Source organism: Ursus americanus, chromosome 5 (assembly GCF_024610735.1).
Source record: "Ursus americanus isolate L20-20 chromosome 5, mUrsAme1.1.p, whole genome shotgun sequence".
NCBI classification, from domain to species: Eukaryota; Metazoa; Chordata; class Mammalia; order Carnivora; family Ursidae; genus Ursus; species Ursus americanus.
The window spans coordinates 67,773,810-67,917,988 of NC_142131.1; the positions used below are offsets into that span (position 1 = coordinate 67,773,810).

Sequence of the window (144,179 nt, forward strand, 5' to 3'; positions counted from 1 at the left end):
TCTGGGTTAACTAACTAGAGTTTAAACAAAAACTTTTAAAAAAAGAATTAAAAAAAAACAAAATGAAGCATTATTTTAGTATTTATTTAAAGATTTTATTTATTTATATTTAGAGACAGAGAGCGCACACAAGCCAGGGGTGGGGCAGACAGGCGGAGAGGGAAAGGAAAGCATCTCGAGCAGACTCCCACTGAGTGAGGAGCCTGACGAAGGGCTCGAGCTCACGACCTTGAGATCATGACCTGAGCTGAAACCAAGAGTTGGACGCTTAACTGACTAAGCCACCCAGGCACTCTGCATTGTTTTAGCACTTAACAAAAGAAAGAAAGAAGGGGGGGAGAAAGGAAGGAAGGAAGGAAGGAAGGAAGGAAGGAAGGAAGGAAGGAAGGAAGGAAGGAAAAGAAAAGAAAAAAGAAATTTCACTTCTGAAAGTAGTTCTCCATGTGCAGGGCAGGAAAGGTATGCACAAGAACACTGAGTTGTTATTGATGGCAAAAACGTAGAAACAAATTCTATCATATTATAGATTAAAACATATGTTAGTGTATCTACACTATGAATACAACGTTGTAACCTGTTAAAAACCCCATATAGAGAGTTCTGAGTTAGGATAGCAAACTAAAGATCCATAACTAATTTCACTTCCTCCTCCAGATCCAATAAAAGACAAGAAACTTTTCCTTTTTTTAAACCCATAAAAATAGGGAAAACAGGAAGAGAGGGAATGGCAACAAGATTTTTGTAAGCTAGAAAGCAGATGGATTAGAAGTAACTGTTTTAGCAAACAAGCAAAAGCCAAATTTAAATGGGAAAGCTGAAAAGCAACCTCATTTACACAGCACAAGTCAAAAGGCGCCACAACAGTGAACAGGGACCAGCAGGTACCAAGATCCGTGAAGCCCCTCCCTACCTCCACACTGTTGTGGATGCTATGTCCTCAGAGAGGGTAAGAGTCTTCACATTGGATAGCCTGGCTGAGGGCATGAGAACTTTTACCAAAAAATAGCTAGGGTCTGGGGCTTGTTGACGATATACATATCGAATGATGAATGTTGAACACTTACAGGGGCCTGCAGCTATACCTTCACCTTCCAGGCAGGAAACAGGGAAAGTATTCTCTGGGAAATCTGAGCAGCGCAAGAGGAAAAATCTGGAGACATCCACTTTAGAAGTTCCCTACCAACAGCCCAATGATATCACTCTTCAGTGACACTCAAATTTCACAGGTCCCATGACTGTGCTCAGAGCATCTAATCAGCTTTCAGTTCCCACTGCTGAACAGGAAGAGATATCCAAAAATTAACAGATGTCTGAGGAAACCATCAAATGTGGAAGAGAGACCAAAATAGGAAAATAATTGTGAGGAAACAGAAACAGGTAAGAAAATAACTTTAAAAGTAAACTGTCACTAGTATCCTCAGAGTGATACAGGAGTTAAAAATAGGAATGGTCAGAAAACAAAAAAGTACAATCAGAGAGTAGGAACAAAATGACAGGGACAGAACATAAGAAAAACAATGGCCCTGGTCCAGGACATCCAATATCCACATGATGGGTCTTCCAGAAGGAGAAGATGAATACAGAAGGGAAGACATCATGAGTGAAACAGCTCAAGTAAATTTCCAGAACTGAATGTCATGTTTCCAGATTGAAAGCACCCACACTGGATGAAAACAGACATACACAACAGCAAATCTCTATAAGATTTCAGAACACTGGGGATAAAAGAAGATCTTACAGACTCCAGAGGGGTGGGCAGGGTGGGGGTGGGAAACAGCTTATACACAAAAGATCAGAAAACAGAATGGCTCTGGAATTCTCAACAGCAACACTGGAAGCTAGAAGACAATGAGGCAATGTCTTCAAAATTTTAGAGAAAATGATTTTCAACATATACTCAGTTAAATTACTGATTAAAAATTAAGGTAAAATAAAGTCTCAAAAGTACAGCTTCTACCCACCCATTTTCAGGATACTCTGCATATCCACCAAAACGAGGGCTAAATTAAGAAAGATGAAGGCATGGGCTATCAAGAACAGGAGGTATAACCTAGGGAAAAGCAAAGGGAATCTTCAGAATTACCACTGCGGTCCAGGTATAATAAGAAGGTCCAGACTAGAGCAACCTCACTCCAGCAAGAGACATTTTGAGACTTCACAATGCTTTCTGCCGCATCTTCTTTCCAACCTACAAAAGTACTGCAGAATATATACTACACCAACACAGGAGAGTAAGTGAAGAAAGAGGAAGGCATGAGATCCAGGACGTAGGGAATAAACCCCAGGAGAAAGCTAAAGGCACTTCCAAAGTCAAAAGCAAGGGACATCCAAGAAGACAACACGTCCAGAGAAAATAGAAGTCCCCAGGAGACTTTGCTTTCGGAAAACAATCAGGCTAGATTACCTGATGTGAGTGGTCTTGTGGGAAAACAGACTAAGAGACTATGTGAAGACATGGGAAAACATAGCAATATATTTTAAAAAATGCACCTACCAAATGAAAAAAGTCAAGGCATGCTTTACCGCGAAAAAAGTAGGAAGTCACTGAAAACAAGGTTAGTCTGAGAAGCTGTCACAACCAAGCGGAGCAGAAGGAGATAAGACGACTAACTGTAATGTGGGGTCCTGCATGGTATCTTGGCACAGGAGGACAGTAAGGCAAAAGCTAAGAAATGTGAATAAACCATAGACTCTAGGTAATAACAATGTAATTGATATATTAATGATAACAAACGTACTATACTAATGGAAGATGTTAATAATGAGTGAAAGGAAATGTAGAGTAGAGGCGAATTCTATATATACTATCTTCACAAGATTCTGTAAGTCTAATACTGTTTCAAAAAATAAAGTTTAGGGATGTGGGAGGGGGATGGGGCCACTGGGGGATGGGTATTAAGAAGGGCACTTGGTGTAATGAGCACTGGGTGTTACATGCAACTGACGAATCCCTAAATTCTACCTTGAAATTAATACATTATATTTTAACTAACTTGAATTTAAATAAACAAAAAAACAACAAAGAACCAAAAAAAAAAGCTTTATTTTTTAAAAATGAAAGAAAATCATGATTAAATAGACTACAACTTTCTGTAATGAACAGTATTCGTATGGGCACAATATTGCAAGTGGTAAATACTGATTTAACTGGAAATTGTTCATCTAACTACACTTGAAGGGGGGACATGAGGGTGTGAGGCAGACAGATGGCACAAGAAGGGAACTAAACGTCCATTTGCCATAAAAAAGATAAGTAAATGAGGTCTAAAATTGACAACTCAAAAAATAGCAGGACATGCACTTTTAGAAATAAACGGTAGAAGAGCTAAAAATAGAGCTTATCTTTTCAGGAAAGGGACTGGGAAACTGGGGCCATGTGGGGCAAAGAACCACTCCATTTTGTCACTTGGCCTTTCCGATGCTAGTTTTTTTTTCCCCCATTCATGGAGATATATATATATATATATATATATATATATATATATATATATATATATATATATATATATATATATATTTGGTTTTATACATATTCTTTGAAGATTCTTTTTTAAGTAATCTCTACACCCAACATGAGGCTCAAACTCACAACCCTGAGATCAAGAGTCACATGCTCTATCAACTGAGCCAGCCAGGCACCCCACAAAGCTAGTTTAGTTTTCGAACTGTGTGCATGTATTAACTGGATGAGATAAACATGAACTTAAATATCAGAAGACTGAAGTCGATTTTTATCTACTGAGATACAAGAGCTTTCAACAGATTGGCAAATCAAAAAGTAAATTTGAGGAATACACAGAAATATCCCTAATCACACTACTAGGTATGTCTATTTGCCATATTCGAAGTATTTTTTAAAAAATGCCAACAGGGGGCACCTGGGTGGCTCAGTGGGTTAAGTGTCTGCCTTTGGCTCAGGTCATGATCCCTGGGTCCTGGGATCCAGCCCCACATCAAGCTCTCTGCTCAGCGGGGAGTCTGCTTATCCCTCTCCCTCTGCCCCTCACCCTTGCTTGAGCTCTTAAATAAATAAAATCTTTTAAAAAAATTAAAAGTGCCAAAACACTAACAATTTATGTCATTTTTGAAACTTAGGTTTTCTCCTTTGACTACTCTCTCCTTTCACCTTATCACTGCATTTACATATCTCAATTTGTGCCTCTTTAGTCTTTTTAAATTTATATTTTGAAATCCCTTTCCCCTTGACCTTCTCTCATACCCATCAATAATCCCTAGCTCTCAATGAATCCAACCATGTGTGTGAGGTCCTGCTTTCTCATGGCTGAAGAAATGGATAGTTTGGTTGGCTTCCCTGTAAATTCATGATCTCCAGACTCATTTGAGTCATTACCCCTCTTACTCACCTGTTTTCTAAATTTACAGGTACCATTTCCTTGACCTGCAATCTTTGACTCTCGTGTTGGTATCACTCCGACGGCTTCATTTCCCACTTCACCAAGAAAAGAGCTTTCAGTCTTTACTTCCAAATACAGGCAAACTTCCCTTTCTTTTCGTTCAGAAGTATCTCTACTTCTGCGACTCTTTCCATCTACCGGACTTCTCAACTACCATTTTCACCTTACGTATTAGTTTTAACCAGGACTTGTCCTCAGCAACCTGATCTCATCTTACTTGTTCCCTGAAGCTGCTTTCATGAACAATCACGGTTTGAAGGGATGGAGCATGTCCACTTTCTACTTAATACGATATCTAGTTCTGACTTCGGTTTTCGTATTTTCATGTTGGATATCCAAAAGTATCTCAAAGACAACACGCCCCAAAGAATTTCATCTTTCCCCAAACCTACATCTCCTCTAAGATCTCAGTTAAGCAAAGCAGCAGAATCCGAAGTCAAAGCTCAAACTTTGGGCATCATCGTAGGCAACCTTCTTGTATTTTCCTCTCAATCCAGTGCTTCAGGGCTGACACAAAGTAGAAACTGAACAAATACGTACTGAATGAAACTGACCCACTTTTATTTCCACTTGCTTGAACTATTTCTTTTCCTGCTTCCACGGAGTGCTCAGACCCTCTCCATCACCTGGCTGGCTGACTGCTTCTCTATCAACCACTATCACATTTTTATTCTCCGTATTTTTTCTTCATTGTTGACTACTTCCTTTAGTCTACGACATACTCAAAGTTCTTACAAAATTCTCCACAAAGTTCTTGTGGGTGGAAATAAACTTCTTTCCCTAAGCAAGTCCCACATTCCTGTCACCCTTCTCTCCTTTGTCCTTAGGCTTCTTTAAAGGTCTCCAGCTCATTTCTTGACAAGACCCATTCGTAGTGGGGAAAGTTCTGAACTTCTGTTGACTGAACACAAACTGAGTTTAACCAGAAGCATTCCTCCCCCGCCCCCCACTTCTGACCCTCAGCCCAGGGCTCCAGAAGCAGATCTCAAGGGTGATGTTCTGAGAGGAAACCCTTCTGGTAAGCCCATTTACCTAGTAAGTTGGTCAAGTACACACCATCTTACTAAAGAAGCCCCAAATACTGGACAGAGAACCAAAATGCAGGTATTTCATTGAGATGGAGATAATTATTCAGTAAACACTTATTGGATACATAATAGCTAATATTTATTAAGCACTTGCTACTGCTCAGAAATTCACATCAATTATCTTAATCCCCTTACGGAGCATGTGAACAAGTTCTATTAGTACTCTCCACTTTACAGATATGGCAACTGAGTTTTATAGAAAAATAACGAGCTCGGAGTCAATGACGAACATTCTTGGGCCAGGCTTTCAACTGGTGGGCTAGGTCAGAACTACACAGATCTCATGGCTATACCGTACTAGGTTCTACCAGAACTAACAAGGGCATACAGACTAGTCAAAACAGTTAGGTCAGACAACTACCGGCTATAATGCAACACAGCCACCAGTTAGTACAGTCTGAAAGGCACAAGGTGTTTAACTAGAGTCCTTCTATAGTTAGGAGTCTAAAAAGGATATATGGAAGATGTGGGCTTTATAAATTTGGCCTTAAAGTCTAAAGAATGGATAGGACTTAAACGATTGCTGGTAAAGGGGAAAAGGTGAACTCAGACAAGGTACCATCAACAACAGCACCGACCCAGGGAAGTTTAGAGCATGCTTACAAGACAGGCGCATCTGTGATTCAAGCAAAGATAAAGGGTAAGACAAGGACAGGAAGTAGTTTGAGACCAGATTTTGTATCACTTGGAACTTTATCTGTAGTCTGTAGGGAGGTCTATTGAGGATTTCTGTGTATGGTACCATGGTGAGAATTCTTTAGAACAGTAATTTTAGCAGCAGATTGCAGAACTGACAGGATAGGGGGAGTGAAAGAACGCACATTTCATAGGAGACTTAAGACAGTTCTGGTACATGGTCACAAGATCCAGACCCTGGGAGAGAAACAATAGGAATGAGAAGGCAATACATTTCAGAAACAGAATCAACTCATGTTGGTTTTGGTGAAATAATGGTACCTAAGCTATGTAAATGACAGCATAAAAAGTTCGTTTTGAGCCTCACCTACAAGAGGCTGGGAAACATTTTTAACTGAAATTTAGAAACGAAGTTGAAAAGCCTACTGTGATACATGCATACAAATATTTATGTACACATACAAATCCACACACATGTATATAGTGATAACATCTGAAATAAATATCTAGAAAACATAAACTAAAATCGAGAGATAACTCGAGACTTGACTATGGAAGCAATAAGGCAATTTATTGTTTAGTTTTGTTAGACTTTGTCTGATTTTAGTTTTTATTAAACAGTTACATAGGGGTGTGTGTGTGTGTGTATAAATTTAAAATAGAACCTTCTTTTTCTCAAAGTACTCCCTTAAAGCAGTTTATCCCATTAACTGGCCTTAGTAAAAAAAAAAATAATAATAATTTTCTGTGTATTAACAAGTGGGCAGCTTCACCTTAATTAGCTTTAATTACGAAGTTTCCATTTGACCCAGCTAACTAAAAAAAAAATACTTGGAATCATTCAATCCTTAAAGAATTTTTCAAAAAGTATGTGACAAGAGAAAGGAAGATGAGCATTTCTAATTTCTTCACATACGTTAAAAAATTAGACAGCAAGCCACAACTTTCCTGTTTTGTACAATCTTCTACTCTTAGCCACTTCTGAATTGAGTTTTAAAATATGAATTATCTGTATCCCAAAGGACGTCCCAGAATTATATATGCTAATGATTAGAACAGCTTGAAAAACTTATCCCATTTTCAAGGAAGAATGTTCACAGGTGGTTAACAGGGAAAACAGGAAAAATCAGTTCAATCATAATGATTTAAGCTCTGGATCTGCTCATCAGTCAGAGGAAGTTGTACTACAGTCTTTAAGTGGCTTCTGGCAACACAGTGCTACAACTTATTCAGATTGGATACCAAGTATCCTTATCTGCAAAGAACTAAGCTACAAAGTCTTGCCCCTAGATCCTACCTGCCTTTGAGAGCAACAGCTATTAGCCCCTTTTCACTTCAAATTCTTTACTGGATGTGAGATGGAAAATAACCCAGCCGTTGGGACTTAGCCTCCATCTCCACGGGCTTTGTTCAAACCTGCGCTGTCCAGTATTCTAGCCACTAGCCACATGTGACAACTAATCACTTAAAATGTGGACAGTGTGCATAGAGGTAATGAAAGTGTAAAATACACAATGGGTATCAAAGATTTAACATGAAAAACAGAAGATAAACTATCACAATAATCCTTGATATCCCAGATTATATGTTAAAATATTATTTTGGAGCTACTGGGTTTAAATATTTAAATTAACTTTATGTTTCTTTTATTCATTACAATTTAGCTATGGAAAACTTACAATTACTTATGTAGCTCACACTGCATTTTTCTTGGTCTGAACTCTTTAAGGGCCTCATCCACAGATTACTGTGACCTCTCATCATAGCCCTGACTGTAAAAAAAAACAGAGTAGTCAGCACATATTCACATCACTCTCATAATTTCCCTCTTCTTGCTAATTCTGTCTTGCCAACCATTTACCTTCGTTATTACTTGAAAACATATCCTTCACTGTGAGGATTAACAGTGATTCTTACCAGATTCTGCATTTTGGAAAAGGAAGGGGATGGTACTTCTTTTCAAAGTCTTTTTTCAATACTTTGAAACAGACACTGTCACATGGTGAAATACACTTGCAGACTAATGAATAGGACATGAAAATGCCTGCACAGTTTCCAAGCCAATGAATGGACTTTCCACATGTGTTCTCCTTCTTCCTCACTACCTTTAAAACAAGATGACTTCTCTGCTCAGCCTTTCGGTAGTTCCTATTACTGAATTTCTGCCGTCCATCCTTGACTTTTGTGAATCACGTGACTACCCAAGCAGGGAGCCACAACAAGAAAAGTGAAGTAGCCATCAGCTTTATAACTAGTCATATGCATTAAGACAGAAAAATGGAAGTCTTTATATTTCCCTTAAACAACAAGAAGCATTTTTTAAAAGAATAGTCTCACTTTTCTATTTACCTTATTTCATTCCTTCAGAAAAACCTGATTTTGTTAAAAGGCTTCTTCAAAAACCACACATGAAACAACTTGTACAGGAACTTGTAAAACTTTACTAGATCCAGATAATAAAATAAAAAAGTTTAAAGAAGAGCAACAATGAAACAAGGGTATTTTGAGGCCAGTATAAATATATATGCATGTATAAAACGAGCTGGATAGTTGAAAATAGCTTGTCAAAAAATACCACCAGGAAAACATTCTTTTAGGTTTTAGACATCCTATTTTTACACACACTTTCGTTCTAGCCTTGTTTTATTAATAGGTGATTTTGATTAGAATTTGATTTTCTAATAGAATAATATTGATAGTGAAGTTTGGTATTTTAAGCAAACTATTTTAAAGTAGAAAGGCACTTCAGGAACCAGTCTTATACCCTTGTTTTATAGATGAGTTTTACGTGATAAGGCCAAAGTCACATAGCTACAAAGTGACAGAAGACTGAACACATGTATGTTGACTCCAGGTTCAGCTTGTCCCACTGTAACAGGCTTAGTCCTTCTTTATCTGGTTTAAGAAAAAAAAAAATTCAGATCTATACAAGAGACTATGTTATCAGCACTATTAATGCCCTTGTTCAATTTACTGGAGTAAAGCATTTTAGTAACATGAATAGATGTGAAGATTGACAGGTGGAAGTGAGCTGAGTGTTGAAGATATCAAAAAGGTTGGTAGCTATAGCGGCTCATATAATTTACTTGGTATTTCCAACAGACTCCTTTTTCAGTGAAGGTTAAGAGGAATGAAGTCTGGAACGGTGTCAGGGTCTGTTACTCTCTTCAGCTTGATCAAGAATGAAAATATTTATTATTTTATTTGGAGGTACTGAATATTCTAATGAACATACCACAGAAGAATGGAAGATTTTGACTGGAATAACTAAGTTATTAACCTACCATGTAAACTGTATCTTTGGAAGTAATGTAACGATGTCTGTTAACAGTAAAACATCACTGTAGATTTTGCTCAGGATTAATGGGACAAGATAGGATGTGATATTACTATGAATTGCTCTTTCTCGAAAGTTTCTAAGTTATCTCTAACAAAAGCAACAGAAGTCCTATTTCTGCTTCAGTTTCTGTTTCTTAAGGGAGCATATATTATTTTGCATCTTCCAGAATTTTCTTTTCCTGTTCATCCAGTCTTTCTTATTAACCTATTATGTGTTAGGTACTCTTCTGAGTTCTAGGAGTCTAAAAATCAGTAATGCCTACAGTAGGCTTAAAACTTCAGCTAAAAGAACTGGAAGCAAACATATCCTGAGCATACTCTGATGTATTAATTGTATCCAGTAAAGTGCTAGAGAGGACTCAGTTACACATACCATATGTGACTTCTCTGGGAGATGTAGCTGGTAAATTTAAGAGGGGCATCTTTAAAAACACTTTAAAAAAGAAAAACACTGATGCCAGTCACAACTTAAACTTTCGTTAGCATCAAGGATTATTAGATAACAGCCATCTGAACAAGATACAGTATAGGTAAGAAGGGTGCCAAAGACAAATTTCATTTTGCTTCAAATGTGCTATCCGGTATCCTTGGTTATTCATCGAATCATGGGGAATTTTAGCATGGTACCATTCTTTGTCAGTTACGACCACAGATGATCGTACCTTTAGTTTAAAATGAAAAACAAAGAAAAGGCAAAGAATAAATTAAATACATGCAAAGTCTAGGACTTTGGAGATAGAAGATGAGCAAAATCACAGGACTTAAAACAGAAGCACAAAAATACATTTTTTCCTAATTCCTAAATTGGGCACTTTACTGGTAATAGGGATAGGAGTAAAACAAGCAAAGAAAGTATTCGTTCTCTCCTTTACTCAAAAGATATATGTTCTTTGGTTTATGATGATTTCAGAAAGAACTTAACCTTCATTTAGTCATTTATAATGAAAGAGTTCAGCTTTTTTTGTCAACTAAAAAAAATTAATGGATCACAGCATCACCTACGTACATCTAGAAGCAAAAATTTCTTCTGATTAAAAATGCTTTTAAACGCTAACATGTTTACATACCCAAATAATTTGTTACTAAATACTTTCACAAGGAATATCATTTTATTACTGTAATCACAGAATCATAATTTCTGTACAGGAATGTATAAGTGAACATTAATCAATGCATTGATAATTCACTTCATAAAGAGGGGGAACATACTACAGAATGTACTGTAAAGAAAAAAATATTGTAAAATTTTCTGGCCTTGCAGTGCACCTTTTAGTGCAAGTATTTAAGACACAACAGTGTTCAATTCAGCAAAGAATTGCAGAATGTCATGCCACAGTCCGCTTAATTCAAAGAGGGTCAGGACATGCAGCTTGTAATAAAATGTCAGAGTATAGATATATACATATATATATGTATATAAAAAAACCACATGTAATTCATAAAATATAGAGTGGTTTATTTAGATGGTTTTAAATGATTTCACTGTGGAATTCAGCATAACGGGAACAAACATCCAAGATCTTCGTAACAGAAATCTTCTTGCTAGGCAATGGCTTTGGCTTCGGGCAGGAACGCCTCCCAGTATTTTATCAGCTGCAGATCATAACCAAAGATATTCTAATTATCTTTTTGTCATTTACATGCATATATTCCGTACAGCATTTAAAAATGTCTATACGAGCAGCGAAAAATGATAAACATTTACTGAAGTCTAGTTCTATGAGGAATCATTTAAATTTCCCTATCTGAAGTCTGTCAATATAATTCGTGTATAAATTATTTAAAATGTCAATTACTACTGGCTAATTTGTTTTTGATGTAAATGATAAACATTTTTTAAAAATCTTGTAACAAGTCTTTCTTTGTTTATGCAAAATTGTATATAGAAACAGACGGTTAAATGTAAATTAAATGAGACTACCTTAAAAAAAACTGCGATGAACTTTCCAGTAGAAAGCGATAACATACCCTAATTCAGAGGATATTCACATTTTATGTTACTCTAGCCAAAAAACAATGAAAAAGGTGGAAGAAAAGTATTAGGCAAGAAAGGGACATGTGGTCTTCTTTTGAGAGTGGAAGGAATTTGCTGCCAGTGTTTCTTCCGTAGTCCACAGAATTAATGAAGGTATAAACTGAAGTTACATTTAAAACAATTCCTTTAAAAACAAATTCTTATAAATTATTTTATGAAGACTAAACATAATTTGAAGGTATCATGTCCTCTCTCAATTAAAAATCAATCTATTATATATTATATAAGGATTTTAATTAAAATCCATGGTCTTCTGTTCTCTAGTTAAGGAGACAAATGCCATCTGTGCCATACCATCACCACCAACCACAAACAAAATAAAACAAAAATCACAATATAACCCCCCCAACCCTAAAATAGCCAGTTTTTAATTTAAGTTCTGTTATGGAAGAGAACTTACTCTAAGAATTTACTCAAACAGGTGTGATCACTAGGGAAATAAAACTAGGAAGACAAAAAAAGGGAAATGCTATTCACAAGTTTCTGCTCGCCTTAATCTTGGAAAAATGTTATCTCAATTGGAGTTCAGGAGCAGAGGCAGATACGACCTGAGAATTTCCAATTTAACTATCATGTTTTCCTCTGCGGTCATCAGTTTTCTCTACTCCATTTCTTACTCCTCCTCAAGTTTAAAAACTCCTTTCACTGACATCTTTTAAAATGAAAAAGTACACCAAAAGTTCTAGAAGAAGTTTGTAAGTTATAAAATAAGTTATAAAAAATGAGCTTACCTGTTGTTGTGTTTGTACTAATGATTCTAAGTATTTGATAATAACAGTTTTAAAATCTTTCACTCGTTCTTTCTGTAGTACACAAAGAAAGTCCATCAGTAAAAAACTCTAGTTTTACTACAAAATCACAGCAAAAAATGATGTTACTATACTCACTTCAAATCTTCCCACTTCTTTTCGAATTGTTTTAGAGATCTGTTCAAAATCTCTTTCTCCTTGCTGTACTTTCGCCTCCCACTAACAGAAACAAACAAAAATGCACACATTTTTAATTCTTGTAAGGAAAATATTATAGAACTAGCTGTCGCGATCACTCAATGTCTGTAAACCCTGAGGAAGCTCAATATTGGCAAAGCCCAATTTAGGATCATTCAAACTTCTACCTAGCTTTTCAATACTAGAAATGCCTATCAGCTTAATTTTCATTAATATTTCACTGTCAGATATACTCAAGATTAGGATATTCTAGTACTTAATCAATTACCATCTCCACAGCTTAACTGAATACGACTAAGACAGATGAGAAGATTTTGAGTATAAAATTCACTACCAATTTAGCAGTGTTGGGGTAGTTTTACCACTTCTTTTTGATATCATTAAAGATTCCCTAATGTATCAACAACATTCTGCCAAGTTCAAGAATACATGTTCACAATTTATATGCCCATGGAAATACTTTAAATTAAGAAAACTGTACGACAAACATTTAAAAACATTTTTTAATAGTAAAATGTTCGGGTTAAAAAAAAAGTGGAATTAGGGTCTACGAAGACCTACTGGTAAACATTAAGTTCAGTACAGAAACAATAAAACGTTATGATTAGTGACCAATGGAGTAGCTAAAAGAAAATAACTGAAGACTTAAAGCAATGAAATGGTATTTTCCCACTATGTAACCAAAACAGTGGTACATACTCTTCAAAGAGCTGGTACATTTACTTTTAGTAATATAAAGGTCGTCCTACCTCTTCAATTTCCTTATTGAAGCATGGCAAAAAAAGTGTATAAATTATAATAAACTTATACAAATCTACTAAAATACCATATATAGTACATATATATGGGGGATAATGTTGCTTGGAACGCTAAACGTGGGGCAAGTCTATGCTCTAAAACTACTCTTAGACCTAAAATAAGTAATTATCCAAAATCAAATTGACCATCTCGAAATAACTGTGTAATTATTAATTAAAGGTTAATTTAAATCTTTTCCTTGTATGCTTCTTTATTCCATTCCATAATCTTGTGGAAATAACAAAGGGCTCTGGAAAATTTAAATGATCAAAACGTTAAAGTAATTCTAACACAGTTCATAAAATTATGGAAAAATGGCTAGTGTTGAATGGTTCAGAAAAAAATTTATGAAAAATTATGCATATATGAATGACTCATGGAAAATTTGAGTAAAGTGATAGTAAAGCATTTTGTATTAATCACCTCTCTTATTTCATTTTTAGCTTGCTGTATTTTATCTGGTTTGTTAGCAACCATCATTTTTGCCTCAGTTTCACGTTTTTTGAGCAAAGTAATTTGAGCATCTTCCCACTTCTGCCAGCACTTCATTCGATGGTCAAACACACCCTATAAGTGAATGACATAATGCTAGTAAGTGACAGTTAACACTGAAATACTTTCAAAACACCAGAAGTGCTGTGATCCTGAAAACAAAGAAACACTATTCTCATACACTGGGATTAATGAAAATAAACATGCCGATATAAAAGAAACATCCACTTTCATTTGCTTAAAGACAAAAAAAAAAAAGGCTCCTGTGACTGGTTGAAACAGAACAGCTCTGAATATACAAACAAAACACACACACACATACCACACCTATCTAGGAGGCAGGACCAAATTAAGAACTGGACAAAAAGACTGTAACAGACCAAGTCAACCAAATCCACTAATTCTTTCAAGGGGTTTGGCAGAAAAAGAGCAGGTTGATGCAAAAAATAAATAAAATGTGAACATGAGCGTAATTAGAATCTCTGGAGAAAAGGGGATGGAGAGGAGGGGAGAAATTCAATAGTAAATCCTAATTTGATGCTGGGGATACATTTGTATCATGTTAGTATCTGCTAACTGAACACGTGAAGCAAGCATTAACAAACTGGGTGTACCAGAAAGCACCAAACCAGAGTTACTTTCATTATTCTAAACAACGTTCTGGATCAAGAAACAGTAAATAAATACATGTTCTTATAAAGACTTGTTGAAGAGAAAAGTATGTATATAATTTATTTTTAAAATGTGAGCTTTTGGGGCGCCTGGGTGGCTCAGTCGGTTAAGTGTCTGCCTTGGGCTCAGGTCATGATCTCAGGGCCCTGGGACTGAGGCCTGCATCGAGGCTCCCTACTCAACAGGGGGTCTGCTTTTCCCTCTCCCTCCCCCAACTCATGTTCTCTTTCTCTTGCTCACTCGCTCACACACTCTCTCAAATAAATAACATCTTTAAAAACAACGTGCGCTTTGGAACAAATCAAATTCGGATTCAAATACTAGCTTTGTCACTCTATGATCCTGGGTAAATTAATTCTTATAAGCCATAGTTTCCCGAAATATAGAAGGAAGAAAATGAGATCTATATTAGTGGATTGGAAATCAAATGAAAAATATGTAGCACAATGACTGAACCTAGCGATGTTTAATAATTAGCAGGTACTATCATGGATGACTTCTAAACACAAACATATAAATTAGAGTTGATTAACTCAAGATTTCTACTAAAAGCGCAAATAGTAACAACATGGTAACACAGAAAAAAAAAACCATAATCAGATTGCATTCATATCATACTGTGTATTTTTAAAATGTGGGGAATAGCACTGAAAACTTCACCAGAAACCAGAGTTATTTTTTTCCAAAGACTATGCATATTTCATATTAACCGGGATAAAAGATATCCTGGGCAAACTGGTAAATCAAAGCACCTTACCTATCGGTTCTTAAGTCCACTTTGTTAGTTTTCATTTGTTGTCTCATGTAATTTCTCTTCTCACATTACTAAGTACATCTTACTGTCCCCTTTGTCTGCTTTTCTTATAGTTTCCTTAAGACATTTCTTATTATAAATTCTGCTTCAGCCACATTAACTTGAGACAAAATCACAAAAATAACAAAAATAATACAGCTACCATAACTAGATTCAGAAAGTCGCTACCATTTAAAACAAATGCTCACCCCATGAAGATGCTAGTCTGCTCTAGTAGAACTGGTCACTCGTCTAAGGGGGACAGACTGACACTGATGATCCACCTTGGACCTCCATCCCCCTGCCAATTTATGTTACACATTTGTGTGCGAACTGGTCTAGCTTAGACACGGCTGCAGCTGTGGAACATATTTCCTGGCCCATCAAGAACTGGAATTTTAATTTTAATTACTATCACATTCCAATTCAGTGAATGTGAAGGTATGTGGCTCAGCTTCCTGGAGTCCTGAAAGGATGCTGATTACTTAGAGCCAAACAACGAGGCTTTTCCACTCCTTGGGGAACCCATCTACTGGGCTGGTTTAAAAAATATTTGATACGTTTTATATATTTAGATTCCCTGTGAGAATTCTTTTTATCAAGAGTTCTAGTGCTAAACACATTGAAAACCATTATCTTCAATCCCTGACCCTACTCTAGTGGTTCACAGAAGGCCAACACATGAGAATGCATGCAACGAGTTTGCTATTTAATATGTTAGGTACAGTGCTACCCAAAATATGGAGTCCTGAATGTGAGAGGCCATGCACTGTACAAAGAGGAAAGCAGGAGTTTCCTGGATAGAAGGCCAGGCCTAGGTAATACTGTAAATGGCTGAAATTTACCTTTCTTTAGGGCCTAAATTTTGATTTGTCTTAGTTCCTTCCCTGTTTTGGCTCTATACTCTAATTCTCAAAGTACTCTTAGTTTCAAATTTATTATCAGAAAAGTATTTTCAGACACCTGGGTGGCACAGTTGGTTGAGCATCTGACTCTTGGTTTCAGCTCAGGTCATGATCTCAGGGTCGTGAGATCGAGCCCCACATCAGGATCTGCACTCAGCAAGTAGTCTGCTTGAGTTTCTCTCTCCCTCTTCGTCTATCCCCACCTCTCACTGTGCTTGGGCTGGCACTTGCTTTCTCAAATAAATAAATAAATAAATAAATACTTTTTAAAAAGTAAGGTATTTTCAATATGGATAAAAACAAATGGCTAAGTAGTATTAAAGAGCTATTAGAAATATCTAAGACTAAACACAAGAGAAAACTGGGCAAAGGACATGAAGAGTTCACAGATACCAAAAAGAAATACAAATGGCTTTTCATCTGTACAGATGCTTAAATTCACACTAAACCAAAGAAATTTAAACTTATACAAAAAAATACTTCCATCATGGGGTGGGAGAAGGAGCACATATGTGGATGGGAGTAGAAAGAAGTATAATCTCTTTGGACAGTAATATGAGAATATTTATTGAAATTTAAAATTCATATACCCTTTGGACAAGCAACTTCACTTCTAGGTATTTTATGCCCAAAGAGTTATTTTCAAAGAACAATATTTACAACTAAACTGATTAAATAATTTATGGTACTTTTACATGCTATCTAATAGAATACCATGCAAACATTAAAAAGAATTAACATATCAACATATGCTAACATGGACACCTCTCTAAAATGTAATGGGTGGAAAAAGTAGGCAAAGAACAGTGCATATAGTATCTTCCTTCTTCAAGAAGGAAGAGATGGAGGGAGGGTGGGAGAGAGAGAGCTGAGAAGAAAAAAGAGAAAATTAGCTTCATACACATGCACAGCTAATTCTGTAAAGACACACAACAATGTAACAGCATTTGACTAAGGAAAGAGAGACTAGCGGTCTTGGGTAGCGAACTTGACCTTTTTGAGCTTTTGGATTTATTATGTCCATGTACCACTTTTTCAAATACAAATGAATCAGTTTAAAACTAAAACCAAACCAAACATAAAGAGCACAAAAATTCCTGTCACGCTATTCCGTAATTTCTCAACCCCTTGGTGCAGCTGACCTGGGCTAGGTTTCAGCAGGAAACACAAAGCCAACATGAAAGAGCTTAGTCTACCTCAAGGTATAACCAGAGCACAGCTCTTTAACTTTCTTTTATCAATGAGCCACTAATTCAGTTCTTCCCGAACTCTGTTCCATTTACATAAAAAGATATTAAATGGAAAAGAACTCCTGCTCATATGAACTTGGAAGTCTCTGGATTAAACAAAGTTTAGTGTTTTGTTTTTTTACTTGCAGACAGCTCTCAGCATTTTAATGCTCTATGAATCTGTAAGACAGGGATACTGTATATTATCTCCCAAACTCAGTTGATCATGGTACCTCTTTTACTGTCACTGTTATTCTGGGAAACATGAATCTAAGTATAATTTCTGAGAATGTAAAAATACCCAGCAGGAAGATTTAGGCACCATGAAGAACTCAAGGAAGACTGCAAAATAAAGCTTACTTTCACTGCAGCAATAAGACGAATGTAGTCACTAAGTAGTTCTGAAAACATATAAAAGTCAGCAAAAGCTTGTTCTTGATGTAACTGGTCTATCTTCTCCTCCACCTCTGCAAGCTGAGACAAAGCTCTAGATAAAGCAGTGTGGTCCTCAGAGTTTCCTAACATGGCAGCACTTTTAGCAAAGGCAGCTGTGTTGGCTGAAAGTTCTGAAACAAAAAAGTATTCACTTTTAGTGTGCACTAGTATAGTTTTTAAATATTGAAATGGTTTTTCTACCTTCCCTCTAAATTTTATCAGTTCGTGTATCATTCAAATAATTATTCTAAAATAATTAACATAAAACAACCAGTTATTAAAATGCCTTTGGCATAAATGCCAACTCCTCAGCGCTCTACTGCAAGTTAAGAAGAACATTATAGGAAAATTAAGAAGAACCACTGCCTATATTCTCAGGGGGAGGAACTATGTTTAATAATTTAATATAATAATCTGCCTCCCCATTCTTCCTAAAGCGCTCACTGCTTTTTTTGTATTCCTGCAAAAGAAAAAAGATTTTTAATACGGAAAGCAATGGGAATACTTACAATCAATTTATACATTTTTTGGCCTTTAAACGTTTATATGAAATTGAAATTCATGTCTATAATTTTTAATGAAAATATTATTTAGCTAATAAGAGAAAAGCCAGGTAAAATTATACATACAATTCCTAGAAATCTTATTCTTTTTTTGTGTACAACAATGCTTGAACAATTCTCAGCAGAAATACTAAAAATTTCTAAAAGAGATTTTTGAACATTATTTCAGATACTTTGAATAAAGAAAAACAGATGTTTACAGATTACATAATGTCAATGATTAAGAATACATTGCCTAGAAACTGCTCGACATTATGTAACATTCTCTAAGAACCATAAAGCCATTTCCTAAGAGGTAGAGTACAAATGGCAAGAGCTATTATAAATTATTTTCAATAATGAGTGTACTGGTATATTTCTGTAATTGCCTTACTGAAATGGATTACTGGTCATGGCACCTACTAAATTACTTATTAGGTATTTTAGAAATCTAACATTAAAATCCTATATTCTTAAAAAAACAATAAACATCTCATGATAGAACTAAAATATGGCAACTTAAATTTTCTATCAATTTTTAACAAACTTCCTCTCCCAAGCCTTTCCAATATAGCTGTTCAAAAATGAAGAAAATAATTCAGAGTTTTCTATGAAATACAGGTACACAAAAAATTTTTAAAGATAAATTTCAAATATAAAACTGATTATCAGTTACTAATAAGACATCTTCATTCATTAAACTGTAAGCATGTTTAACAAAGAGTTATTAATCAAATGAACAGTTTTAACCCAAAATTCAAAATATATTTTTATAACCTCAGGATTTTCCTACTTTTCAACTACAAGTGAGGCTAAAGTAGAACAAAAAACATTAACAAGATTCAAATAGAAAACATTCTCTTAAGCTATTGTTCTCTCTCTTCTATAGTAAGCCCAGAATGTTCATTTTAATAAAATTTAAATAAAATATTTGAATTAACACACAGTATTAAACACATAAATAACAAGGCAAACACACCTTTTCTATGACAGACCAAAGCTTCGACGCTAGCATGAAGTTTCCTAAGTTGCTGATCCAGATTTTCAAATTGCTGCTGCTTTTCTTCAAACCACTAAGAAAAAAAATGAAAAATGGAGCTAATTTAGCAAGAACAAACCACTGTAAATTAGGTTACCAATAGCAAGGCACATGCCTTGTTTTAAAGCAACAAATTAACCATGTATAACCATGGTAGTCAACTGATGTGGCTGAGAACTAAACTCAATAAGCAAATTAATATCCTATTTTCTACTTGTAGAGCTTTAAAATGCAATTGTTGGGCTCATTAATTCATCTCATTATTCAAGTCGAAAAATCAGCTCTTACTGCATCCGATTCATTCATCTTGATTGTCATTTTGTTGACAGCGTCGGCAGCCTTGTTCACCATCCTCAATATTCCTGCTCCACTCAGAGCCTGTGTGTTAACTGCTCTAGGCAGCTGGAATTGAATGACAAATAAGGGCAAACAAACCGGTTAAAAGCCTGGAGGTTTAACTGGGCACAAAGGGGACTGCATACCCCCACCAAAAAAAAAAAAAAAAAAAAAAAAAAGGAAAGGAAAGGAAAGGAAAAGGAAAAGAAAAAAAGGTTGTATTTTCTTCACTCTCATACATTTAAATAGTGAGATCTAATTTCTCAAATACACTACTTGTACACTCTCAAAGGAAAACTTAAAAAATAGACTTTCCATTTGCTTTTCTTCTGCACGTTTACATTTAGATGGAACAACACTCTGTTTGTCAAAATATATTAAGAAATTGCCAAGTACCTTAACACTGGCCACCTGTTTGCTTGCAGAAATAAACTTGTTTATAAGGAAAGAAGAACAAAGTCTTGAGAAAAATCTCCTTATGCTCAGTTAGGACAGTGTGATTCTGTATTTTTCAAAAATTCTGGGATTCAAATAAATTTTCTTAAAACGTTCAAAGGGTAGTAATTAAAACTCTAAACTGTGACAAGTCCCAAATGCACCAAACATCTCAAATGTAAGGAGTGGCACAGTTATAATTTAAGCTCTTTTAAGCCACAAATCTGCATTTCAGAACGCCAGTAAGAATATTATAAGGTAGACATACAAACGCATTCAAATGTCTCTAAAACGAGTCCCGAATAAACTTATTTCAATATAATGCCTAAAGCAAAAACTCGGACACTGAGAATTAGACTTATAAATCATTCTTCTAAATGTGACTTAAAATTTTTGAAAAAGAAACTGATCATCCTACAATTGTCATTGCAAAGAAGATATGTTGCTAGTAATTTAAATAATTAAAGCTAATTAAAACAGTAAGCCAAAAAAACCACTTTATTCCACTTACTGATCCAACTATTTACTGAACATGTATTTTTATAAAAATTAAAATGACAAACATAAATAATGAGAACATTCATATCATATAAAAATTTAAAGTAGAAACAGTACCTCTGAACTTTCCAGGAACTGCCTTAAATCAGGATCCTGTAGTAAAGTTGGATGCTTTACTGTTCTTTGAAGATACCTAGATTTAAGAATAAAATTTCTCCTTTATCAATACCATCTTATTTTAAATCTTATTTTAACAGAATAAAAATAAAAAATAAAAATTTGGTAAAACAATATCCTCAATCTGCCTTCACATTAATTTATTTAGACTCTTAAAAGCAATTTAAGGATTAAAAAGCTTTTTATCTTTTGCAAATTCATAATTATGTAAAAAAGAGACACGGTAGGTCATGTAGGTGGGGGATATAGGAGAGGTTGAATAACTTACCAAACTTCACACTGCAAAGTATTAACAGTTGTGAAAGGGTCTATGAGTTTGTTGAATAATTTTATCTTTGAGTGGAGTCACCATGTTCCCAGCTATTATTTCAGAGTCCCAACACACATCACTATATATACTCCAATCAATTATTTTTGTTATTCCTATTACCAAAACAGAGAAAAGTCTACCAGTTTTTTTCCTTGTCAGCAGATTAAAATTATCAAATCAGCTTTGATCCTTATTTGACAAGGGCTAAATTTTCCTTAAAATTCTATTTTTAAAGAGGTTTTGCTAAAAGTTTATGTTTTTCTTATATAACACCACATAAAATAAAAATAAGAAGTAAACAGAAACACCATTATTAATCACTATCATCCCAACTTTAGTTGTTTTCCCATAGAAAACAGAAAAGCCCAAATTTCCATCATCCAAAAAAAATTAACATTCTTTCATGAAAAGAAAAATGTCCACTATTTAATGATTTTTGATTGCTTATCTAATCCCATTTTTTTTTAAATTTTATTTATGTATTTGACAGAGACAGAGTCAGCAAGAGAGAGCGCACAAGCAGGGGGAATGGGAGGGGGAGAAGCCGGCTTCCCATGGAGCAGGGAGCCCGATGTGGGGCTCGATCCGAGGACCCTGGGATCATGACCTGAGCCGAAGGCAGACGCTTAACTGAGCCACCCAGGCCCCTCTAATCCCATTTTTCAAAAAAAAAATTCTTTCCTTAATGATTACATGTGTATTTCAATTACAGTATTTTACCTCACAGTTAAATATATTCTATTTCTGCAGAACAAATATAATCGGTAATTTCTTCTACCTCGTATAAGATTATAAAATATGCCTAAAGTTTCTGAAAAACATTGGTAACCTTCTACAAAGTCAAATTCTATACAATGGGTAAGATAACTATTTTATCCTGGCTTACATGTTAACTTCTGTCTCTACACATTTAAATAAATTAAACTTCAAGTCATTAACCCACATATGAAAACATTATCACAGAAATAGAGCATTTAATAGATATGTGCAAGACAACTCCACTGTGGCTTAAAAATATATATACTGCCTAAAGTATCAGGGTAAAAACAAGATGCAATATGAACACTAATTTTGTGTTGGTATCTTTCTACTGGAATTTTACTTAACAATTTTAAAACAAGTTCTCCAATACTATTATTTACTTGTGTAGAATGTGTACTTGTGAGAGCAGTTTGCGTAAGTTGTTCGTTGAAGACAAAACATGTTATACCCAAACTTGGAACATCCCAATATTCCAAACCTAAATATAATTACCTAATACCACTTATATTCTAAAACAGCTTTCCAAAGTGAGTTCTGTGGAATACTAGCCTCACGCAGTATTCCAGAAAAAGAATGGTTCTGTAATCAAGAAAGTCTGAAATATATTACATACATATTCCTCTGAGCCATAATGGACAGCAGCGTGTTAAGCACTGTGCGAAGTCCTGCAGGAAATAAACCTGGTTTAACTTTGTTAAACCTTATGTTAGCAAGACTCATCGTCGACAGATTTCCCTTTTTTCACCCTACCACATACTAGTGTTCTGAGGAATCATTATGGAAAATAGTATACTAGAAAAAGACAGCAAAACTTTACTTCTTAACGGTTACACAGAAGAAAACAGCAATCGACCATTTCTTTAAAAGTACTAAATTTACATAATGTTAAAATTAAGAACAGAAACATTAAAGATTTTTTGTTCTAGAGATAATACCCTTTTAATGTTTTTTCTAGGAGTATGAGTATGTACACACACAAACTCACAATACTTTGGTTTTCACAAAGATATTAATTACACCATTATGCTTGTAGTCGTGTATCCTTTTACACAAAATAGTACGTTGTAGATAACTTTCTGTAGCATTAAATATTATTCTCTAATGCCACTTGAATTTAATGAAATTCTATCATATAGATATACTACAATGTTGTTATTTTTTAATACTACAATGACCACTACTTTTTTATAATTTGCAAAGTACTATCATATTCAATGGAACTTTATTCTTCAAATCGTATGTTTATCTAGTAAGTTTACTTTGCTTTTCTCAATAGCACATTTTAAATGAAAATTCCCTTCTTAAGTGGTTTGTGTTTTTAAATCAGACAATAAAGGAATGGATTTGCATTTTTTCTCCCTTTACATCAATCTTAATATCATTATCAATATCAGCATTTCTTACAAGCCATGAAACTATCCTTCAGCTTCATAATCCTTATGCTCGTACCAATGAATATTTTTTCATTTTTCATTAAGTTTTTAATTTTAATTCTATTATAGTTAACATACAGTGTTATAATACTTTCAAGTGTACAATGTAATGATTTGACAATTCTCTACATTATCCAGCATTCATCATAATTAAAAGTCCTCTTTAATTCCTATCACCTATTTCACCCATTCCTCCACCTACCTCCCCTCTGCTAACCATTAGTTAGTTGTACAGTGTATAATATTAGTTTCAGGTGTACAATTCAGTGATTCAATACTTCCATACTTAGGACAAGTACACTGCTTAATTCCTCAACTATTTAAACCATGAGCCCATCCGCGCCCCCTCTGGTATCCATCAGTTTGTTCTCTACAGTTAAGAGTCTATTTCTTGGTTCCTCTCTTTGCTTTCCCCCTTGCTTGTTTTGTTTCTTAAATTCCACATATGAGTGAAATCATATGGGATTTGTCTTTCTCTGACTTATTTTGCTTAGCATAATATTCTCTGGCTTCATCCACATGATTGCAAACAGCAAGATGTCATTCTTTTCAACAGCTGAGTAATATTCCATCACACACACACACACACACACACACACACACACACACACACACTTTCTTTATTCATTCATCTATCCATGGATACTTGGGCTAATGCCATAATATGGCTATTGTAAATAATGCTGAAATAAACATGGGGGGGGCATGCATCCCTCTGAATTAGTGTTTTTGTATTCTTTGGGTGAATACTCAAGGGTGTGATTCCTGGATCACAGGGTAGTTCTATTTTTAACTTTTTGAGGAAACAAGTGGCTGTACCAGTTTGCATTCCCACCAATAGTATAAGAGGGTTCCTTTTTCTTCACATTCTTGTCCACACCTGTTTCTTATGTTTTTGATTTTAGCCATTCTAACAGGTGTGAGGTGGTATCTGCAATTCCCTGGTGATGAGTGATGCTGCCCATCTTAAGATAGATTTTAAATTAATGAGTATTTGTAAATACTCACCAATTCAGTATTAAGGTCAGAGAGGTTATAGATATGTAAAGGATGGATGCAGAACAAAAAGAGGAAAAGAATATAGGAAGAAGACAAGAAAAGGGGCATGGGGAGAAAGAGAAACACTAGAAGGAAGAAAGAAATGAAAGACACAAAGGAAATGATGAAAAGTTTGTATCACACTCAACGAGAGGTAGTCAGTTGTAGTTGTTTTTCATATTTGCTCCAAGGAAAGGTCACTGATAAATTTAGAAGAATCACTGAGGGTGTTAAGCTTCTATCTACTCATTGAAAATAAAAGAACATAAAGCAGGTTTTACAAAATTCAGAGAAACAAAGTTAAAAACATTTTTCTTGCTTGAAACTTAAACACGTGTGCTAACAATTAGAGAACAAAAAGACAGAAAGAGCCTGGATCTTTGATGACATTCATTTGTTCGTTCAGCAAATATTTATTAAGCATTTACTACATGTCATTTTCTGTTCTGAACAATCAATAGATCAGTAGAAACTGTATTTTAAATATAAGAGAAGACTAGTAATAAACTATAAATACAATAAACACATAAATTATATACTATGTGACAAGTTGGCAAATGCTGTAGAAAAAGAAAGGATAGAACATCAGAGCAAATGTGACCAAGTATATAAGGTATGGCTGGTGGCAATTCAAAGAGAGGAAATGGTTGGACTTCACTGGAAAGATGATACTTTAACATCTGAACTTAAAAGAGATAAAGGAACTAGCCATGCAGATAGCTGGGAACAAAAGCTCTCAGGCAGTGGGAGAGGCCAGTGAAAAAACTTGTAAGGTGGGAAAATGCCTGGGATCTTTGAGGAGCAGCAAAACCCCACTGCGGCCTGGAGCAGAGTGATCAAGGAGCATGAGATCAAGGAGGTACCAAGAGTGAGTGGTGCATGTCATGTAAAGTTCTGCAGACCATTATAAGGACTCCGGCCTTTACTGAGTGAAATGCAGAGGGGGGACTATTATTCGATTTGTATTTTAAAAGGATGACTCTGATTGCTGTATTAAAAGAGTAGAAGTTCAAGGAGGGAAATGAAGAGGCCAATCAGGAGCCTACTGCAGTTAATTCCAGCATTTGGATTAGTACTGTATTGGTGAGAAACGGCTGTATTAGATATCAGAAAGAAGCCACAAGATTTCCTGATGAACTGGATAATCCTAAATACTTCCTGACATGAAAGAGCAGACTAATTAACCTACACTGTTTAGGCCAAGCCAGCTGAATTTTCAGTTGCTTGGAGTGAACACAATCCTGATAAATTATAAGGTAAGTAAAAATGCATTTAAGTTAAATAACTTGCCCAAAGTCACACACACAGTGTACAGTGTGGAGTACAGGCTTCAACAAAAAAAAGGATTCTAAATCCCTTTCATGCCACTCTACACTTTTCTGTTTATATTTGCAGAACTGTATTCTTAACTATGAAACAAATTCAATTTGAGTTAAGGTAAAATATGAAGCACTCAAGAAAATCAAGAGAGGGATTTTAGGTACACTCTTCCTAGAAGTAGTTTCTGTTTACTTTAGTGAGTGCCAGGAGAGTACCTTTCTTAACCATTCCCTTTCTCTTCCCGTATTTTAATACTAGATGCTCATCCTTTCACTCAAGACAGTCATCTAGATTTTCTGAGTGGAACGAACAAATACGTAAATTGTTCTAGTATATACAAAGAGAAATAGAAATGCCTCCTTGACCTACCAGATTCAACTAGGTTGGGTATCCCACAGAGAAGCCTGTTCTCTAATTTTTAGATTTTAAGAAATGCCACAGAAAACTGCCTTCAGAGAAAGCATTCCAATTACACCTAAATTTTCTTTAGTCATAATTTTTAATGCAAAATGAATTTCTCCCTCATATTACATTGTTTCCTTTTTTTTTTTTTTTTTTTTAAGCTGCTAAGTCCACTAAAGGTAGCATTTAACAAGTAACATTTATCACTGAGGAAACTATTTTCAAATATCCATCAGGTCAAGTCTCAGTATTTCCTTACAACTCTCCTCAATGTCTCATACTGCATGATGTTATGGTAAGTACTTTCAATGCATTCAAGTTGCAAGAAAGGTGAATGTAGAATCAAATTATATGTCCCTGGTACAATAAATCTTCATTAAGTTCCTTATCAAGCATGCCATCTGAAATATTTCAAATTTACTCATAGAAAAATAGGGCTTGAAAGGTTTCTCAAAGGGTCATGGTTACACTTTCAGGAAGAACTAAGCAAAATCAAAACGGAACATTATCTACCCTTTACTCTTAAAAACATTCAGTCTATGACCTCTTTCACAACATAAACAATTCTAATGCCTAGCCTAAACCTCTCTTGATGCAAATTAAATCCTTTCCCTGAGTAACTGCAATTGTCACATAATCTCATCCTTTAAGTCCTCCCTAATATTAAGTTGAATATTCTTTAGCTTTCTTACTGTAAATTGTTCAAAGCTGATTTTTCTGTGGCATTTTCTTAAAATGTAAACAAATTATAACTAAAACCCAAAATAAGGTGCCTTAAAAATAGTTTAAAAAATAATGCGTATCCCTGGAAATAAATATACTATTCCTTAAAATCTGTCTGAACTACCACAACCACCAATTTTAAGCCGAAAAAGAAAATAAAAGAATAAGCAAATTCAATTAAAATAAACAAAATTCAATTAAAGTAACAAACACAAAAACCCTATGAAGTATGTCTAGGTGATTACCAACTTATGTTCTAAAAATTGGGCTTTAAGACAGTTTAAAATTTGTTTTCTCAATTTTCAGCATATCAAGTAAGGAATAAATGCCAAGATTCTGGGATTGGGTTCCTCCCATCCATTCCTCTTTTTAGTCTGTGACGTTGAAGACAAGTCTTCAAAACTACAGGAAATGTGTCAAGTACTCTAAAGGAAGGTAGAGCAAATATATCGGACTCTAAGTACAGTAGGTAAGTAAGTTGACTAACTCAATAAATGACTACTACTACCATGCACTAAAGTCAAAATCAGTTATACAAAATTAAAGGAGGGAGTGCAAACCTAATTTTTTGTTGTATTTAATAACGTTCCTAATCAAGTAATAATTCAAAGGAAAAATTACTTTACATGAACTATATAATTAGCTAAATTATTCAACACAGAACTTGAATACAGGTAGAACTTCCTAAGAACCTAAATAATACTAAATACTAAAAATCCAAATATTTCATCAAAATTTTCTTCCCATTCACAAGTTTCATGATCTTTTTATAAGCATGGCAGTTTCTTACTTCTCATGTGGACTACAACTATGATACCTTAATTCTTTCCTTTTTTAAAAAGATTTTAAGTCATCTCTACACCCAACATGGGGCTCAAACTGAAAACCCCAAGATCAAGAGTCCCCTGCTCTACCAAGCCAGCCAGGTGCCCCATGATACATTCATTCTATTTGCCAACTAACTCATGCCTTTATATTTCTGCTTATATTGCAGGATACATAAATAGGTGTTATTTTGTTAGACACACTACTGCTAAATATTAATCCACTGTGAGCATTAATAAAAGGACAACATAGTACTGTGTTGTTAGAAGAATTTTCTTAAAAGTTTAAAGCACTCTCAGTAAACAGTCATGAAATGGTACTGTGAAAAAAATCATTAGAATACAGTGTGCTATACAATGGAATTAAGACTCCTATTACTGAAGTAAAAACATGAGTAATACCACACAGCTGTCTACAATTACCTTTCAAGAGCTGCTCTCCGTTTTTCTACAAATTCAGTGGATGATGAATCTTCTTTACCCACTTTGACCTTGGTCATGCCTTTGAAAAAAATTGAATGAGACTCATGATAACTTTATACTATTGTAAACCTCTTTTATAGTCATTTCTGTGTAATTTAAAATATACTTTAAGTTCGAACTGGACAAAAAAAAGCTCCTATATTTATCACTAGCATCATACTTCTGAGGAATTAAAACTCATGATATATTAACATCTCAACTTGGTAAGTACTTACAACACGAAACCAGATAAAGTAGAGGGTGAGCTGTGTCTGCAGTCTTTCACCCGTTTGGGTTCCTCATCTGTCTGTGATATGCTCCACTCTCGGTAAATTAAAATGTGTTTGCACTTCAATACGCATAAAGAGATTCACATTAGCAAATTTAAGCTCAATTTTCTTTTTTTTTTTTTAAAGGATTTTATTATTTATTTGACAGAGAGAGAGCACAAGCAGGGGAAGCGGCGGGTAGAGGGAGAGGGAGAAGTAGGCTCCCTGCTGAGCAGGGAGCCCGATGCAGGACCCTGGGATCATGACCTGAACTGAGCGCAAACTCTTAACTGACTGAGCCACCCAGGTGCCCCTCGATTAATACTTTCATTTCTTATAGCAGTAATTAAGGTTCTTTAGTTTGGGGACTAGAAAAATATTTGCTAAATATTTTCCCCATTGTAGAGTCTGAGAACACGCTGTTTAGCATAGCTGATTTTGTAATAGTTGAAAGAACAAGATAAATTTTAAAATTTTTAAAAATTTAAAAAATAAAAATCATGTTAACCATTTCTGTAATGGCAATTTCAACACTACTGTATCAGACTGCAGATTTTTTTTTCCCTTGTCCTTTTTCCTCTCAACATCAATTCTGTAGAAATGAAGTACTGACAAAGGCTACAACATGGATGAACCTTAAAAATATGCTAAGTGAGGCACGTCTGGGTGGCTCAGTCAGTTAAGTGTCTGCCTTTGACTCAGGTCATGATCCCAGAGTCCTGGGATCAAGCCCACATCAGGCTCTCTGCTCTGTAGGAAGTCTTCTCCCTTTCCCTCTGCCCCTCCCTGTGCTCATTCTCTCTCAAATAAATAAAATCTTAAAAAAAATATGCTAAGGGAAAGAACTCTGTCACAAAGGCCCATTCATTGTCTGATTCCCTTTATATGAAATGTCCAGAATAGGCACATCTACATAGAAAGAAAGTAAATTAGTGATTGCACAGGGCTAGGGATTTGGGGAAATTAGAGGATGATGGCTAAGGGGTAATAAAAATATTCTAAAACTAACCGTGGTGGTGTGTACACAACTCTGAATATACTAAAAGCCTTATATACTACACTGAATTACATATATACACTTTATTATTTTTTTAAGTAAGCTCTACACGCAACATGGGGTTTAAACGCACAACCCTGAGATCAAGTCACATGCTCTACCAACCAAGCCAAACAGACACCCCGAATTATATACACTTTAAATGGATAAATTATATGGCACGTGGATTATATCTCAACAAAGCCATTAAAAATAGGATTAAGTAAAACCATGTAATGCTCATTCAGGCTGATATATCTGGTAAACAAACATATCACCTAAAATGATTGTTTAACTTCTGAAATACAACTTCGAAAAAGAAAACCCAAACACCTAAAATTATCTACTCTGAATGGACTAATAGAAGCGGGACATGAATTATTACACATATCACTTCCCTGAAAATATCTTACGACTACGTAGTCCTTTGCATTTTTCCCTTTAAGGATCTTCTGCTCATGCTACTTCCTACAGGTTACCAATATAGGCCAAAGCAGCAAATAAAAAATACTCTCTCATCAATTAACTCTTAAAACTCTTCGACTTTGCTGTTGCTCTTTTCTAAAACCTTAGTGAAATGGTGTTTTTAAGTTAACTAACCTTATAAAGGGGTAACAATCGTGGGCTAATGAAAAGACTCCTCTTCCTTCAGGGGTAATTACAACTTTTCAGCAACGAAGGCAAGTTACTATTACTTTCCCGCTATCCCACTTTAAGTGTTCGTCACTTGAAAACCACTGCCTACGTAAACAAAAAGGCTTCCCATATTTTAACAGTTTCTTAGACAACCATTCATTTTTACTTTAAAAAAAACTGACGGCCAGTATGAAAAGAATGACTGCTTCTCTATGTGGATGGCTGCCAGGAAATTCACAGATCAATTTTTTACCCAACTTTAGTAACTGCTCAGACTTTATGCATACATTTTAAAGAAAATGTTTAACTTGACTTCATCTTACTTATTTGACTATATTTCCTGCTAGTTTCTTTATTTTGATCTTTTTTTTTTTTTAACTGCATTATATGTAGTTGCCTCAAGTCCCTTCTGGAATGAAGTGGTATATAAATAAATAATTTTAAAACAACTCAATCCAATTTAAATGCACATTAGACAAGTCAACAATGACATAGCATTAGATTATTTTTAAAATTGGAAGTTTTCTATTTTGGATAAAAAATAAAAGCAAACCATAACCATATTTTAAAAATACCAAAATTACAGGCAGATTAGAAGAGTGATTAAAACTGTTAAGTTCTAGATAAGATGTCCTGCATTCTAAGCTCAGCTCTGCCCCTTAGTTGCTGAATGGCATGGGACATGTTACCTAACCTTGATGAATCTTAGCTTCCTTAACACCTACCAAATAAGGACGACAGTAAGTTAACTTCATAAAGTTGCTATGAGGATTAAATGAGAGAATGCACATAAATTATTCAGTACAGTACCACAGTACAGTAAGCTCTCAATAAATGTTAATTATTCCTATAATTTAATTGATAGCCTTACAATGTAATGGGCTATCTTGGCCATGTATATGGATAATTCAAACAAAACTATGTGACTATCCCCTATTAACCCTTTGAAGGCTGTCATAATCAGTATCAGCAAAGGATGCTCTTAGGATTTAGTTTCTCATTTCTACTTTAAATTTACATATGCTATTTATTATACTGTAATAATTTGTGGAAGGCTGACTAAAGCAAGGTGTTAGCCTGAAACATAATAAACATGGGCATTAAAATTTACTTTTTTCAATTTTCTTTTTTGGGCGGGGGGGCACTCACTGTTTAAGGACTAGGTTAGCATGTTAATCACCAAAATGAGAAAAATAGTTTCCTACACAAACAGAACGATGCCAAAAGGTACCACTACAAAAATTTCAAGTTAAGAGAGATAAGATTATTGACTAGAATAGCAGTACTCAAAGTACGGTCAGAATACCAGAAAGGTTTCTGAGACCCTTTTTGGTAGGGGTGTGGGGAAGTGTGCACCAAAAGCTGTTTTCATAACAGTAAACTATTGTCTTTCTTACTCTCATTCTTTCATGAGAACTCAGTGGAGTTTTACAAAGGTTATATGGTGTGTTATGTCACAACAGAATGAATGTAGAAACACACATAAGAGCACGGTTATTTTCTATCAAGCTGAAAACAAGATTTGGAAAACTATAAAAACAAAAACAAAAAGCAAGCCACTCTTAACACTAAACTTATTTTGTCTTACAAATATTGAGTTTATTACTATTTCACATTTTCTCAAAGTTTTTTTAAAAATTTAATTTAATTAATTTAAGGAAACTCTACCACCAGTGTGGGGCTTGAGCTTACAACGGAGATCAAGAGTCACATGCTCTACCAACTGAGCCACCCAGGTGACCCTAAAAAGTTTTTATAATTAAAACAGAGAATATAACAAATGCATTTAAATATACCAGGTTTCAAAATCATTAAGGATACCAATAAGTGCTTTTCAAACAAAGTGTTTAAAAAAAACCCAAAAACTTAAAGATCAGAATTCATTTTTATATTTTCGGAATAATCTTACACATAAAGACAGAGTATGGTAAATAAAAACTCGTAACTGTAAACACTGGGGAAAAAACTACAGAATTCTAAGAGATGACAGATGTCTTTTAATGGCACAATGGAAGTTGTCCTCTTCTTTAAGTTTCTGCATATTCTTTTTAAAAATTTTAAAAGCTTTATTTATTTATTTTGAGAGAGAGTGCATGCACACATGCACACACAAGCTGGTGGGAGGGGCAGAGGGGCAGAGAGAATATCAAGCTGATTTCCCAATGAGAACACAGCCTGACTAGGGGCTCTACTTCATGACCTCGAGATCACAACCTGAGCTGAAATCAAGAATCGGAGCTTAACTGACTGAGCCATCCAGGTGCCCCCCTGACCCTTTTAAAAAGTAAACTCTACACCCAGTGTGCGGCTTGAACTCATGACCCTGAGATCAAGAACCACCTGCTCTACCAACTGAGCCAACCAGGTGCTTCCTTCTGCATATTCTTTTTTTTTTTTAAGATTTTATTTATTTATTTGACAGAGAGATAGCCAGAAAGAGAGGGAACACAAGCAGGGGGGGTGGGCGAGGAGGAAGCAGGCTCCCAGCAGAGCGGGGAGCCTGATGTGGGGCTCGATCCCAGGACCCTGGGATTGCACCCTGAACCAAAGGCAGATGTCCGACGACTGAGCCACCCAGGAGCCCCTCCTTCTGCATATTCTTAACTAAGCCTTTACTACTTATATAGGTAGAATTTTTTTTGAGATTTTATTTTTAAGCAATCTCTACACCTAATGTGGGGCTCCAACTTACAACCCTGAGATCAAGAGTTGCACGCTCAAACTGACTGAGCCAGCCAGGTACCCCACAAGTAGAAATGTTTTTAAACATCAAACTGAAGCATGAAATACATTAACATGATAGGTCTTAGAAGATCCAGACTGGACGGAATCTTCTTTTTTGGACAATGAATAGCTGAAAGCCAAACACCTCCATCCCTTAGGAAAAAAGTATTAATAATATTAAATATCTTTTGAGTGTTACTTAGTAATATGACCTAAAATGTTAGGGTTTTCAACTGTTTTCAACTTGGCAAATTCTGACCCAATATTTAACATTATTAGATTACATAAATCGAATCCTAAATTGATCCTATATAAAGCAAAATTCTAAGATGTTAGAAAATAAAACGATTACATTATACATTCCTTGGTTGAGGAATGATTATCATAAATGGAATATTTATTAAATTCAGTACCGTTAGACATTATGAGTTATCACAATAATGAATGATCACGGTATCCTAATCTGTATAGTTAAAACTGAACCAGTAACAGTAACAAGTTTTTTTAAGTTATTCATACTTACCGACTATACTCTTTTCTGGAGCTGGTGGCACAATATAACCAACATGTAAATACTTGCTTGCTAACTTGCTATGCAAACCAAGAAAGTCACTGAATCTTCTTTTCACGGAAAATTCACTCTTACTGAACATGGAAAGAGAAGTCTACAAATGAAGAAGAGGTATTTCAAATTCCGCTACTAAGCAATTCTTTAAAGTTAATACCACATATAACATGAACATACATATACACACATACTCTGGTTTAGAAAAGAATGCACAGTAGCTAACTAATGTGGCTGATACATCTCTAACCGAAAAAAACCTACATTACCCATTTTTTTTTTAACAGAAACTTTAAAGGACAAAATGTTTGCTTGATTCTATCCTTGACTCATCTCATGAACTCTATTACATTTATGTTAATGACTCTTAAATCTTTATTCCTCTGGCCCAGATTTCCTCTGAGCTTCAGTCCAAGATATCAAAATACCCAAGGTACACTTGCACTTAAATCTTGCTGCCACCTCAAACTCATCACTACTCTAGCTGGAATATAACCTCCGTGCGGGAAGGGCACTTGTCCGTACTGTTTCCTACTAAAGCTTCCTGCTTGGAACAGAGCTGGACCCCGTGGTAAGTGTTTAATAAATATCTGTTCAATGAATTAACAAATCTCACGCCCATCCAAACTGTGCTGCTTTTTCTCTGCAATCCCTCTGACAACCACAAAGATCCTCTAATCCGTGACCCAGGCATCTCTCCTTCACTCCTTACACCCAAGCCCTACTGATTCTCCCTCTTCCTACACAGCTCAAGAAGCCATTATTCTGGCTTCAGAATCCAGTTCTTAGTATAAAATATTCTCACAGCTAGGACTGCTGTAGATCTCTCCGTCATTTTAATATCTAAGGCCTACAATCCTTTAGGAATTGCAAAGAAATTAAATGGAAATCCTGTCCTCTGCTTTGCACTCCCAACTTAGTAGTCGGAGAGATCTTTCTAAAACAAAAATACAACTGTGCCACACTCTTGCCTGAATCTTTTTGAATACTCTGCATTATACTCAGGATAAGCCCAAATTCCTTAATGTGGCTGTTCATAATACAGGGAGGCTACTGCCAAACAATTTTCATTAGGCACCACTTCCTGCAGACCCTGCAAAGCACAATGTTTTGTTGACTCCTGGCCTTTGTAAAAGCAAACCCCTTTGCCTGGAACGAGCACTCTTCTTTCTCCGTGTCCCGCCCTCCCACCACTTTCCCCTATCTTTGTCTGTGTCTATATTAAGTCCCCTCTTGCACACTGTCACAAAATACTTTACCTCTACTTTAGAGAACATTACACTTAAACTGTTCGCACCTCACTGTAACTACTTATCTGAAATCTCACTGGATGGTAATCTTTGTAAATACAGGAAATCCTTACACCTTAATTCGCTGTTGTAAGTTCATACTACACATGACGAGGGCTCACTATTTTTCTAAAGGAGCAAAGACTCACCTTTGTTGTTACTCTATATGCCATGTAAGCATTCATTCCATCACCTATTAAGAAAAGTCAAACAATACTATTAAATAAGCTTAAGCTTAATCACACACACAAAAAGCTAACTATGTGAAGAAATATGCTGATTGACTTGTGATTTCAATTCGTAACGTGTACATATATTAAATCATCACACTGCACATCTTAAATATATAAAATTATTTAATTATAAACTCAATAAAGCTGAAAAAAATGAGAAAAAAGCCCCACAAGCTTAAAAATAAAAGTACCATTTTAATACTTAACACTGCACTTAATAAAGAAAAATAGCATATTAACAACCAAGGTACTTATCAATAGCATATTAACAACCAAGGTAACAAATTTAAAATAGAGTAAATATTGACCCACCAACTTTCTCTGGATCTGATACACCAATTTCTATATCAAAAACATCTCCATTTGCTTCTTCTTCAATCTAGAAAAGGTAATTTTTTTATGTTAAAGATTCCAGTTTATTATTGTTGTAACACTAATAACTTCAATTTTTACCATCTATTTTTTTTATTAGGGTCGCTGTCTTAACAATTTAAAAAGCCACTCAGCACTGTTTCTGAAAAACAATAAAGCTTTCACATTTCCAGGGCAATATTTCAACAAAAACAAAACACACACATACAAAGACAACAGGAAAAGGATCACCTGGATAAGTTACAGAAAATCTTGTGTTCTCACAACTCCTCCGATTTAGTTTTCTGTAGGAATACTGAGGAATTCCTTTGTTGCTGTTCTCTAAATTGTGTCTTCAGATTCAGATCATTAAACTAACACCTTAATTATTTTTAGTATCAGCACTTTTCAAAGTTGCATCTCTACTCTTTAATGACTAGGAGGTAGCCATTACTTTTGCTGGTAGAACTCTACGTATCTGTAGAAATAACTACACTTAGAATCTTTAGCACCATGATTTCTCTAATAACCTAGTGAACACGTGCTCTTCTTGAAGCCAATGAGAGCATTATAAAGTTCACTGAAAAAAGCAGTAAGGAGGAAACACGATAACCCTATGAGACAGACGAGAAGCACTTTTTAATGCCATTACAAATAAGCAATCCTAGGAGCAGCTCTGCAGGGAAGTCTTGTTATTCTCGAGAGCACACAAATTATTAAATCTTGAAACTATTTTAGAGTAGTATTAATAGTCTAAGACTATCTAAAAGAAAATGAGTTTTTCTAACCATAAACTTTTTTTTGTAATCTTCTTGTACAGATTTTTAAGAAACTAAACCTTCTTTGAATTGTAACATAAACTATATAAATCCTAAGTATACAGCTCAGTAACTTTCACAAACAGCATCATTATTCATAGGAAGGTCCTCTTGCGCTTCCTCTCCATTCACAACCCATTCTGTACCCTGCCAACATAACCACTAACATTTACTGCATGACTCATCAATAAAATTATTCAACATGTCACTTTATTTAAGTTTTTAAAGCACTTTCATACATTTTCTCATTTGACTAATACAGAAACTCTGAGTGTCATGAGTAAGCATCATGAGATCACAAATGATAAAATCCTTGACTTAAGAAGGAAAGTAATGTGCCCAAGTTACTGAATTAAATGTGATGAAGATAAAATCAGAAGCCAAATCAGCTGACTTCTTTAGTACAATACCTGTCCCCCAAAGTGTTTAAAGGCTTTGATTAGAGATGACTAACAGGAGAGTGATGTTGGGTGGGGGAACAAAAAGCTTACTATTTACCTATCAATTTAGAATACAAACATTTTCCCATACCTCCTCCCTGGATCTATCGAAGATCACAGGAGCAGACATACTCTTTGATTCAATTCTGGGAGCAATGAGTGTAGTAGGGGTCACAGGTGTGACTGCAGGAGAAGGTTCTGAAGACAGAATAGGTTCCCTTTCTGGACTATCCAGAGAAACTTCTTCTGTGGCTTCTAGATACAAATTAAAGAAGTTAGTTAAGGACACCGATAACAAACCCCAATAGTCTATTTGCAGTTAATGAGTTATGAAAAATATTTTTAGACTACCCACAAAAAATATCAAAAGTTATTAAAAATAGTGGTTATAAATAGTTTAATGAATCCTTCCTTAGTTGTTCATCAATACTTTAAAACCAACAGTGACTTTGTTGATTTTAGGAAGAATTACAGTCAGTCAGCTTAATTATCTATACTAGTGGTAGGGATAAAGCTAGTAGGAAAGCAATGATGGGGATAATTCCACATTCATTTGTGCTGGGTTTGTAATATATCTTATGCTTGGGGTAACTTACCTTTCAAAATAGTTTATTTAGGCTAACATTATGATTATTTTATACATAACAAACACAAATTTCATGGCAACAGGCTGCCCAGAATTATCCCAGTTGGGATTAAAAATCTGTTATGGAAAACCCACTAAGTTAGTAATCTAAAGCAATAACTGCTAAAGATCACTGAATATTAGTTGAATACACGAATATAACGCAAAGCAAACAGCTGTTTAAGTTTTAATTTAAAAAGCTCATCCACTTGAAAAATCTAAAATTAAACATATTCAAAACCAAATCAAATCAATAAACTGTCTACAAGCTATGTAACACTGTGCTAAATGCAATGGAGAAACACAAAGAAATGTAAAATATCATACCTGCCCTCAGGGAGTTTATAATCTAGTTGGGAAAATAAGACACAAGTATGTGGAATGTTAAATGATAATAAAAGACAAATAACAGCCAAGAGAACACTAAAAAGAATGTTACAAGACATTTAATTGCTATATGAACTACAGAACAAACACTACAATTTGAGACAGGAGACAATAGGTTGGGGAAATCAGCAATAATTTATGAAACCGATCTGAGAGGATCTGAACGGGTAGACAAAAAAAAGGGGTAAGAATTCTAGGAAAATGAAACAATAGCACAAACAAAAAGCAAAACCAGAAAAATGAAAATTACACTCAGTGGCCATAAAGAAAACCACAGTTCTGTAGGATTATAGAGCTGATAACAAGAAAAGAAAGGCAGGGCTGTAAGGGAAACAGAATCAGACCAGTGGTTTCTAACCTGAGGTTTCTTAGATTCCCAGAGGTTTGGGAAGGTAGTAATGGCAGTCAGTGATCCATTTTAATACCTCAAAAAGTATAGCAGTAACAACATATTTACCTGAAATAAGGTAAATAATGTTAACATTTACATTTTAATGTAAACAGGTCAACATTTTATCAATCTACTCTTACTGGTTTTCTCATGTTAATGAGATCCTTCCTTGACACAGCTCTCTTTATATTTTTATATTAAACCAGAAATCTTTCCAACTGTGGTAACCAGAGAAGGAAAACAGACTAAAGATGTAAAATAGACACTGAGACAATAAAAGACCCTAATATAAAAAAACAAAAAGCTTTCAGGCTGTTAAGACGGCTAGTATTTATTCATTTTTTAAAAGAAATGAAACCAATCAGCAACATAAGAAAATAAGAAAGCAGTGTTATCAAAGTTAGGAGGTGTGAGATCTATTACCTACAAACAAGCAAAACAGCAGCCAGCAAACAAAAAGAAATCTAAAATTCTCTAAAAGAGGTACTGCTATTGGCAAAAGACCCAGAGACAAAGGGAAAGGCATATTAACTTTATTGAGCTACCAGGACAGATAAAGTAACTTTTAAGTTTTCAATCACATTTTACTTCACTGATATCAGATTTTGAGTTCTCTGCAAGGACTCTGACAGGCTATTTCATAAATAGTAGGCAACCTCAAAATAAGAAAAGCTAAATATGAACTAAGTAGCTCATCTGGAGGAGGAAAACGAAAATGGATATGTAGATTTAGCATACTAATATGCAGTCCGCCTTAAAGTCTTCTCGTTTAATTTTTCACTAAGTAAACTAATATAGTACAAATTCACAAATCTTAATTTAAACCAGACCTGAAGGTTCCAGGAGATGCCCCACAGGTTTTAAGTATAAAGATGAACTTTTCCTGGGAAGAGATACTTTGAGGACAAGTATAAATTGATGATGTCAATGCCAGGGAAGAAATATTTCACTCATAACATAGCTATCAAAGAATTTTTTAAACAAAGGAATACTCATTAAGCTTACAATTTGTATCATTTGCTGAAATGTGTAAGTGAAATAAGCTAAGGACTCTGGCAGAAACAAGATTTAAAAGTCCAGGACAATTTCAACATCGGCAATTTGCTCACCCTCACTCATTCCTCTGTGATCGTTTCTTCATGTTCAGCAAAGCTTAGTGTGGAGGATGTGACAAACAAGTGGAGGGACTGTGCAGTCAGTGAAGGCTTTCCAAGTCAAGTAATAACAGTTAATATGTCATACTCCAACTCTTTCTGGTACCATGTCTGACAAAAGAGTACCTGAAATGCTACCCAAAACGTACCAATACTATCTAATCTCTTCATGGTTTTAAAATCCAAATGGCTAGATCCTTACAGCAATATTGATATTCTCTCCTCTGATTAGGGGAAATAAATTAAGTATGTTCTTATTACCTGACAACAGTCTTCACCATCCTAATAATATATGCTACTCTTTAGTATGGCTTCTCAGAATCATACTCCTCCATTGGAGGAGGAATGGTATACCTGCTTAAAGGCATTACAGAAAGAGGCAAGTGTGGTATTAATCCATTCATGTAAAAATGACCAGATCAGGTCTTAGAACACCTAATGATGTCATTTTGAAATGCACCTGAGTTTAAGATAAAAGATTAAGCATGAGAGGTGCCTGGGTAGCTCAGTCAGTTAAGCATCTGACTCTTGATTTCAGTTCAGGTCAGGATCTCATGGTTGTAATATCGAGGCTCCCCTCCTCCACCAGAGTTTCTATGTTTGTAGATAGCAAAGGAAAACAGAAACAGATGACAATGTTTATTTTTTAGTCCCTATGTCTCTCTCTTTTATTTTTTAAAAAGATTTTATTTATTTGTGTATGAGAGAGAGTGCAAGCGTGAGTGGGAAGAAGGGCAGAGAGAGAGAGGGAGAGAATCTTCAAGCAGACTCCTCACTGAGTGTGAAGCCTGATGCGGGACTTGATCTCAGGTCACGACCCTGAGATCATGAACTGAGTCAAAACCAAGAGTAGGATACTTAACCGACTGAGTCACCTAGGCGCCCCCCCAATTAAAACAAATACTAACACAGGCGACCATAACTGAATGACAATATTTAGTAGATTGCTAGGTAGAGTAAAACATGAACAAGATTCTTCTAATCAAGCCAAGCAGGTGAATATCTTTGTATAGTCCTCACTTGGCAAACCGATCAGTTGTTTATGCTGTCAAAAAAAAAAACCAACAGAACCCTCACATAGTTCTGTTGTTAGCTTTAGCATATACCTTATGTATGAATTCTGAGACTTCAAGGTGAAAGAGTCTTTTAGGAAACCGATAATCTGAAACTTCTACGTATAACTCTATAATATTAGAGGATTACACACAATTTTAGATTAGTGCCCACTTAGGAGAAAAATGACTGTCATCTTTTAGTTTAACACATAAATGCCATAAAAAACTGTGAAGGCATGTCTGGGAAAAAGTCCATAAAAGAAAACAAAAACAAATATTACAACTTTGGTTAAACTGAAAGTTGTTAGGTAGCTACTAACTAAAAAATAAATGGGAAATATGACTGGTATTTGGTATAATATCTTAATTTTTCTGACATGATGAAATGCAATTCACCTGAAGTAAAAACTCTTCATAAAACTAATCAAGTGGAAAGTCATATGGACCTTTGTGACAGAGAATCATATCTTCAAACGTATTTATACAAAAAATACAGAATGGTTCAAATATGCAACTACTGAGGACACATTATTGAATTTTAACCCAATGAAAACCAGTTCAGGTAAATTAAGTCATTAAACAAATATTTACTACTTTAATTTTTTGAGTCATTAATTCTAAAAACGATTTGCCTTTCAATATCCAAACATTAACTTTTACCTAAGGTTTAATGTTAAAGCAGATATAACTGTTTTGAAGAGAATGCAATTTTTTTAAAGGTAGGACTATACTAAATCCTACCCAAGAAAATAAATTCCTCAACCATTAATTTATTCACCAGAAAATGAATCAAAATATAACAGGGTGGTACATACTGAAGTATTCTATTAAAACAAAGAGATTTTTAAGTGATTTTAAAATCCAGAGTTTAATTTTGCTTGTGACAACCTGTAAGTAACAAAGATTACGATCGCTGGTATTTCTCCAAGTATGAATGCCACAACCATTAGTTTTTTAAGTGTTAGTACTGATCAAAACACCAAATTATAATATGTGATTTATTTTCAAATGCTTAGAACCAGAAAGGATCATGTTTGCTTCTCTCAACAGCCTATACTTTTCACAAAGTGATCTGATTTGAAATTTCTTATCCTTCCAAGTTGGTAAGAAAAAGAGCTACCACTTATACTTACATCAAATTTCAGCTTTGCTTTTGAGAATATCCTGTAACAGGATATAGTGGACTATTACTAAAAAAATAAAGATATTCATAATTACCTGCAAAAAGATCTTCTCTGTCATCATCTAACACCACCTCTGCAGGTCTCGGACCATTAGAGTTTGTACTAACATCTTCTGCAGGAAGACTAGCTGGTTCTGGAGATGATGGACTTGACTGTTAAAAAAACAATAATAGATGATGCATTAGGACATTTAACTTTTGTAACTACATCTCTATACATTATAGAAATAGAACACTCTCTTGATAAAAAGGGAACAAAGAACAAGACAGCTACTCATAGTACTTCCTCCTGGTAAGAATAAACCAAAACCATATTTTTATTCATTTTCCTTCTTAATAAAAAGTTACTTAAGATTAAAAAATCTTTTTCAGTCATCCCTTTAGAGATACTAATTCGTCATGTTGAGTTATAATACACAAAAATTTAATGCTTTACAGCCATATATAATAATAGTAAAAAAATCAGATCTTGAAAACATGTTGCATACATAAGAAGTATTCTTTTACAGTAACAGAAGAGTTTAATAGTTGAATTAAGACAACAATTATTATAAAATTTCCATGGTTTAAAACTAAAAATATGCCCTCCTCCCAAAGATTTACACTTCAACTGAACTTAAGGACTGCTTTTGTACTTCTTAAAGTATAATGACCAACATAATAGAATCTAGACTGTGAATCTTTTAACTTTATTATAGTTTTCTTATAATGGTTAAAACCAGTACTTTTTTAAAAAAATCACATAAAAATGACACTATGTTGAAAGTGTATAGCTATTTTCACAAACCAAACACGCCTGTGTAACCAGCACCCAGATCCAGAAAGAGAACATTATCAACTCCAGAAACTCTACTCCCATTCTTTATCCTCTCCTCACTGAAGCTTCTATCAACATGCATTAGTTTTCCCGTTTTTGTTCTTCATAAAAGTGGAATCATACAGTATATATTCTTTTGTTTTTGTTCTTAATGTTATGTATTCAAGATACTTTCATACTGTTGTGTAGTAATAGATCATGCATTCTCGTTGCTGCAAAATATTCCATTGTGTAAATATACCTCAATTGACCCATTATATTATTGATGGACATGGGGTTTTGAAGCACTATCAATAACGCTGTACAAACTTCCTAGTATATGTTAATAAACATGTGAACAAATTTGTGTTTCGTATGCTTGAGCAGAATAACTAGATGACAAGGGTAGATGAACATTCTGCTTTAGAAGATATCACTAAGCAATCTTCTAAAGTGGTTGCATATTTTACACTCCCACCAGCAACGTATGAATATATCAACTGCTCCACATCCCTGTCAACACACAGTATCTACTACTTCTAACATAATTTCTCTTACCACACTATAATTAACTGTTCATACATTACAAACTCTACAAGGAACGGAGACTATCTTCTTTTGTTTACTAATTTTTGACTCAGTTCCTGGCTGCAAATGCTCAATGATTATCTGTTAACTGAATTTTAAGAAAGTAATTATGAATATGCCTAAGAATTGGCCCCAAGTTTGTCAATGAGATTATCTACAATACTGAAAAATTTGAAATAGCCTAAAGCACACCCACGTAAAAATGTAGCAGAGGAGTTTCAACAATCATGCATGATAAAAACTTTCAGCAAACTAAAAATACAGGGGAACTTCGTCAAGTTGAGAAAGAATAGCTACAAAAGCCTACATCAACTTTTATTTTTTTGTAAAAGTAAGCTCCACAGGATACCGGATGGCTCAACTGATTAAGTGATTGCCTTCAGCTCGGGTCTTGATCCCAGAGTCCTGACCTGCTTCTCCCTCTGCCTGTCGCTCCCCCTGCTTGTGCACACATGTGTGCACGCTCTCTCACTCACTCTCCTCTCTGGCAAATAAATAAATAAATAAATCTTTAAAATAAATAAATAAAGTAAGTAAGTAAGCTCCACACCCAATGTGGGGCCTGAACTCACAACCCTGAGATCAAGAGTCACATGCTCTACCCACTGAACCAGTCAGGCGCCCCCTACATCAAACTTAATGGGGAGAAACTAGAAACTTTCCCACTAAGATCAGGAAAAAAACAAGGACATCAACTCTCACCACTCCTTTTCAACATTGTACTGGAAGTTCTAGCTAATGCAGTAAGACAAGAAAAGGAAATGAAAGGTATACAAATTGGGAAGGAAAAAATAAAACTGTCTCTGTTCAGAGATGACATCAGTGTCCAAGTAGAAAATTAAACAAAAAAACCTCTCTGAACTAATGAGCACTTACAGCAAAGCTGCAGCATACAAGGTTAGTACACTTTCCTACATAGCATCAATGAAAATAGAATTTCAAGTTAAAAACAGTAACATTTACATTAGCACCCTCAAAAATGAAATACTTAGGTATAATCTAAGAAAATATGTACACGATCTATGTGAGAAAAACTCGAAAACTGATGAATGAAATCAAAGAGCTAAACAAATGGAGAGAGAGTGCGTGTTCATGAATAGAAAAACTAAATACTTCAAGATGTCAGCTCTTCCCAACTTGATATAGAGGTCTGATGCAATCCCAATCAAAATTCCAGAAACTTATTTTATGGATATCAATAAAATGATCCTAAAGTTTATTCAGAGAGGCAAAAGACCCAGAATAGCCAAAAGAACACTGAAGTTAAAGAACAAAACTGGAGGACTGAAGCTACTTGACTTCAAGCTTCTAATAATCAACATAATGTGGTACTGGTGAAAGAATAAATGGAATAGAAAAGCCCCAAAATAGATCCCACATAAATACAATCAACAGATCTTTGACAATGAACAAAGACAATAGAGAAAAAATAGTCTCTTCAGTAAACAGTGTTGGCCTAATCACACACAAAAATATGAATCTGCAGAGATCTTACACCCCTCACAAAAATCAACTCAAAATAGATTACCTATCTAAATGTAAAACACAAAAGTATAAAATTCCTAGAAGGTAACAGGAGAAAATCTAGATGACCTTGGATTTGGCAGTTAGTTTTTAGATACAATAACAAAGACCACTCCATTAAAGAAGTTGATAAAACTTCATTAAAATTAAAACTTTCTGTGAAAGATACTGTCAAGAAAAATAAAAACAAGCCACAGACTGGCAGAAAAATGAAGAGATGCTCCACATCATATATCATCAGGGAAATGCAAATTAAAACAATGAGATACCACTATACCTCATGACAGTATATCTACACGGCTATTAGAACGGTCAAAAATCTTTAACTCTGACAACACCAAAAGCTGGCAAAAGGAACTCCCATTCACTCCTGGTGGGAATGCAAAATGGTACAGCTAGTTCGGCAGACAGTTTGGCAGTTTCTTATAGTAACTAAACATACTCTTATCATACAGTCCAGTAATCACTCTCTTTAGTATTTATCCAGAGGAGCTGAAAACTTACGTACATACAAAAACCAGCACACGATGTTTACAGCAGCTTTATTCAACTACCAAAACTTGGAAGCAACCAAGATGTCTTTCAGGAGGTTAATGGAAAAGTAAACTGGTGCTGTGAGTCAATGGAATGTTATTTAGCACTAAAAAATGAAAAGAGCTATCTAGCCATGAAAAGACAGAAAACTCAAATGCTATTATTAAGTGGAAGAATCCAGTCTAAAAAGATTACTTATCACGTGATTCCAACTATATGATATTCTGGAAAGTGCAAAACTATGAAGACAGTAAAAAGATCAGTAGTAGGTCAGGAGGGAAGGAGAGGTGAGCAGGCAGAGCACACATCATTTCTGGACAGTGAAACCACCCTGTATGATACTATTAGGGTGGATACACATCACGTCATTACACACTTGTCCAAACCCACAAATGCATGTAAAACACCACAAACAATAAAGTTTGGTGATTACAATGTGTCAATGTAGATTCATCTATTTTTTTTAAAGATTTTATTTATTTATTTGACAGAGGAGACAGCCAGTGAGAGAGGGAACACAGGCAGGGGGAGTAAGTCTCCCAGCAGAGGAGCCTGATGTGGGGCTCGATCCCAGGACTCTGGGAACATGCCCTGAGCCGAAGGCAGACACTTAATGACTGAGCCACCCAGGCGCCCCTAGATTCATCTATTGTAACAAATGTACCATACCTACTCAGGTGGAGGAAGTTGACAATGAGGGATAATGTTATGTGTGGGGGCAATATATGGGAAACCTCTGTACCGTCCACTCAACTTTGCTGTGAGCTTAATACTGTTCTAAAAAATAAAGTCTAAGGGCACCCGCCGGTTAAGCGGCTGCCCTCGGCTCAGGTCATGATCCTGGACTCCTTGGACTGAGCCTTACATCAGGCTCCCTGCTCAGCGGGGAGTCTGCTGCTTCCTCCGCCCCTCATCCTGCTCTTGTGCTCTCTCCTACTCTCTCTAATAAATAAAATATTAAAAATAATAAAAATAAGAATAAAGTCCATTAAAAAAATGAAGCAGAGTGGCACAGGAAAGGGCTTACGATATGCCATTATATGGGAAAAGTGGGTACCTACACACGATTCAGCCTTCTGATACTATTCATTAAAACCAAGATGTATGTGTACTGAGTAAGACAAAGGCACTAGGGTCCTATATATAACTTATACAATAAACTGGAGCAGTCATTCACTTACTAAAGGCTGTGAGAACTTACTTGTCTTTGCTCCTGCCTCCCCATGACTTTCAGTTTCCTAGTGAGTGCAAGAGCTGTCTCCACTGCAGGAACAGGAGTATGGAAAGAGTGGCCACTGAATGAGGAAGTGATGGAAGGGAACACTGATGACTTAATTGCCGGGAGCACAAGTTCTGAGTGATCAGAACTAGTTCTCCAAGACATGCAACTGTAGACACATTAGTATTTTTAATAAATGTGTATATCCCCCCCTACATTATCACCTAGTAGTGTGCTGGAAATTATTTTTATAGAAGTTCCAAGGTTGTTGCAAAACTCTCTTCCATTAAAACGTAGTGTTTAAGATCTCGAACAAGATTAAAGAAGCCTATTAGAGCCCCTTTCATTCCCACTGATTAACACTAAAAGCTCTGTATACAATACAAAAAACAAAGACCTAAAATTAAATAAAGGCAGGTAGACTGGGGAAGGAGAAAAAAACGTGAGGGTGAATTTTATTTTTCCCCCTTCTTTAATCTCTCTCAGCTTACCCTGAGAATGGCTCCAATACTAGTAGTGTGAGCAGCAATGACTCTAAGAAAAACTTTTACCTTCTGATTGTAACACCAGGGCCCCTACTACCAAGAGAATGTAAGTAGAAAAATTTTCTTCCTTTTCTTCCTCTCCCTATCCCATTTTCCTTTCTGTCTCTGCCCTGAGGCCAAACCCAATGGCTTAGATGCATGAAACCAGCAATGACAGGGCACTGACATCTAAAATCCCAAGAGAAAAATCTACTTTTCTGGAGAGCCAAACCAGGAAAAAGGGACCTAGAAATTTGAAGAGGAAGGGACAGAAATCCTCATTAGTATTTTTTCTCCTTTCTTTCACTAATTTTCCGTAAGAGTGACCCAAGTTGAGCAGAAGTGTGTGACGGTGCAGGCAGCTACAACTCTGACAGAAGGCAATGTTTCTGGCAAACAGCCTTGGAAAACAGAGGTCAGTATCTCTTTCCCGAAGACCAGATTTGTTTACTGTCCATTATAATACAGGCAATGTCTCCTCTAGAGCAAAGAATAGGCACACATATTGCCCTTTATAATGGTTTGGGTTCCTAAGCTCAGGTTCTTCAGCTGTGACACAAACCAAAGACATGCAATACCAACCTCCCCCCTCCCACCCATCACACCACCCCATCGAGAGAGAGAGAGAGAGAGAGAGAGAGAGAGAGAGAGAGAGGGAGAGGAAATTATCACAAACTCGATACTCATGCTGCTTATTTAATCAAGTCTTCTTCCAGCAACGATAAAACAAGTTAGTTTGTGAGCTGAGAAGGAAGGTAGAATTTCAGACTCTTTACAGTTCCTGACAGAAAAAGTCAGTGAACTTGAAGAAAAATTATTAGAAAATATCCAATCTGAATGAGAAGAAAAAAAAAACTGGGGGAAAAAAAAGCAGAAGCTCAGGGTCCTGTAAGACAATATTAAAAAGCCTAACATTCATGTCACTGGAATTCTAGAGAAGTACAAAAAAAAAAAATTTCAATAAATGATAAAAAGTCCCAAAATTGTTGAAAGACCTAAATTTACAGACTCGAGAACAAGGAAACTCCAAGAGAACAACTTCAAAGAAAACCATACCCAGCCTCATCATAAAAAGTGGCTGAAAACGAAAGATTAAAAATAAAAAACTTACAGCAGCTAAAAAAAAAAAAAATTATGTTCAGGGAAACAATTACAAAGAATGCATATTTCTCATGAGAAATTAGAGAACACAATGGTGGCACAGTATCTTTACAACGCAAAAAAAAAAAAAGCCAACATAATTCTATATCCTGCAAAAGTATCTTCCAGGAACAAAGACGGAATAAAGATATTCTCAAATGAAAGACTACTACAGGGATCTGTCATCACTAGGCCAGTTCTTTAAAAAAAAAAAAAAAAAAGTGTTGTGGGAGGGCGCCAAAAGACAACCGTTAACCTGAAGATACATGATAAGAGTTAACATAAATTTGGACCTTCAGGAATACGGTGAGAATCACAGAAACAGTTAACTAACTGGAAATATAATAGACGATTTTTCTTCTCTTATGTTATTTAAAATGTGTATGACTAAGAAAGCAAAAATTAAAACACTTTCTGGTAAGGTTTTCAATGTATGGAGATAATATGTGAAAACTGTAACATAGAGGAAGGGAGGTAAATGGTTGTAAGGATCTGCATTTTATTTGTAGAAGTGTAATATTAACTCTAATTACATGGTAAATCATTACATATGTATTTTGTAATCCCGACAGCAACCACATACATTTATAAATATAAATATATATATATATGGAAGTATATGTATTTATAGAGAGGAAGGGAAGATAAAGCAAAAAATCCAGTAGAAAAATTAAAATTACTTACAGACATTAAGATAATACAAAAAAAAAAAAAGGGAGAAAAGGGGAAACAGAGGGAAAAACAGAAAAACAAAATGGTAGATCTAATCCAATTACACCAATAATTACATTAAACACACCAATTAGAGAACAGAGGAAGCTAGACTGGATATAAAAATAGCAACACAGAACAATATGCTGCCTATAAAAAACCTAAAGACACAGAAATAAGAATGGAAAAACTATGTCATGCAATCAAAAAAGAGATGGAGTGCTACGTTAACATCAGATAAACTTCTGATAAAGAGTATTATTAGCAATAAACAGGGACATCATATGAAAAAAGGACCATCATTTTACCAAGAAATCGTAACAATGCTAAGTTTGTGTCTAACAACAGAGCTTTTAATATGAAGAAAAAAATGAACTGAAAGTATAAATTAAAAATTTTAAATCTACAATTATTTTGAAGACTTCATCACTCCTCTCTCAGTAACTGATAGAACAGATAGGTAACAAGGCAAGATAGAGTAGAACTGGAAAAACTTTTAACCAACTTGACTTAACATTTACAGAAAACTCCAACAGTAACATCAGATTATATATTCTTTTCAAGCACAGACAGACTATTCACTATTAAGAGACCATATCCTGGGCCATGAGACACATTAAAAAGAACTAAAATCATAAAATATTATCTAACCATAATCAAATTAAACTAGGAATTAGTAACAGAGATACTGAGAAAATCCCCAAATTTTGGAAATTAACACATTTCTAAATAACTCATAGGTCAAACAGTAAGTCAGAAGAGAAACTAGAGCATGGTTTAAATTGAATGAAAACAAAACACAGCATCAAAATTTGTGGGATACAGCTGAAGCTGTCCTTACAAAAGAAATATATAGTAACTAATACTCAAAAACAAAACAAAGAACCAAACAAAAAACAACCACGTTTCAAATAAATGATCCACGCCTCTACGAATAGAAAAAAATCAAGAAAGCAAAAGCTGATTCTTTGAAAAGATACCAAGATATTCTCTAGAAAGACTAAAATAAATGAATAAATGAGTAAACAAGCAGAAGACATAAATTACCAATACCAGGAATGGTCACAGATATGGTCACAGGATAAGAGTATTATGAAAAACCTTATGCTCATTAATTTCACAACTTAGACTGAATGGACAAATTCCTTGGAAGACCCATACTACAGAAGTTCAACAAAAAATAACCCTGTATCTATTAAAGATGATGATTTCAAAGTTAAAAGCCTTCCCGAAACAAAACTACATGCTCAGATGATTTCATTAGTGAGTGCTATCAACCTTTAAAGAAGACGTTAAGACTAATTCACACAACCTCTTCAAGAATATGGAAGAGGAATAAACACTCTCCAATTCCTTTAATGAGAACAGTATTTCTGTTACAAAATGAGACAAAGATATTACAAGTAAAAGAAAATACTACACAAATATCTACTATAAGAGACATAACAGCCTAAACAGAATACTATCAAACTGAATGCAGCAACATATAAAAAGGATAAATACATTTCTGACTATGACGGGCTTATCCCAGGAATGCTAGGTTTATTTGGTGTTTTAAAATCAATCAATATAACCCACGTTATCATTAACCTAAGAAGAAAACTACATAATCACCTTATTAAACGCAGAAGAATTTGCAAAAACCAGCCTCCGTTCGTGAATATAAAATTTCAGAAAACTACGAATAGAATGTCTTTAACCTGGTGAAGGACATCTACAAGAAAAAACGTATGGGGCACCTTGCTGGCTCTGTTGGTAGAACAGGTGACACTGAATCTTGGAATTGTGAGTTCAAGACCCATGTTGGGTGGAGAGATCACTTAAAAATAAAATCTTTTAAAAACTACTTAACAGATAACATCATATGTAGAGAGAACATTTCCCTCGTAAGTTCGCAAAAGGGTAAATGATATTCGCTTTTACCACTCCTATTCAATATTATACTAATGGTCTTAGCTACATTAAAGCATAAAGACTGGAAACAAAGAAATAAAACTCCTAAATCACAAACAGCATGATTATATACATGAAAATCCCACGGACTCTCCAAAAGAACTACTAGAACTAATGAGTGTACAGTTGCTGGATAGAAGGTCAATGTGCCACCAACGTGCAAATGTGAAAAGAAACCATGAAATAAGTATAAACTAACAAAATATGCGCTAAATTGGTATGATGAAAACTACAAACACTGATGAAAAAAATCAAGTAAACCAAAAAATTGCAAAGAAATAGCAAACCTATGGCTTAAAGGCTCAATACTGTTAATATGTTAATTCTCCCCCAAACTAATCTATGGACTCATCACAATCCCAAATAAAAATCTGAGGTGGAAGTTTTGGTAAAAATCAATAAATTGATTAATTGATTTAAACTTATATGGAAAGGCAAAAGAAGTAGAAAAACGAAAGCAATTTTGAAAAGAAAAAAGTCAATGGACTCACGCTACTAATTTCAAGACTCAGTTACAGTAAGACAGCATACAACTGGCAAAAGGAGAGTCAGTAGATCAGTGAAATAGAATGGAGTCCAGAAATAGATGTATACACATATATATGCTCAACTGATCTTCGAGAAAGATGCAAAGGCAACTCATCAAGAAACTTTTCAAATCTAGCTTAACTTAGCATAAAGCATATGAAATTCATTGATGATGTTGTGTATATTGAAAAATACAACCAACCAACTTGAAATAACATTTATAGAACACTCCACCCATCAACATCTGACTACACATAACCTTCTGAAGTGCAAACGAAATATTTACCACAAAAGACCATATTTTGAACCATAAAACAAACCTTGATAGTATGATCATTTTTCAGTAATTGGTGCTGGAACAACTGGCTATCTATATGTAAAAAACCCCATAACTTGAACTCACATGTAAATTAACTGAATCCCAGGCCTAAATGTAAGGGCTAAAATTATAAAACTTCTAGAAGAAAACGTAAGTAAAACTTTTGTGACCTTGGGTTAGCATTAGGAAAGGATTTCATATGTGACATCTAAAGTACGATCAACAACAAAGGGATAACTTGAACTTCATCCAAATAACAAACTTTGGGTTTGTGAAAGGTAATGTTAATAGCATAAAAAGACAAGCCACAGACTGGTAAGCATACCTGCAAACCACACATCTGGCAAAGGATTTGTATTGAGAATACACGAAGAATTCTTAAAACTCAATAAGGAGATCCAAATTTTTAAATGGGCAATAGATGTGAAAGGACATCACCAAAGATGATTTTCAGATGGTGAATATGCATATGAAAAGACCTCAACATCACTAATCATTACAGATTGTACGTTAAAACTACAATGAGATAACACTATAAACCTGTTAGAAGGGCTAAAAATTATTGGTGTGCTGGTAAATGTTTAGCAACCATGTCTTTGAGAGAGAAGACTCTGACTTATAGTTTTTGCTGATTTCTGGGGCATAAACATGCCTGCTGTGGCTGATTACCCCTCACTGAAAGCGGACTTGGGAAGGTATGTACTTTACACCATACATATACCTCAAGAGCATAAGAAATAATAAAATGCAGTAAGGGAATTAGGAAGTAACAAGCTTCGAATATTTATCACCTTCATTTTTAAAAAAGATTTATTTATTTAGAGAGTATCAGCGAGTGAATGAAGGGAGGAGCAGAAGGGGAGAGAAAATCCTGAAGCAGACTCCTTGCTGAGTGCAGAGCCTGACACTGGGCTTGATCCCAGGACCCTGGAGATCATGACCCCGGGCCAAGATCAAGAGTCAGCTGTCTAACCAACAAAGCCACCCAGGCGCCCCATCTTCATTTTTAATTCATTTAAATATGTCTGTGTAACTTAATTTTAATAACCAGTTTACAAATTCCCGACAATTTCACAATCACTTCTTTCAAGCCAATATAAACTAGCCTAAAGCTCACCATTACCTAAAATCAAAACTGACACTAACAAGTGCAGCCAGGATGTAGAACAACTGGTGTTCTCATTCATTGTTATGGGAATGTAATGATACATCTGCTTTGGAAGAGTTTGGCAGTTTCTTTCTTTGCTTTCCTTCCCTTCCTTCTTTTGAATCTTTTATAAGTTTATTAGATTTCAAAGGTAGAATGAATAGAGACCTGAGAGACTAAACCAGACAAATCTAGCGGCACAAAAGGTTCCCTGGGGCAAGCTTTCAAGATTCAAACATTCAATAATACATAAAAAAGCGTGACTCTCCGAATAAGGGTGAAATTTCTGTATTAAAATAACTTTTATGGCAACAGGAAATACAGTGACATGCTTTTGTATCAAAGCATCGTGCTTTTCAGAAAATGGAACCATAGATGAACGATTCTCCGACTTGGAGAATAGTGTCCTAACAGATATGTTCCTGAGTTGTATTATTACTAAAGCCATTAACTCATGGGACTAAAAGCAACTGACTTCACCTCTTGTAAACCATTCTGGCACAAATATGGCAGTTTCTTACAAAGTCAAACATACTTACTATACAACCCAGCAATCCTACTTCTAAGTATTCACCCGAAAGAAACGTTCATACAAAAACCTGCACATAAATATTTATATTGGCTTTACTCATTAACGCCAGGAGCTGGAAACCATGGAACAGTCCTTCAGTAACAAACAACTGTGATACATACATACAATGGAATACTAAATTCAGCAATAAAAAAGTAATGAACTATTGATGAACTATTGATAATAGGCAACAACATTTGAGTCTCAGAGACCTGACTCTAAGTTAAAGAAGCTAGACTCAAAAAGTTTCATACTGTATGATTCCATTTAACAGATCAGTGGTTGCCAGAGATTAGGAGTGTGAAGTGTTAACCATGTGAGTGGGAAGTGTTAACTATTTAGGTGATGAAAGTGTTCTGTATCTTGATTGAGGTGGTAGTGAATTTTACTAAATTGAGGTTAATTTTGCCCCATGTAGAAACTATCATCACAGAACGAAAAAAAAATAACAGTTCCATTTCGTAGGAAAGTGGTATTTGTAAAATTACATTAAAGGCAAATTTTATTCTTTTTAAGAAAAAAGTCTGCAAAAAGTAACTACCTCAAGCAACTTCATTTAATAACATTTTTTAGAGGCACTAAAAATAGTTCATTCTAAAATCCTTAAATTTAATGGTTTTAAGGCAAAGTGGTAAACTAGAGTGCTACTGCTTCATAAATCTTTTTAGTAATTTTCAGTGCTCACCCCCTTTAAACACCTGATCACAAAATGTTTCCCTGAAACAAAGGTAACTTACACTGAAATTTTCAGAAAAATGAGTACATTTAAAGTTGGAGGCCTACCCAGAGATCAGAAAACAAAATTAAGAAAACAACTTATACACTATTACTAACCTGTTGTGTAGGCACTGTTACATACTAATTTAGTAGCTCTTTATCAACAGTCTCTTGTCTTACTCTACTTATTCTCTCTTGATAATTTCACCCACTTTCATGATTTCAAAGATCATTCCTATGCAATTCAGTCACTCCAGTCTTCTATAACATTTTTGCGCCATGTGCATATTTCAATTACACATGTATCACCTGGTACTGCAGGTGTCTGTTCACACAGCTATGTTTATTATATTGACTCCTTTCATACACTCCTTAGGGCAGGGACTAGATGGCCACAGTCCAGCTTAATATCATCATTCAAGAAATTTATGACAGATTCCTAAATTTACATTTCTAGACCATCCAGCACTTCTAACTGCTTGATGATCTCTTCACTGATGTAATGTATCCCTAAGTGAAATGAAACTTATAATTCCTTTGTCTAAGAATCATCTGAAGAGAGGGAGACATAAATGATGTCTTTACATGTCTTTTTATCTACTGTTCCATCAATTTTCTTTTCTTTATTATTTGTGTTTTCCTTCTTAAGGTCTTTAACTTCGGGCTTAAAATAGCCTCCAACTCATCAACTTACCAGTAATACCTCCCACCCAAATTTACCTCTCAGACTGCTAGCACATTAATCTTCCCAGGTGATGATGTTACCTGCCATAAAAATCTTTCATATAGCTCTCACCCACCTACGTAACAAATTCCAAAGCCCTTCACAATCTCACCACATAGTAAACGTATAACATCCTATATTCAGCCGCTCAGAATTTTTTATGGTTCCCTAATATGGACTGACCCTCGAGTGACCCTTGTTATTCTTCCACTTTGAAATTTCATTACCCCTTCAAGGTCTCTCTTAAATATTATTTCTTCAATGAGCTTCTCCCAGCCAAGAGAAGCATTTACTGTTCATCTACTATGTGTCAGGAACAATGATAGGAGTTAGGGTCTCCCCACTGTTTCACTGGTACTTTCAGTGAAAACTGATGTATTTTCAGACCATATAATCACAATCTGTATCAGAGTTTTCTGTACACCTCTTTCTTCTCCACCGGTGATTTTCTGTCCTCAAGAGACTTGCTGATATTTGCACTCTGATTATCATCTGAACAGTATAGCAGAGGGTAAATACCCAAGTATTTGTTGAAGTCAACGAAGTAAGATGTCTTCTGAGCATGGGGTTAGAGAAAAGGAATTTTAAAACCATCTGGAAATTCAATACGAAATGCTCTATAATCTCTATCATGTGACACAATTGGGCAAACTATGGTCCTCATCTTAACTTCAACTGACCCTTGTATTTGAGGTTAGTATGAGAACCAGGTGTGAACATCTATGGTCAAGGGATTTTCAAAAGGGTGCCAAGACCACTCAAATAGGGAAAGAATAGTCTTTTCAACAAATGGTGCTCAGACAACTGAACTGCCATGTGAAAAGAATAAAGGTGGACCCTACCTCATGCCATACACAAACATTAACTCAAACATATCAAAGACCTAAAAGAAAGAGGCAAAACCAAAAAGTTCTTAGAAGAAAACATACATGTAAATCTTCATGAGGGGCGCCTGGGTGGCACAGCGGTTAAGCGTCTGCCTTCGGCTCAGGGCGTGATTCCGGCGTTATGGGATCGAGCCCCACATCAGGCTCCTCTGCTATGAACCTGCTTCTTCCTCTCCCACTCCCCCTGCTTGTGTTCCCTCTCTCGCTGGCTGTCTCTATCTCTGTCAAATAAATAAAATCTTATAAATAAATAAATAAATAAATAAATAAATAAATAAATAAATAAATAAATAAATCTTCATGACCTTCGATTTGGCAGGAGATTCTTAGATATGACAGTGAAAGCGTAAGAAACAAAATTTTAAAAATAAAATGGACTTTGTCAGTTTTAAAAATTGTTAAGGACACTATCAAGAACATGAAAAGACAATCCAGAGAGTGGGAGAAAACATCTGCAAATCATGTATCTAATAAGGAACTCTTATCTGGAATATATGAAGAATTCTTATTAACTCAACAGTAGACCACTCAAAAAATGAGAAAAGGATCTGAACAGACATTCCTCCAAAGATGATATACAAATGGACCAGCACATGAAAAGATGTGCAATATCTTTAGTTACAGGAAAATGCAATCAAAACCACACTAAGATAGCACTTCACACTCATTAAGATGAACAGAACCCAAAAGTCTTATTAACAGGTGTTGGTGAGGATATGAAGAAACTGGTACCTTCACACATGGCTGGTAGAAATGTAAAATGGTGTGGCCACTTTGGAAACCAGTCTGGCAATTATTCAAATGATTAAATGTTACCATAGGACCCAGTAATTCCACTTGCACACAAATGTTTACTGCAGATTTATTCGACAGCCAAAATGTGGAAACAATCCATATGTCCATCAACTGAGGAATGGATAAACAAAATGTGGTATAGCCACACAATGAAATATTATTCCATTCCATTCTGTAAAAAGGACTTTGAAAACATTATGCTAAGTGAAAGGAGCCAGTCACGAAAAATCACATATTATATGATTTCATTCATACCAAGTCCAGAAGAGACAGAAGGGAAGTCCAGAGAGAAAGTTAATTAGTGACTGTCAAAGGCTGGGGACAGAGAGGCTTGGGGAATGGGGGCAGGGGGTGATAGTTAAGAAGTACGGGGTTTCATTTTGAGGTGATGAAAATGTTCTAAAACTAACTGTGGTGATGGCTGCATATATCTGTCAATATACTAAAAACGATTAGATTGTATACATTGAATGAATGAATTGCACGGTATGTAAATTATACCTCAATATAGCTGTTTAAAATAGAGGACAAAGCATATAAATTTCCTGACTTATTTTTTTATTAAAGATTTTATTTATTTGAGAGAGGACGCACGAGATCGACAGAACGTGAACGCAGGTGGAGCAGACTCCCCGCTGAGCAGGGAGCCCTAGAGGGGCTGGATCCCAAGACTCTGGGATCATGACCTGAGCCAAAGGAAGATGCTTCACAAACTGAGCCACCCAGGCGCCCCTTTATTATTTTTTCAAGGTGTTGTCTTATTACTCCGTACTGCTTTAAGGCAAGCACTTTTTAAGCTTTGGGTTGTATCATTTAAGGAAAAAGCAGTATCCGAAACAATTTAAAGCCTTGCCTCTCAGGTACCGAAAAGAACAAGCTTTCACTAGATTCCTTCTCCTTTTAATTCTATTCCCTGCCTCCTATGCCAGCTGCTACCAATTTCTTGTTTCATAGTCACAACAGAAACAAACACTGCAAGTTTTAAATATGCTTCATTTACTGAATTTGACTTTATATGACTGTTCTTAATTTTGAAAGGAAAGGAGTCTAACGCTGTGTTAAAAATATATTCATACACTAAGTTGTACGATCATTACAAGCGTAACAATGATGACACTGAAAATGTCTATAATTTTATTTTCACCTATATGGATTTCAATTGATATTTTTCCCTCCAAATGCCTTCAAAGGAAAAAGTTTCTACACAAATAATTTTTTAAACTATGACTTACTTTTTAATTGACATGTCTTCCAATTACAGCTTAGGTAGTAACTATTCAAAGCAGATGATCTGCATCAGAATCATCTGGGGCTTAGCAACTCATTATAATGTCTATGGACCAGAAGCTAAGTCACGAGGAGTTTGTTAAAAATGCGTAATAGACTTATCCCAGCCCTACAGAATCCTAATTTGCACTTTAACAAGATCCCTAGGTGACTTATGTATCAAGTTTGAAAAGCACTGATCTAGACCATTTATTTCACATGCAGATTCCAGTGAGACGAAGACATCTGCATTTCAAACTAGAATCCCCTGGTTTCTCTTACACAGTGAGGTTTGAGAAGCACTTTTGAAAGGTGGAGTTACTGAAAAAGAGCATTCCTTCAGAGCACTTTGGTATACTAAAAAACACTGCTATATATCCTTCCTCTAACAGTTTGGAAAGCAAAAAGATTGTAATTTACAAATCTCAGTTATACTACCTTGAAGCTAATAACCTGAATGAATCTATTAAAAAAGGGGGGGGTTACATAAACAATCAAAACCAACTTTATTTACAACTTTCACAGTGCACTAACCAAGATAAATTTATTCATATTCAAAACTACTGTAGACTTTTATTGAAAAAAAGTCAAATACCCTATTAAAAAGTCCCAACCAAATAGGAAATACAGATTATAGTTTCTTTTACTCAATTCCTAAAAACCACCATTAAACAGGATGCTTAGTTTTCACAGTATTCAAGTTTATACTAGGTCAATAGTTTGTTTTGATCCTAGCTGGTGGAAAACCTTTGTAGCCCTCAAGGAAATACAGGTCGTAGAATCCTGCATAGACACTAACTCTCGTTACATTTTTAAAGACAGTTATACAGTACGTATAAAGGGCTGAAAAGATACTAAAACCAAAAGGTTAATCTGTTATGCAAGACAATTTTTACCAATTTTTAGGAGATGCTGTTTTGACAATGAATCCAGCAAAGGTTTTCTAAATGGAAATGTTCAAGACTGGGAAGAACACAAAGATGATCAAGGCACTATCCCTAGCCCCAAGAAAAATATAATCTGAGGGGAGGTGGTTTGACTGAGAACCTGTATACACAATATGCAGAGTATGGTCAGTGTGGAAAGTGGTTCCCGGAAGTTCCCAGTAAATGAATTTGAAATAAAAGGTATTTTACAGTAATTTCCAATTGATTTGGTGTGTAGTTGCAAAGCCAAAAAGCTTAGTAAAAAGCACTTTATAAGGAAATACAGCCCAAGGTAAAAAATCTTCTGGACAATTTGCATACATTTTAATAACACATACACACAAACAACTGGGATATGAGGTGTGGGCGTCCTCACCAAACGCAAAGGAATTCAAACCCGAAATGGACCTAGGAGGCCAATACGGTTAACAGTGTTTCCTCTGACAAAAACAGGAACACTCAACTTCAGAGATCGCTGACCATGCGAGAAAAGAGGAAAAAGGGAGTGAATATGTTTTTACTTTTCCGTGGTAACTTATTAAAAAAAACCACAACAACCAACAACCAACCAGCACTTTCCTGGACCACTCCCTCCCTTCAACTTAATATTTTATAAACACTCTTATTCTTATGCTTAAGAAGTCTAGGAACTAAAGAAGACAAAACCGGTTAAATGCATTTAACAGTAATGAATACTGAGACGCCTCACTCAAGGGGAACTAGCAGTCCATGAAGGGTCTTGACTGGGAAAAGTGCATCCACACGCTCCCTGGAGAGCCACGGCCACTCACCACTCAGTTCACTGCTCTGTCCTTTCAGGGGCACACCCTCCCTTGGGAAGGGAAAAGCAAGCACCTCTCCAAAGGGGTTGCGGAGGTCGCCGGGAAGGTGGTGAGGTTTCCTAAGACTCAGGGCAAGCCGTTCTCTGGTCTGGAGAAGAGGTGCAAGTGACACCGGGGAAGGCCAGCTGAGTGGGGAAAGGGCGCTGAGATGCTCGGGCCGGTCCCTGCCCCCCCCCAGAGAGAATCAGGTCGGCCCCCGGCGGCGGGGCTGGTCTCCTGAGGAAGCCTAGCCGTCCAAGCCAAGCTCCAGCCCACTGACAGGTACCTGCGGTGGGGGTCCGCGTCACAGGTGTCGCCCCGAGCAGGTCCCTGGAAACCCGGGGGGTGGGGAGGGACAAGTCCGGGCAGGGGAAAGGCACCTAAAGGTGAGACGCGCGGCAGGAGCGAAGCGCAACACCCACGGCGACGCGGTCTCACCTCTAGGGTGGACACAGTGCTGGTGAACAGGTCCTCTCCGTCCTCCAGCTCCTCAAAGTCGGTGGGCTTCGCGTCCCCCAGCGGAGGAGGCTCCCTCTCGGCCGCCATCTTCGCTCGTCCAGACGACTGCGCGAGCGGGGCCTCGCGGACCTGTCACGTGAGCACGCACGGCAGTGCTGGCGCGCCTGCCGCCCCGCTCCCCCCACCCACCGGCCCGCCTCTCGTGGCCCCGCCCCCGGCCTCGTGACGGCGCCCGCCCCGAGCGCTCCGCGCTCCGCTCCGCCCCTTTGCCTCTCCTTCCACCTCTGCGTCTGGGTCGCGGTTGCCTCTGACCGCCCACTTCCAGTCCTGACTTGGGTGGAAGGCTTTGGGGCATTTATGACCCTCACCTTCGTAGCACGTCTAGGCCAAACGATTTCTCGTCATACCAGTTTTAAAACCACTTTTCAAATCTGCTTTAGGAAGTGGAAGAGTTTGGGGACCGGTCTTGGGGCTTGGATTATACACAGACTGAGGGCAAGATTGAGGATTGGTGGAAAAGAGACACCTCTAGGCGGCCCAACAGAACCCTCGGAGAGGAAGGAAATGTTCTGTATCAGTAGAGTAACCGCTGGCCACGTGTGACCACTGACCTCCTTCACGTGACTATGAGGAGCTGAGTTTTAAATTTTTACTTAAATAGCCGCATGTGGCTAGAGGCTGCCTACTGGCCAGTGTAGCTCTAGATAACAAAAATAACCTGAATAACTTGTCTGAGGTTTGCTCCTATTTCCTCATGAGCCACACAATATTTTTCCTCCATAAATTAAGAGAAAGGCTGAGCAAATAACAGGAGAATCAGTGGATGATCGCTAAGAGCGTGATACTCAATTCCCTCCGCCAATTACTAGCGTTTCATCATGGGACGGTCTCTTGAAGACTTTCGGCTTCAATTTCCTTAGCTGCAAGATGGAAATGTTACTAATCCTCCACTCACTTCATTGCACAGGATTATTCTCAGGATCATATGAGAAAATATGTGAAAATATTCTGAAAGCTAAAAAGTACTATGCTAATGCAAGGTATGCTCATGGAAAATTAAAAAAGGGCATTGCAAATAGCAACCTGAGGTTATAATTTTGCAGGAGGAATAAAAAGCTTCGATGGGATTTTTTACAAATTAAGTACAAACTCTTGGCCTTCACTGGCCTGGGAATTATGCCTGGCTTCTACTGGCTATGCGCAAAACTTACTTAGCATCTCTCGACGTATTTTTTAAACCACATTGCAACAGGTTTTTCTACTTGCTAGGATTTGTTCTGCTCCTAAATTTCTAAATTTCTATGATGATTATCAAGAAGCAATAGCCCAAACCCTGATTAATTTAAGTAAGTATACTAAGGTTCGAAAGTTGCTTGATGCATAGATCATTTGTCACTATCATGCTACCATCATCATTGCTTTATCTAGGACCACTGCTGTGTTCCTGTCTGGAAGAATCATGCTGTTGAGGCATATTCCCTGGCCTGCACCCCACCAACCTGCAAGCAGTTTGGAGTGTGTAAATGATCAGACACTTTGACTTGTCCTGAAAGCTCGCAGCCTGAACTGATGTTTCTCTCCACTCCTAATTTTTGCCTGTGTCTTTGTTTATTGCTTAGTATTTTCTGTTTCTGCCATGGTCATTTCTATTTCCAGCTATTTTTTGTACTGCATATCTGAACTACTTGAAATATAGGTCCGCCACTTGGACCTATATTCTCTGTCCAGTGACAGAGGACCACATTAAAAGTGGCTGTCTTGTGGGTGGTGCAGTCGTTAAGCGTCTGTCTTCGGCTCAGGGTGTGATCCCAGCATTCTGGGATCGAGCCCCACATCAGGCTTCTCTGCTAGGAGCCTGCTTCTTCCTCCCCACTCCCCCCGCTTGTGTTCCCTCTCTCACTGGCTGTCTCTGTCAAATAAATAAAATCTTAAAAAAAAAAAAAAAGTGGCTGTTTTGTGAAAGGAAGGTATATGAAGAACAATCCCCAAAGGCTGAAGGGGCGATAAGACCAAAGAAAAAGGCCGGACAAGTCCAGCTTCACAAGAGATGGTTTTTTATTAAGAGAACTTACAGACAGAAGCGCGTCTTCGGTGGCAGCAAGACGAGCAGATCTCCACAGCCCCACCCATCATAAAATCTGCTTTTATAGCCCTAGAGGCTGGGGAGTACGTGCTGGGGGATTACCCAGGAGGAGAATGTTTGAAAATGGGTATGTGTCATAGTCCTATCTCCAAAGCAGATCAGGGACATTATGCCCTGAGGGTATACTTAAGGGTGTGGTTAAACAAAAAGAAAGAATGTGTTGAAGGGGGTGTCAGTGGGGCTGTGCTCAAGAAGGCTTCGGGTCACAGAGGGGTCATCATGGCAGATCTGTCCAAGATGGAGTTAGTCTGGTTCACAGAGCATCTTTAAAAAATGTAGCTTAATTGTCCCTCATATAGGATCATGAAACTCCATGAGATCATCCAGGGATTATAGGTTCCTTCTGTTGTTCTACCCTCCCTAGGATGTAATCTCTTCCTCATGGTCCAAGTTGGCTCACCACCACAACCATTTTCCAGCTGGCAGAAGAGGAGTAAAAGGGAAACAGAATGCTATCCCCTTCCCTTTAAGGGCCAAGTCCAGAAGTTGTACACACGCTTCTGTCCACATCCCTTCGAGCAACAAATTAGTTACATGGCTATCCCTAGCTACAGGAGATGAAGAAAGGCAGTTGTTACTTCACTCCCTAAAAACTAGAGGTTCTCATATGCTGGAAGAAATGGAAATTATGGTAGGGAACCAGCAGTCTCCGTTATAAAATATTCCTTCACTCTTCACGGTAGCATAACTGCATTTCCTTCTGGGTAACCATTCCTTTCCCACACTCTGCTGGAAGTCTCCTCCAACTCAAGAATGGAGGGCATGACCCAGGCTTAAACCAAACAGCACAGACCCCCTTAGTCCTAGGGATTGGTGGGAGGTCAGAATTGGCTGTATTTCCCACAGACTCTCAGCAGCTTTGATTGTCTTTCTTTCCCTATTCAACCTGAATTCTGTGAGCCAGAGCTATAAAAATTGTCTATTTTTCTCAGCTATTTCTCTTCATTGGTGTTTTTGCTCTTCTCTTTAATCTTCTCTGAAGTCCCAAATTCAACCACCAGGCTCTCTAGTCTTATATCCGTATTGCTAAGACCATTTGATACATAAACACAAGCTTGACAGAAGGTCCCGAAGTCCGTGATCTTCAATCCCAACTCCACACTGCATGGATACCATTATTTGTTTCTTTGCCAAATCCTTCAACTGTTCTAGAGGTTCTAAAAATTTACTTTCTCTTAACGGTCCTTTCACTTTTTCTGTTCATTTACATCACACCACTTAGCATCCTCATTCGGTGACAAAATAAAATCTGCTGAGTAAATCCTTTAGTATCAAGCACAATTAAAATTCTTTGTGTTCTGCCATCACTTGCTGTGTTTCTTAAGAAAAAAAAAAAGATTTATTTATTTATTTATTAAAGGTGGGGTAGGGGCAAAAGGAGAGGGAGAGAGTCATAAGCAGGACTCCATGCTGAGCGTGGAGCCCAATGTGGGGCTCAGTCTCACACCCTGAGATCACGACCTGAGCCAAAACCACAAGTCAGACATGTAACCAACTGCACCACCCAGGCATCCCGCAGTGTATGATTCTATGACACCTATCATATTATACCGTGATCATGGCCTCTTTCCTATCACCCCTGATAGTCTGGAAGATTACTGCATTTAGGGGCTATCTCTTAATTGACTTTGGATCCTGGGTAGCCCTGTATTAGTTATCTATTGTTGTGAAACAAATTACACCAAACTTAACAACTTAAAAACACAAATATGTATTTTCTCACAATTTCCGTGGGTCAGAAGTCCAAGTGCACCTTAGTTGAGTGCCTCTGACTCTGGGTGTCTCACAAGTCTGCAATAAAGGTAACTACCAGAGCTGCAGTCAACTCAACATCCAACTGGGAGAAGATCTCTTTCCAAGCTCACTCGGGGTGTCTGATGGCATGACTCAAGTTCTCACTGGCTGCCGACTGGATGTGCGAATTCACTGCCACACAAGCCCCTCCATACGCCCTCCCATACCATCTATCAGCCTCCTTACTCCAGAGCAAGGACTCTAGGAAAGAGAGAGTGGGAAAGCACTGAGAAAGGACAAGGGAGGGTGAGCAAAACAGAAACCAGAGTCTTTTTATAACCTAATCTCAGAAGTGGCATCTCATTGCTTTTGCTGTATTCTGTTTATTTCAAGTTCACACTTAAGGGAAGGAGCAAAACAAGGGTGTGAATAACAGAAGGAAGGGATCTTGGGGGCCATTTTAGAGGTTGCCATAAACTGCCATAGTGTTTAGTACTCAATAAAATAGACACTTTCAATGAATAAGTAAATGTGTACGTGACTCAAAAAAGAGGGCTAAGTGGAAGATATAACATAAAAAAAGCAACTCGCACAGCAAGGATCCAGATAGTCTGGGCAGCACAACCCTAAGGATCATTTCAGAAGCAGGCAAAGGAAGAAGTGCTATGAAGAAAACAGAAGAGCAGTAGTCAGAGAGACAGGAAGCAGTCTAGGAGAGAGGGTTACCAAGGAAGTAAATGGACCAAGTGTGTGTGGTTGTATCAAATGCCTTGGGTATATTAATAAGATGTTAACTGAAAAGGGTGAGGCATTACTGAGTACAAGAAATGGATATAGCAAGTTGTGATGGTTAATTTTATGTGTCAACTTGCCCAGACCATGGGTGCCCAGATATTTGGTCTAACATCTTTCTGGATTTTCCCAGATGTAGTTGGGATGAAATTAACATTTAAATCAGCAGACTTTGAGTAAAGTAGATTATCCTGTATAATATGGGTGGGCCTCATCCACTCAGTTGAAGGCCTTAATAGAACAAAGACTGACCTCCCCTAAGCAAGAAGGAATTCTGCCACCAGACTGTCTTCTGTCTTTGGACTTGAACTGCAACTTTTCCCTGGGTCTCCAGGCCTGCTGGTCTACCCATCATACATACGTGTGTGTGTGTGTGTGTGTGTGTGTGTGTGTGTGTGTGTGTATTTTTTTTTTGGACTCACCAAGTCTTCCCAATTGCATAAGCCAATTCCTTAAAATAAATCTCTCTCTGTATATATAGTACATCCTGTTGGTTCTGTTTCTCTGGAGAACCTGGACAACTGTACAAGGATAGACTATTCTTTCAAGACATATAAATAGAAGGAATGACAGAATAGGTCAGTAACTTGCTGAAGACACAGGTTCATTTTTTTTCATGTTTGTTTTATTTTACAGAGATTTACACGTTTATATATTTGGGAAAGAAATGAGAGCAGAGCAAGAGGTTGAAAATATAGAGAGATACAATCAGAAAGGAAGAGATCTGAAAGTGCACAGGCAGGAATGGTATAAACAGCAAGAAGCAGGAATTTGCCTTAAGAAAAGAAGGTATAGTTCCTCCTCTGAGAACAGAGGAGGGGGGGTGAGAGTTTGTATTAGCTATTGTACCTAACAAACCACTCAAAACTTAGTCAATGAAAACAAGCCCGTTTATTATTTCTAATGAGTCTGCAGGTCAGCAAGGTGGCTTTACTGGACCGGATTTGGCAAATCTTGTCTTAGAGGTTGTTCGTATTGTATCTGTGTTTGGCTGAGGAATTGACAAGGGGCTGACAGCACAAGGCTGGTCCTGACTGGGACATTTCAGCTCTGCTGCATGTACTCGGATCCTTCTAGACTGGGCTTCTTTTCAAGGCTGTGGCAGGGTTCCAAAAAAAAGAAGGTGGAAACACACAAGAACTTTTTCAAGCCTTCACAAAAGTCCCACAGTCAAGTCCAGGGTCACAAAGGGAGGGGACTACAGAGTTGCAGGGCAAAGGGGGTGGAAAAGAGAAGCCATTAATTTGGGCCATTGATGCAATCAGTCTACCACAGGGTGGATATATGCAGAGACTTATTTGTAAATACAACAGGAGCAGGAAATGGAAAAAGTCCACACCCAACAGCAATATTTTTTTCCCCTATGGGGAAAGAGAGGTTAATTTCTAAGAGAAAAGAGGTCAGTATCAGCACAGGTGGCATGAGGAAATTGTAGAGTATTTTCAATAGATATGTGAAGATCTGGAGAGAACATTCACCAGGGACATATAAGGAACTGGCAAACAGTACTGGAAGCCTAAGTGAGACGGAGACCATATGTTTCTGGTGGCAATAATCCCAACATTTGTGTTATTTTCTCCTGTCTAGCATTGGCGGTGTAGGAGTAGAGGTGGATGGTTGGATTGATTCAAGGTTAGACATTTTTAGAATGAGTTTGGTGGAGGGCTAAGGCAGCTAAGGATTTTGAGGCCTCCCAAAAGAGAGGGGTGTCCTTGGGGCACCTGGGTGGCTCAGTTGGTTAAGTGGCTGCCTTTGGCTCAGGTCATGATCCCAGCGTCCTGGGATCAAGCCCTGCATCGGGCTCCCTGCTCAGCAGGGGAATCTGCTTCTCTCTCTCCCTCTGCTGCTCCCCCTACTTGTGCTCTCTTGCTCACCTTCTCTCTCTCTCTCTGTCTCTCGAATAAATAAGTAAAATCTTTAAAAAAAAAAAGAAAAGAAAAGAAAAGAGAGGGGTGTCCAGAAGTAGGAGGTTTCCAACGACAAGGAGCAATAGCAGGTGTTGTGTATCTAAAGAAGAGAACTTTTTTCAGGGATATTAAAAAGTGGCAGCATAAAAGTAATATATAGAACCCAATACGGGGCTATACTTTTGGAGAAAAGTGACCTATTACTCAAGGCAAGGAGGTCAAAGGAATTTTCTGGGAAGCAATCGATGTTGTAAGAACATTTGTTTGCATGGAAATTGTGACTGTAGGACCATAGTGAAAAGAGAAATGGAAGTCAGATATGGATGGAAGGCTGTAGAAGAGTGAGGCCAACAGATCAATAAGACTTTGGAGAGACCTTACCCCTGAACATAACTTCTGGTGAGTGAGGTGACATAGGGGGTATCAGCTAGGAACCACATGAGATCCGTCATTATCTTCTTTGCAATTATATTGAGAAAAATAATCCTTTGGTTGCTTTACCAAATAATCCTTTGGTTGCTTAACTTCAACAATTGTTCAGTGAAAATATTTAAGCTCCTTACTGAAAGATAACGAAGGACTTCACATTTGTTGGAGGAAGGAAGGAAGTCGGTCAGTCAAGCCTGGTGTTCTTACAGATCATAAATGCAAACAAGCTACCATTACTCAAAGTGTCAGTGATCCCTTAACCTGTGACTTGACTAATAGCTATGCAATGAATATAGAGTTGTAACCCCCTGTGTCTCAGTCTCTGAACGGCACCAGAGTCCTAGAGACTAAACCATTCTCTCAAAATAACTTTTGTTTTGAATTTCTTTGAACACAATAAAGGGAGACATGCAGATCCTAACACCTAAATGAACAAAACCCCATTATCCCTTCCCCTTCATTTTTCCCCTCATACTACCAACTGCCCCTGTGCCTCCCTCACCCCACAATACCCCTGCAGAACCCCTCCCCTTATGTTTCTGGATGGTATTTTCCTGCCATCCACGTGCTGCCCCGTTCCCTGGCCACTGCCGTGCTCATGGCCAACTTCACGGCCATGAGACGTGTGCAGTCACACTGCATCTTACACTCAGAAGTGCCCCACTCTTAGCTGAATGCTTTGACGTCACTGTTTGCAAATTCTTAGCAATTTTGAACAAGGGGTCCTACATTTTCATTTTGCAACGGGTCTTGCAAATTTTATAACCAGTTCTGACTCTGGTCTGCCAGTTAGGACAGCACCAGAGGATGCAGAGGGATTGGGTGTCTCCTGTCCCCCAGGGCAAGGGGAGACTAGCTTGTGCTCCACTCTCAATGCTTTTCCTAAGAAGATTGATTAAGTGGCTTTGGTGGCTTCACCCTCGACTTTCAACTTTCTCCTTCTGGGAGGAGCAAAGTGAATGCTGTAGACACTTACATATTGATAATTCTTGTCCCATCAATACATTCTTTGGAGGACAAAGTCAAGTTCAGAAATGCATGTTTATAAGGTTAGCTTTCCAAGGACTGGTGCAGGTGAAGAAAAGCTTAAGGCAATTTTTTGGAAAAGAGAGAATATTGGCAACAAAAATAAGAGGATATTTGATATTTCCAGGAGATGTATTTATGAATACAGAACTCTGGGGACAAAGTTATTTGCTTGGGTGAGCTAAAATGGGAATGGAAACCATTAAACATGGAGGAAAGACCCAGGGAAATAAGATGGTGTTGGAGGTCAGGTAAAGAAACTGGACTGAAATGAAAACAAAATAAAACAAAACTAAAAACCAGTTATTGCAACGTCTTTTTTTTTTTTCAATTCGTGTCATAAAGCCTGTCTCCTACATCAGAGACTTTCTTGTTCCAAGGAAAGATTATATCTTTTTGTCCTTCATTGCCCTTGACCTGGTACCTTACACATCATACTCTCTCAATATTTGCTGTTTAATTGAAAATAAATCTAAAAAAGAAACAAAGCCAATTCTTTTAGATCAAAGGAAGCAAACTGTCAGCCTGTGGGCTTGACACAGATGGGTTTTATTTGGCCCACACTGTTTTTTTTTACATTTTAATGAACTGGCAATATTTAAAAATCAGGAATTTCACATAAAAATCCAGATTTCTGGCTTCTCTTTAAAAAACTAAAAGATCTGGCTATGTATGGTCTAGATCTCTATGGGTATACGTGCTCCAGCTCTGTGAAGACCCCAGTTCACCCTGTTGTCTTCCCAACATGAAGGAATTCCCACCCTCCTGCACCCTCCCCCAGGTGGCTTGATCCCCCAAATCTAGGCTTACCCCATTGGTTTCTTTTTATTATGTTGGTCACCAAACAGTACATCTATGGTTTTTGATGTAGTGCTCCATGATTCATTGTTTTCTTGCTTATAACACCCAGTGCTCCATGCAATATGTGCCCTCCTTAATACCCATCACCAGGCTAACCCACCCCTCCACCCCTCTCCCCTCCGAAACCCTCAGTTTGTTTCCCAGAGTTCATAGTCTATCATGGTTTTTCTCCCCCTCTGATTTCCTCCCCCTTCAATTTCCCTTCCTTCTCCTAATGTCCTCCATGCTATTTCTTACATTCCACAAATAAGTGAAACCATATGATAATTGACTTTTTCTGCTTGACTTAGTTCACTTAGCATAATCCCCTCCAGTTCCGTCCATGTCGATGCAAATGGTGGGTAATCATCCTTTCTGATGGCTGAGTAATATTCCATTGTATATATGAACCACATCTTCTTTACCCATTTGTCTGTTGAAGGGCATCTTGGCTCCTTCCACAGTTTAGCTATTATGGATATTGCTGCTATGAACATTGAACCCCATTGTTCCCTAGTAGTAAGCATTGTGTTTCAGCAGGCATCATGGCAACCCAGAATAAAGAGACTTTTTCCTCCTTTACTTACGGCCAGGGGTGGCCATGTTCTAAATTCTGGCCATCTTATTTAATGCTGAATTATTTAATGTCAACAGAATTTCATGCACAACTTCTGGGAAATGTCTTTAAAAGGATGATACATGCCCTTCCCCAACTTTCTCCTTCTGCAGGCTGGAATTTAAACATAATTGATGGCACCCTGAGAGACATCTTGGACCATGAAGTAAACCTGGGACCAGGAGAGCAATGCAGAAGAGGGGGCATGAGTCCCTGGCTCAGAATCTGCCGTGCCAGCCTTCTGGCTTTTACATCAGACAGAAACAACCCTCTGTCTTGTTGAAGCCACCATTGTTTGGGAATCTCTGTCACCGACAGCCAAACCTAACCGTAAATAATACAACTACAAATCATCTCTGATCAGCAGTTTTCTATAGTTTTACTCTTATGAAAAGTTTAATACCATGAAAACTCATAGTCTTGGGAAAGAAGGATGTATGCAGTGGAGCCCATAGTTTCAGAGTGGTGGGTGGACATTCCGTGAATACAAATCTCTAAAACGACGGTGTGGGGATAAAGCTTGCAGGCTTTGCAGTTTCTGATTACCCCTTCCTTTCCATTTCCTCATCTAGAAAATGAGGGTCATAAAAATAGAAACTTCCTTAATGGTGTCTTCAAAAGATTAGATGAGATAATGCATATAGCCAGAGAAGTCTCATTCCTTAAATTCTAGACAGATGAGGCAGAATGGTGGCCTGGAGGCGGGAAGGCATATGGAACTAGAGAGAGGCACATTTTATTTTCTGCTTACTTTGCTCTTCCCACATCAAGAAGTATTACAAAGGGTGGGAGGAGGAGTGCAAAAGTTTGCAGCAGCCCATGAAAGAGCTATGTGGTTACTTCCAGCCAGCATATATATGATCTCTTTAAAGTTAAGACTAATGAGGGAATCTCAAAACCCACCATTTTTATATCACACTTAAATCATCCCTAAAAGCAGTACATCTGATGTTGACATTTGAATGGGAATTATGTTTTCTTTCAAAGCACCATTATTAGACAAGTAAATTCTCAAAAGAGCCCTGAGTTTACTGAGAAACTTAATCCCCCCCCCCCCCCCGCCCCCTTGGAGTGAGCTCCTGGTCAGAATGGTTCTGGTGAAAAAGAAACATTGTACATAGAGAACAAAGACATTTGTCCTTCTATCATAGAACAACTTCCATACATTTGCATAACACTTTTTTTCGTGGGGGGGAGGAACAATGTATCAGCAAACAAGGATCGGAAGAAATTCCATCCATTCGGTAGTTTTTTATAACATTTAAAATTTTTTCTTTAAAATAATCTTTCTAAAATAAACTCTAGTGGGGGCGCCTGGGTGGCTCAGTCGGTGAAGCATCTGCCTTTGGCTCAGGTCATGATCCCAGGGTCTTGGGATCGAGCCCCACATCTGGCGGGATCCCAACCCGGTGGGGAGCCTGCTTCTCCCTCTCTCTCTGCCTGCCATTCCCCCTGCTGTGCTCTCTCTCCCTCTCTGTCAGATAAATAAATAAAATCTTTAAAAAAATAAAATAATCTCTAGTGAAGTCTAAAACCTTAAAAATATCTTTAGTTGAAAGTAAATATAGGGCTTCGAAAAAATAAAGAAGACAGTATTACTTTAAGGAAGTCATTTAAAAATGGTTTTATCTTGACAAACAGAGCGTAAATGGAAAATATTTGCATAGACGGGAAAAGAATATTATACATACAGTCAATATGTTATTTACAGAGCTGGATTGTGACATTGTTGTTCATTACTTAGTCTAAGAAGTGGGCTTCACATATTATTACCCGTTGCCCTCCACATTTAAAAAAATATTCTAATTACATTAAAAAAAACCCCAAGTTTTCTTTATATTAAATAATAATATGATGTTTCATGAATAATGAATATAAAATGGCCCTAAAAATCTGAGAAACCATATTGTAATTGGTAGAGACTATACTAATAATTCTTTTCTCACAATTTTTAAACTCCATGAAGATGTGGTTGTGGGGACATTCTTTTATTACAGTGGTCTATTTATTTTTGTGGGGCTACAGTCCTCCAGGTAAAGAGTAATTATTAATTTTTTTTAGCGAGAGAGAGAGACAGAGAGAGAGAAAGTGCACACACAGAAGTGAGGAGGGGCAGAGGGAAAGGGAGAGAAAATCTTAAGCAGACTCCACACTGTGCTCAGGGCCCAACATAGGGCTCCATCTCATGACCCTGACATCATGACCTGAGTTGAAATCAATAGTTGGGCGCTTATCAGATTGAGCCACCCAGGTGCCCTTGTAAACAGCAATTATAATGAGCCTTTCTGTCTTTGATACCAGATTATCAAAGTTTTAGAAGCCTTTAGGTATAAAACAGTCTGATAAAACTAGATTAAATATAGCAATTTAAGTTTGGTACCAAAGATCTTTTTACAATGTTAGTAGGTTATTGGCTTTTCAGTTCCCCATATCGGTGATTTTACTTTCTTCAGTTTCAGTTACCTAAAGACAAATGTGGGTCTGAAAGCAGATGGTACTCCTTCTAACACATTGTTAGAAGGTCAGCAGTAGCCTAATGCTACGCCACGGTGTCTGTGTTATTCCCCTCCTTTATTTCATCATGTGGGCATTTTATCATCTAACGTCACCACAAGAGGAAGGCTGAGTGCAGGACAATAAAATATTTTGAGAGAGGGACCACTCCACATAACTTTTATTACAGTATATTGTTATAATTGTTCTCTTTTATTATTAGTTATTACTGTTAATCTTTTATCAGCTTAATTTATAAATTGAACTTTATCCTCAGGTACATACGTATAGGAAAAAATATAGATTACATATAGGTTTCAGAACTATTGGCAGTGTCAGGCATCCACTGGTTTCTTGGAACTTATCCTCCAACAGATAAGGGAGACTGATGTATACGTTTTAAAAGAATTGGAGGGGGCCCCTGGGTGGTGCAGTCGGTTAAGTGACCCACTCCTGGTTTTAGCTCAGGTCGTGATCTCAGGGTCGTGAGACTGAGACCCGAAACAGGCTCTGCGTTCAGTGCAGAGTCTGCTTAGGATTCTGCTCTCCCTATGTCCGTCCCCCTCTCTCATGCATGCAGGCTCTCTCTCTATATATATAAACAAAGAAAATATTTATAAATAAATAAGGGGGGGAGAGAGAGAGCAGGGGGAGGGGCAGTGGGAGTGGGAGAAGCAGACTCCCTGCTGAGCAGGGAGCCTGATGTGGGGCTCGAACTCAGAACCCTGAGATCATGACCTGAGCCAAAGGCAGATGCTTAACTGACTGAGCCACCCAGGTGCCCCAATAAATAAATCTTAAACAAAAATAAATAAGAGAATCGGAGGGTCCCGTTTGCCTGGCAGTCCCTTGCCTGAACGAATGTCCGGTTCCCACTGACGTGACTGGGCATTCCTGTCCCTGTCCATAGGAGGACTACAGCCAGCCAGCCCGCTGGGAGGGAGGGCCCAATGACCATCCCTCTGGGATAGCATAATGTGTTAGAGCACACACGCAGTTCATGCTGCCAGTGTGGCAGCCACCACTAGTTCATGTTGACCTTGTTTGCTGGGGCAAGGCCGAACTCAATTTTCCCGGAGAGTTGTTGACTATATGAATGTCTTCACCCACCCATCTCTTCCACCTGCCTATGGCGGCAGGAGAAACCAACTCTCAGCCACATTCGGGCTGACGATCCTTTCCTTTCTCCCTCGCTTGGTCACGAGAACGTGGGAGATGACAATCATTTTGTTTATGCTTTTTTCACTCTCTGTTGGGACTATGTCTTTGTGTAAAAGTCAACTTATGGACAATAGTGATTCTCAGACTTGAGTGTGCACCAGAGTCCCCTGGAGGGACTGGCCAAGCACAGATTTCTGGGCTCCACTCCCAGCATTTCTGACTCAAATGGTCTAAGGTGGGGCCAAGAAAATGCTTTTCTAAAAACATCTCCATAATATTGATGCTTTTGTTTAGAATATCACATTTTGAGAACCACTGCTCTAGAAGAAGAAAGCCCATTTTGGCTCTACTTTTGGCATAAGAAAGTTAGTCTTTAATCAGCTGGTAAGTACTGTTATGCCTTTGAGATTTTTGGGTATTTAAGTATCATTCTGTTTGTTGTCATAATTTACATCAAATGGATTCCTTTGTGTTTTTCAAGTAAGTGCTCTTTGATAATGTTGAAACCCAAGGCTCTGTATGCAGACCTGGGTTTATGTGTAGTGGGAGCAAACAGCCACTCTTAATGATTTGCATCTCTCTTCACTGGCTTCCCGTTTGGCTGTCTGCCTTCAGAGTGTAAATTGAAATTTCTAGAGTCACTTTCTACTTTGTTCTTAAAGAAAGAGAGAGTGAGAGAGCATACGCGTACAAGCCGGGACAGGGGCAGAGTGAGAGGGAGAGGGAGGAAATCCTCAAGCAGACTGCCCGCTGAGTGTGGAGCCTGACGTGGGGATCCACGCGGGGCTCGACGTTGGGCTCCATCCCAGGAGCCTGAGAGCCTGACCTGAGTTGAAATCAAGAGCTGGCCTCTTAACCAACTGGGCCACCCAGGCGCCCTGCCGCTTTCTACTTTAAATAATGAAGGCCAGAGCATTGCCTCCAGAAAGATAAGGTTAAAAAGAAAGAAAGAAGAAAAGGAACGAAGGAGGGGAGGGAAGAAAGGAAGGAAGGAAAGAGGAATGAAGGAGTAAGAAAGGGGGGAAGGGAGGGAGAGGGAGGAAAAGAAGAAAGATTTAATGATATTTAAAAACATGCTCTTAAAATGATGCATTTAGAGAAGGAACTATATTGATTTAATAACAATTAAAATAATAATAACTAATTTTTTTTTAGATTTTATTTATTTGTCAGAGAGAGAGAGCGCACAAGCAGGGGGAGCGGCAGGTAGAGGGAGAAGCAGGCTCCCCACTGAGCAGGGAGCCCAGATGTGGGACTCGCTCTCAGGACCCTGGGATCATGACCTGAGCCAAGAGCAGATGTTTAACTGACTGAGCCACCCAGGCGTCCCCATAACAACTAATGGTTACTGACTGCTTACTTGTGCCAGCTAACTGCTAATTATCTTACAGGTTATATCGGTTAATCTTCACAAAAGTCCTGTGAAGTAAGTACTACTAACTACTATTATCTCCAGTGAAAATGTTTTTGTGATGTTGAATCATATTTAGAACCAGTTTTTAATGGAAACATTTTAATGTATTCAATCAATGGGTAAGGAGTGTTCACATTTCATACAAGCTTGGCACCCAGAACGATTAATGTTCAACAAACGGCTTATTTTCCTTATCTTGTTTTTCTACTCCTGCGTTTGTGCTCCTGCTTTGAATGCCTTTTCTGTTTCTTTCCCACCATGCTAAAATTGGGTCCTCTCCTCTAGTCAAACTCAGGAGACACCTCCTCCATATTTTCTTCTTCTTTTTTTTTTTCCATTAAATTGTTTACTTATATATTTAGGTCTCAGAGATAGTGATTAGCAAATCTTATTCTGGTCTTCTGTTGTTAGCTCATCTTCTTTTGTTTGTTTTTTAAAGATTGTATTTATTTATTTGAGAGAGAGGGAGAGAGAGCGTGCGCACATGTGGGGGAAGGGCAGAGGGAGAGGGAGAGACTATCCAGCCGACTCCCCGCTGAGTGTGGAGCCCAAGGTGGAGGGACTCGAACTCATGAACCTGGGATCCTGACCTGAGCCGAAACCAAGAGCCAGTCCTTTAACCCCCTGAGCCACCCAGGCACCGCACCTCACCTTCTTTTGAACAATCACTTTATAATGAAGAGATGAATGTGTTCGGATAGTGGATAGCAGGACATCATTCTCATTTCTGCCGCACATTAGCCATGGGACTTTGGGCAGTTAATGCCTCTGCTTCTCTGTTTGAAAAAATGGCACTAAGAATGCACTCGGAAATGGAACTGTTTTTACCTTATGGATCTTATGAATTAGTAATTAAATGAGTTTCCTTTGAAACTCTTCTAGAAAGCTCAGAGATTCATTGGCAGTTCCCATCTAGAAGCTGTACTGGATCTTAGGGCATATCTTCTCTGTACTACTCATTGTACCATTTCCTTGAGACTTACGTGAAAATAATAACTTAAAAAAATTAATTTACAAACACAATTGAACTCTGTGCATACAAATTAGAAAATATAGAGCCTCCCTCCCCACCCCGCCCCCAACATGTACACGCAAACTCACCCACTGAGGAATAAGTCTTTCCAATCAATGGTGCTTGGGAAAACTGCACATTAACATGCAAAAGAATGAAACTGGACCAATATCTTATACCATACACAAAAATAAATTTAAAATGGATGAAGACTTGAATGTAAGACCTGGAACTATCAAACTCCCAGAAGAAAACAAAGGCAGAAAGCTCTCTGACATCGGTCTTAACAATATATTTTGGGACCAGTATCCTCCAGCAAGGGCAACAGAAGCTAACATAAACAATTGGGACTACAGCAAAATAAAAAGCTTTTTGCACAGCGAAGGAAAGCATCAACAGAATGAAAAGGCAACCTATTGAATGGGAGAAGATGTTTGCATATTGTATATCCAATAATCACTTAATAGCCAAAATATATAAAGAACTGACACAACTTAATATTGGTGTGAATGTACATTGGTGCAGCCACTGTGGAAAACAGGGTGAAGATTCCTTAAAAAGTTAAAAACAGAAATACCATCAATCCAGTAACTCCACTTCTGGGTATTTCTCCAAAGCAAATGAAAACATCAATTCGAAGAGATACATGCATATGTTCATTGTAGCATTACTCACAATAGCCGAGATATGGAAGCAACTCTAAGCACCAACAGATGAATGGATAAAGAAGGTGTCATGTTAAAATATATATATTTTTTCTTATATATATATTTTATATACATACATTATGTATACACACACACACACATTAATATATACATTCATAAAGGTGTATTTCTCAGCCAAAAAAGGATGAGATCTTGCCAGTTGTGAAAACATGGATGGACCTAGAGGGTATTACGCCAAGTGAAAAAAGTCATACATAAAAAAACAAATACCATCTGATTTCACTTAGATGAGGAATCTAAAAAACAAAACAAATGAACAAAACAAAAACAGATTTATAGATACAGGAAACAAATTGTTGGTTACCAGAGTGGGGAGGCGGGGGAGGTTAGATGAAAGGGAGTAAGAGGTATAAATTGTCAGTTATAAAATAAGTAAGTCATGGGGATGTAATGTACAGCATAGGGAATATAGTCAATAATATTGTCATAACTGTATGGTCACAGTTGGTACCTAGACTTATCATGGGGATCATTTTATAATGTATAAAAATATTGAATCACTATGATGTACACCTGAAACTAATAGCCTATTGTATGTGAATTATACTTCAGTAAAAAAATACTTCATGATTTTAACGAATTTGTGTTAAAGTCCTACTGAGGGGACTCTTTTTACTCCGGTAAGCACTTGTATGAGAATTACCAGTTCTCCGTCCTACTTCTAACTCCATCCTAGCTGTTTGCTCCAAGTACCCTGTCATTTGTAGATGGTTTCATTTCTCTTCAATCGACAGAGGTGATTGGCTTAGATTTCTCCCTGTGAATAGGGGATTTGAAAAATTGCTTTAGTTTCTACTTGTAGAGTTTAGAAGCCCTGGGCCCTGTGGCTGTGCTATTCTTGGCTGTCAGTCATGTTGTCAGGCCTTTTAATTACTTGTGAGAGATGGCTGGAGGATTGCTGGACCTCCTTGTGACTGGGTCTCTAGGGCTCATGTTCATCCTTGGCCATTCCCCCAAGGAGAAAGTCACCTTGAACCCCTGCTAGCCAGCTTTCTGTGATATCCTTGCCAGACATTTCGTGGGGACTGGGCTCTGATCTACCTCTTCTACAGTGTATTTTTCCACTGGCTTCCCTGGCTCTGTGTGACCGTCCAGCGTCCCCAGTGCAAACCCCTGAAGGTGTACCTCTTATCTGATCTTACATCACATCCTCCGCTCCCTCCCCTATCATTATCTTCCCGATTACCTCCCTGCCTTGAGCTCTCTCCAACCACTCCCAAACCACCAGGACATTTTGATAAATGGATCATGAGGCTGGGCCTAAATTGCCCACCAAATACCCATTAGGAAAATTGGAAAGGACAAAGAAGAGCAAAAACAGGGATGCCTGGTAGGCTCAGTCGGTAGCATATATGACTCTTGATCTTGGGGTTGGAAGTTTGAGCCCCACAGTGGGGGTACAGATTACTCAAAAAAAAAAAAAAAGAAAGAAAGAAAGAAAGAAAGAAAGAAAGAAAGAAAGAAAGAAAGAAAGAAAAAAGAAAAAAGGAAAAAGAAAAATTAAAAAAAAAGAGAAGAGCAAAAACATGAGACATATCAGATCAGTGAGGTTCACACAACCAACAAAAGCCACTGAGCAATTATGATCAGTTTTTGACAAGAGAATCTATTCAGAAGTATAGAGAACAGTGCAGCAATGTATGAAACACAACGTTCTTGAGTTGCATGAGAGATGAAGACTAAGATGTTTTCATTTATGCAAAAATTAGTCTATTCAAGTTAATGCCTAAATGACAAAGGGAAATTTCCAGCTGGGTGAGGAAAGTCTACAGTAATAAAATGTACCTACCTTCTGTTTTTATAACATCCTGTGTTCTAGATGAATTCTTTCTGTAGATAACAATCTACACTGCTTGCTTATTTGACTTTAGAACTACTAGTTCTCAAGTGTAAACATGTGAGATAAAGAGTCACATGGTTAAAAGATCTGAACAATATAATTGTCTAATGCCATTAGTTTGTCAAGTGTTAACAATAAAAAGAAACATCAACTAACTGATATTGATGCAAAGGCGGAGCCAGCTTCCATGTTTATATATGCCAGTCTCTAACTAAATAAGCTTATTTATTTCCAAACAAAACGTTTATTTCTGACACGTGGAAATGAGGAAAGTATCACAATAAATCATTACATTTACATGTAAATAATTTAAAATGACATAGATGTGATCAGTTAAATATAGAAGGCTACTATGTATAGTAGGTACTTGGGATAAGCCAATAAATACACTATGGTTCTTGCCCTCAAGAAATATACACGGCTCCTGGCTGGCTCAGTGGGAAGAGCATTCAACCCTTGATCTTGGGATCATGTGTTTGAGCTCTACTTTGGGTGTAAAGATGACCAAAAAAGGTAATTAAACTTATAAAAAAAAGAAATTTATAAAATGAAACTTGCAATTTGTGAAGGCTTAAAAATTTAGAAATGCTGGGAAGTCAGCTTAGTGAGATTAGAGCTTGTTCAGGGAGGTTTGGGGTGAAGAAATGATGGTGAGGGGTGGCAGGGAATAGTCAGCAAGGCTTTAAGGTGACAGAGAAGGCAATGTTGGACATTAACTTTCATGTAAGCACTAAAAGTTACTCGATAAGTAGGCAAAAGTAAGTTAATATGTACTCATCTAAGAGTCATACGACCCAGCAGTTTATATCTAAGTGAGAACGGGAATTTTGAAAGAGCCCAAAGGTCGATTTGCAAGACCAAAGAAGGAACAAAGCCCTTCTGTGGCATTTGCTAATATCCAGAAAGTATGTTCCATTTCTAATGATGTTACTACTTCATTAAGTCTTGTAACCAATGAGATGTTAGAAGTACAACTATGACTAATAAGATTATTCAATTAGAATTTTATAATGATTATGTTGATGGTATAATTTTGGAGTTAAAAAAAAGGAAGTGCAAATTTTACTTCTTAGCCATTATCCCACACCATCTCTAGTAGGAAAAAGAAATGGGCAAAAGGCAAATAGACGCCTAAACCATCAATATATTTGCTGCGTGCTTCTGAGTGGTCCCTCTTGTGGGGAATGTCTTCAGAAAGGGTAGAAATTCTTCCTGGATGTTCTCCACTAAGAGACACCTGATACCTTCCACTTATTTTTTACCGTGTACCCTTCCCAAATGGAACTAGGAGTTTGACCCTAACTCACGTTTCTCCTTTTCCTCAAGATTGAGAAGAGGAAGTTGGAAATATGTGCCCCAATTCTCTATCTTAATATTTGGCAATCCCCCCCCTTCCCACTCTCTCTTTCAGTGCCAGAGTCAGGGAGAAGGATCCCATATGCAAATAGCTTGCAATTTTCTGCACCTTGCCCTTGTCAGATAAAATCTGACCCCTTAAATTGGCAAGGTCAGTATGTACCTCCAACGTTGTTCTGGAAGGGGATGACAATAAGCCGAAGGCATCCAGTTATTTGCCAATCTCAGCATAGCAGTGACACACTTCATTTCCACTGGTCACATTCTACTGGTCACAACTAGTTACACAGTCCCACTTCAGTTCAAGGAGGCTTGGAAATGAGGTTTTTGGAGAAATGAAATCCCCAGCTCCATCCTCTCACACTCTGGGAGCATCCTGGGTAATTGCTCCTCAATGTACCACTAAGTTGTAGGCAAAACTGGATATTCTGCAAATTTTATTTGGCCCATGTGGTATTGGCCAAGACGATATTGAAAATTTCTCAATTAGTTGTCAACATTTGAAAACAGGGATTTTCACATTTGAAAAAAATCTGCATCTGGGGGTTTTCTTAAAAAAGTCAGATTATCTGGCAGTGCTACGCCTGCATTTCTGTGTGGTAACAACTGGCTAGAACTGGGTACTGTCTATGTTCCCATGTGCCTCAGTCTCACATAACCACTGCAGCTAGTCCATCCAGCTAGATTCACTGCTTTGGATTACCTGCCAACACTCGTGTTTGTGATTCTGGAGCAGAAATCCCAAATTATGGCCTCTTTTGGCTGGATATGGAGGAAAGCTTATGGTTTAGCCATGTGTATGAGTTTGTTACCATTGTCATAACAAAGTACCACAGACCGGGTGACTCAAACAAGAGATCCATTGTCCCAGTTCCAGAAGCTTAGAAGTCTCAAATCAAGGTGTCGGCAGGATTTGTTCTTTCTGAGGGCTGTGAGGGAAAATTGGTTCCAGGCTTTTTTCCCTGGCTTGTACATGGCCATCTTCATGTTCACATGGCATTCTGTGTTTGTGTGTATCCTTGTGTCCAAATCTTCCCTTATTGTAGGAAAACCTGCCATACCGAATTAGACCCTAGCTTAAGAACTTGCTTTAACCTCTGTAAAGACCCTATCACCAAATAAGGTCACATTCTGAGGACCTAGGAGCTAGGACTTCAGCATATGAATCTTGAGGGCACACAATTCAATTGTAACACCATATCTACTCACTTAACTTCACACTCATGATTATGTAAAGATATGAAAAAAAACCTAAAAATGTTCTCAAACAGAAAGCTTCTCATCATACCATAGTGTTGCAAAAAAAAAAAAAAAAAGGGCGGGGGATATTTCACAGGACAGTTGAGATGCAATATCAAAACGAAACTCCTTTCTATGTAAGGAATGCCATGTTCTAGATTTTCACCCTCCAGCTGAAATGGTCTATATGAAGACACAGAAGAATCTCTCTATTCCATGGGGGAAGGCTTTTTTGTATGAGAAGGGTCAGTGCAGAGGATGCTGTGCCTCTTGACAAAAGAAAAAAGCAAACTTATTACAATAGCTCTGCTCAGTCTTGCATGAACTTTTCTTCTCTCTTGAGCAGAAAAAATATATTCCCCTTCATGTCATGGTCTACCCACATCTCCTATCTCCAAAGTGGTTGTGAAGCAACACTTTCAGTGGGCTGTCAAGTCTGTCAGTAACAGGAATCCCCCCACAGAGCAAGCTATAAAATGGCGCCAAAGTTGAAGTTGTGGTAAATTTAACTGTTTACTGAGGTTAAATGGAACAGTTCCTAACTGCCACTCACACTTTTTCAACTTCTCTTACTGAAGTGTTTAGTAACTTCTCTTTCTGGGTGAGGACAACTTGCCAGGGAGAGCCAGGACAGGCCATGGTGGTTTGACTGAAAAAGCTTCTAGCAGCCAGGGCATAATGTCATGAAGCGCCACACACCCTTCCTCTTATGCATCCTTTCACTAATAACACACCTGGGCAAAGGTGAAAATAAAAGGAAGTATAGTAACGCCAGTTCTCAAAACTGTATATATACTTGAGGACTCAAAGAGCCAAACCCAAATGGCCTGATTTAGATACAAAGGGCTAATGCATCATCATTGAAAGTGGGAGAAGTGGGAAATGAGGCCCAATTTTTGCCTCTTCATGACAGCGAGTAGCCACTTTAAAGAGATCAGTTGCTTGGGGACTCATAATCATAGTCCCATATAAAACACTATTTTAAAATCTTTAGTCGAATCAGACAGTTAAGAAGATAAACAAACAACCCTCATGGAAAAATTAGCAGACCATTCTGCTTACTTAGGCCAAAATTCAAAAATCCTTGGAGTTTCTGAGACAAATCAAAAGCACTTGGAGCCAGGGCAGTCAAATGATTCATTTCCTCCCTCATGACATGAGAGGCTGATACCTTCTTTCATGACAGTTGGTTGAAAAAGAGGATCTGGGAGGCCTTCTCTAGCTGCTGAGGTGCTGAGTAGCTGAATGCAACTGGAGAATTCTGTAACTCAGCAAAATGAGATACACTACGAGTTGGTCTTAGGAACAATGTAGGAAGTAACCCATCGTCTCTTCTCCTGAATAGAGCTTTCTTTAAAAAGCATGTGGCTACATCCTCCTTTGGCCCAAGCCTCTATTGCCGGCGGCTTCCTAGCTTCTGTCCTTCTGGAGTCTCCTTTTCCTTTAATAGCCAAATAACATGGCCCAAGCCCCTAGTCCTGACAGCCCAGAGGCCCCCCCCTAAGAAGCCCATCTGGGGGAGAAGTGTCCAGGGTGCTTCCACATCTGTTCCCACTGCTTAACCAACTGAGCCACCCAGGCATCCCAGGAATAATCTATATTTAGATATTTATAATGTTTCCAATAATTTGGCCTATTCAGAAGGCTCCATGATTCAAATTTAACGTAAGTGCATAACCGTTCTATATTTGGGATTTTAAGTGAAAATCTTCCTAAGTTTGTAAAGAGTACAATTAGAACAATGAAGAGAATTTAAGATTTACCTTAACTGTATATTTAACTCATTTGATTTAAAAGACTCACTTCATTAAGGAGTGTGGGGTTTCTTTGGGGTGATGCAAATGCTTAAATATTGATTGTGGTGATGGTCGCACAACTCTGTGAATAAAGTAATGCCACTGAATTATCTACTTTCATGTATGTGTATTTTTTAAGTAGGCTCCGTGGGCATGGAACCCAATATAGGGCTGGAATTCATGACCCTGAGATCAAGGCCTGAGCTGAGATCAAGAGTTGGACGTGTAACCTACTGAGCCATTCAGGCACCCCTGAATTACATATTTTCAATTGTACCCTTTAAATGGGTGAATTATATGGCATGTTAATCATTAACTCAATAGAGCTATTCAAAGAAAAAAAAGAATGGGGTGCCTGGGTGGCTCAGTCGTTAAGCGTCTGCCCTCGGCTCAGGGCGTGATCCTGGTGTTCTGGGATTGAGCCCCACATCAGGCTCCTCTGATAGAAGCCTGCTTCTTCCTCTCCCACTCCCCCGGCTTGTGTTCCCTCTCTCACTGGCTGTCTCTATCTCTGTCAAATAAATAAATAAAATCTTAAAAAAAAAAAAAGAACTTTGTGTTTTTAAAAAAAAAGGATCATTTGAGTTATTGGGAAGGTTTGTTTGTGAGTCAACAGTAACACTGAACAATGAAACAGAATAAATACAGCACAGAAAAATGTGTAAGAATATTTAAGAGCATTACATTAAATTGTAAAAGCCACCCTTAAAAAAATACTGACTGTTCTTATTTTTAAAACTAGAGATTTAATCACAACCTTGTAAAAATAATTCTAAACACAAGAAATGCACAACATGTATGCACTGTTCTTGTTATTTAACTAAATTAACAGTTACCTTATCCATATAAACAGTTTACAAATATGTTCAAAGGAAGAGAGAGAGAGAGTGGAGTGCCTTTCACTCCAACAAAATGTGCCAGCAATTCACATGTTTAAAATGGTCATAAACAGTGACTTGAAGTCTAAATACCATTAGCACAGGTCATTTGATTTACAACCACAGTGATAAATAAATGAGTTTCTAGTAAACACTAACTATGGGCCAGGCCCTGTGCTGATGTGTTCATGTATATCCCCTCCATGTTTGTCTTAAACTATGATGGCGCGTGATTTACGTGAGAGCTCTCTTTCTCAGAATCCCCTTCTCTGGATTGTTCCAAGGTAGAGAATGGACAAAGAAGAGCCTTTGGGAACATTGTCAGATACAGAGATGGGCAGATGAAAGTCTCAGCATGTCCTCAGTGTCCTCTGGGCTACGTCCCTGCTGCCCAAGTGTGGCCCCAGGCTTGCTGCACCATGTGTAGCTGTGGACTAAACAGCCCATGTCTCGGGGGGGAGGGTATTTTCCCTTCTTGTATAACCTCGCTCATGAATCACATTTCCCAAAGGTAGGGGGTGGGGATCCAGTGTAGTGAACACCTAGATAGCCCCACGTAGGGTACTGCACATTGGGAAATAGGTAACTTCTAGAGAAGGAAAGCAGACTTCGGGTAGGCCAAATGAAAGGGGTTCCAGCCTTCCAAACCTCCCTGCCCAGGCATCGGCCATGTGGCTGGTGTTCCCCCACTACCATCTAACTGCAGGTGTGTGAGCAATGCCAAGTGAGAGCAGCAGCAGAACTGCCTCACTGAGCCTAGTCAGGCCAAAGAATAATGTCTAAGCTGTTACATTTTGGAGAGATCTGGAGCAATAGGTAAGTGAAACATCCACGTGCAACAGCAGTTGTCTTCTGGATATGGCGTCCTCCTGGGCGGCACAGTTGAGCACCTGCTACTCGGCCCGGATGGAAATACCTCAAAGTGGGCGGGGGCATTTCTCACCCTAGTAGATCTGAATGCAAGTCACTAACCACTCACTCTGCTGGTTACTGCAGCAGCTAATGCTTCCCCCTTAATTTTACATTCTTTGCCTCGAGTCTTAGTGTCATTGAGAACCACACTGACTTTTCTGAGTCGATGTCTTTGGAACACATTTCCAGATGAACATATTTTGAATTTTAGAGTATCTGCTCTCTTTCTTGCAGGGAATTGTAAATATTTCACTGGTAGCAGGTAATATTCTTCTCCAGTTTTCTTCAAGATGTATTATTTTCTCTCTGTATAATTATGCTCTTTTCCGAGATACTCTTTTGGAGAAGAAGATAGTTTCCGGCAGTTAATCTGCCTTCTTGATACAGTTCTGTTTATCCATTTATATTTTCCCCAAAGTTTTGTGATCTAATTCATTGATTTTCTGCCATATTCAACTTGCTTTTAACTGCCTATGTTTGTAGACATAATAGCATCAATGTTTAGAAGACCAGACCCTGAGTCAGACTGTTTTGGACCGGATTCAGGGTGAACCACGTAGCAGTTAGATATACTCTAAGGAGTGTGTATCTTGGCCAAGATATTTAGCTTCCATCAAATCCATTTTATAGCCTGGGGAGAAAATAGAGAAAGTAGCAATGCCTAACCAATGGGAACACTGAAAGGCTTACACGAAAAAGCACATGTCAAGCGCTTAGTGTATCAGCTGGTACATCGGAGCACTTGATAAATGGTTGATGGTATCATAGCCAAACTTTAAAATCAGGGCTGATGACTTTAACTTCCCCCCTTATTATTTATCAGGTCAGTGCATATTCATAAATGAAAACCTAGAAAACAGGTGAAAAAAAAAAGCTCACTCTAAATTATGTCACTTAGAGAAAATTACTGTTAACATTTTAAAGTTATTCATATTCATGTGTAACAAAACATTATTGTAATTTCCATACTACTTGGTGGCACATTTTTTCATTTCGTGTTATACCCTGAACATTTTTACAAAGAAATAAATATAATGCCACACAAGTATGTCTAATGGCTACACAATATCGTAATAATAACCACCATGATTCCTTTACTTTTTTCTTTTTCATTTTCTTTTGCAAATATGAATTTATCTTTTGTTTAAAATGTTTTTAATGCATACTAATTGCTTCAGGATCGAATTTACCATTTTTTAGTGTTTTAATTTCAGTATAGTTAGCATATGGTGTTACATTAGTTTCAGGTGTACAGTATAGTGATTCAACAATTGTATACATTACTCGAGGTCAATGATGACCATAATTATTTTATGATTACCTATATAGACACACAATAATTCTCTCTTAACCAAGTCCCTGGGGCTCCTGGGTGACTCAGCTGGTTAAGCGTCTGCCTTTGGCTCAGGTCATTATCCAGTCCTAGGACTGAGTCCCACATTGGGCTCCCTGCTCGAGTCTGCATCTCTGCCCCTCCCCTGGCTTGTGCACATTCTCTCTCTCTCTGGCCCGCTCTCTCTCAAACAAACAAACAAACAAACAAACAAACAAACAAACAAATAAAATCTTAAAAAAAAAAAACCCCAACCAGGTCCCCGATTTTGGATATTTAGTCTATATCCAATTTCCCCCTCTTAGAGGTTATTGTGAATATCCACTTAATGAACATTTTTGCTTCCATGTCTGACTATTTTTTCAGGATAAATTTTGAGAAACTGGATTGTTCTAAGACTATCAAAAACTGATGTTACATATTTTTAAGTTGTTACCTATTATTAAAATGCCTCTCATATGACTTGTATCTTACTCGTAATAGCATTTAAGTTCCATGTGGACAGGAATTTTGGTCTGTGTTGCTCACAATTGTATCCTAGGTGTACAGAACAGTGTGAATGAAAAAAAATGGTTTTCAGTAAAGGAAACAAAGATATTTTGAGTACATTTCAGTGTGAACTACTATGAGGGAGATGATTTTGAAGACCTCTGTGAATAATACAGAACTTGACTGAGAAAAAAAAGGAAGGGGTATGGCTGTTGGGGAGGCAGTCAACAGCATCTGCTAGGCAAGTAAAAATATAGCTCTCTTTTTTTAAAAAATTTAAATTCAATTAATTAACATATAATGTAGTATTAGTTTCAGAGGTAGAGGTCAGTGACTCATCAGTCTTATATAACACCCAATGCTTATTACATCACGTGCTCTCCTTAATGTCCATCACCCAATTACCCCATGCCCCCACCCACACTCCCCTCCAGTGACCCTCAGTTTAGATAAAACATAGCTTTCCTATCTTGAGTTATAATGCATATGCTACTTCCAATTAAATTTGTAACAATATTCTTGATTGTTCTATTAGAATGTAGGAGAACACTTGTTTCTGATACAATTAAGATGTTGTAGTTTTCTTAACACACACACACACACAGAGTTCTGGCCTTTGAGACTTGAGGAGAAGCTTGTTAGGTGTGTGAAATTCTTCCTTGATCTTAAAAAGAGACTCAGGGAAGAAAACAGACTTTGCTTTCTTTTTCCTGTCTCTGAACATTGTATTCATTACTTGGATTATCCATGGTGGGGGAGTTAGTCTGAGGATGAGACTGATGTGCTGAGGAGGCAAAACAGAGAGATGGGAAAAATCTGCATCCCTGGAAATGTCACCGAGCTGACAACTTCACCAGTCCCGAACCCACCCTATCTCATGGCTGCTTATCACGTGAGAATCAATTTTCCTGTTGTTCTGGAAGATTAAGACAAGGCTTTCTGTTCCTAGAAGCTGAAAGCATTCTAATTAATAAAATATACCACAGACATCATTCCACGTGTTTAGGAGTAAGCCCTGTGTGTAGTACACTTGTAGTCTTTTGATAATTCTTAGCGCATGGATTCTAACGACAAGATAGGGATACAGCTACGTCTTTAGCATGCATGGTATATAGGTAGATAAAACATTTATAAAACACTTATGCTATGCCAGGCCTTGGCTTCAACTTTGGGAACCCAAAGGTAAATAAAACAGAGCCCGTACCCTCTGGGAGAAAAACATGATTGTTTCACAGTAATTTTTGCTTTTATCATGTTTCCAGGAATGAAAAAATGAGCTCTGTTTAATATATGTTTATATGGTTTCTTTCCTAAAGATCTTCAAAGGATCATACAGAAATTATGCTATTTTAAAACCCTAGTAAGAGAACTAAGAACATATGTGAAAGGCTCACAGACAAAATCCTCATTTACGAAAATTGCCATATTTATATGTATTTTCTGTAGCTCTCGACAAGAACACTGCTTTTGAAAAGACCGAAGGAAGCAGGCTGTTTGGGATTCCTAGCACATCCTACTGGAAAGGTAAATTTGTATATTAATGTCCTAATAAATTTTTAGCACATATTTTATGAGAAAGGTGAAATATTATAATATTTTTGACAGCTAATCAATAAGGTAGGCATTTAGTTTTACCACTTTCTGGGTTATTAGGCTGTTGAGTGAAAGCAATATAGCTAGTTAAAGAAGGTATCCATTTCATAAAAGGCATGTAAAATGCTAATTGGTCTTTAAGATATATGCCATGTTCCTAGTGGCCCTCTCTGATTTCCTTAGCTTGACATTTAAAAAATTAAGTTCCAAAGTTCTCAGGGACCTTTCGCCTTTCTTCATTGATCTTCCTTTATACCTGTCACCGACCAACATTTAAACACAACACATAAATCATGCACATGAAGTTATAAGGCTCAAAGAGTAATGTAACAAGTAATATGATAAAGCTGTAAGACCCTGATTAACACTGTCTTGCTGTGAGGGAGGGTGTTTTCCAGGGTCCGGTGCTGCAGTGGGAGGCCCAGTCCATGAACTCACACCCCTTAGTATTGCACCACCAGGCACACAGCTGTAGGAGTGGAGTGTTTGATTGCTGGGAGCGTTGATGGCACTGTTTCTGTGGCGCCCACATAGGGGACCGGGCTGACAGCTGCCGATCGGCATAGCAACTAACCAACAGTACTTCTGGAGACCTTTCAGGGCCTTCTGCACTTTTTTTTGCACTTTTGCACTTTTCTCCTGATCGCACAAAAGACTCTTAGTGGAGGATCCTTGACTCTCAGGCTAGTTCCTGGTTTTTCAGAGAGAATCTCAGGGCTCACTAGAGTCACCGCAGTCCAACTGTCATTCCTCCCACAGGCCTGACTGGGACCTACCTGACATTCTGTCCAACTGTTTTGAGATAGGTTAGCAGACCTCGTGAATTGTGTCTATGCAATGTAATTAATAATTCATCTGTGAAAGGTGCTCTGGGGAATACAAAGGGAAGTTGGAGACCTGGTTCTTGCTTTCACTGGGAATGTCATTCCAGGTTCATTCCACACTCTTCCCCAGCTTGACATCTATCCTAGGAAGCGTACTGGAAGAGATTCCATCAATGAGTTCCTGTGATTCCTGGCTTCTGGTTGGGGTCAGCTGATGGGATGGGTTGTGACAAGAAATTAGAGGAGGGGAAGAGAATGAGGTCAGGCTACTTATGAGGTCACCTTACAGGTTGGCCATCACAGAAAGTCTTGGCTCATCTAAGGAGATCCACTGGCCACAGCTCTCCCTTCTTCTGGTAACCACTTCCTCTCTTTGTGCCTAAGGAGGTGACAGAACTCCTTAGCTAGCCCAGATTCATAGACTCTCTCTTGTGGTTCTTTTTTTTTTTTTTAAGATTTTATTTATTTATTTGACAGAGAGAGAGAGACAGCCAGCAAGAGAGGGAACACAAGCAGGGGGAGGGGGAGAGGAAGAAGCAGGCTCCCAGAGGGGCCTGATGTGGGGCTCGGTCCCAGGACCCTGGGATCATGCCCTGAGCCGAAGGCAGATGCTTAATGACTGAGCCACCCAGGCGCCCCTCTCTCTTGTGGTTCTATATCCCGCCCAGGGCCACGGAACAAGTTCATTGTGAATTATCCCAATGTGTGTGTGCTGTTTGGTTGGTTAGTGTCGGGACCCTAACTGTCATGGTGGGCTTGTAAGACATACATACAGAGATTCATAAAGAACCGTGTCCCAGATGAACCGATACAATAGGATTTTCTAAAAAGGAGAAATTCATGCTACCGCTGGGTGATTTCTTTGAGGAGGGGCACTGAACAAGGTGCAGGGGAAAAGGAAGCTCTGATCTCCATTTCTCATGATCATGCCTGAGCACAGGTCTTCCTGCACCGTGCTCCTTTTGCAAAGAGAGTGGAAGGAAGGTAAGGCGAAATGTTCAAGATAGTCATCAACAGCAGCCAAGTGTATTTATCAAGTGCCTAATTTAATGGGAGAAATCTGGTGATAAGCAATCCTTTTTACATTAACAAACCTTATCTTCACCATTCCATACGTTACCTGAAAGAGGTTACAAAACATGTTTTTGCTGCTTCACTATTTTCTAGGAATCTGTTCCCTGTTCCTAAGGGATAGGGAATGGGAATAAGTTGTACCTCATTAGTTCTGAGCTGTCTCACTATTTCACAGGTTATAAGTTTATCACAGATACCTCTAATTCTCATTTGCTTTAAGTTAGAAAATCTGTATGTGATTGTCCCAGGGACAAACAATCATAATTAAAGATCTATTAAAAATGTCCATCAGAACGTTTCTATAATTCACTTATTCAACAAATACGCACAGAGGGTCTACTACGTGCCCGGCACTCTTTCGGGCCCTAGTCATAGAGAAGTGGACAAAGACCCCTGTCCTTAAGGGAGCTCGCATTTATGTGGAGCAAGACTGACAGTAGAGAAAACAAATAAGTAAAACATATAGAAAGTTAATGCCGTAGAGAAAAATAACACGCGGGAGAAGGATAGTGAGTGTAGGAGGTAGGGTCACAATTTTAGACTGTGTGATCCTGGAAAAGGTGGGAGCTTTGTAATGTGTAATTTGAGCAGGCTGAATGACGTTTCCTTTCCCTGTATGATTCTTGTGTAATATTTAGAGGGAGGAAGTGAAGCAGCCACCACTGTGTTTTTTTATGCTTGAAAGATCAGGACAGGTGTTACTGTAGTTCAAGTAAATTTTAGCTTATTTGCTGGCTCACTTCATTAATATCGGGCTGTGGCCAGGCTTGCAACCTCCCTACCTTCGTCCCCTGCATGTGCTTCAACTTCTCTGACTCCTAGACCAGCTGGATGCTTAGTTCTGGAATGGAGGGGACCAGGTCCTTTGGTCGTGAAGACACCCACAACCAGCAAGTTGGAGGCCGTGAGAACTAATACGGGTTCCAGCATGTCTTGCTGGATTCCAGCTTCTACTTGTTTTTCCCAGCTTTAACTCCCTCCTTCTGCCCTACTCTCTGAGCTGTGGACTTCAAACTCCAGCACCAGATGTAAAGAAAACAGCCTTACGTCTAAGTTGGCTAGCCTTTCCTGTCATATTACTTCAGTGAGTACAGCAAAGATGACAAGAAAAGCTCAGGGCTGGAAGCAAGCCCAACCTTCAGTGTTATTAATCCCCATCGGGTTCCTCAAGTGTTCACACGAACATGGCATGGACGACACAACAAAAACCATCCCCTTCCTCTCAACAGATACCATGCAAAAGATCAAAAGGCAATCGGCATGTATTATGGCAAAAGAACTATTGTTAGCTAAAAGGAAGCGTGATTGATATAAGAATTGTTATAAAGTATAGCTAGAAGATCTAACTTCCCAAGATTTTTCAATATAAGGTAGATAACTATTGGTCTAATATAGTTAGCATTCAAACCTATCCTCAGTAATTTCTAGACCTATGACTCTTCACGTATACTTATATGGCACCAAAATAATTTGTTGATTCAATGCAAATAAATCAAACTGATGATTTTATTTTATGCATCCACAATTTTAAAAAAGGAAGGAAAATAGCCTCACAGAGACTGCTAATGAGCTCTCACAATTGTATAAAGTCAATCTTTGCAACAAATCTTTCTCATTCTGTCTTTATAAAATCTATGTATGTATGTATATATGTATCAATCATCTATTTCCATATGATTCTGCTCTTTTGATTGAATCCTGTCTGGAACAGAAGGCCTCACCTAAAAGGTGATATCTTAGCAAAGATCAGAAAATGGTAAGGGAGCAGGTATGCAGAGAGATATCTGACCTAGGAGGATGTCAGGCAGAGAGCAGAGCAAAGGCCCTGAAGCAGGAGCGTGACCAGTGTGGCTGAGGAGCAGCAAGGAAGCCGCTGAGGTGGGACTTCAGGAGGGTTGGCAAGAGGAGCTGGAGGGGAGTTCAGAGAGACAAAGGTTAGGGTAGGGAGGCAACATCAGACTGGGTGAGGCCGTACAAGTCACTGAATGAGTGGACTTTACTTTCAATGAGAGAGGGAGCTGTTGGATGGTTTGGGAGCAGAGGAGCAACATGATTTGGCTGAAACTTTAGCAGGATGCCTCCAGCAGCTGCGTCGACAGTCAGCTGTAGGAGAGAAGGGGTGGAAGCAGGGGAGCAGTTATAAGGCCATTGCAGAATTCAGGCAAGAAATAATGATGGTTTGGCCCCATGTTGACCATTCATGGTGATGAGAAGAAGTGTGGGATTTTGGATATGGAGGTGGAATCGATAGGACTCACTGGTGGATTCCATGAAGAATGCAAGGTAAAAAGAAAAATGAAGGGCAGTTCTAGGGGCTGAGGCCTCAGCAGCTAGGTGAATATAAGATGGGGGAATGGTTATGGAGGAAGGCTTGGGGGAGAAAATTGAGGAATTGAGGACTCAGATCTAGATATAATTTTGAGACATCTGTATTACATTCAAGCAGATGGTCTGGAGTTCAGCTGAGGAAAGATCCAGGCTGGAGAAAGAAATTTGTAAGATGTTACAGTGGAATTGAAACCATGGGGCAGAATGAGAAGCTGGTGACCTTGACAAGGACTGTTACAGTGGAGTCATGGGGATCAAAGCTTACTGGGCACGTATCCAAGAGAAAATAGAAGAAGAGAAATGGAAGATAGAAAATCTAGACAATGCTCTTGAGGAGTTTTCCTGTCATCAATATCGATTTATAACCACAGCCAAAGTATACTTAACATACCACCAATCATTCGTATCTTATAGACACTTTCATTAGAGAATCAGTGATGACATTTTATTTAATTTTTGTTCATATCCGTGCCTTTCCCACTAGCCAACCAGCTCCAAGACAAAAGAATCTGTATTTTTCCCATCTTTCTATTCTTACCAAGCCCAAGGAATGAAGTAGACATTGACTGAATTACAATCTCTCATTAACTGTGGCTCTGAGTTAAATGCTTTGTCTAACTCTGCAGTTCTCAGGAATTTTAAGTGTTCAACTGGGCATGGTTTTCATATGGTCACAGCGGTCCAAGAAGACATTAGCAACTAGGGATTTAGTGGAAAGCCTATTCTTTTTTAAAATAAATGCTGCTAGTCACAGATGGAAAGTTCTGCCTCTTTTTAAAGAATTATATGCTTTTTTAGATCAGAGTAAAGGAGCAGAAGAATAGTCAGAAATGAATTCAGAAAGGGATGCTAGTCCGTATAATTTTTTTCAAAGTCAATTTTTGGAATTCCATAGTTATACATTTAACCTATTTTTGTCTTGATTTAGTTCAGGAAAATAAGTATTACTTATATTTCTGAGAGCTTATTGACTTAATCTAAGGCTTAAAGTTTCAAGAGGCATAAAGATAGGTCAATAATCTAGCTCTCTGATGAACCTAGGAAAACTGGTAACAATTATTAGACGAAAGATCCACATAAGGATCTGTGAGCAAGGTGGATAGAGAGCACTAGAGAAAACAAAACCTGGAATGAGGGGAACATGAAGACATTATAGAATCAGTGTTGCTGTAATCGACATAGATGTGTCCAACATAGAAAATATTTGCTGTAACTGTGAGCACTTCGGTGCCAGGTATTGGGGATACCATGCACTGATTGTGGATGTGGAATTTATATGTGGAAGCCCTAAATCCTACTGTGACTGTATTTTTAAAGTGGGACCTATGAGAGGGCCTTTCAGTAAGGTTAAATGAGGTCATAAGGGGAGGTTACTTATCTGATGGGAATGGTGTTCTTACAAAAAGAGGATGACACACCAGACAACGGTAAGGACACAGTGAGAAGACGGCTCTCTGTAAGCCAGGAAAGAGTTTTCACTAGAAACCGGATCCTGCTGGCACCTTGATCTTGGACTTTTCAGCCTCCAGAGCTGGGAGAAAAGAGATTCCTGTTGTTTAAGCTGACCACCCAGTGTATGGTATTTTATGGCAGTCTGAGCCAACTAAGACAGGGGACAATGGTTAAAAATGGAAAGAAAATAAGTATTATTTTTTTTTAAAGATTTTATTTATTTATTTGAGAGACAGAGCACAGTGAGGGGAGTAGCAGAGGGAGAGGGAGAAGTAGACTCCCTGCTGATCAGGGAGCCTGATGTGGGGCTCAATCCCAGGACCCTGGGATCATGACCTGAGCTGAAGGCAGATGCTTAACCAACTGAGCCCCCCAGGTGCCCAGAAATACAGTATGATTTTATAAATAGATGAAAAAATACCTAGAGAAGGGAATGTGTCCATTATCCCAGGTACATTTGGTTTCATCGAATCCTCAGAAATATTCTTTGAGATAGGTATCGTGATCCCTATTTTAGGGAGACCAGAGAAATTAAGTGATTTATTCAATGTCACATAGCCAGTAAGTGGAGGAGTCAGGCTTCATATTTGCCTTCGTTTAATATCGAAGGCCAACCATTTCATTCATTCTTCAAATGGTACTTAAGTTTCTACTATGTAGCAGGAGCTAAACTGGATATAGACATGATTCTGACCCATTCCCTGCCCTCAAGGGGCTTACAGCTTGAGATGCTAGGATCTGGACTGGGGTGCTGGATCTGATATCCTGAAAGCCTGGGCCAGAAATGGGGAGGGAACATCTCAGAGATGAAAACATCTAGTGGTTAAGATTTGAAGTGAAAAGTTAGATTAAGAGTCTGAAGCATTCTGACATATTCTAGAGAAGTACTTCTCAAAACATACCATGGAAACTGATCACCTGGGCAATGTATTCAAATACAGTTTCTGGGAGGCACCTGGGTGGCTCAGCCGGTTAAGCATCCAACTCTTGATTTCTGTTCAGGTCATGATCTCAGATTGTGGGATCCAGCCCCACCTGTGTTGGGCTCCACTCAGTGGGGAGTCTGCTCGAGATTCTCTCTCTCTCCCTCTCCTCTGCTCCTCCCCTGGCTCATGCTCTCTCTTTAAAATAAATAAATCTTTAAAAAACAAAACAGAAAATGCAGTTTCTGATGCAGGCAGTATAGGGTGGGGCCTGAAATCTTGCATATCTAACAAGCTCCCAGTTGCTATGAAAGGTGTTATCCAGGGACCACACTGGAAGGGTCACGAGATAGGGAACAGATACAATATTTGTTTCATGGGGTACCTCCACCCTTCAACCCAGGAAGAACCCAGAAAAAGACACTGGTATTGCATGAGCACACACATTCGAGCTCACTAATAGGTTAGGTAACAGGACCTCTTTCATAAGAAAACATGTGTTCTTTCCCGGAATTATTCCTTATAGAACGCTGTGTTGTAATTAAATGACGTTTTCTGGTTCTATGTAACCCCAAGTGATCAGTGTAACAGAATTTTAAATTCTACAGCTAATGCATTTCACTTCTTTTCATAGAGGTCCAGGTTTTGGGTCCTTTATTTGAAATCAGTGTGACATGCATATGTACAGGGTATAGAAAGAAATTAAACAAATTCCCTGAGCAAAAGCATTGTACACACAATGAAGTGTTTTTCTTATGTTCTGAACAGTTGGCCATGTAATTAACTTTATTTCAGTTGTAGAAACTGAACCTTGCTCTCTTTTCTCTTTCTTTCTTTTTTCTCCTTCCCCCCTCCCTCAGCTTTACTGAGATATAATTGACTACCTTTCCTCTTCCTTAACCAACACCTCCAGTGACGAACCATGTCTGAGGCTGACCAGCAAGATGATTCCATTTCTGAGCCATGAATAGCTAGGCAACTCCAATCTATTTTGGGATAAAATACAACCTTTTAGCATAAAGGTTTTGATAAAACCATTTCTGTGGTGATTTCACAGTGGGTCTTTCCCATTCCTTGGACAATGCTGTCTTCTTCCTCAAGAATTTAGAATTTTCAAATTGCTAATATTTCTATCCAGGAAAGACCAGAGAAACTATAAATGTTCAAAACAACTTTCTAAAATCCTGTAACTGAGCCCCTTCCTTCAAGTCATGTACAAGTACTTCTTAATTAATTAATTAATTAATTAATTTTTAAGTAGGCTCCAGGCCTATGGTGGAGCCCAACACGGGGCTTGAACTCATGACCCTGAGATCAAGACCTGAGCTGAGATCAAGAGTTGGACACTCAACAGACTGAGCCACCCAGGCGCCCCTACAAATACTTTTTAAATATGAGGATTAAAATAGTTATAAGAGGGGCGCCTGGTTGGCTCCGTCGTTAGGCATCTGCCTTCAGCTCAGGGCGTGATCCCGGCGTTCTGGGATCGAGCCCCATGTCAGGCTCCTCTGCTAGGAGCCTGCTTCTTCCTCTCTCGCTCCCCCTGATTGTGTTCCCTCTCTCGCTGCCTGCCTCTCTGTCAAATAAATAAATAAAATCTTTAAAAAAAATAGTTATAAGAAATTCATGTCTTTCTCAGTCTTCTTTTGTGACACCTAATTTATCCTCATTATAATTATCATTCGGTATTTACACAGTGGCTTCCTCCAAGCTTCTCAATTCTGGTCACACACTTAAAAATATTGTCCCAATACCCTGAGGAGAGATACAGATTGAAAGGAAGCATAAAAGCAACTGTTATCTTCTTGCCCTGAAAACACCCTTGAAAACAAATCTTAAACTGCAAACAGAACAAAAACTTTTATAACGGTTAGGGAAATTTGACCTGAAATGATAAGAGATGTACTTGAAGGCAAAAATAAAGCATCATCCCAGGGAGGGAAGTGACACAGGAAAGAGTGGTGATGGGACAGGAAGGAAGTGCGGATTCAAGTAGGATGTGGTCCCCCACCAGCGCAAGATTTTTTCCTTCCTTTCTGGTCTGTCACTTCCCTAGAAGAAATCATGATCATCACGAAGTGCAGGCGTTTGCAATGACTCCAAATTGATATCCTTGCCCCTTCTGCCACCTTCCCTTGCATCCCGGTCTACCTTCTCCCCTGCCCTAGACTCCAAGGTCATGGAAGTGCAGAGCCACAAATGCAGACCCATTGTCTTCCCCCCAGTCAGCTAAAAATCCTGCAGCCCCTCTTTGGGTACCTCCAGGTCATGCTAGCTACTGTCACTAACCCCAAACTTCTAGTGGCTCAAAACTATGGAGATTTTTCAAACATATTCAGAATTAACTTCCCTAAACCTATTTGCCAGCATCAACAATTTTCAACTTTTGGGCCAATCTTGTTTCGTCTGTCCCCCAACTTTTTGTTCCTTTTGTGGAATTACTTTAAACCAAATCCCAGACACCAGAGCATTTCAAATACTCCACATGTACTCATAAGAAATAAGGGCATTAAATACACCCACCCATGATGCCATTATCTTAACAAGGATTCTTTAATACCATCTAATACCCAGTCCTTGGAATTTTTACAACTGTGGAAAAGAAGTCTTTTTACAATCGATACGCTTAAATCATTCATCACATTTGGTTGTTACATCTCTTAGCTCAGTCAGTTATGTCAGTTAAGCGTCTGCCTTCAGCTAAGGTCGTGATCCCAGATTCCCTGGATCAGCCACACTGGGATCCCTACTCAGCGGGGAGTCTGCTTCTCCCTTTGATCCACTTCCCTACCCCCAGCTCATGCTTTCTCTCAAATAAATAAATAAAATCTTAAAAAAAAAAAGTGCTCAAAAACTTAGAAGTTTCATGTTGTCTAGGTTAGGTGACATTTGAAAAATTTTAATTTATTTTAAAAGATTTTACTTTCAAGTAATCTTTACACCCCACACAACCCTGAGATCAGGAGTCACGTGCTTTACTGACTGAGCCAGTCTGGCGCTGCTAAAATTTTTCATTTTTATGTTGTTTTGATATCTCCTTCACTGATTGGCCTAAACAAATTAAATGTCAGTGTCTTCAAGTCAGAACATTTTAAATATAACTGTCATGGGGGGGGGGAGGTGAGGAAGCATTGATAACATAAAGCTTAAGTAGCTAGTCTGTTCTCTTTTTCAAGAATTAACTGGCTGCTTCAGCGTCAGGTGGTAAATGAGATGTGAAATTTGGAGAAAATGGCGTCGTGTTTTGGTTGCCAGTGAGTGCTGACTTTAACTGCAGGAACAGGTCTAATATGACTACCGGCGTTTTCTGTTCCATTCAGCTTTAAAGAGTCTCCTGGGCTAAGTATTTTGCAAAGCAGCAAACATTACTGCCTATGTAGTTCTTATTATAATCACTTTAACACAATTTTATGTAATCACTTCTGGGCTATAAAGCTGGGCAATTCCCAATGCTATAAGGTCATCTGAAATTATGGCTAAAAATATATATAGTAATTGTCCATGATTCCAGAAATTATTCCCCAGCCAGATCTGGTTATGAGGATGGATTTCTCCCCCCTCTTTTCAAATACATCACCTGCCACATATTATATTTTCTAAATAGTGAATCTGTTAAACTATTTTATTTCTTAGGATCAGGAATGGTTCAATGCCAGGATTTTGCTTTAAATGGTTTTCAACCATTTCCTCAGGGAAAGGTTTTATATACATTAAGATTTTATTTCACATTTTGTGAGAACCCACTGTTTGGGGAAAGGAAACTCTTGAGTTCTCACATTTTAAATGCTCATGGTAGAAGTGCGTATCCTTAACTCATGATTAGCTTTGATCAGTTAGCACTGTCATTAACTTACTTGAAGGTTTTGACTTCCATTCAATTAAGTTCCACTTTCCAAACATTTATTGAATGTTGATGCTCACAAGACATGAACTGTTAGGGTTACAAGTGTGAACGACTGAGGCTACAGTGCCTAGCATTCATCCAAAATGGACAGTTTCATTTTATGAGCAATTTTGATTATTAGGGACTTCCGGGAATGCTATATGGGGAAGTCTATGGCCACATTCAAAAGCGGGCAAGATTGCCAACATCAAAGTGATCTCTTCACGGTCTAGAGAGTGGGAATTGGTGGTAAAATTGAAAAATTTAACCTAAAAATTATGAGAAAATTTAGGAGAAAGAATCATTATTTCTCAATTGCTTCATAGAGAAAGTAGCTATGCATTAGGCCATGGAGAAGGAGAATTTAGATATCAAACAACAAAGAGGGGAAGGAACCTTCCAGGCATTAGGAATCTGGAGGATCACAGTAAATAGGTTAAGTAATCTAGAACACCTGATTGGTGAGGCTGGAGCAAAATTTGCATGAACAAATAAGCAAGACAAGACTGGAAAGAAAAGTGATTTAGAGAGGAACAAAATCGGTATCTCATTAGGTATCAAAGTGATTGGGCTTGATATTTTTTATACTTTGTATATCAGATCACGGTGTCTGTGAGACTAAATGACTTAATTTCTTACTTTAAAAAATATAAGCAAAATTCAAAATGTGTTACTAACATAATATTATTTTCATAGTGGACACTTACTGTTGCCCAACATACATTCCCATTCTTTCCGGTATCTTAAATTTCCATGGAAACCATTACCCTCTCTCAGCTACTATTTGTAAACTGGAGTGATGGTTTCCCCTGTTTCAGTATATCCAATTAGTATATCCAATCCTCTGGGCAACTAATCGTGATGGGCATCTAACTCAATCAGAGCCAAGGAGACAAGAGAAGACATTGGCAAGCCTTCTGAGAAAGAAGAATATTCATACCTCCACAGAATTTGATGATGGAAGGTTGGAAGGCGTGATACTGTTGCAGTGTCTTGGTTCTGAGAAGGGAGTTTCAAGATGAAGCCAACACACAGAGGAGGACAGAGTTGAGATTTGGAGATGAGCTGAGTGCATAGAACATTGCATAAAACCCTAGATCAAGTTAAGCCTGAAGCTTGAGTAATCCTTGAGCCTGAAGATAGATGAACCGACAATTCCTTTCATTAATTAAGCAAGTTTGAGTTGGATTTTCCATCATTTGCACCAGAGAGAGTTCTAGCATATAGAATGATATTAAATCATTGCAGTTTTCAGTTCTCTTTCGAGTCCAACAAAAGTTCTTTCTGTGGTTTACATGTGCCCTTGTTAATTTGCTTCAGAGACGATATTGATGGGCAGCCTCCAGGGAAACAGAGAAAAGTTACCCCCCACTGAATGGGGAGCCTGATGCAGGGATCAATCCAGGGACTCTGGGATCATGACCTGAGCATCACCCAGTGACTTTTCTATTTTTGTATATTGATAGGTTTCTGCAAGTGTTCTTGGAATGCTGGTTCATTTTTGACTTTCTTAATGTAGCCTGGTTTCAAATCTTCTTTTTGTTTGATTTCTGATGGACACTATGTCGATTTACCCCCATTTAGTCAAATTGTTGTCAGAGCACAAATGGTTCAACTAAGACCCATTTACAGGGAGATAAGTTCACGTTTCCTCCATATTTGAGCACTATTTATAAACCTTCAAAGACCACGTTTATCTTTTTAAGAAATAGCCCCATGTAACACATTGCATTTCACCTGCCTTCTCTTCTGACTCATAGTCAAACTTTTGGGAATATTGCAAGGATAAGAAGGTGTGAGTCAAAATGCTCACTGTATCCTGAAGTTGACTGTGGTTCTACTGGGTCTGTATTTGAGTTGGTGGACTACAGTGAGTTTCTCTGGATTTGAAACTGCTCTCTCTGGTTTCAGTAAGGAGAAATTGATTTTCTTTACATCATGCAAATACCATGGGTATTTAAAAACCCTAAGAGATGGTCTCAACAATTGAGGAGGAACAAAGGGAAATTATTTTACTGTTCAATCATCACATTATTTTGAACATTTTTGGGGAAGACTTACATGAAAGTTTCTTTCAAAGAATTTCAGTGGTCTCAGCTCTGTTCTGAAAAATTTAACTCATCTGGCACTGCAATGAGCATTAAAGAGCATTTTTTAAGCTGAAAAAACAGCTTTATTATAAAACTTAATCACTAAATATAATTATCTTCAGGATAATTATTTTCACTGCCACTAATTCAAAAGGGCATTTATGTACAGCTCCACTGACAAAAGATATTTAAACATGGAAAGTTAAATCCTTAAAGCATCTTCAAAGAGGTTTAAAAAAAGGCCTAGGCATTCATAAAAATGTTCGATCACCTATGAAGAAGCCATTCATTTTTCTCTTATGTACTTTTTTTTTAGAGAGAGAGAGAGAGAGTGTGTGTGTGTGTGTGTGTGTGTGTGTGTGTGAGCTGGGGGAGAGGGGCAGAGGGAGAGGGAGAGAATCACCACAAAGCAATGACTATTTTAGAAGTTAATAGTACATATGAGAGTGGGATGCCTGGGTGGCTCAATTAAGCATCTGACTCTTGATTTCAGCTCAGGTCATGATCTTAGGGTTGTGAGATCAAGTCCCACGCTGGGCTCCGTGCTCAGTGCAGAGACTGCTGGAGATTCTCTCTCCCTCTGCCCCTCCCCCCACTCTCTCTCTTTCTCTCTCACCCTCTAAAGGAATAAATAAAATCTTTAAAATCAATAAACAAAATAAAATAGTCATTGTTTTGAAGATATGATATGTTTGGATTTAGATGTGTTGACCTTGAAGTAATGATGTGCGTACGAACCTCTTCCTGGAAAAAGAAAGAGAAGCCATGGTTGATAATGTCACCACTGAGAATAAGGACAGAGAAAAGGCCACATTGGGTTTGGCACAAGGAGAACGCTTGAGTCCTCTGGGACAGCAGAGGCTCAGAGTGATAGGAAGGGAAGTGATGTCCAGCAAGTCTGGAGGAGGAAAACGCTGGCACAATTTTGGCAGTGGAACTGTTTGATAATTCTCACAGGGAAAAATGTAATGCCAGGGCCAGGTAATTGAACTTTTATTTAAGACACTTGGACAGATTATTTAATCACCCTAAGCCTTGATTTCCTTCTTCCATTTATCTATCACTGAGTAACAAACTAGCTAAAAATGTAGAGGTTTAAAACAACAATAATTTATTTTGCTGACAAATAACATGCAATTTGGGAAAGGCTCTGTATTACTTTCCTATTGCTGCTGTAACAAATGCCCACAAATCCAGTGATTTAAACAAAAGCAGACTCTTCTTCAGTTTTGTAGGTTAGATATCCAATGCAGTTCTTTCTCATTGCGCTGAAATCAAGGTGTGGGGAGGGCTGCATTGCCTTCTGGAAGCTCTAGTCAGGACTCTGCTTCCTTGCCTTTTCTCGCTTCGAGAGGCTGCCTGCATTCCTCGGCTCATGGTGCCTTTTTGATCTTCAAAGTCAGCCAACAGGAAGTTAGGTCATTCCTCCACGGATTCATTCTGACTCCTGCTGTCTCTCTCCTATTTTTAAGGATCCTTGTGACTGCACTGGATCCACCTAGATAATCCAGGATAAATCTGTCTAGTCCAAGGTGAGCTGGTTAGCAATCTTAATGTCACCTGCAACCTTAATTCCCCTTTGCCATGTGATGTAGCATATTCATGGGTTCTGTGGTTTAGGATGTACGCGCCTTCCCATCATTGTGCCTAGCACAGGCTCAGGGAAGGTGGTGGCTCATCTCACCCTCACACAGCGTTAGCTGGGGCAGCTGGACTGGGTCTGGAGGATCTATTTCCAGCACAGCTCAGTTCCTCTCCGTGTGGACATCTCTACGGGGCAGCTGTGGCTTCCTCATGATACAATGCTGGTTTTATGGGAGCTATTATTCCAAAGGACAGGAAGTGGAGGCTGCCCATCTCTTAAGGTCTGGGTCTGGAAATTGACACAGGGTCACTTTCATCGTATTCAATTGGTCAACGTCCTCACAGTGCCCATCTAGATTCAGACGGGAAGAGGCACAGACCCTCAGCTCGCAACGGGAGGAGTGTCACAGAATTTGTAACCACCTCTAATTCTCCATATTCCTCCCTGATAAAACAGGGATAATCTTTACTTGCAGTATTGTTGTAATAGAAACGATACGTCTAAGGTGGCTAATAACAATCCTACCACACATGTCACAACAAGTGGAGGAAAAATAACTCTCAGGGTTGTTCGCTGAATATTTGGATATACACGAACACATGAATGCCGTGGTTCTTATGATTAGTGGGTGTGGATTGGTATCAAGATCTCTTTGCAAATCCAAAGAAGGTTATGATCCCTTTCCCCAGAAAAATGTGCAGAGGCACTTATGAATATGCTGGAAGACCACTTCAAGGGATTTCCAGATTAGGTGAAGATCCTTAGCACTGAGACATAGAGTAACATAGATAAAAGTACTGCAGGATGAGGGGCCCCGTGATGTGGGGACATAATTTGGATATATTTCCTTTTTACATCTGGGGCCAGAGAGAGTGTTCATATCTGCCTCCAAGACAGCCTGCTTTACTTCTTTGATTAAGTCAGGGATGTGAAGAAAAGATGTTCCACTGGAAGTATTAAAAGTGCCTTCACGTGTTGTTTTATTTTTATTTTTCCTGCTCTTATAACGGAAACGCTATTAGATAGCAATCCTCTAAGAAAGGAAGGGCTGAGTGTTTCCATCATTCTTCCGTTGTACTTTTTTTTTTTCACGTTTTCCACTTCCATTCTGGCATCGTGTGTATAGGACTCATTGCACGCTTATGCAATTAATCATTAATTGTTTCAATAGTATCTTTTATTTTAAAAAGCAGTACATTTTCTAACTAATCAAAGTCACAGATACTCCTGAGAATTTAAACAAGACAGAAATAAAATAAAGAGGGCGAGGTCTTTATATATTTTATATAATGTGTAGACATTACCATGGCTAATGGTCTGGAAGACATCTTTCCAGACTTATGATCATTTTTATATATACATAAAACAAAAATGGGACCATATTGTAGATACTATGCAGCTGTTTTCTTTGTTCCCTTAATATATCAGACGTATCTATTTTTTTTTAGATTTTATTGACTTACTTATTTTAGCTAGAGGGCGCGTGCGTGCACACACGAGTGGGGGGAGGGGCAGAGGGGAAGGGAGAGGGACACGCAGATTCCCTGCTCTCCGACATCCTTTCCCCCTTCCCAATTTATCCCCATGCTAGTTTCACTGGAAGATCCCACTAGGAAATGCCCGCTTGTCATTTCTTTCTTTTTACCCTGCCATAGTCTGCATGGGCTTGCTGCTGTGGAGAGCGTTCTGAGAGTGGCCCCCAGCTGGCTTGATTGGTAGAGCCTGTGACTCCTGCTCTTGAGGTTGTGAGTTTGAGCCCCATGTTGGGTGTAGAGTTTACTTAGGAAGGAAGGAAGAAAGAAGAAAAGAAAGAAAGAAGCAAGCAACCTCTGAGAGCCCAGAGATTGGGGATTGAGTCTAAATCTGCCGCTCGGTGTGTAACCCTGGGTGATTTCCTTACTGCTCTGGACTGCACTTGCCTCGTGTGAAAAGAGAGAAATAGGTAAAAGGGGCCCCTGAAGCTCTCTCATCTCTACTTGGATTCCTCAAATCTACCATGTACTGAGCTCTGCATCAGGGGTTTTCCAGGCTGTCCTTACACCAAGTCCAGAAAGTACGGAACAGAGTCCCCATTTCTGACCGAGAGAAGGCAAGGGTAGGGAAATGCGAGAACTCTGTAAAATAACAAAAAGACAACTGAGGAAATTCTGAAGATCTAATTGGCTTTACTAATTGGTCAGCATCCCACCTAGCAGGTAGAGGGGAGCTCCAAAGGGAGAGAAGGAATGGAACAAAGGAAATTATTAGCAAAGAATCCATTGTTTCAGGCAAGGTCTCTGGCCTAAGGGAAAAGGAAGGGGTCTATCAGTACATCTCCTAGCAAGGACCAGGAAATTCCCGGGCTGACTGGTGAAAGGTCATTCCCAGGGGAGGGGTTGAAAGGAGTTAGGTTAGGTATTAAGTCTTGGTTTACTGACTTGGGGCCTTAACCTAAAAGACCCGTTATGGGCCTGTGGTTTTCTTTTCAGCCACTCAAAGTCAAGACGCGCGAGCCTGGCATTATCAGAACTGGGCTGAGCCAGAACGAGAGCTGGAGATTTTGAGCTCTAGAAGCAGCTTTACCTAAACTGAAAGCCTGGAGTTCACCAGGGCTTGACAGTTTATGGTACCAGTTCACATACGTTTCTTCACTTCTGCTTCCCCAATGCCTGTGTGCAGATGGAAAAGATTTTTACTCTCACTCGAAGCTGATAAAACAGAGAGGTTAAGTGGCTTTTACAAGGTCGCATAGAGAGGAAGTGGTATTAGAATTAATTACTGGTTAGCAAAAAACAAAACCAGGCCTTCTGACCTAATTATGGGGATCATTTTCATAATTCAAATTGCATTACTTAAGTTCACTATGCCGATTTCCCAGTTACCATATGGAAAAGGAAACTTAGAAATAAGAAGTCTACATTGGGAAGAAAAGACTTTTAGAAATGAATATACAATATTTGCAAACAACATTCCATTTTATAGTCTTAAAATTCAGTTAAAATTTTATTTTACCACCATTCTTTTTATTTACTGCCTCTTCATCTTTTACTAATAGTACGTTTAGGAAACTGGCAATAAGAGGGTCCTTTAAAATGAGTAGCGGACTCTGTTAGGCGAAAATTTGTCAAGAGAATAAGAATCTTTTACCAATACGGTGAATATCTAGTTTGATTCTATTTGTAAACGACTGGCAGGCCCTCATCCCAGAGGGTATCATCTTGCCCCATAGGTATTTAAGGTAGATACAAATTACATGATTTAAACAAACTCCCTAGTTAAGTAGAACTTCATGTTTCTGTTGCAGGACTTTTAAAAGCTGCCTCTCACCTTAATTTCATTTCCATCATCAAATTTCAAAAGAAAGCTTCCCTGCCATAGAAAGCACACAGGGATGCCCCATTTAGTAGAACTAGCAAATGGGAATGTACTTACTCATTGTCCCAAAGCGGCCCTTTCTGGGCATGATGGTGAATCTTGGTTAGAAACAGGCACGAGGTCTCCGAAGTCTCTGAGGACCTAGTCCATCTTTGTGTATCAACACTGCGCCTACTCAGAATTGGTTTTATGATCTCACTTTTTAAACTTGTACTTTTGCCCCAACCAGTTCTGGTCTCAGTTACACATTTGGCTAAGCTCTGTTAATCAGCTCCCAGAGAGGCTCTTGCAGAGTACCAGCCCTGCCCACCCCTTTCCTCCCTTCCCCCTTAGCAACCCCCCCCACCCCCCCCCCACCCCCCCGCCCAGGGGCCCAGGGGCAGCACACTATTTCCTCTAACCTTATCATGTACTCTTACTTCCAAGTAAGTTTTTCCCGACCTCTCTGCTCTTATCAGAGAGAATTTTTTTTAAAACACTTTTTGCCTCCTTAAACAAAGGGAGAATCTGCTGTTTGCCCAAAGAATTCTTTTTTCCCCCTCCTTTTAAATTTTTAAAAAAGATTTTTTATTAATTTGAGAGAGAGAGTGCACACGAGTGGGGGTGAGGGGCAGAGGCAGAGGGAGAAGCAGGCTCTCCCACTAAGCAGGAAGCCTGACTAAGGGCTTGATCCCAGGACCCTGGGATCATGACCTGAGCAGAAGGCAGATGCTTAACTGACTGAGCCACCCAGGCCCCCCTGCCCAAGTAAGTCTTTTTTTTTTTTAATTCCAGCTTTATTGAGATATAATTGATATGACACTGTGTAAATTTAAAGTATACAATGTAATGATTATATATATGTATACATATATATAAAATAAAAGATATATATATAATATATAATCAAATATATATATATATATATATAATCAAAATGTTTACCACAATAAGGTTAACACACCCTTCTCCTTACATAATTCTCATTTTGTTGTTGTTATGCTGAAAACATTAAAGCTCTCCTCCCATAGCAAATTTCAAGTATTCCATATAGTACCATAACTATAACTATAGTCACCATGCTGTACATTAGATCCCCTGACTTTCTTCATCTTATAACTGAAAGTTTGTACTTTTTAACAAACATCTCCCAATTTTCCCTACCCTTAGCCACTGGCAACCACCATTCTACTTTCTATTTCTATGAGTTCAATGATTTTAGATTCCACATATAAGTGAGATCTTATAGTATTTGTCTTCATCTGTCTTATTTCATTTAGGATAATGACCTCGCGGTCCAGCCACGTTGTTGCAAAGGGCAGGATGTCCTTCTTTGTTTATTGCTGAATAATATTCCATTGTGTGTGTGTGTGTGTGTGTGTGTGTGTGTGTGTGTATCACATTTTCTTTACCCATTCATCTACTGATGGACACTTAGGTTGCTTCCTATCTTGCCTATCATAAATAATCTTACAATGAACATGAGGGTACAGATATCTCGTCAAGACTGTGGTTCCATTTCCTTGGATGTATACTCAGAAGTGAGATTCCTGGACCACATGGTAGTTCTACTTGTAATGTTTTTGAGGAAACTTCATACTGTTTTCCACAGTGGCTGTACCAGTTTACATTCCCACCAACAGTGCACCAGAGTTCCCTTCTCTCCACATCCACTCCAACCCTTGTTATCTCTTGTCTTTTTGATAATAGCCATTCTGACAGGTATAGGTGATATCTCATTGTGGTTTTGATTTACATTTCCCTCATGATTACTGATGTTTTCATGTACTTGGCCATTTGTACGTCTTCTTTGGAAAAATGTCTATTCAGATCCTCTGCTGATGTTAACATCAGCTGATGATGGTGATGATGATGATGATGATGATGATGATGATGATGATGATTTGCTATGGAGTTGTAGGACTTCTTTATATATAGTGGATATTAACCCCTTATGGAATAAATCGTTCGCAAGTATTTTCTCCCATTCTGTAGGTTGCCTCTTCGGACTACTGACTGCTGCTTTTGCTGTACAAAAGCTGTTTAATTTGATGTAGTCCCACTTGTTGGTTTTTGCTTTTGTTGCTTTGTGCTTTTGGTGTCACAGCCAAAAAATTATAGCTAGGACCACTGTCAAGGAGTTTTCCCCTATGATTTCTTCCAGGAGTTTATGGTTTTAGGTCTTATGTTTAGGTACTTACTGCATTTCAAGTTAAGTTTTGATAGTGGTTCAAGACTGGGGTCCAATTTCATTCTTTTGCAAGTGCATGTCTAGTTTTCTCAGCATCATTTATTGAAGAGACTATCTTTTCCCCATTGACTATTCTTGGTTCCCTTGTCATATATTAGTTGACTATATCTGCGTGGGTTTATTCCTGGGCTCTTCATTCTGTTCTATCGGTCTATGTGTCTTCTTATGTTAGTATCATACTGTTGGGATAACTATAACTTTGTGATATAGTTTAGAATCAGGAAGTGTGATGCCTCCAGCTCTCTTATTTTTTAAGATTGCTTTGGCTATTCAGGGTCTTTTGTGGTTCCATATGAATTTTAGGATTGCTTTTTCTGTTTCTGTGAAAAATGCCATTGGAATTTTGAGAGGAATTGCATTGAAACTTTAGGTGGTTTGGGGTAGTATGGACATCTTAACAATTTTAATTCTTCCAACCCATGAACTTGGCATATATTTCCATTTACTTGTGTATTCTCAATTTTTTTCATTAGAGTTTTTTAGTTTCCAGCACACACATCTTTCATCTCCTTGGTTAAATTTATTCCTAAGCATTTCATTATTTTTGGTGCTATTGTAAATGGTATTGTTTTCTTTCTTTCTTTTTCAGATAGTTCATTGTTAGTGTATAAAAACACAACTGATTTTTCTCTCTCACGTTGTATCTTGTGTAAGCTGACCATACCTAATACGTCAGCTCCATGATGTTAAGGATAGTTCCCTTCTATTTTGTCGTCTTTAATGTGTGACTTCTATAAGATGTGACTTCCATGTTTTTGTCCAAGATGCCTTCTCTAGCCCTTGCCACAATGTCCATGTCTTAGCCATGGAAAAGAAAAAAGGAGAGTTGGAGAGCATGACCCATTTCAACCAGGGAATTATAAATGTCACTTTTACTTGGCCAGAACTTGGTTACACTGTCACGCCTAGATTTAAAGGAGCTTGGAAAGTCTAGCTTTACTCTGGGTGGCTACATACCCCACTAAAATTTTGGGACTCAACCAATTAAGAAGAGGAGAATGAATACTGCAAAGAGCTAGCAATTTTTGCCACATTACTTGAATCTAAATCATATTTCTCTGAAAAGTCTGATGTCTGTAACCCTCCAGTAATGAGTTATGTTGGCTCCTCAGTTTTCTTCAGTGGGTCTGAAATATTTTATCCCCTAAAACCAGCTAGCACTTTGGAACTCTCTGAATGTTGAAAATGATCTCTTAAAAAGAGGGCTTTTGTTACTTTCTACCAAGAATCACATCATTCAATATTTTGTTGAAACGGTAGATGGAATCCTCCAGTCTCCAAGGAAACTTTATTTCTTGATGTACGAGGAACTATAATAACAAGGAAGCCAGAAGTTAGCTGGGAAAATTACAACCAAGTTTGCTTCAGCCAAAGTTTAAAATGGTCCTGTAAGACTGAAAAAAAAATTTTTTTTTTGTCAAATAACTTACTTTTTGGCAAGTATGTCTGTATAACTCAGGGTTCTCCAGAGAAACAGAATCAACAGGAGATTATATATATAAATTTATTATAATTAATTGGTGATGCAATTATAGAGGTGAAGGAGTCTTTACAATCTGTCATCTGTGAGTTGGAGAACCAAGAAGCTGGTGGTGGAATTCAGCCCAAGTCTGAAGGCCTGAGAACCAGGATCATGGATGTCTGAGGGCAGGAGAAGATAGATGTACCTCAAGCAAAGAGAGCAAATGCATCCTTCCTCTGCCTTTTTGTTCTGTGTGTGCCCTCCACGGATTGGTTGGTGCCCATTCACACTAGTGAGAATGATTTTTACTCGGACGACTGATTCAAATGCTAATCTCTTCCAGAAACACCCTCACAGACACACTCAGAAAGGATGTTTTTCCAGGTATCTGGTCATCCCTTAGATGAGTTGACACATGAAATTAACCACCAGTCTTCAAGTATTACAATCAGAAAGAGTCTTAAATATAAGAAAAAGCCTAGGGCTGATGCCAGAGTTAAAATAGTCTAATGAACTCTCTCCCTTCCCATGCAAGCAGAAAACGGTTATTTGGAGAAGTAGCTGATTCTAGGGCTAGAGCAGGGAAAGTACAAGGTCAGCTTGAACATCCTGTGGGTCCAGAAAGTAAGGAAGTGGTCAAAAAGTGATGTGCAGTCATGTCAAAAGGACACAGGAGCCAACAGGAGGAGTACCCAGTGGCCAAATCTGGGACAATTGAGCAAAAAAAAATTTTAAGTAATTATTTATAACCCATAAGATAAAATAAGTGTTCATGAGTCCATATAGATATAAATTAGTAATCAAATAACTGACTGGGAGAGAATGGACGGTTTTTCCTTAAAATAAAATTCCAAGTAATAAAGGTAGAAGTGATGAGGGAAGTAGAGAATCATCATATAACAAGCACTTGTAATAATCATTATGGGCAAGAGTCACTAAAGGACGCTAATATCAGAAAGCTTGCTGAGAGACAGGATATTTGCAGAGGCTCAAAATATCTCTCCATAAAATAGTTACTAGTTACAGTGAGGAATTAATACAGTGGGAGAACTTGGTAGACTCAACTTGAACCAAGAGAGCAAAGTGAACACCATCAGTCACGAGACGTACTGTATTATGTTCCTACAGATAAGGAGCACTGACAAGGTCACGGCATAACTCTGTGATGTTCTTACCAAAAATGCATAACCTGAATTTGGTCATGAGGAAAGATATGAACCCAAATTAAGAGACATGCTATAAATAACTAGCCAGTACTCTTCAAAATGTCAAGATCAAGAAAGACAAGGAATGGCTCCAGAAATACCTGGAGTGGAGGAGACAAATGAGATACAATTACCAAACACAATGTGAGACCCTGGACTGGACCCTGGACCAGAAAATTGGTCTTAGTGGGACAGTTGGTGAAATTTGAATAAGTACTGTAGAATAGTTAATAATATAAATCAACGTTAATTTCCTGAATTGATAATTATACTACGATTATATAATAAATTAACGTTTGGGGAACCTGGCGGAGGGTATCCAGGAAATCTTTGTACTATTTTTTTCTAAGTCCGAAATTATCTTAAAACAATTTTTTTTTTAAAAAGAAAGCAAATGGGGGGCGTCTGGTTGGCTTAGTTGGTTAACCGACTGACTCTTGATTTTGGCTCAGGTCATGATCTCAGGGCTGGAAGACCCATGCTGGGCGTGGAGCCTGCTTTAAGATTCTCTCTCTTCTTCTCCTGCCCCCTCCCTCTCTCCTTCCCTCTCTAAAAAATAAATACGTAACAAAAATAAAACGAAGCAAATGGTGATTAAGTCTTGGGAGGTGATCACGTTGGGTAGGTTCTCCTTCCCTTCGCGGGTCACTGAGTTGAACTTTGAAAGTATTCTAATATGTATCCTTTTCAAGTAAAATTTATAGTCGCCAAGTTCTTATTTACCCTTCCCTGGATCTTCATTTCTCTTCATTCTATATTATAGTTTAGCAACCAGATCTCTATGCAGTATTCCATATATAGCAATATTGGGGTGGGATACTGATTCGTATTCAATATCCTTTCCTGACAAAGCACAGCAATTTACTTAAGATTCGGCTGCTTAAGGGAAATCTATGGGAATCTATGCTTTTAGAGGTCTATAAATGTGACTTTAAGATTCAGCCCCCAGATTATGACAGAATAGAACTTTAAAGTTTTCTGGGAGACATCTTGGATTATCCCCCCCCCTTGGATTATCCCAATTTACGCGAATTTTCCTTTTGTCTTTTTATTTTCTACTTTTTTTTCTTTTTTTTAAAGATTTTATTTATTTATGTGACAGAGAGACAGCCAGCGAGAGAGGGAACACAGCAGGGGGAGTGGGAGAGAAAGAAGCAGGCTCATAGCAGAGGAGCCCGATGTGGGACTGGATTCCCAGTACCCCGGGATCACGCCCTGAGCCGAAGGCAGACGCTTTAACGACTGCGCTACCCAGGCGCCCCTATTTTCTACTTTTCTTATCATTGCCAGAATCTTACTCCTGTACAGTGCGGGAACCATTCGAATCTGGAATGTCACACATTGTTGGACCTAGTGACCAATGCTGGGGTGGCTCCACTGACAGCTTATTTGTATGGAGGCTCACAATCTTCCCTGGGAAAAAATTTATGGTTGTGCATCATCTCTAAAATAATCATGTAGGGAGCAACTGGGTACCTCAGTCAGTTAAGCATCTGCCTTCCACTCGCCTCATGATCCAGGGTCCTGGGATCGAGTCCTACATGGGGTTCCCTGCTTAGCAGGGAGTCTGCTTCTCTCTCCTCCTGCCGCTCCACCTGCTTGTGCTCTCTCTCTTTCTCTCAAATAAATAAATACATAAAATCTTAAAAAAAAAAAAAATAACCAGGTAGGATTAGAACCTCTTGTAGATTATTTACCATTGGCTTAATATCTCTTTCTTTAAAACAATCCGTGAATGTGCATTTTCCTTATATCACCATCAGGGGTTTTTTGTTACCACCCTTTTTCCATTCACTGTATGTTTTATATATATTATTTTTAATCTTTTGAGGCATTAGTATATACCTCATTCAGATGAGAAAACTTAGGTCCAAAGATGACACAATACCCAGAAAAACGTCACTTTGAACTTCATCTACAAAATTCAGAGGTTGTGATTATTCTACAGCTTATGATCCCCAAATCTTCAGGTAAGCCCAGGAATCTCTGACAGATTCTAGTTGCCTTTTACTCTCTGACGCATTTAAGCTGCATAAATATCTACTTCTGGCAAATTCCATAGGAGTTCTGCTCCCTCTGGAATCAGATTTCTTTGTAAACCAATCAAAAGAAAACTAAACAAGAACAAAGTATACTCAGCACCTTTTTTTTTTTAAAGGGTAATTGATTAATTTCCATTAGTTCTGTGGCCTAATTCTTGGTCAGGCCTTTTGGAATTACTTTGGGCCTTGAGTGCAAGCTTATTTTCATATCTCTAAAACAGTTCTATGGAGATACTTCTAGATTTCAACATCCTCACTGGCATCAAAAAAATTGTATTTTTTCAATCTCTCCATAATACCTGGAAATGCCAAAATTTCAACCTATGAGAGACCAAACTTTAAAACAGTTACTTAGATTACAAACTAACAAATTTTACTTCCCCTACATCTATTTTTAAAAGAAGTTTTGGCTTGATAATGTAAGCCTGGTAATTAAGGAATTAGGAACTTAAGTAAGTTACATCTGTAGGGGTAAAACATTTTCTATCTAGAAATAGTGCTTCCCATTCTTGTATTTTGAGTTACTGTGTCACAGGAAATACAGATATTTATGGACTTATATTTTGTTAAATAATCATTTCTTCTGCTTTTTGCATAGCATCTTTTTTGTTTATTCAAGCTCAGTGAATCCCAGAAGGGCATTTTTTAAAAAAAAATAGCATTTAAGATAAAGAGGGATCTCAAAATAATTTGAGACAGAAACTGATTCTTGGGGCCCCTGGCTGGCTCAATCATTAGAGCATGTGAGTCTTGATCTAGGGTCGTGAGTTCAAGCCCCATGTTGGGCATGGGGCCTACTTAATTTAAAAAGGAAAAAAAAAAAAAGAAAGAAAAGAAAGGAAACTGATTCTTGTCTAGAAGTTCAGTTACCAGGAATGAAATGTTTTACATTTTAAGCAATACTGTATGATCATATAATAGAGAGCCTGCTTACACATTTTTTTTTCTTTCAAAATGTGTATTTTCTCTGTTCTTATCTTGTAACCCATGGTAAGAGGCTGGAATTATATATTTCCTCTAAGGAAGGAAGTGCTGAACACTGCTTAGAGTCACAGAAGAAGCAAATAGTATTTGTATATAACAGCAAATTCAAGATATCTCAAAGCCATAGCGCTGACTCCAGAAATTCAGATATTTTGTTTTTATTTAAGTAAATTTACTTTTATCGGTTGGCAATCTGTAATCGAAAAGAAGGTACTGTTAACTAGTTCTACCATACATCCTCACCATATACTTGGCTCCTTCTGCCTTTGCTTGGTTTCTGACATTTGTCAAAACCAAAAATATTATAATACAATCTAACTGGATCTTTAGAAGCTGGACTTATAGTACTTAGGAGTGAGAGTATCTGAGGTTTCTGTGGGAAAATATACTATGGAACACATTTCCTGTGCTCTATTTTTTACACATGGCTACAACGTAAACAAGGAGATATAGAAAGATTATCCAAAGCAAAACATACTAAAAAGAGACAGAGTCCCAAAGAAAGAGACATACCTTAAAATTGGCCAATTTCCTTTTAGGAACTCATCAATTTTTTACATTAGTTAGGTGATTTCAGCTATTCTTTAGAGAAATAGGTACAACAATTAGAGGAAAAAAAACCAATTTGCTCTTCTCATATTTTTATTGCTTGAGTTACTAAGGCAATCTGTTTATTGCTAGAGATTGTTCAGGTACGACAGCCCTTGTGGCTTTGTTTGGAAAGCTAAGAAGGACAAGACTGTGTGATGTTATACAGAATTGGGCTTTTATTTATATGTAGAGGGTTAACATTTTTGGATCAATAGTTTTTGATGATCCATTAGACAGAAATGATAGTGCTTTGCTGGTTTGATTATGATCAGTCCTATTATCAGAATTTTGTTATTTATGAGAACTTTAGACTCCAGTGCTACAACGAAGGTCTTATGTTTTGTTTTCTGCCTATGATAGAAACTTAGAACTGGAAAAGATTTAAAGATCACTGCATCTTCCTTCTTAGTGTAGAATCTTTACTACAGTGTCCTAGGCAGATTAGCATTGATGATTTCACTGAATACCTCTTAAAAGGACTCTTCTTTTTTCTAGAGGCTCCTTTCCACTCCTAGAGAGCTCTAGCTGTTGCAGACTTCCACATCTCCTGAATACACAACGAGCACAACTCTTTTTCACTTCTACCTGTTAATTTTCTTTCTGTCTTCTAGTCTGGAGGATTTGTGGCAAACTCGGTCGACACTAAATAATATGATCTAAAGTTCCACAGAAAAATCCAAAAGACTCCACCCCAAAATTGCTAGAACTCATATAGGAATCCAGCAATGTGGCAGGATATAAAATCAATGCACAGAAATCAGTTTCATGTTTATACACTAACAGTGAGACAGAAGAAAGAGAAATTAAGGAGTCGATCCCATTTACAATTATACCCAAAACTATAATATATCCAGGAATAAACCTCACCAAAGAGGCAACGGATCTGTACTACAGAACATTCATGAAAGAAATGAGGAAGACACAAAGAAGTGGAAAAGTGTTCCATGCTCGTGGATTGGAAGAACAAATAATGTTAAAATGTCCATGCTACCTAGAGCAATCTACACATTCAATGCAATCGCTATCAAAATACCATCAACTTTTTTCAGAGAGCTGGAACAAATAATTCTAAAATTTATATGGAGCTAGAAAAGACCCTGAATAGCCAGAGGAACACTGAAAAAGAAAACCAAAGCTGGAGGCATCACAATGCCAGACTTCCAGCTATACAGCAAAGCTGTCATCATCAAGACAGTATGGTACCGGCACAAAAACAGATATCAATGGAACAGAATAGAGAACCCCAAAATGGACCCTCAACTCCATGGTCAAATAATCTTTGACAAAGCAGGAAAGAATATCCAATGGAGAAAAGACAGTTTCTTCAACAAATGGTTTTGGAAAAATAGGACAGCCACATGCAGAAGAATGAAAGTGGACCATTTCCTTACACCATACACAAAAATAGACTCAAAATGGATGAAAGACCTAAATGTGAGAGAGGAATCCATAAACATTCTAGAGGAGAACACAGGCAGGAACATCTTTGATTTTGGCTGCAGCAACTTCTTGGTAGACACGTTTCCAAAGGCAAGGGAAACAAAGGCAAAAATGAACTATTGGGACTTCATCAAGATAAAAAGCTTTTGCACAGCAAAGGAAACAGTCGACAAAACCAAAGACAACCAACAGGATGGGAGAAGATATTTGCAAATGACATATAAAAGGCTAGTATCCAAGATCTATAAAGAACTTATCAAACTCAACACCCAAAGAACAAATAATCCAATCAAGAAATGGGCAGAAGACATGAACAGATATTTCTCCAAAGAAGACATACAAATAGCCAACAGACACATGAGAAAATGTTCAACATCACTCAGCATCAGGGAAATACAAATCAAAATCACAATGAGATACCACCTCACACTGGTCAGAATGGCTAAAATTAACAAGTCAGGAAATGACAGATGTTGGCAAGGATGCAGAAAAAAGGGAACCCTCTTATGTTGTTGGTGGGAATGCAAGCTGGTGCGGCCACTCTGGAAAACAGTATGGAGGTTCCTCAAAAAGTTGAAAATAGAGCTACCCTACAACCCAGAAATTGCACTACTAAGTATTTACCCCAAAGATACAAATGTAGTGATTTGAAGGGGCACCTGCACCCCAATGTTTATAGCAGCAATGTTCACAATAGCTAAACTGTGAAAGAGCCCAGATGTCCATTGACAGATAAGTGGGTAAAAAAGAAGTCATATTCCTACACACATACACACACATACACACACACACACACACACACACACACACACACACACAATGGAATATTACTCAGCCATTAAAAAAGAGATCTTGCCATTTGGAACAACATGCGTGGAACTAGAGGGCATTATGCTAAGCAAAATGTGAGAGAGGAATCCAACTAGAGGGTATTATGCTAAGCGAAATAAGTCAATCAGAGGAAGACAATTATCACATGATCTCACTGATACGGGGAATTTAAGAAACAAAACAGAGGAGCATAGGGGTAGGGAGGGAAAAACAAAACAAGATGAAATCAATGAGGGAGACAAACCATACAAGACTCTTAATCATGGAGGATTGCTGGAAGGGAGAGGGGGTAACTGGGTGATGGGCGTTAAGGAGGACACGTGATGTAATGAGCACTGGGTGTTATATACGACTGATGAATCACTGAACTCTACTTCTGAAACTAATAATACACTATGTGTTAATTAATTGAATTTAAATTAAAAAATCCCCAATCATTCTAACCTAGTGAAAAACACTGATGAACTCTAACCTCTTCAAAACAAATTTTAGTTTTATAGTAAAAGTAAAATTAAAAAAATAAATAAAGTTCCACAGATTTTGGAGGAGTTTTGATACCCCTTTTTGATTTTCTGGGATTAAAGGTGGATGTAGGACCTTGGGATAGATTGTGTCCTTGGGATAGATTGCGTGTACTTACTGTGTTCTCATTGGTGAAAATGGAAGAAGTCAGCCAGAATAAACTGTAAGATCTACTTCATTAATCTAATTATACCTTTTGCTGTTTGCAGCAAGAAAGCTTTCCTTTAATGGATTTGAATGAGAGATACAGACCTTTCAAGTCAGAAATGCTCTTAGATTTGGGGTTCAAATTCTTCATTCTATGGCTGGAGGAACTGTACCCTGAGCATATGTTAGTGTTTGCCAAGTTCCCAGGGGTCTCTGGGGCCCTCGGTGGTCTATCAGGTGGTTTACTGATAGTAGTGTGAATGTTTCAGGGGGACTAATGGAACAGTTTTGTTCAGATACATTTTCCAAATATTGAGATTTAATGGGGTTTACTATTTTCAAAGGAATCTTCTTTATCTCAATAAGTATGATATTCTTAAACGTGTGTGTGTAGGACAAGGACTGTGTTGGCCAGTTCATCTAGTGTGACATACTCACACATAATTTGTTTGTTATTTCTATGTGTTAAATTTTCCTCTTAGTGTTATTTTTATATATTGTTAAATACCCACTTCATAAGAATGAATCGACGGAGCGAAGCGACAAACAGCCCCACCAAGGCTCTGCGTCACTATAAAATGTGTCTCTCATGATCGGAGACAAATGAATTAATAATGTGATGATTTCACACAGGCAGCTAGAAGAGAAAAGGGTGAAATCTGAAGTTAAAAAAATAAATAGCTGAATATTGGGTTTAACTGGACTGGCAGTCACTTTGTCCCTAATTTCTGGTGCAGTGACAGTTATGAAACTTTTATAGAGTGGCATAAAGCCACTGAGATGTTTGTGTAATGTTCAAGCAAAGCAGAGTGATTTCACTGGTAAACCAGTAATAATTTTTCCAAGAACGAGTATAAAATAACGCGCTCCAGGACAAAATTGCCAGAGTTTAAGAAGAGGGCAGACATACAAAGGCTTTATTCAACGCTTCAACACTTACAGAAAAAACCAGTATAAATTACACCAGTCTTAAGAAAGTTATAAAAGCAGCTACGAAAGTGAAGATAATTATTATGATCAGACATAAAGCAGGTGTCTTTGAGAAAAGAGCCATTGGCAGAATTCCTTATCAAATGACAAGGCCGGAGAGAGCGTCATTTCACTAGCATACAATACAGAAGAACAATTACTGTTAAGAACATGTGAATGGATATTTTACTTTAGAATTGGGTGAAAATGACTTCAACATACGGGAAGAACATACACGAAGGGAGAGGTGTTTGAGGTCTGCTTGCTTTGCTGAGGCTAAAAAATCAAGCGTCAGAGGAAGTTTTCTTTTCACTCAGATAACAACGACTGCCAGAACATCATGGAGCATGGAAAAGGTTCATTGGTTTAGTACTGACAGAACTCTCAGTTCCACAGGAAAGGGCATCACAAAGGAATAAAAGAAGCCACACCGAATACCAGTCCACACAATTGTCTTCGTGGCAGAACATAGTTGGTGGTTGATTTAATGTCGGGAGAAACTATGAAAAGTTCTGAATACAACGAAATTGTAGCTACTGAGATTAAGCATTCTCAGAAATGTGCTGAGAAATAGGTAACAAAAGACTGGCTGCTTTTCAGGAAAAGATGTTTACACACTTCTTAAGCGAGGGAAGATACAGAATTTTTTTTTCCGTGTAGGTAAAGACCACTTCAGTGATTTCAAAAGGCTTGCTTAAGTGTTGTTTCCCAGCAACGTTTCACTATGTTGAGGAGCCTGAAGTGACCACTTTAGGGCTGAAATATAAATTTATTTATTTATTTATTTAAAAAATATTTATTTATTTATTCACGAGAGACGGGGGTGGGGGGCGGAGGCAGAGGCATTGGGAGAAACAGGCTCACCGCTAAGAAGGAAGCCCGATGTGGAACTCGATCCCAGGACCCTGGGATTGTGACCTGAGCTAAAGGCAGATGCTTAACTGACTGAGCCACCCAGGCGCCCTGAAATATAATTTTTAATGTTGAGGATAACATATCCAGGTCTTCTCAGATCAAACTAAACTGTGAATGGCTGATTGCCAAGAACTGTCCTCTTTCTCAGGAACTAAGGATTTTTTTTCACTCATCAGGGACAGAAATCAAGGATGTAGTATCATGCATATTTAAAAACCGCATCCAGCAGCTGCGACAGAACATGAAAAGAGTAGATTACAAGAAGCTGAGGCAGATGTTCTTAATTCTCCCCCCCCCCCCCCCCCCGCCAAGAGCTATTCTTCCTTTCCCATATGTTATAGAACCACCATTTTGTTCAGGGCAGCCCCAGGGGTATGAAAAGCAACAGTTGTAAGTGGAACCATATAGATTCTCATGGGTTGTGCACAGTACAACTGCTGTGGTCATTTTCCTTTGTCCTGGATTTAAGTTAACTCAGCAATTCTAGTCTGTTTTGCTTGCAGATAGAGGTGGCCATAAGGCATTGTTCCAGAAATGAGACAGAAGATGAGGTATTTGGGGGCCTCTGGGAAAGCCAAAGAATGAAAAGCCAACCAGTAAGGATAACAGAAGAAAGACATAAAATTTGTGTCCTCAATCACATCAATGAGCCATGAAACCAAGGTCAGAACAATGCGTCTAAGGACTTCTTGTTATTAGGGAAATAAACCTCAGTTTGGTTAAGCGGTGTTATTGGGAATTCATTACTTGCAGCCAAAAACTTTCTTAACAGATATATAAGAATACCCATTCTTTAGGAGAACAACGCTTATCTAACTGTGTAAATATGGCTGCTATTAATATTTTGATGTTTTTACTCCCAGATTTTTCTGTACATATACATGGCATATAAAATTAGGTTTATCCTATATTGATATGTAGTGCCGTGCCTGGGGGGCTGAAACGTAAACAGTACACCTGACATTACTGTATTTTAAATGAAGATGCCAAGGGCTCCTGGGTGGCTCAGTTGGTTAAGTGTCTGCCTTTGGCTTGGGTCATGATCCCGGGGTCCTGGGATTGAGCCCTGTGTCAGGCTCTCCACTCAGTCTGCTGCTCAGTCCTCTGCCTGCCACTCCCCCTGCTTGTGCTCTCTCTGTCAAATGAATAAAATCTTTTAAAAAAAATTAAAAAGAATAAATGAAGAGAGCAAGTCAGTATGAAGTAATTTTTGTTATAAGAATCGTTGGAGTAACTCTCCTTACTTATTAGAAGTAAGGCAACGTGTTTACATTGTTCTACTAAAATTATATACTGACACACTCTTTGTCTGTTAGGAAGTCTTTGTCTCCAACTAACTCCAGTATATAGAACATACAGAGGGAGTGCCCTACTTTGCCTGAGAAGTCCAGAGGCTCTCTGAGAGGGGAAAGTATCAAGACCTCCAATTTTGTTACCTGAGACTCAAATTAGGGAAATCTGCGGGGATGGACTCAGGTGGCCCTGACCAAGGTCCAGTTATAAAAAAAGGGAACACAGCCACTAGAATAGAACGAGCACGTGTTTAACAGACCCAAAAGCTACGTCTCAGACTGTCTTGGTGGAAGAGTGGAACAAGGGGAGACGTTGACAGACCCTAGAACATTCCTCACTCAATTCTGTTGGGAGTTGATTCTATCTATCTACCTACCTACCTACCTACCTACCTACCTACCTACCTACCTACCTAATCTATCTAGGATACTAGCTGTGCAAATGAGTCAGTTTCTGTAACTTCAAAAACTGTGCCCAAGTCAACGTAGAGCTATTCTGACCCAGCAGATAACTAACAAATGGGTTTTGCTTCTCATGAATAATTATACCACAAGCAGGACTCTGTATCGGGACAAAGGATAACAGTGGGGTATCAGCCATATCAAACAGGGAAGTCCGTTTTGGAGACAGCTACTTCACCAGGGCAAAACTGTTCCACAATGGAGAAACTTATTTGCTATATACCAGAGGTTTCACATGTAAATGACTACAAAGGTCAGGCTGGTAACGTAAATGAGGTGGTTTGATTTAATCTGTAATTAATTGATTAAGTCAACTGTTATATGTCAGGCACTGTTCTAAGCACACGGAATACACCACTGAAAAAACTAACCCAACCCACAACGGTCAACAAGACAATGTCGTTGGGGAGCTGAGATTCCATGAAGGGGCATTTATATACAGTTGGGTTGTATGAAGAGAAACGTCAACTAAGAGTCTCAGCGTAAGCAACACAGTAGAGAGTAGTGAAGTCTGTGCCAAACAGGCTTGTACATGCCCTGCTTGGAGGAGGTGCCCACTGTCAGCCTCAGGTGATTGTTGAAGGCAGGAAGGTGGCCCAAGGTCACCAGATCTAATGGTTTTTACAGAGACATTATGAATACCTGTTTTTTTTGTTTTTTGTTTTTTTTTGCGTTCAATCTCCCGATTTTTAAATGTAGGCATCAATTTCAATGTAAAATACTGTGGGGGCTGTGTAAGATTGGGGGATGCTAGATGAGGGCACATTGTAAATTCACTATATTATTTTTATAGCACCGTATGACCTAAAATGGTTTCTAAATGAACACAGCCAGGGAGTTAATTTTACAGTATTTAAAAAAGTGATAAATGCTATGGAGAAAATGAAGGGAGGATGGAGAGAGAGGGAAGCAGTTTAAAATAAATCAATTCCCTGAATAAGAAGGCAAGGTAGTTTTGCTTGGTACTGTCCGAACAGAATATAAGCAATGGATGTTGTTTGGCCTTGAAGGTTGTGCCAGGGACCAGCGACAGGTGGAATTTTTGCCTGGATGCCCTAGTGGCAGTATGAACCCCACTCCACAACCTGGCACTACAGGACCCAACCGAAAGTCACTGTTGCTGAGGGTGCTGGTGGTGGTCTCCAGACAAACATGGGGAAGGTTGTTGAAGATTTCAGTGAGATTAGTAGGAAGTAGCCAAGTGGCAATTACTCCTCTCACCTTCCCTAACTGAGAACCAAAAGACTTTAAAGTAGCTTACTCACAGTCACCTAGAACACTGCAAACCGTAGAAGAGGAAATTACTTGGAGTTCCATAGCTAAAAACATCTGTTTCATTCTGCACACACATACACACGTACGTGCATGCACACACACATTTCTACATAAGGAATATATTTTATACTAAGTGTATTTCTTTATGTTCCCAAGTAGTTTTCAGAATAATGACTTTTTATGGCTACATAGAGGGCCATTATTTGGATGCACATTATATATTTCAATGCTCCCTGATTGTTGGACATTTAGGTTTTATTACTTCATTATCATATATAATGTAGCAACGAACATGACTGAATATAAATCTTTGAGTGCACCTGCATACTTTACAACTTCTAATTTTCTTTGCTTCCTTGTATTCCAAAAATACGGTATCAGTTTATACTTAGACCAAAATAAATGAGAAAGACCACTTCTCTGTATATTTGCCAACATGGAATGTTGTCATTTAAAAAATTCCAAACCTTTTCCTGGCAAGGAATGGAATTATTATTTTATTTTGCCTTTTTATGATGCACTAAATTCTAAGAAAACCTTCGTACTTGAGATCTCATACAGGGAATCTGCTGAGGGAGTCTCTAAATTGTGAAAATGTTTTTCTGTTCACTTACAGGAGTTTTTAGTACGGGTTTATGCTCTAGCTGGATACGTGGACTTGGGTCACTGATGAACTACTCTGGGCCTCTTTTTTCTTCAACTGCAAAATGATGATCACTAATGTTCTTTCTGGAATTTTGTGTGAGGAGAAATAACTTCGTTTTACATAATCTGCACAACCTCTATTTTTCTAAGTATTTACATTTTTTTTTTAACAGAGAGAGGCTGGTGCTTCATCATAAGATTTATGCTAGCCAACGAAACATCATAATTCAATTTTTTAGCCATTTCAATCATACCTGGACATGCTCCCCCTACTGGTTCAAGTTATTTAAAATATTTATTCAACTTTCCAACTTAGTGTGTCGGTGTAGTGTACCAATGTTTAAATTTGTTCTCTCATAGACTTTCTTCATCTATCCAGAACCACGGTTGTTTTTTAACACATCACTTAAGGTGAAAGTGGGGGAAAAAAAAAAAAACGTGGGGAGATGATTTTTGCACCATTTCAATGTAACAGAAACGGAAACAAAGCGATCCATTAACTCAGTTCAAATGAAATTTGTGGATCGGTGTGTATATAGTACTAAGGTGAATGAAGGACAGGGTCCTGTCCTCAGGGAGCTGACGATCTAGCGGGGGTCTGTGTGTGTACTAGGGACAGTGCTTTTCCTTGTCTTTATCTCCTCTGCGTGGCATGTAACCTTGGGAGCGCTGTGAGGCTGGCCTGGGAGGGTTTTTCACTGGCCCTGTGGTCATGGTTTTAGTTGCTGGCTTCCATCGTCATGAGTGTCCCCTGAGATATGAGTGTCCCCTGATCCCACTGGGTTTCCCGTTTCACAGTCCATGCTCCACAGCTGAATCCTTTCAACACAACCATGAGACCCCTTTGGATCATACCATCTTCCCTCAGTTCTTCCTTATCTCTCTGGTGGAAAGGGAGTGGAAACTTCCTGTTGCTTTGTTTTACCATCGGGGGCTCCAAAGAAACTTTGTCAGGGGGCTGTGTCAGCCAACCATGGCTTCATTTCCACTTGAGTGACAAATCTGGAGATTCAACCTCAGCCTTGATGTTGTAAGGGAGGGAACATGTTCCATGTCTCCCTCCAAATCTCTCCTGCACCTAAACATTTCGCATGCTTCTCTACATCTCTTCTCCCCACCTGTGAGAACTCAATTTGGGCAAGGGGATGGGGAATCACACAGCCTTCTACCAGGACTTTTGAATGAAGAGCCAGAAATTAGATGTCTGTCCATAGCTCCTTTCTGACACTTCTGTCTTGTCCCTTGGGGCAGTGCTAGTCTCAAGTTCATGGCCTGAGTAGGAGAGGATCATATAAGACACATGGCAGTTAATTCCTCCCTTATCACAAGACAAGAAATTTCCCAGCGGGAGTGGTGTCAACTTTGCACATCTGTCCAAAGTTTGAGGAGAATGAGGGGAAAATGAACACTTAATTTGGAGATTATGAGGCAATAATTACATTTAAGAAATAAATTCCAAGCCTCTGGTAGTCTGGGGATGAAGGAAGAAGAAGGCAAGGGGTGTGTGTGGTGGGTGGTGAAGGTTAACACCTTGCACTGAGCACTTACTAGTACCAAGCACTACTTTAAGTACTTCGGATGAATTACCTCATCTCAAAAGAGCTCTCTTACCCTCCTACTTACAGATAAAGAAACTGAGGTCCGGACAGGTTAAAACGTTTGTCCAGGACGACACAGAGCTAGTAAGTAGAAGAGGAAGCCTGGCTCTGTAATCCCAACATGCTGCTGCGGTGGGTGAGGAGCAGGTGAAAAAGCACTGGAGAGCAGAGCCCAGGGACTTCATCTTAGATTAAGGATTTCTGAACACCTGTAGAGAGGGGAGAAGGAACTAGGTGGGGAGGGAGGAGAGCCTACATTTAATCAACATGTATTCCATCAACTGCGAACACACAAGAGAGAAAGCAACTATGATGTGATAGGAAAAGCATGGAAGAGAATAGTCCACAGCCCAGAGGGGAACTGGGAGAGGGGCACAGATGATGCGGCTCCCTCAGGGACAGCCTGTAGGAAAGATCCCAGGGGAGCACTGAGAGATGGTGAGCTTGAGCAGGGGGCAGGGGACATGTCAGGACAGCCAGGGAGGGAGGAGGCTATGAACCATTGGCAGGATGACTTTGTTTTCTTGTTGGCCAAGAGCGAGAAGGAACACTGGGAATCTTAGAGCTCTGAAAGCTGTCTGGAGTAGCTTCTGTGGGGGAGGGCACTAACAAGTCAAAGAGAAAGAAAGGAAAAACTGCTGAGTCACATGAAGTGTTATGTCCCAGTTATGTACCAGACAATGTACTATGTGTATTATATACCCTTCATCATAGTAGCCTTGAGGATAAAGATGCTTAGCCTGGTTGAACTGAAGAGGTGAATGAGTAGCAGAGAATTGAAGTCATTTGTTCATGGTTATTTAGCTAGGAAGGGATGGAACTTATAGTCAAATTCAGGGGTGAGGAAATTCAGGGCACTCTGCAGCCCAGCACAGGTAGCTGTGATGCAGGGTACCAAGAGATGCTCCCTAAGGCCATGAGAATGGATGAGGACTCCAGGGGAGACTGTACAGTGGTGGAGATGGGGACCGGTCTGGGGCCGAAGCCCAAGTGTTTCTACTGCTCAATGGTAGAGTAGAAGGAAGGTGTACTAGCCTCCATCAGCATTCTCTGTGCCTTTCACATGCAAGTCTTGGCAACCTGAGAGTAGAAAAAAGTAGATAAGAGGCACCCAGAGTTGAGGTTGATGTGGAGCTCATGGCCAGGGGTGTATGGCGAGGGAGGTGGGTCCAGAAGAAGAGTTCTGGCAACTCCAGGTCTACTTGAAGTGTAGTAATGCGTTACCAAACTTTTAAGTCCATTTGCAATAAGCAACTTTGAAATTCAGATTTTTAGTCTCAATTTTTATATCGTGCAATGTCTTAGCACTTGAGATCGCCTGTGAATTTTTAAAAATGTGCCTCTGAGCTCACACTGCATAGCAGGAGGCCACATGTTGGTTTGCCATGGACATTCTTGGGAGAAAAGTCTGCATCTTTAGAACTGGTTTGGAGCCTGTTTTTCTAAAAATTCTGTTGTTGATGTCTATTTCCTTCCCAAGGGCCATGTGGATGAATACATTCTTACCCTTTATGTTATCTTTCTAAACAAAATAAAATATGATATCTGTTCAAAAACATTTAATAAGGTAAAGGAAAAGCCAGTTAGAAAAAAAGGTCATCAAGACACAGGGATGTGTGATATTTGCTGAAAGCGCCTGTCAGAAGAGTCTGAGAATAATGTAGATTGGCCAAGGAAAACAAGATACAATTAAGGCGAAACTCATTCCCCCAAGATCACTGAAATGTGAGTTTATGAATCCTGAGAGGTAGGAGGCCAAATGAGATCTAATTGTGTCTTATTTAACTTGGCCTTTTAAATGGATAACCCCTGGCGCTCTCTGCAAATACCACACTTTTGTCAAACTGACCTTACTCTAATGTGTTTTTCTTTTGGTAAATGTGAAGTATTTTTGATCATATAATAGTAACTCAATTAATAAGATTTTCAAGTATAAACGCAGACTATGCTCTAATGGAAACCATATTACCAGTGGAAAAAGTTCCATCCCTTATGATCATATTCTAGCTCAAATAGCTCTCACAGCAGGACCTCAGAAAGGGCCAAGAAAAAATAGCTCAAGAAATATTACTTTTGCAAAGATTCACAGACTCAGTTTAAATATACTGGAAAAATAAGAGTCCGAGTCATCCAAATAAACTGGTGTTCATAATCAGGGCAGAAAGTATGAAATACTGTCAACCCCAAATGGTCTTCTAGTTGTGCAATGGAAAAGAGTTATACTATAGAAAAATCTAAATCAGACATAGTTCTCGAGCTCACTCTCTGAGGTTTATATTGAAATGTATAATATTTTCTGAAGTAGATTTAACTTCTTCATTTTATTTTTTTTTGTCAGGGTTTCCATGAAAACCTTAGGCCTTGGCTCCAGGTGACCAGGGTTCTAGTCCAAACTTGGCCATCAGGTCACGATGCACTTAGGCAAATCACTCGTTAGCTCTGGGACTCTTAATTTCCCATCTGCAAATGAGTGTTCTCAACCTGATGATTGTCAGGTTCTTATCCAGCTCAAACTGTATATAACTCTACTTGACTTTGAACCTTGTGAATAATCTAAAGTCGAATTAAAGTTGGAAGGAGATGGCAGTCTCTCAGTGTCTTTGTTTGTTGATTGATTGATTGGCTTTAAAAAAAATTTCAGGAGAAGGCATTTCCCATGAGAAATCAACACATCATGTCCTGGGAGAGCTGGGATCTGACCTGGCTCCTTATGGGAAACATTTTAGGCCCGGATAAAAAAGAAGAAAGACAGGGCCAAAGTGAAGGCAGGAGGGACAGAGTTGACAGAGCTTTGGTTCTGAGGATTTGTCATTGCCCTCAACTCACAAAGACTAAATTCTTGCCTGCCCATCTTTCTGGGCCTTGTGTAAGCACATCCTGCCAAAGAACGTTAGCAGTGTAATGATCTTCACTGGGTTTAATGATTCACTGATTGTAAGGAATGTTTTACCTGGCATAACAATGAGTATGTATTCCTGGAGCCTATACCCACTGACCTGAGAGGAGCCCCCCCCCCCCCAAGTGTGCTAAGTGGACAAGGGAAGCCTGGCTAGAGTCTATATTTACCTAGCCAGATAACTGAGCGAACTACAAGGTCTTTTTATTATCCTTACGTGATTACTTACTTTGTGGGGTATCCGTAGTCATTATTAAAACCATGTGTATTCCTGTCTCACTTTGAGCACCTTCACTGAAAATCAATCCCTACAGGCTCAGGAGTGCAAACCACACTCATCTCAGAGTCAGTGTAAACGAACAGAATTAAGGAGGCTTTTTAAGGAGGCTTCAGAAATTATCTAATGCCGTCAGCGTTAAAATATAAATGACTTATGGCTGCCCCACTTACTCATGTGGGTAATTGTTAAGTTCAGATCTGATTTTTCTGGAAAAACACTTTGAATTTCAACAGGCTTGCTCTCATCTCCCATCCCCATGTCCTTCATAGTAGCAGGTAATTCGTGGAGATTACCATCTTAGCATTGGAAACCCAGCATTCTTGACACTGGAGTCAAGATAACACATATAGATAAGCCTTGTAGGCCAAACTCAGAGAAGAGAAGGTGAAGTGAGCAGAAACTCACAGCCTTTTTGAGTCAGAAATATTTTTGTTATATCGGAAGAGATTTGCAGTTGTACTCTTGATTATAATAAAGAGGAAGGAAATTAAATACTTCCAAAATCCCATTAAAACTGTATTTTAATATATGCTTGCCAGTATAGAAGGACTTTTATAAATGAAATTGCATTTCTTGACCCACAGTGAGTTGCCTATTACTTCATTTTCCTTTGTTCAAAGCTCTTTCTTAGAGTTAAAAATGGGGGAGTATTTAGTGTCTCACAAATCTCAGGCTGATACAAAAACTTAGTCTACAGCAGCTAATACTTTTTTGTGGTCGAAGACATTTTAGGTTGTACATATTCTTTTAGGAAACATTAATATATCAATCAAATATGCAAGTGAGAACTCAAAGAGTTATTTTATCAAACAGTATTTTAAGATACTTTAAGAATATCAAATACATCCCTTTTAATACTGATTCTTATTGATTAAATATTCTTGCTTATTCTATTAGGTATCAACTACGAAATTCAACTAGTATACCTGTGTCCTTTGTATTTTACTATAAAGGTGTTAAAATCTTTCAGGTTAAGATTGAGTTATTTAAATAATATTTAAATTTAGAATGCCTAGGTTCATACATATATCCTTTCAGTTCTTTTAATTTTACAATTATTTAAAAAGTATTTGAAGTTTGATTGTATACTGTTAATGACAGAGAACAAAGTGAGGGTTGCTGGGGGGGTGGGGGATGGGCTAGATGGGGGATGGGCATTAAGGAGGGCCCTTGTTACCATGAGCACTCGGTGTTATGTGTAAGTGCTGAATCACTAAAATCTACTACTGAAACCAATATTACACTACATGTTAACTAACTAGAATTTAAATACAAATTTGAAACAACGAAAAAATAAAGTATGGTTATATAAGCAATAAGCAATAAATGAATACATTCTCCTGGTAAAAATTCAAACTCTCAAGATGTGGATAAAATCCTTTTTGGCCAGCCTCTGGAATTTAGGTCTCCTTCCCACATGCTAAGAACACTGCTATCTGCTTGATGTATCCCCTTGCAGATAACTACCATTTGTATGCATATTTCCTTTGGAGAGTATAGAGTATTTTGGAGTATGCTTAACATAACTGGTATGAAATGGCTGTGTTATTCCATAGCTTGCTTCTTCACTTGGAGTAATATGTTTCGAATTTTCCCTGTTAGTACATATAATCGACTTTATCATTTTAAGCTGTTCCTTAGTATTTTATGGAATAGATATTAAAAATGTATTTTCTCAGAGTCCACAGTCGGAAACATATCCAAATTCTTCACAACAAAACAGAATCAATAAACACCTAGAAGGGGGCGCCTGGGTGGCACAGCGGTTAAGCGTCTGCTTTCAGCTCAGGGCGTGATCCTGGCGTTATGGGATCGAGCCCCACATCAGGCTCCTCTGCTGGGAGCCTGCTTCTTCCTCTCCCACTCCCCCTGCTTGTGTTCCCTCTCTCGCTGGCTGTCTCTATCTCTGTCAAATAAATAAATAAAATCTTTTTTTAAAAAAATAAACACCTAGAAGGATTTTGTCATCTGCTTATTTTTAGAAATTGACAATATTAAATGATTCTGTTCACACTTCAAAAAAAATGTATTTTCTTTCTTTCTTCTTCTTTTTTTTTTTTTTTGATGTAGTGTTCCAAAAAAATGTATTTTCTATTCTAGTTTTCGTAGATATTTAGGTTGTTGCCATTTTGTTACAATGCGAAGTATGCCTCATTACAACTGTCAAGTCTGAGCGGGGTTCTAAACAGTCTTGCTTTCTTTTCTGAAGATTTAGTACAGCTAAGTCTAAGTCTCTTCAAGTGATACTTTTTACCCCAAGCCTCTATCAGGTATTTTCCTCAACAAAGTCCATTCTCACTCTAAGAACCATTTTGAGGATAGCTGTTAAAGTAACATTAAAAATTTCCTACCTCATTTTATGTCCTCAGTGCTTGGCACTCATAATAGCAAATAGTTGATACTTGGTAAATATTTTTGTTGATTAAATAAATGATATATTTGGGGCATCAAGAGCATTGCCCTGGGAACGGGAAGAGCTAGACTTTTGTGACTTGGGTTTGTGATCCTCGATGTGGGAAAAATTGCTTCCAGCTTTTTTTCCCTCCTCAGAAATAGGAGGTGGTTGAGCAGGAGGTTTCAAAGGTCTTGCCCATGGCTCTACCTCATGGGTGTTTTGTTTCGTTGTTTTGGTGGTGCTGGTGGTGCTGGTGCAGCTTGGGAGTGCTACGCACCGTGCACTTTGTAGATGCTAAAGAGGTATTTGATTATATGGTAGTTTTATTTGATTTTCACAGTATTCAAATGCAGCAAAAATTTTAAATATATGTTTATAAATTTTTCTCAAAGACCGGGATAAAAAGAAAAAGTCAGAACTTGAGGAAATTTGTCATACTAAAAGAACATATTTATGAATCTAGGTATCAGTCCTAAATATTAAAGGCAGAAAATCTAGATCTCTAGGAATCAAAGGGAAAAAATACTTTAGGATCATTTCTGGGCAAATTATTCTATTTATTTAATATAAGGAATCTGTGGTTAAAATCCCATTTTTTTTAAAAAGTGTATTCACATGGGACTTGAGACAATCAATTGTGTTTCTTTATTCTCTTAGACTCATATATCGATTTTGATAAGAAGGTAAGTGTCTACACTGTCTTTTAAAAATCAAATGTCCCTGTCTTATTGCTATACATCAAAAGAATCTATGATACTCTCTGTTTCAAGTAAATTGATTCTTTAAGGATTGCTCTAAAATGCTCCCTGGAGCTGAAGCAGGGGAATCTATAAATATATAAATTTACAAATTTAGATTTATAATCATGAGGGGGAAAAGGGGATTTATATACATACATAAATGACTCATTTTCTAGAAAGCTCTTTCCCACCTTGTTTTGAGAGTAGAGGTCAAAACAGAGGAGGCATGCTTTACATCAATTCTTTTCCTGAAAGGAAAGACTTCAGGAATTTAAAAAACTAACAACTCAAAGATGTACAGGACTCAAAATTCTCATATCGCTGTGTAGCTGGGTAATTTATTTTTATGATCTTAAAATATTTGAACCTCGAGCATGTTAAATATTTTTACTTAAAAGGAACTCAGTTATGATTACTTAAATTACTGTTTTCTTAAAGTCAATATGGCTCTCATTGAATCACTATGGTTTTATTTGAAATTATCTGCTTATAGCTTCCCAAAGGGTATTATTCCTTCATTTTTCTTAGTGTATTCCTATTATTTAATAATATCAGTCTTTGTTTAGGACTTGTTATAAAGAGTAATACGGTAAATGTGCAAACACTCATTACTATGTTATTATTTTCCACTAAATTATTTGACTTTGGTCTTAGGTTCTCAACACTCTTTGAAAATGTTAATTTAATAAACATGTCATAATCTTTACAATTAACTATTGACTTTAGATCTGGGAAACAGAAGGATTCAACTTTTTTTGTGTTAGTACCATGATTTTGTTGCAAATGGAAAAGTATATAATAAGATTGCCTTATTCCTAAGTATTTGAAGCATAGCTACAATTTGTTGAGGGGTTACTATGTGCCAGGGCCAATGTTAAGGTAGGGTAGGCTATCAGGAGACTGAATAGTAAATGAGTGGCTTAAGGAATGTTGAGATTTATTTCTCTCTCAGGTAGGAGTCTGTGCTAGTCATTCTGCTCACAGTCTATATGGTCTTCTAAGGTCTCTCTGGTGCTGTTCCAGGCAGCGGGACCTGGAAATTCAGTGTAAAGGACTGTGTGTGCAAGGTTTATGGTCTAGGCAGTGTCATTTTGCATTTTGATTCCATTGGCTGGGTCTTGGTCACATGGTCAAACCTAGCTGCAAAGGGATCTGGGATATGTAGTCTCTGGGCAGTTATTTCCCAGCTACACCTGCACCATTATGAAAAAAAGGGGAGCACAGTGGGTGGATTATGCCAGGGTATTTTAGATAATTATCTGATTTAATGAGTACTCTAAAGCAACAGGATTTTCTTGAAAGGATAACCAAAGCTCAGAGGCTAATTACTTATCTAAGGTCATATAGTTTGTGAGAGAGTTCTCTATGCCATACAGTGTAACAAAAGCTGGACTATACCCCAATCCTTTGGTTCAATAGATTGTAAATATTCCTCTTCTTCAGCACATCTCTCATATATCCAAAATACCTACCCTATACAAAGAATGAATGATACAGCGTCGCTTGGCTTGGCATCTTCAGGTTCTCAATGCAACCACAGATCTTGCCCCAAAACAGTTAAGAACATTCTACTGTTTTTTAATTTAAGTCGGTTAATTTCATTTCCAATGCATTTGTTATACACCGTTTTGCTGAGTTAGGTTGGCTGAATCCACACCCATTCTTGGCCATCTTCCTTGCTTCCCTCTTTCCTTGCTTCCTTGCTTTACCTCAGAAGCAGAAAGCTGGAATTTTCTAGCTCAGTTTCATCCGGTGGTGGTCACCAGATACAGGCCTACCAATGAAATGGAAAGGCAAGTGTATTCTGAGAATGGCTTCCTTTCACAATTAAAAAGGCAAAGCCTCTCAAGGAGCCAGCTTTGACCTATTGGCCTTATTTTTGCCTGGAACATGGATGTGGTTTCTGGAGGTGAGTTGGCCACCTCACTACCTTGATGGTGAAGGTCTATATGCCAGGGACGCAGAGTGGGAAGATGGAATGCTTCTGCTGGACCCTGATACATCCATCCTGGACGGCTTATCTCTTGCAACCCACATACACTAAATGTCTTATCCCAAAGTCTCTCCCTCCCTTTCTTCATTCTACCCGCTCTGCCCCCCCCTCCCATGCCCCAACTTCTCTTAGTCTCCTCTTTTCTTCTTTTTTGACTCCAGGTAGTAGCAACTTGAGGTCAATCCAGAATTTAGGATTTGCCTCTGTGTTTAAAGTGAAGCAAGTATTTCAGTGGACATGGACCAAAGGGTGGTGGTAGGGAGAGGAAACCCTACCCCATGAGAGAAACGACTCTCCTTTTCCATTTTTTTTCTTTGCAATTCTAGAGATTATATAATCTTTATATATCCAGCCATCTTTATATAATAGTTTCTTGGGAAGGGGTGGGGGCAAATTTTGGCTTTTAAGATCTGGGAAAGGCCATAAAACAGCAAGTCTTCCTTCTTGTTGGTAACACATCTTCCTTTCCTCCCTGGACTTTTGTTCATGGCTATTTAATTACCTTGTGGTAAACATGAAAAAACAAAACTCACTCTCTGAGAGGATTTCTGTTAACTTCTAATTTCTAAAGGCCTCAAGTTTCTTGGAAGAGAGCAATTCTTCATGTGAAAAGAATTTGAATTTTAAAAGTTAACTTGATTCCTCTTTCTTTTTTTTTTTTAACTTTCTGTTTATGAAGCCATCCTTAGAAGCCATGTAAGGATACTGGGGTGGAAGACTGAGTGGGAAGAAACAGCTAGAATCCATGGGGTGGGAAATGGTTTCTCTATGCTCTCAAGGCAGTTTGTCCTGGTGTGTTTCTGATGAGACAGAAATCAAACTCCAGGGGAAGGGAAAGGTATGATACTCGGTGCCTCTGCTTTGGTCTGTTACACAATTAGGGATTCCTTGGTTTTGGAGATGGGATCTGGACATTCCACAAGACATACTTCTGGAAAATCCTTTTTGCACCTCTCTGGACACTGTTCCTTTCTTCTAGGCTATCATACAAGAATGTCAAGCCTGGCAAGTATTCAGGCTCTTAACCTCAAGAGACTGATTTCGTCCTTGTCCAAATGTATTGTCAGTTCCTTGACTAAAAAGACCTTCATTCCCTTTAGGGAAGGTGGTTTTCCTTGTGCTCGTCTTGGGGAAGGAGCATGTTTACTAAGATACATAGTACAGAAAATGCTTTCTTATATGTGTACAAAAAGGTATTCTTTATTTTGCATTTCAGATAACACATGCTCAAATTGCTGTGCACAGCTTTTGGATACTGGAATGAAGAGGAATAGGAGAGCATGGGCCATTACAGAGTGTGATAATCACAACCAGGACCACTGTGTGAGCATGCGGGTTGTCCACTGCACAACCCTAGGGGGCGTCATTCATGCACATTTTGAAGTCGATAATGCTTCTTGGAGTTGTGCAACATGGTGGCCCCATAAACACTTCAATAGCATTGACTATGAGTCACGCTATGCTAAGAGTGGTCTATTCCTTCTTCATAATCCTACGAAGTGGATCCTAATATCCTCATTTCACAGGTGAGGAAAATTAGGAACAAAAGGGTTCAAGGTCAAAAAAGTGGCAGAACTGGAATTTGAAATCAAAGGTAGTGTCAGAGTCTGGCCTTGTAATCCTAATACCGAACTGTCCCTGAACTAGTTAGAAGTGGTCCAAGGAAAACATTCTCCGCTCACCCATTCGTCATTCCCAAACAATGTTTTGAGTGATCTGGGCATTCTGCTCAGTGCTGGAGTAAAATGGTTCAGCAACCTCATTTTTGGCCTAGTTTAAACTCAGCAACTTGTCGAATTGTCTTTTCCTAAAGTTTTTAAATAGCTGTACTGTCGTGAATTTCTGAGGTAAAATAATGAGAGGGATAGATAATGAATATATAAAACTTACAATCTCCTGGTGAAAAATGAAAGAGATTTTATGAACCCGACAGGTGAGAAAGGGAACAGCGTGGCTGATTGCTCAGAGTCCTTTGGAGATGCAAGACCGAGGCTGGGATAGTATTCAAAACATTCTAGATATTCTGGGCTGCTGCTTTCTGTGTGACTTTTCTGGATTCCTAAGTGAATACGCATGACTCTTAACCTTCCTCCTTTTCTTCCTCCTCATCCTCTTCTCCTAACACCACCTCTCTTCCCCTTCTCCTCCCCCCTCCCCAGCCGCCTCTCGGTCCATGTATTTTCTCCTTGTTGCCTGAATGGCAACTGAAGAAAATGACGCAAACCTTCCCTACTAGACAGAAACATGTTAATCGAGTAAACTTATTAGGTTTATGGAAAACAACACCAAATGACATATAGAGACAGTTTCCTTCTGAAGGTAGACGTCCAAATTGTGTTTTATAACATACATCGGGTGACCTAAATTCACTCCTTTATGGTCAAATCAGTCAAACATCAGCCAAATGAACTCACAGAGGAGGCAGTGTAGGGAAAGAACGGAAACGTAGAAAGAGGCAAGAAGCCATCTGTAATCACCGTGTTCCTTGTGTATGAGAGTCTCCGCCAAAGAACTTCTCAGGGAGCGTATTTTCCCCCTGAGGTTGATCTATATTGACTACCACCCATGGGCACTAATTTTTAAGGAGGGGACTGTGGCCTGAAGGAGGCAGGCACAAGGCTGTCCTCTATTTCACTGAAGTACCTTTGCTATGAAAATAGTATTATTGCTGCTTGCCCCTCAGTGGTCTATGCCTTTCAGTATGAATATGGGGAGGCACATAAATTCTATTTAGACCAAGTCCCTTGAAACTGTGACAAGGTAGAAGCAGGGGGCACGGGGAGGCCCATGTTGAATTCTCCCCATGTTCTGGAGTTGTTGTGAGAGGGGGAAAAAAAAAAAAAGCTGAAATGGCAGGCTACACCGGGGTGCAAATGTAAGCAATATTTAACCCAGTCTGTTAATAAAGAGCACGGTTTGCTTGCTGGTGCCCCAGTAAGCCATGCCTCATAAGCATTGTGGTTTCCAAAATTATTCCAAGTTAGGCACCGCTACAAGTAAAATATGCTGCTGGCTGTGAAATAATGAGAGGGATAATAAATATATAAAACTTGGAATCTCCTGATGAAAAATGAAAGAGATTTTATGAACCCAACCAGTCAAACGCAGATGAAAAACCCCCAGTGTTCTCACCATGATTAATGCTCTGGCCTTCCATGTGAGCAGCTCAGAGTCAATTTCCTATTCTGATCTCTTGTTCTAGAGGTAGCTATGGTGGGAAGCATTACTGAGATAGTGAGTTCAGCTGGTGTCGCTAAATGTGTGGCTTTCAGGTCTTGGTGAGAGAGAATGGAAGGTCAAAGCCATGGTGTGTCAGCATGTACCCAAGAAAATGGTCATGTATCTCTATCGAACTGGGGGCAAACAGGAGAGGGAACATTTAATGACGTTGAACTCTGGTCTCCCGATGCAGAATGTTCTTGTGAAGGATCCTTCTGTTCCTTACAACCCCGGGGGCAGGTGGTTGAACAGGGCACAGAAGACACCTAACAGGTGAGGAGACAGAGGCTCAGGGAGTCTTGCCCAAAGTCACATGAATGGTAAATGGTGGAGCCTCAAGGAAAAGCCCGATCTTACCACAGCTACGGAATTTCCCTTCATCTCTTCAGTGTTACTGTTTCCCTAACCTGCTGTTACACACACACTCTCTCTCTCTCTCTCTCTCTCTCTCTGTGGGGTATGAACAAACCAGGCATCCTGTCTAAATTAATTTATTTCATGAGATCATTTCTCCACACTCCATTTCACATTGCCTGTGGAGACATAAACCTAGTCTTGAGTAAAAGAATGAGGACTTTGGTCCCTAATTTGGCCCTAAATGTCATGCAGAAAATGTTTTCTTAACTCACTGTGAGCCCTGGAAAGCTTGTTTGCTTGACTTTCAAACACCGCCAGCCGGAGGACACAGCACTCTAAAAGGCTTTATAGAGAAGGCTGAGTACGGATGGAAAATTTATGCCTGGAAGGATGTTACTGTACAGAAAAGATTTGGGGGTACGGAAGGTTTGGTAAAAATTCCTCCTCAGCTGGAAATTCTGGCCCACGGTTTCCAAAACAAGCTTAATTTTGCAGACTTTAGCTTTTATGAATTACCGCGAGGGCTGAAATTGCCTCATGTCAAATTTCTTAAGGAGAGGAATGCCTCTTAATTAATCATTGAGAAAAAAAAAAGAATAAAGCAAGATGAAAATTACATGTTTGTCTTATTCTAGATAAATGTTTTAAGCTCTTTGACCCTGCTGAGCCCACAGAAACATGCCTGTGATACCGAGAAGTAAAATAAATTGCCAGCCCATTATAGTTGCTGGTATCAGACCTGTTTTCATATCTAACAAATGATGTGTGATTAGAGGCCGGCCATTAACATCTTGAGGGAGGATGTTTTAGGAGCTCTTTTTCTCCCTCTCCTGAACATTGGGGTGATGGCTGAATGCCACGGTATTCTGATCTGTCAGGAGCGCCACGCAAGATGTTCTGATGGCTTCTGGGTGTATATTCAGAAGTCCTTGTCTGAAATTCACCTCCCTGTCATCAAGTCTGCTCTCAGGGAGCTGGGAACCAGCCCGCTAGGCAGGCTGCTTTTTGATGTGCAGGAAGACACCCTCTCCCCAATTTTCACATTATACTTTTAGAATAAGACTTAAAAGTCCTCTTTAAAAAGAAGACACGTGAATCTGGAAGTGACGATTAGCTGTTATCACTCATTAATACCCAACGGCATTGTTCCTCAAGCCCAAATGTACATAAGAATCACATAAAGAGCATATAAAGACACAGATCATGACCTCAGTCTCCCACAATTCATTTGGTGGGGAACAGGCAGAGAATTCACATTTTTCTGTTTCCATGTTATGCAGATGTGGCTGGTGGGGGCATCACACTTTGAGAAGCAGCATTCTGGAATGAAGTTTTCAGACTAACCAGTTACCTAATTGAGATGTGAAAGAATGGGCAAGAGGACAGTAGGCAGTGACATGAGAACGAGAATGTGAGAACTTGGGAGTTTGGAAATATTGTTATGGAGGACAAATATAAAATATGTGGGTGACTAGAAGGGCGCTCTGGAAGCCTCCAGGAGAAGGAGGAAGAAGAATAAAGGAGAGCAGATGGAAGAGGACTTTATAAAAAAATGTCCTCTCTTCACACGTTTAGCCAGGGGTCATGCTGGGACTCACAATTGGCACCTATGTCCTTCCTGTTTCCCTCACTTACGCATGGAAGCTCTTGAGAACCTAACCAATCAGCAAGATGTGAATCAACCACGGCTCTTGAATGACTGGGAAATTCTACCTGCATTTAAAATGGAATCTATCCAAACGAATGATGGGGAGACTTTGGTGGGGAGGGGCTGTGGTGGAGGTGGGAGAGGAATTGGACACTGGGTATGGTTTGTATTGGGGCATTGGGATTCTGGATGTTGTTCCTCAGAATTGACCAAAGAAACTGACATGGATCTGCCTAGTGGGGGCTCTTGGTAAACCTTGACTGACCATGTTGCCCAGACTGGCAAAAGTTCAGAGCTGTTCTTTGTTACTTCAGAAATGGAAAGACTGAGAACAACTGCCAAGTCTTTGAAGCGTGTGCCTGTGGGGCTGGCCCTCACAGCTGCTCAAACCTGAAAATAATTAAGTGTTTTACCAGTGCAATGACTCAGCTGGGGTTAGAACCTCACCAGATTGGAGCTTGACTATTTTTATGCATGAATTTTAAAAATAGTTGAGAGGTGTGGCTCCGAATATAATGCATCCAGAAAAACTCATGTCTTCATGTAAGTTTCTGGCAACCCAAATCCCCTGGAACCCTTCACACCCACCAGTCCTATTTCTCAAGAAGCACCCAATTCTTAAGACTTTCCAGATTTCTCCCTGTTCTTCTCTCACCAAAAACTCCATTCTGTGCCTTAACCACACACTAAAATGATATATGACTGTGGTGAGGTAAGTTGATGAATACCATGGTTGACTTTTTCTTGTCATCCATGTCTTAGCTCACTAATTATCTTTTCAGAAAAGCTTCCCCTGACCACCAAACGTAACGAAGTAATTTCTTCATCATCTCACACTCCTTGTTCCCCATCACTCAGGACTCGCTGAAGCGGCCTTATTTTCCTATTTACTTACTATTCCCTCCCCATCTTCAACGCAAGCTTCATGTGAGCTGAGATCTTGTTACTCTAGCATGACAGTGGTTACCTATCATTAAGTTACACATTTTATAAAGTGACAGCATTTCCAAGTTTTGTACTAAGGCAAAATGAAGTATGAGTTCCAAGTACACAAACTCTTCTCTTGGTGTAAAATGAGTCCTTTCTCATCTGTTTTAAATCGAAGACCTGCACTGTCCTGTACCTTTCCTGTCCTTTCCTGTTCCAAAAGGATCCGACAAGGGAAATAATAGAAGACAGTGATCATCATCTTCTCTAAGATTTGTGGAGATACCATGTTTTTGCTATTTGCCAGAACTCTCCACTGAGTTTGAGAAAAGAGAAAATCCAACTTTTAAAATTATTTCCCAGTGAGAGTACCTCCCCAAGAATACGGGCCAGAACAGTCATTTACAAAGCATCCTCCTGGGATCAGCAGCATCATTATGACTTATGAATTTTTTAGAAATGCACCACCCCCGACTCAAGGTTTTGTTTGGGCCAGGCTCCAGAGGAGGCTCTGAGGAGAACCCATATTGTCGTCCTTTGAGCTGTTGGTGCCTGCCAGCAGTCCTTGACTTGCAGGTGCATGGCTCTAATCTCTGCCTCTGTGATCTTATGACTCAGATGTTTGGGTGAGGGCAGCAATTTCTGTTGCGACTAGGCCTCCAGGGAATTCTAACACGCTCTGAAGCTTGAGTGCCATTCTCTAGAACCTTGCTCCTCAATATGTGGTCTGAAATCTAGAGGCATCAGTGTCACCTGGGATCTCATTAGACCTGCAGAACCACAGGCACTGCGCCCCACTTATTGAATCAGAATCAACATTTTAACAAGGTCCCCAGGAGATTATCATGAACATTAAAGCTAGAGAAACACTTGATCTATCTAGGCTGATTTGTCCTGGTAATAGATTGTATGAAAAAAATTAAGGTTATAAGGTATTGTGTCTCTTTTATACTATGTTTTGAGAAACTAAGGTTTTCATTTTTTTAAACCAAAACATCTTAAGAATAAGAGCAATCAAAATTTCTTTCTTCCAGTACAGCTATTCTTAAAGTGTGTGCTGCAGATAAATCCTCTGGAGTACTTATTAAAATTCATATTCTGTGACCATACCTCAGTTCTACTAAATTAACATTTATGGAGACATACTTTGGAATCTCCATTTTTAACAAGTATCTTGGTGATTCTTACACACTTTGGTCTAAAAGTTGGTGAAACTAGTCTTAGAGATAGTTTTTCCTCTACTTTTCATCTTCAGATTTCCCCTTGAACATTAACATTTGTTAACATCCTAATGAAGAAACTGGTATGAAAATCAACACTACTGGAAGAAAAACAGTGAGCAGATTTTATTATAAGTTAATAATAAGCTTGTAATTTTAATAACTACAAAGAATTCCTTAAGGCTATAGTCTCTTCCTCTGATATTTCCAACAATGGCAGATCTAAAGTCAGAAAGGTAACTTTTCTGAGAAACAGAGCAACCCATAAAGGTCTTGGAGAGACCCCAACTTTCTCATGTTATTATTTTTCCCACCAAATTATTTTTCTATCAAGAATATAAAATGTCATGAAAAATTAAAAATGAGATTCAGGAGAACTCATCCCTTCATCCTTGTTCATGCCTTCCCTCCTTCATTTTGTTGAGGATGCGTGAGAGCTGCCAAGACATCCACACTGGTTAACAAATGGCTAATTGACAGTCACCCATCTGTTAATGTGATTTTGGCTGTTTTCAGATAGAGTCAACGATCATTAGATTTTGTTTCCCCTCATGGGGGAAAGCTGTGACATACTGGTTACCTGACAGTGTTAGAAAGATTTCTGACTTATTGTTTATGTAGACTAAATAAATCTTTCTTTAGGTTAGTGGTCTTATCCTACATCTAGTTTCCATCTGAATCTATGCAGCTGAATTATGTCTACAATGGCAAACAGGGACCGCAATTTCTTTTTTTTTTTTTTAAGATTTTATTTATTTATTCGACAGAGATAGAGACAGCCAGCGAGAGAGGGAACACAAGCAGGGGGAGTGGGAGAGGAAGAAGCAGGCTCGTAGCAGAGGAGCCTGATGTGGGGCTCGATCCCACAACGCCGGGATCACGCCCTGAGCCGAAGGCAGACGCTTAACCGCTGTGCCACCCAGGTGCCCCGGGACTGCAATTTCTAATGGTAGTAGTGTATAAATTGTGGTTCATACTTTGAAATATTGCAGAAATAACTGGCAAAATTTGATGATTTGCCTTTCTAAGCTTAAGTAATCCTCTCCCACTCCTCCCAGACATTCTGTGTTTTCTCATCTGCCTTGTGATCTCTATGGTTTATAAAATATACAAAAGCATTTTCAGGGTGAGAGAGGGAAGATGCAAGAGTGATGCTCTCATCTTTTCATGGTTGAAAGCCTTGGCTGTACTTGGCCTAGAGAGAGTAGCCTTGAAGCAGTACATAGCCAGTGACAGCCAGGCTTTAAGGCTTGACATGAATGTAACTTTGCTCTTCAGACAGTATCTCGGCAACTTTAGGGGGGGGGATATCAGAGATGTTGTGTGGTGCTATTCTCATTTCTCTTCCCTATCTTTTTGTACTTCACCAATGACCACTCCTTCTCTCTCTGAGGCTGGCCTCTTAAGATTGTGATTCATACGTAGAAATCAGTTTATGTTCTGGTAATTGTCTCTTCTTAGAAATGAACATCTAGCTCTTATCTAAGTGCATAAAGTGATTTGAGTTTATTCAAAACATTTAGGATCATTAATTCTGACCACAAAGTAGGCAAAATATGCCACATTACCATTACATTATTTTATAATTATAGCCACACATCCAACATATTTTATTGAGGACCTATTATGTCCCAGGAACTATGCTAAGTACTAGGTGTATCACGCTTAGCAAACAAGATATGGACTTTGTTTCCAAGTAGCTTAGATGCTAATGGCATTGATCAAGTGGTCACATAAATATAAAGCTGTAACATGATGAATAGCAGGCTGCTTCAGAAGAGTTTCTTTGAACAAGTGATATTTGAATTGAGATGTGAAGGAAGGATAAGTGTTATTTAGGAGAGGGGGGAGGAAGAGCAGCAGTTCAGGGTAGTGTAAGCTCTGGCTGGGATGGAGCCCTCTAGGAACTGAAAAAAGGCTAACATGGCAACAGAGTAGAGTGTGATGGGGAATGTGATAGGAGTGAGGTTGGAGAGACAGACAGGTGATGCACTGTTCAGGGTCTGCACTTCCAGTTGCAGATTTCACTTTGTATCCTAAGATTAATGGGAAGGCATTCAAGTGCTTTAGGTGAGTGATTAGGAGCAAAGACATAGACCTATTTGGGAAACCATATCAGTAATCCAAAAGAAAGATGATAGAAATTTGGTCTACAGTGTTTGTGGTGGATATCATGAAGATAAAGTAGATTTGTAAGACATTTAGGAAGTAATGTTGATGGAGTTTGATAAGCGATTTGATATGGAAAGTGACAAAGAAAGATGGTGCCTTTGTATAGGAAAAATGAATACTATGGAGCACCTAGTTTTGGTGGAGAGGGATCATGAGTTGAAATCTGAAGATGTGGAATTTGAAATGCCTTTAAGATACTTAAGAAATGATGTGAACTGGGCAGATGTCTGCACTGTTTATATAAGTTTGTGTATAATTGGCACTCAAATCGGTGAAAGCAGAAGAATTTACTTAGGGAAATTGCTAGTGTAAGTAGACAAGAGAAATTCTCACCATTTAACAGCAGAGAAGAAGGGATGAGCCAGAAAAGGGGACAGAGAAGAACTAGACAGGGAGGTAGAAGAAAAATCCAGAGAGTACATATTGGAAGTCAAGGGCACAAAATGTTTTGGGAAGGTCCAATAGAGTGAAGCATCCCCAGTAAGGTGATCATTTTAACAGAAGAGATTTGAACATATTTCATGTCAATGAGAAGAAATGAGAAGGACAGGCTGAATACATAAGTCAGAGAAACATAGCAGACAGCAAAAAGTTCCTTAGAAGATAAGAGGGGAAGAGACCCAGAGCTTAGGTTGGTAGTTAGCCTTAGAGAAGATAAAGAACAACTCTGCCATAGCAGAATTTAGCTTATTCCAGAATCATCTGGAAGGCTTGTTAAACACGGATTACTGTCCCACCCTCGCCCAGAGTTTCCGATTTAGAAGTCTGGAGAGGGACCTGAGAACTGGCATGTCTACAACTCCACAGGTTGATGCCGATGATACTGGTCCAGGCACCTCATTTTGCCCTGTGTACAGCAACTAGAGGTCAGGTTGGGTTCAGACATAGGTAGCTTCTTATGTTTTGGTTAACCGTAGATTAGGGAGCTCTTGCTGATAACTTCTGTAATCATTCTGAAGAAGGAGATAAGATCCTTTGCAGACAGTAGCAATGTTGTGGGCTTGAGGAGAGCAGAGAAACTTGAAATACCTTTCAAGCAGAGTAGTAGAGAGAACTGCCCTGCAGTGTTGAAGGTCATCTTGAGATGGGGGGTCACAAATTCATAGTGATTTCCATCTGCCCTGTTTTGTGGTTTTCTACAACTCAGTGTGACTGCTCAGAGGCAGTCCTGGAGAAAGTGGATTGTTGGTCATATCTAAGGTTAGCTTGCTGCAAAGGATGTGTGATGGAAATAGGGAGGTACAAGGTACTTGCAAGAGTTCTTACAAGAGTTGTTGAATGACAAACAATGCAATCTAAGCTGAATGCAGGGGAAGAGGAGAAAGGAGAGGCCTGGTGATGTGGGAGAAAGTAGAGGCATCAAAGTAGAAGCATCAATGCTTTGGAGGCTCCAATGAGGTCAACAGGCAGTTTTAGCTGGAGTTATTGTGCAAAGGTGCTGGAAGAATGGAAATTTGTGTTTACACTGTGGGATAAATGAATAAAAAATGATGGAGGTAAAAAATCTAGGGTGAAGATAAAGAGATCTTGTGAGTGAGAAAGAAAGTGATTACAGCTGAGGAGGAACAGGAACTGAGGGCCCAGGATGTTGGGTGGACTCCTGAATATGACAAGTGAAGTAATCAGAATGATGGGGAGACTTGAGTTGGAGAACAAGATGGCGAACGACAGCCAGGGCTTTGATGACTGAGGGAGAAACCTGATGAAAACAGCAAAGACAGAAGTAGAGTGTGAAAAAGATAAATACCACAGGTCTTCGAGGATTTTTTCCATAAAAATTTGAGACTGAGGGGAGCCCTAGTCCGAGAGAAGTGTTCTCACAGGAGCCTCCCAGGCTTCATTTAAGGCCAGTGGCAGAGGGGGGCAGAAGAGCTTGAGAATTTGGGACTGTTTGCTGGCTCTGGAGTCTCGTTCAGAGAGGAAAGCAAAACAGGTACTAACATCTCTTCCTTTGCCCACGTCCGCCTCCTTTTTTTCAACACATCATAGAGGTGTAGGAGGAGTGCATGACTTTCTCTAGTCTACTGTGCTAATAGGTAGTGAAGCCAAGACAAAAAATTGGGTCCTCTGATTTCCAGCCCAATTCTCTTTCCACTCCCTCATCAAGCAGCAAAGCCAAGTTTTCTACGTCTGTGTGTCTTCCAGCCTCTCCGAAGGCATTTGTTGTTTCATTTATTCTGATTAAAGTTTGTGATGACAAAGTTTGGTTTGTTAACTATAAACCCTTTTAATAAATGTTTGCAGTGGCTCTGAATGATTCTTTGAATCTGAGCATCATTTCAAATGAGCAAATTGGAAACCAAGAACTATAATACCTATGAGGCACGTCTTGGAAAGGGAAGGGAAAGGAGAAACAAGGATAATATTTTCCCACTGAGAGTTACTTAAATTCTCCTTATTCTAGGAGCCCATGTGAACACCAGCTTAACGAAGATTTTGATGTCGTCCTCACTCCCTGACCCCCGCCCAAATGGAGAGTAAACCAAATTATAGAGAAAATAGAGGTAACTTAAATATTTTCTTGAAATAATTTATGGCTTTTTTAGAACTATCTCCAAGTGCTAGATTTAAAATATATGCTTTCATTAGCATCAATTTTATTTTACTAAAATGTATTTGGGGAATAATATATCCATGTAAAATTTGGCAGTAGACCTTGCTTTCCATAGCTAAATATCTGGAAGGATCATTAAAATGGAAAATTTTAGAATGGATTTATTCCTGATTTGGATCCTTAAGGCATGTGTATATGTGTATGTGTGTGTTTCCCAAAGCGCTTGTTTTAGTACGTGCAAACCATCCGTGAAAAGGCTTCTCCTCTTCAAACCATTCTCCATTGATAATTAGCCATGAGTTAACTTGCAATTTGCATACTAACTTGTTCTCCACTTGTCTGAGACACTGATAGAACTCAGCTCTTATTCACAGAAGCATTTGGTGTGTTGGCATTACTGGAATGATTTAGCCGCTTCCACAGGAATACACTACTGTGTGATTATGTTTAATGGGCTCCCGACATCCATCAAACAACACAGCATGTCCCACTTTGAGGCAGAATACTCCAGACAGTGTTTCAAACTTCATTCTC

General features: G+C 38.5%; 1 protein-coding gene across 3 annotated transcripts; it reads right to left on the reverse strand.

The window, feature by feature from the left end:
* Positions 1–9,044: 9,044 nt before the first annotated feature.
* Positions 9,045–104,827, reverse strand: SNX2 (sorting nexin 2). Of its 3 annotated transcripts, XM_045794849.2 has the most exons (16): positions 104,692–104,827; positions 59,370–59,519; positions 41,277–41,394; positions 36,538–36,701; positions 35,150–35,216; positions 34,754–34,797; positions 33,274–33,415; positions 28,047–28,125; positions 20,752–20,827; positions 19,654–19,767; positions 19,306–19,399; positions 17,710–17,915; positions 13,682–13,825; positions 12,401–12,481; positions 12,245–12,316; positions 9,045–11,071 (listed from the first exon to the last, which is right to left on the reverse strand). In XM_045794849.2, the coding sequence occupies exons 2-16, from the start codon at positions 59,475–59,477 to the stop codon at positions 11,021–11,023; spliced, it is 1,560 nt and encodes a 519-aa protein (XP_045650805.1). In that variant the 5' UTR covers positions 59,478–59,519; positions 104,692–104,827; the 3' UTR covers positions 9,045–11,020. The 3 variants fall into 3 exon arrangements, with proteins under 3 accessions (XP_045650805.1, XP_045650806.1, XP_087718478.1); XM_045794850.2 differs by lacking the exon at positions 59,370–59,519 and having other exon boundaries at positions 104,692–104,826; XM_087862352.1 differs by lacking the exons at positions 59,370–59,519; positions 104,692–104,827 and adding an exon at positions 55,166–55,324.
* Between the last annotated feature and the right edge of the window lie 39,352 nt (positions 104,828–144,179).

What these genes read in the sequence shown, in the direction of transcription:
- SNX2 (XM_045794849.2), bottom strand. Translation starts at nt 59,477, where the DNA reads ATGGCGGCCGAGAGGGAGCCTCCTCCGCTGGGGGACGCGAAGCCCACC. An exon ending in CGGAGAGCAGCTCTTGAAAG is followed by an intron (nt 20,828 to 28,046) that starts GTAATTGTAGAC and finishes TCTTAAATCTAG; the next exon opens with GTATCTTCAAAGAACAGTAA. An exon ending in CTAAAAATGAAATAAGAGAG is followed by an intron (nt 12,482 to 13,681) that starts GTGATTAATACA and finishes TGTTTCTGTTAG; the next exon opens with TGGGAGGCGAAAGTACAGCA.